This window comes from Diadema setosum, chromosome 11 (genome assembly GCF_964275005.1).
Source record: "Diadema setosum chromosome 11, eeDiaSeto1, whole genome shotgun sequence".
Classification (NCBI taxonomy): Eukaryota; Metazoa; Echinodermata; class Echinoidea; order Diadematoida; family Diadematidae; genus Diadema; species Diadema setosum.
The window spans coordinates 5687601-5795623 of NC_092695.1; the positions used below are offsets into that span (position 1 = coordinate 5687601).

At 39.4% G+C, this 108023-nt stretch overlaps 1 protein-coding gene and 1 long non-coding RNA gene across 2 annotated transcripts; one reads left to right on the top strand and one right to left on the bottom strand.

The window, feature by feature from the left end:
* Positions 1–453: 453 nt before the first annotated feature.
* On the bottom strand, positions 454–58850 carry LOC140235229 (sodium- and chloride-dependent glycine transporter 1-like). Its single transcript, XM_072315262.1, has 14 exons — positions 58717–58850; positions 44118–44352; positions 37619–37750; positions 35364–35703; positions 29392–29524; positions 13350–13484; positions 12507–12610; positions 9685–9809; positions 6569–6681; positions 5500–5640; positions 4288–4387; positions 3595–3695; positions 1779–1952; positions 454–1190 (listed from the first exon to the last, which is right to left on the bottom strand). Exons 1-14 carry the CDS (start codon positions 58840–58842, stop codon positions 1059–1061), a joined length of 2091 nt encoding a protein of 696 aa, XP_072171363.1. The 5' UTR covers positions 58843–58850; the 3' UTR covers positions 454–1058.
* Positions 48147–91791, top strand: LOC140235230 (uncharacterized). Its single transcript, XR_011901688.1, has 3 exons — positions 48147–48198; positions 90501–90583; positions 91776–91791. It is a non-coding gene; the product is annotated as an uncharacterized lncRNA (long non-coding RNA).
* The last annotated feature ends 16232 nt before the right edge of the window (positions 91792–108023 follow it).

The window sequence follows — 108023 nt, forward strand, 5'->3', positions numbered from 1 at the left end:
GTTATGAATTTTTAAAGTTTTGGCGTTGGAACCGCTGGATGAGGAGACTACTAGAAGTTATGACGTATGAGTGGACAACTATACAAAGAAAATATAAAGAAAATTCGACAAAAATCCATTTTTCATGAAAATTACAAATGCCATCAACTTGATACTGACATATGTTAAGGGTAGCAATTCTTCCCCCTGCTTTCTGAAAGCGGTCGGTCAAGTGCTCTTTCATAATGCTTGAAAAATGATTTTTTGTTGAATTTCCTTTATATTTCCTTTGACGTGTGGTCCTCTCATACGTCATAGCCTCTAGTAGTCTCCTCATCCAGCGGTTCCAACACCAAAACTTAAAAAATTCATAACTTTTGTACCGATTGTCCGATTTTCCTCAAACTTTCACTGATGTGTTCTACTAATGTTGTTGCTTTCACTCAATCCTCATTGCTCTTAGGGTTTATCTTCCCTTTAAGCAACTGAGGGCAGATGGCACAATGATACTTTGCTAGTTCACTGCCTCATGGTCCACACAGAATTCATGTGCAAACAGGGCGTATATTGACCTCTTAACCACTCGCTACACAAGCACGGGCAAGCGACAACAATCTATTATCCTGACTGGGATAAAGGAATCACCACAAAAATAAGTATCATTTCGTCGGCCCATCGGACCACAGAAACTGAAAACTAAGCCACAAAAGCCTCCATGCGGAAACCAGTCTCAACCCCATCTCCTTCTGCCGGTAGCTTGACCGCAACATCAGACAAGAAGGACGGATTGACGCGCTTCGTCTCTGCATTCTCTCCGGTTGCACACGTAAAAAAGTTTTAGGCACAAAAGGACGTACAAAGTTCTTCCTTGACATCACAGGCTGTTGTTTTGTGTTTTTTTTTTTCTTCCACCTAATTCAGTCTTTCTTCTTTTTTTTTTTCTTTCTCTACTAGTAAGAAAGTGCGGGCAAGTAAGTGATAATATCGCTGCAAGCAGCAGTGTGGGACGTAACGAAGTGCAGAGTACAGCATGCTAAAATGCCACGAGCACGAAGGCTGCAAGGGGTGTTGCCTCCTCCTTAGATAGCTGTGTTATCCATTTTCTCCTCTTCGGCATCGTGCCCCTCGAGAAGTGGGTATCCCGCCTTGAGCCGATCGCCATTTCGCAGCGGTCCCCACTCTACGGCCGGGGATGTGCTGGTCTGCCATCTCTGCAGGAAAAAAAGGGGGACAGATTGGGGGTAATGAAATAAAAAAATGATGATGTAACCTTCCACCTCAACTGTGCCTCTAGCACTCATTTTCAACCTGTCTCGCCACAGTTGATTCTATGTCCATTGAGGTATCATGTCCCACCACATGTCCCAAAATATTCGAGTCCATTTCCAGTACAAATTCAAGGCAAAACGTTGACTTCTGCCCTATCTATTTTCATAGAAAACAGCTAACTCTAAGTTCATCAAAACACTTACAAATGTCCGAAAAATATCAATATATTTCCTTGATGTGGTATAAATTATTGCTGCATATGCCAATCTACGCAGTTTATGAAATTTCATTTTACTGTCCTCAAGAAATACTACTGGCCTAACAGCACAAACTGATGACAGTTATGAGATGGATACATCAATTTTCTCAGAAACGCATTTCTCCAAATTCATTTCCTGTCGCAACGATGCTTCCTGTAATAGCAATTACACGTATATGCCGACAGGACGTGCTGAATACATCTTCTTCTCAAAACAATCGTGTCCCACAGGGCGGAACCTTCCTGTCAAAAAGTAACAATCCAAACCTACCTCCCACAGAGTTCCCTCTGCCTTGAAGATGAAGAAATAGATGAAGTAGGCAGGAATGAAGATCATCACCGAGACTGCCATGGCCCATCCCAGGGCTTCCCCGAAGGGAGGGTAGATGTAGTCATCGTCGTAAGTCAGCGGTTTGTAGGCCACGCAGAAGAAGATGAAGATGAACTGTTCGGTGTCGTCAGACGATGCAGAATGGAAGACAGACCAAGAGAGATAGAAATGTCATTAATGTGCCAGCTTGGTCTTGCATTTCTACATCTATGAGTATGGAAGCTTTGAATTGACACTTCATGTCCAAAGATAGTACAAGGTTGAACTCACATCAATGCTCACTTCAAATTGAACCAAAATGCACACTCAAATGGGCAGCGATGATGCCTTCACATCATACATCTCCACCGGAACTCTATACATTTTCTGTAAGTCGACCTTTTTTAGATGAAATAAAAATGAGTATGATATATCCTTCAATTCCCTTAAAAATCATTGAAGTCTTGCAATAGCAAAGAAATGGTGAATTTCATTCATTATTCCCAAAAGCACAGACCCAAAGGATATTTACAGTTCAGCCAGCGATCAAGTTCCCCCTAGATCGCGATCACGGGCGATCAGTGATCGCATACGCGATCATCGATTGTATGCAATTCGGCATACAATCAATTGATTGCGACATATCGCGTATGCGATCACTGATCGCCCGTGATCGCGATCTAGGGGGAACTTGATCGCTGGCTGAACTGTACAATACCTCTACATATACATCAATGGTAAAGTTGAGGTAATGACACTATTGTCTCCTCTTTGAGAGTGCATTTGATGAAAACTTTATCTCACGTTTGCATTCCAAATTTTATGAAAGTTCTACGACTCGGTACACTTCCATTTTGAAAATCCCACATCAACACGGCTCAGAAGGACACTGTCACAATACTGGTGGACTGATCAAAGCTTTTTTTTTAGATGATCTTCCTTGCATGCAGCCCTTCATCACTCTACTTAACTACTTGACATAAGGCTATCAAGCAGGAAAATAGAGAGGGGAGGGGGACCCTATGGGTCAAATTTACCACTAACACAGGTCAAGGGCATTGTGCTTCAAGTTCTTTTTTCTTTTTTTTGGGGGGGGGGGGCTGAGAAAGAGACTAGGGAAGATCCCCTGGGAAAAAGAATGGTCTTTATTCAGGACACATGTGTAGGCAGGTCAGTCATTCCAAAGGTAGCCAATAGATTACAACCACACCTGGGTTTTTTTGAGCATGGTACAATCTAAGAGTAGACATTTTCTTTTCTCTCATTTTCAGGCATTGTCTCTTTGGTGTTTTTTTGGTCCCCCAGCACATACACGCACACACATACCACGCACGCACACACACACACACACACACACACACACACATACACACACACACCTTTAAGTACTTGAGCAACCAGCAGCTGTATAAACAGGAAACGGTTCAGATGCAAAAACAGGGTTGTGGAACGAAACAGAAACTTGTGCAAACAGTCACAGCCGCCAAATAGACGCTGGATGGGACAAGGGGGGGGGGGGTGCAGATACATGTACCACCAGAGACTAACAGCACCGGATCCAATCTTCATAACGCACACCTGTCCCGTGCCAAATCTACGATGAACATGACTGCTGACCAATGCTATTCAAGGTTTTCAGATTGTACCCCGGTGGGCAGTGAATGAATTGGGCCACCCATACTACCCAGTCTTTGCATGATTTGGGGGGTTATACAAAGCAAGGGCTGGTGGCTCTAAGGAGGACGGGACAATTGGGTAGGCTAGGTAATTCTCTTACCGAGATCACAAAAGGTGCAATGAACATCCAGGCAATTTTCCAGTACACTGGGACCTCAAATCCGATCATGGCCTTAAGGTCATTCACAAAGCGTCCAACTCCTGTAAATTTAACATTCAAAATGGAGGAAAAAACACAAAATAAATCTGTCCATTTTGTTTCCAGTGTGACAACTTTCAGTTGTGCTGTTTTTACATTTTACAGGAGTCTTGACATAATGTAAATATGAGGTATATGTATAACAGATCTGAAATAACCACTAAACTCTCACAAGAAAAAGGAAAATCTGTAGGTGATCAAGTTTACTATACTGTATCATATTTAATATTTCTCATTGAAACAAAGGGTTTGAAACATTCCATAAAAGGTTTATCATTGATGCAATTATCATTCTGACATTTCACCCAAAATATTAATCAGCTAGAAACAACAAGAAGCAAAAAAGACCAAATAAAAAAAATCCAAAAAATCAAAACAGGAAATGTCTCTGACAAGGTACTTGTAAACATATAACTTTAATCTGAGCAGAAGTGCTCAACTTCAAACAAATCAATTTAATTAACACAGGTGGATTTGATTACTAGTAAGACTAGAGTTATTTGACATACTGGATGGGATAAAGAAAAACAAAGTAAACAAAGCAAATAAAGCAAATAAGCCACAATACCACATGGAAAATAAGGAGCCACTCACCATACACATATGAGATGACAATTGTCTCAAAGACAGCAACTGTCAAGGTGGTGAAAGTGCTTGCATAGTTGTCGATCAGTGTCAGCCAGTAAATTCCGCTCTAGAGGGGGTGGGGGAGGAAGAGGGGAAAATTTGAAAGTCGACGCCCTTTGCTCGACTTGTGAGCATCTTGTCGTGCATGGGTACAGACATTATGAGCTCTCGCTAGCAACTAACATCCTACTCTGGCTATGCTGTGTATTCAATTTCTGAAACAAACATCAGTAATTTGAAAAATAAACTAAGAATACATTTTACATTGAAGGAAGCAGATATACTGTAAACAGACTTTGCTACCACACTCTACCACTACCACCTACCATTACTACCATTACTATTACTACTACTACTTCCACTACTACTGTGTTCAATTTCTGAAACAAACATCAGTAATATGAAAAATAAACTAAAAATACATTTAACATTGAAGGAAGCAGACATACTGTAATGTTGAGACTTCTGCTACCACTACCACTACCACTTCCACTACTACTACTACTACTACTACTACTACTGTTACTACTGCTACTACTACTACCACTTCCACAACTACCACTTCCACTACTACTACTACTACCACTACCACTACTATTACCACTACCACTACTACTACCACTACCACTACTACTACCACTACTACCACTTCCACTACTACTACCACTACTACTACCACTACCACTACTACTACCACTACCACTACTACTACCACTACCACTACTACTACCACTACTACTACTACCACTACTACCACTTCCACTACTACTACCACTTCCACTACTACTACCACTACCACTACTACTACCACTACCACTTCTACTACCACTACTACTACTACCACTACTACCACTTCCACTACTACTACCACTACCAATACTACTACCACTACCACTTCTACTACTGCTACCACTACCTAACAATACCACTATTACCCTTACCATTATTACCACTACCACTGTCACCACTACCACTCACTACACCTAACACTACCACTCCTACAAATACTACATTTATATTTCCCATTCCTCTTACTTTTGAGCCTAGCTACAACTGTATAATGCGAGTCATTTCAGGGAGCATCACTTTTCCCAACCATGGATGAAATCTGAACCACAGCAAGAAACCCTAACAAGCTCAGCTTTAAGCTAACATTCCGCAAAGATGCCGTGTCCTCACCTGTGTCACGAGGAGGAGTCCGATCCAGAAGGTGAAGAAACAAATCAGACCAGTGAGGAGAGTCTTTCTCCCTCGCATCCACGGCACGTTCTTCTCCAGGATGTCGTAGAGGCCGGTGACAACCGTTTCCACGTCAACAAACTGTACATTGGAAGGAGCGAAGACGATGAAATGTGTGACGAAAATCATTAAAAATCCTGGCAAAAGTTATACATTTTCAGTTTTGTTCATTCCATCTGCCCTCTTTAAGACAGCAACTCCGTGTAATAATTTGTGATATCTCAGAGAAAAAAAAATTGACAAAATTTCACATTTTTTCCCCCTGAAAGATGTCAAGAGAGCACTTGACTTACTTACTCCAAGGCATTGAATTCATGATTTGCTGTAACACATTTCAGCAGGGGTCACAGAAAAGGTACGCATGTTTTTAATCAAAAAGACTATAGATTTGAAAATGGATTGGATTTAAATTAATATCTTTAAAGATCATTCTGATACTGCGGCATCTCAAATTAATAGCATTCCTATCTTGAGAGGGTAGCACATGGGCATTAGCCAAATTTTAACACATTTGTAACTTTTTGAACATATGATCCTATTTCCCTTCAACTTTCACTGAATGTTCCTCTGATCTTTCTGCATCCTCTGAAGCCACAAAATGTTTGATGAAACGTCCCCACCATGTCTTCCTCTGTTTACATCCACAGCAGGTCTCTAACCTGTTGAGGACGGTTTGATTTTGCTACAACATGCATTTCCCATAGACACTTGCCCGGGTGTACTCGGGACTCGTCCTCAACAGGTTAAGCAACAACAGACCTGGCCCCAAAAGCTACTCCTCTTCCCTGTGTATTAGTTCACCCACACACCTGTCTATTACTTCTGGGCCCCAGCTCACAAACAGTCTCTACGATAGCAACTCTTGCTCCAACAGCAAGTGTCATGGTAATGACCAGAATCCTACTTCCTGATTGGCTGTTGCTATGAGAAGTTGCTATTTTAGCAAGTGTTACCGTGTTAAAATCTTTTGAAGAATGGGACCCCGGTCAAACATCCCTGCCAAACTCACCTGACTGTCCATCCCGATGGTGATGAACATGAAGAAGAAGAGCACGGACCAGAGAGGGGCCACCGGCATGCGGGCCAGGGCCTCGGGGTACACCACAAACACCAGGCCGGGACCTGAGCACAGGGGAGGCACAAGAGAAACAAACAAACATGGATGAATTCATGAATGAAACTGCTCAACTCTGGCCAAGAACTAGTGGCACACAATTTGTGCATCATAATTAGGCCATATATGCACAAAATTTGGTAAGTCAGAAATCCCATTCATTCTCCTTAAGCCATATCCTTTCCCCTCTTCCCCCTCTGAGGGATCTTCATAAAACTGAACATGCCACAGAAACCTTCTACTAGTATTTGATAGTCTACGACACGAGTTTCAAGACATTTAGTGAATGCCCTACTTTTGTCAGGAACAAAGTCTGCAACTGGACTGGTCTTCTAATGAAACCTGACAGGAACAAAGGAATCACTTTCTCTCTTTTCTTTTGATTGGTATTATGCATAAACCCAAATCCGTGTAAGGCATACATCATGCTTTCAAATAGTGGCTGCTTTAGACCAACAATAGGAGATGCTTGCAACTTCATTCATATCCTTCCAAGTTTTTATCACTGGTAAAATCAAGAAGTGGGTCACCATTGTAAAAGCAGGGCACTCTTAAACTGTTTCAATACGAACTGTACTCATAAAAAGAAAGAAAGAAAGAAAGAAAAAAAAAACAGCAATGAACACCCCCCCCCCCCCCCCCAAGGAAAAAAAACAAACAAACATAACACTAAACCAAACATGACCTTTTTTTTTTCTTCTTCTTCTTTTTGGAAACAAGCCAATTGTTTTTTAAAGCTACCTTAGCATACAGGCATACACATGATAAATCTGTTTGCCCTTTTTTTTTTGTTTTTTTAACTGCTATACCCATATGTAGGTCATTTTCAGGGTAAACACTGGGTCTGTGGTTTTGTTTACTTATGGCAAATTATCAAATTTGTTTTATAAATATTTGCACAGCATACCATCAAAAGATTAAGATAAATTTTCTTGAAATATTCAGGCGTTCCTACAGCCATTTTGGAGCTTTAAAGAGATGGCATAGATTTCGCCGAGTTGGCTGGCTTCAGGTTTCCAACTTTCTTTTTTGTGAGATGAAAACCCCTCATGAAATATGAAAGAGCATACAATTTTCAGAGGAATTCAAAGTTTATTTGATGAAAATTGGTTTTGAAATGGCTGAGATATCCAAAACAAAGTGATCCTATACAATGTGGGACCAATCTTTCTTTAGGGTCACTTTGCTTTCCTTTGTTTTTGGATTTTCAGCCATTTCAAAACCGATTTTCATCAAACAATCTTTGAACTCCTCTTACAATTGTATGCTCTTTAATATTTCATCAGTGGTATTGTAATTACCTCACAAAATGTTAAACAGCTGAATCCACATCTCAACCAAAACTATACCATCCCTTTAAGACATAGACACTTAAGACAGGAAAGCATTGTGTGAAGGCAAAACATAGAAAAGTGCAAACATGTGCCGGAAAGTGTAACTCGACTTCCTACTATCAGCAGGGATTCAACACGAATAGGACAGTGAACTTTCAAAACGCAAAGTCAGCAGTTTTATTGTAGAGCCAAAAAATAAAAAATAAAAAACCCGCTTTGTGCTAGACCCTCCTTTGTTGGGTGAATAATGACTTGTATGCCAAGCCCTCCAGCAAAGTAAAACTCATGATACTGACACAATGCCTAGGTCACACAGTTATTATCATCCATTCTTTACACTGCCAGTAAAAAATTTGTTTATTTCATTCGTTTTCACACACAACAACCCTGCAGCAAAGTGTATCAATTCATTCTTCTGGAAGGTGAGATACATTAGTATCAGACGTACCTCGGTGCAGCACTGAAATTTTGAATTTTGGTGGCTCACACAAAGTGATGACCTACTGAATGAATGATAAAAAGCTGGTTGACAGCTTTCTTTGTATGTTCATGTGCCCAATACTCTCCCATCCCCCCCCCCCCCCCCCCATCACTATCCACGTGAAAACTTTGCACTCAAATTGTTTCCATGATACAGCTTAGTTTAAATGCTGAAACACTCTTCTGGTACTGAAACCTTATTGTGACTTTTAAAGTACACGATGATTGATCAGAAATAAAAGGCATTTGCTTGGTCTATCATTCGTGACTTATTTGTCCTGTTCAAAAAATCCTCCCTCCAATGTAAATAAAATTTAGGGCAAAACATCTCTTACTACTTCAGTAAAATCCTCTGGCTTGAGAGAACAAACACTTATCTCTAAGTGTCTCCAGGGAAAGAAGTGATAAAATAGTTAAAAATATGACCGTATTTGTTATTTGGCTTGACCATCAGGCATCCCCCACCCCCTGTACATTACAAAAAACTAAAGCGACATCAACAAAACCTTTGAACCTGTGGTGGGGTCAAGTACATCTCCGTTAACGTCCAATGGCAAACATCCAAAATCCACAACCAGGCCTCTGAACTTTTTTTTTATGGTCAACACACTTCCAGAGGCTCAGAGCATTATGCAATCTTGGTATAGATCAAATGCAAGCCCCTCTTCACATAACCCCCCACACATCACATATCCATCTCTGCAAAGCCAGCACTGAACTTAATTCGATAGAGTTTGCGCATGGCTAGGAAGGTCACATGTCTTCACAGTTGCAGGTAGACTTGCTCATTTCCCCCTCCCCCATTATTGTTTTGTCTATGTGGGTGTGTTTCGTCTATGTGGGTGTGTTTCTGTTTTTTCCACACCTCTCAAATATCTGCAACAAATCAGTTTATGAAACTCGATACATGTCATACTTTGGTTGGCTCATATTTGAGCCTGTGTGAAGGGAGAGTTCTTTCTACTTCTGCACATTGAGTGAAGGTTACAGAAAGACAATGCTGCACTTATTTGGCCACACGACTTGTCGTTACTTTTCATTTTACCAATGTCTGAATGTTCTTTCTTCCCTGCTATCAGTCATCTTTTGAGACAGAATGCAGAGCGAGAGAGAGAGAGAGAGAGAGAGAGAGAGCACTCAATTTGCAGAGATTACATAAAAAAAAAAAAAAAAAAAAAACAGAGAAGAAAGACTTACCTGACGTAGCAACTTTTTCAATGGGCAGGCCCGAGTCGTAGGCCATAAAGCCAACAACCGAGAAGATGACGAAGCCAGCAAAGATGCTGGTGCTGCAGTTGAGGATGGCGATGATGATGGCATCCCTGCAGAACATGCAAATATTTGTCGGTTTATTGGTCGCATTTCCCTTTTGTAAACGTCACAAAATTTTGCACGGTCGTATAATGTCTCCCAATATCATATACGAAATCTTATGGTAATACACCTTACAGTCTATGAAAAAGAACTGAAAACCTAACCCCATATCGCTCGAGAATGCACTCCACTTTTGAAACGAGACTAACGATTGGATTTCAGGGATTTTAATAGATGCACTGGAAATCTTTAGTACTGTTTCCCCCTCTATCAAAACGAAGTTTCAAGTTTTCTCATTCTGAAGAAAGGTCTGAATTGCCTACCTCTAATAATATTTTCAGGGTTGCAAAAAGGGACACTCAAACTTCTAACCATTAATACCTGTACATTCACTGCTGTCTGTGATGTGACTACAGCAGGTCAGAAACAGATTTACCTCCAAACAAACCACGTCTCAAAAACAAGATTTCTGTATGTCAATTTAGCATTTTTTTATTACATTTTTTTTTTCTTTTCCTATTAGCTTTTTTTTTTTTAACACAGGAGTAAAAGACTTTTCTTATATTTGAACCCTTTGTCTTGTTATTCAATGGTTTTAATATACAAAATTCTTTTACTGTTCTACATTGCATAATCTGTCATTTACTTTCAAATTATTAAAGGACAAGTTCACCTTCATTAACATAAGCATTGAGAGAATGCAGCAATATTAGTAAAACACATCAGTGAAAATTTGAGGAAAATTGGACAATCGATGCAAAAGTTATGAATTTTTAAAACTTTTGTGTTGGAACCGCTGGATGAGGAGACTACTAAGGCTTGTGATGTCATATGAGTACAACAGTATAAAGAAAATGTAAAGAAAATTCAACATATTTTCACTTTTTTCGCATAATAAAAGAGCACTTGACTTGCCTCTTTCTAAAGGCAATGGGCATAATATTACCCATAACATACATTGTATGTCGGTAACGAGTCAAGGGAATGTATACTTTTTTCAAAAGATGAAATTTTGTGAAATTCTTTTTATATTTTCCTTGTATTGTTGTACGCATGTGACATCATACACTGCAGTAGTCTTCTCATCCAGGGGTGACGGCACAAAAATATCAAAAATTCATAACTTTTGAACAGATTGTCCGATTTTCCTAAAACTTTCAATGATGTGTTCTTCTGATACTGCTATATTCTCTCAATCCTTATGTTAATGAAGGTGAACTTGTCCTTTAAAATCATTCACTTTCATTCCAAAATCAATGATGGCAAGACACACAGACTTCCAAATTTGTCATCTCTCCCTTTAACCCAGTAACAATGAAAAGAACTATTTGTTGCACTTGAGTCTCATTCTTTTACTGATGGGAGTGAAAGAATGCAACATTGTTGTGAACTTTGGTGGAATGTCTTTCACGAACAAAAACCCAATTCATCCTTGGAAGAATACCAACATTGGTCGTGAACTTTGGTGGGAATGTCGTCGTTCACAAACAACCAATCATCCACACAGGTTTTACCATTGTATTTTGGGTCATGGCACTTGACTTTACACAAAAAGTGCTTGTGTCTGTAACAAGAGTATGGGTAGGGTGGTTCCATCCTAGTGGCATTACTGAGAGAATTGCTACAGTTCATAGATAGGAATTGGATAGGAAATTCCTGACATAGTTACCTTGGGACTCTAGAAAATGTTGAAAAAAAGAGTAAAGATAGGGGGGGGGGGGCTTGTAACACGACACTCTATTACATGTGAAAGACTGCAAAACTAAGATAATTATCGCTAACATGATCAGACCACATAATGTTAGAATGAAATAAAACCGGGTTGACTACTCTTCCTTCTCCCATGACACTAACTGCCGTCAAAACATGAAAATAATGAGTTTCAACAATATTCTCAGCCAAAGTAGCAAGTGAAAAAATTCTCATTCTATGTTCTTCACTGTACCAAGAGACAGAAAGAATGGTGGCTTTGTTACAAGAGACAGGGCGGCCAACGTTCACCCATAAAAATTCAGAAGAGCAGTGAGGAAAAGTGCTTGTGCCTGTAATATGAGTTTGGGTAGGGGTGGTTCCACCCTAGTGGCATTACCGAGACAATTGTTTCAGTTCACACACATGCTCCCAAATTCGTCGCCTCTCTCTTTACTGAGCATGTATCCCAACAGGCAGAAAATAATCGAGACTGTTCTGCATAAAACCATGCGCTGCTTTTTTTCTTAGTATGCTTTCTCGTTGCTTTAATCCTGATCCTTGCATTTTGGTATCCCAGCTTTGGCAAGACACGACATGGGAACCAATGAGGTGATACACTTGCCCCCTCAACTCTTGGCGAACACTACTACCAGACAGCACCCCCTGAATCGCATATAGTTTCCCCTCCCCTTCCCTATGTGGGTTCAGTAATCTGGGCTCTGAAGGGGTATTTGGCCCATGGACATTCTCTGAATAGTCTCACACCCATGCCCAAGGAGGGGTTGGCGTCGCCAAAAGAAGAACAAACGTAAGACACAGGAATGTTGCAGCTGTGAGACATTTCAGTACCGATGATTGATGGGTCATGCACATGTCTCCTGATAAGTGAGTTCCACCCCCCCTCATCCCATCCCCCCCCCCCCTTTAAGTCTTCTTATCTCCCCCTCTCCCCACCCTTTCCCGTTCTGTTTGGATCATAGCCCAGAGAAATGCACTCTTGTATTGCTGCGTACTTGTAGAAGTTGTTCTGGAACTTGTTGTAGCTTGCCATGGTCAGGAGACCTCCCCAGGACGGTCCTAGGGAATAGAAAATCTGGGCAGCAGCATCCTTCCATACCTGCGAGGGGAGTTCAGACATGACAAAAAGGAACATGAAGGACTTTGCTCCCTGCAAAACATTTGGAAATTCGGTGTAATATCTGTTGTGGGATGAAAACGTTGGCCGTAGGTACTGGCAGTACAGTGGCAGGTGTATGTGTGAACTGATCGAGGGTCAAAAGTACTGTTAATTCCTGGAGGGAGGCATTGGATCTGGGTTCTGCTGATACAAGCATTACACATCACTTAACATCATTGACGGGTGTCCCCTTTCTTTCTAACGTCAGTGTACATCTTCTGAAATATTGTAGGGAGTACATTTTTTTCTTCCAAGTCAGATCTACATGTACTTGTTGATTTCATGGGACCTGCATGATCCCCCAAAAGAAGTTCCTTACAGCTTGCCTAGTGGTGCTATGCTAGATAGAGTCAAGTTTACCTCTGGAAAGGCATTTTAATCATGAAAATCCTGGGTAATCTGAGGCCACCTTGGCAAAAAGTTACTGGCAGATTGCATTTTGTATTAGGATGGTGCGGGTACTTCAATTTTGTTGCATATCTTGTGCTCTCCACCAGTTTTGTGATATTATGACTAATACCTGTGTAAGGCTTCCACTTGAGCAAATAAGATAATTTTTACTCCCTTGAAGGGTTCTTCAGTCAATCTTGACTGGGCCCTTCTAAGAGTTTCACCCCCCCTCCCCTTCAACCCCACCCATCCACACCAAGCCCTTGCCCACTTAAGTTCGAAAACTCACCCTTGGGTCGCGGAGGCGCGTGAACTTAGGGGAGATGTAGTAGAGCACTCCATCCGCCGATCCTGGGAGAGTAACACCGCGGATAAGCAGAATCGTCAGGATCACATAGGGGAAAGTAGCTGTGAAGTAGACAACCTGGAGAAAAAAAAAAGAAGAAGAAAAGAAAAAGCAGGAAATTATTGAAGCAGCTTGCAACTCCATGACGAACAAACTACAACTGTTTATAAAATAACATTAGTGTCTGCCTGTGAATGTTTCTCCAGACGTCTGTTGGAAGCAATGTCAAAAAGGGGCAACCGCTTTCTGACTGCTAAAGTATGTTTCGAGCAACATCAATGTGATGAATGACTTCAAAAGATATCAGAAATTTTCTTTCACACACTGCAGTTGTAACACATCACACAGAAATAAATTCAAGTAATATTCTTGATTACAAACAGAGATTTATCAACTTCCTAGCGAGGAGGAGAGAAGGGGAATACTTTTGAAAAGAAAAAAAAATACTGGGCCTCTAATTTGAGCAACAGGAAATAAGAATAGATTTATAAAGGAATTATGCTTGGTATACCCCAACGACAGTGTTTTTTTTTTTTTTTTTTTAAGGGGAGGGGGCTGCTAGGAGTCAGTGGTATTCCCTTTACTAAGAAGAATCTAAAATGTATATGAGGGTGCTTCATTTCTTTTTTCGATATTTCTGTTGATTTTTTTTTAACCATCCAATAAAAGTAGGGAGGTGGGGCAGATACAGCCCTTTCTTATCCTCAGTGGCACCCTTGTTCAAGACAAGAAAGGGGTGTGTGAAAATCTCCTGCACCCCCACACACCCGCTACAGTTTGCTCAGCCCATTGCTTGTCAAGTTTTATTCAGGCACCCGTGCGTAAGACATCTCATTCATGTCTGACGCGACACGCACGGCCAGAACAATGCAGCAAGTAGCATGCTTCATACACCTGTTGGCCTTGAGGGGAGACTACTAGTAAGTCATGCGACACTCGGCGAGACACCCTCCCAGGGTCCTCCGCTCTCGCTGCTACCCCTGACACTGCGTTCACATTGTCCCCCGCGCCGCGGGGAAAGTCCCGAGCTGTGGGACTTTCTCCTCCAAAACCATAATGTGAACGCTCGCTGGGACTTGTCCCCTCGTCCCCGCGAATCAAGTCGGGTACGGGGACAAGATTTGGAGGGGAGAGTGACCTTGGGGCGAAATTGATAGCGTCCAGCTGTGGTCATCAAATGTGCGCATGCGCTATGCCTGGCAGAGCTCGCCCCAAGCCCCAATTGCCCCCACAGCTCGGGGACAGATGAGATACCAATGTGAACGGTCAGTCGTAAAAAAGATAAGATCTCTTGAGGTTGTCCCCGCGGCGCGGGGGACAATGTGAACGCAGTGATAATCTCCCCGCTGCATGTCACACCCACTTTGGGAACATGACATTTCGCTTGAAGGGTCAGGGTGTACGTGTCGAGGCACTTTTGCTATGAGGGGTACCAGCTTTCACTTTGCGCACCTTGCCTACACCCACCGGCGTTCAGGCTGACAGTTTCTTTCCGATTCAGAACGCATGTCTCGTGAAATCGCATGTATTGCCTCTCGGCTTTGGGAATCCAGTATTTTTTATTCACGATGATAATGACACATCATTCATGTCCTTTCTCCTACAATTAGAACTAAATGAAGACATATCTGACTCCCGATAAAATTGTTTGTTTTTCTTTTCCATTTTAAAATTCAATTTCAAAAGTCAATTTTCAATTTCATCCTGTATTTTTGAGTGTTATACCTTCGAGTTCGACGCATATTGACTACAACCACTTTGACGAGTTTGATATTTTGATAAGGATATTAACAATTCAGACATGTAAAAAAAAAAAAAAAATCTCATGGGTCTTCGTGGTAAGGTTTTCTCTATTTTGTTCTCGGTGACAGTTTAAACATGACCGACAATTTGTCAGACCATGCAGAGAAGCCGTGATGTTGCATACACTTGGTCATGATCAGCAGCAGTGGGACCGCTGTTCTGTGGCACAATTATGCCTGTATCCCCCCCCCCCCCCCTCATATCTCCCGTCGACAATATCACTTTAAGAGATGGCGAATCATTAATGTTCTGCTATGCAACATGCGACAGACCTTCGCCCAACTGCTGCAGCGGCATTACGTAGCGGACAGAGACAGGAATAATCATATTCCCAGACAGCGGCCCGCGCAATATTGATGAGGCGCATCTGTCGTCTGGTCAAATGCCACGTGGTCCCCGCGCCTTACAATCGCGCACGCACCGCACGCATACATTATGCAAACAGTTTTCAGTTTCATGTCTATATTTACATACACTGTCCCTTACAAAGAGCGCAAATAGCATACTTCGGAAAAATGAATTACTGTATTTGAGACGGGTAGAACCGTTTTAAATCGTCGGAAAGGTAAGTTTCGTGGCATGATTCGCAATCAAATGAACGACATTTAGGCCTATCGATAAAAGTAATTTCATATCTCATCTAGTACACAGACTCGCTACAGACTACCAAAGAAAATCCTAGTTTGTGCGATGGTCGATATAAGTAACAGACTAGAAATATATGTTCTTCAAACCGTTTTACGACCAGTATTAGAACGGAAACCTAACCTACTATCCCTCCCCATAATTTGTGAGATTTCTTTTTTTTCTGATTTCAATCAACTTTGCTTTCCCTGTCAGTCACGTCTGAATAATGTTCCGTTCGCTTTCCTTCTCTTCACACAACGTCACGGCAAAATACCTTGCATAATTTTCGCAGTGAAAACCATCAACCACACATGCCTTTTTTTTTCCCCCCAGACACATAACCCGCCTGCCATACCGACAGCGTGTGCTTATTTTACACACTACTAAAAAAAGCGAGGGATAATACAGCATTAGGCGAGGCAGCAAAACCAACCTGCCCGCATCATACCATGTGGTAGACGCTGCATGCATGCATACCGTACATGTTCAAGCCCTTTCACTTTCCTTTTTTTTTTTTTTTAATCCTGCTCGAAAATGTGAATATTCATTAGAGTCTCGGCATTTGCGGAGCGTGTGCTGTGTGTACCTGTGCGAGTACCGAGTACCCCAAAGCAGGTTCTTTGGTATACGGTTGGTATGTGACATGCGTGTGTGTGTGTGTGTGTGTGTGTGTGTGTGTGTGAGTGTGTGTGTGTGTGCTCAGCATTGTATGCTCTCAATTCTTGCTTGTCAACAATCATTAGGCGGCTGCGAGTGAGAGAATATATACTATGTGCGTGTACTTGTCGCCTTACGGTCTGCGTTGGTGTAGGTGTGTTGTCGTTGGTGTCTGGATGTGTATGTTTGTCTGTGATTGTCTGTCCCACGTCTGTCTTCTATCAGCATGCGTGTGTTGTCTACATGTCTGTACATTATAAATATGGATTGGTAGATGATCAGGCCCTCAAGGTTACCCTGTAAAATCTGTATAATAATGATGTCTCGTGATTACTCTTCACGCGAGGCAATTTTAAACGGGTGAGGGTGACGGTACTTTTCCACATACTGTACTCTCCCGGAAGTACTCGGTATTGGATGCACGCCGATATCCACCGTGTGTTGTTTACAACAGATGTCCACAATGGTTCCCAAGGTCGAGCACCACAGCTATCATACCGCGCCCGATTACGTAACCCCTATCAATTATAAACCGTAACAATACAAGTACAGTGTATCAAAATATAAGTGCTTCCCATCTTTTGACATGGGGGGGGGGGGGGCAAAAACGACGGGGTTTGGAATGTGTTTCGTTCAATATCAACTGCAGTGCCATAAACTATACAACAAATCGGAATATCATGTGTCATAACAATTTATTTGTAAGTCTTGATACGCACGACACAACAAGCGTTGTGGATGTCTCGCGACCGCTTCATATTTCTACGAGTTTCGTCACCAATCGGCTATGAAATCTGAATGCGACAACCGACCGCCTCCCACGCTTGGCGGACGAAATTATATATTTGCATCATTCTACTTTATAACCCTTCCTAAGTGTCTATGGCAATTCACTGCAAGCTTCTCGAGTTGTTTATCAGCTATGTTCACAAGGGATCGTATGTATTTTCGCTGGGCAGCGAGTCCCCCATACTCTCATGTTCGAAGACTAGTCTTGAATACTACCGGTCACCTTGCCTCATTTCAGGGGTCAGACTAGGCGAAGAAAAAAACGCGTGGAATCGGGCTTCAAAAACGGCTGCGGGGAAAAGATGCAATTAAGCGGCAAGCCTCTGGCCTGTTCATAATCATAATAATATGCAGATATTGCCCTTTTAGAGGTCTAATACAATACTTGACATCCCCGCTGAGTTATATTTTCCCCAAGTGATTAGCTTTTGTTATCCTTTAGTGCCTGCATAAATGCACATAAATTTATTCTAATTTGGCCTCGTCCGAATTGTCAGCAGCAATATACAGTCAAATTCTGAAATTACATCACCTGATTTCACTGACGTCACTGCTCGAAACAGAAACAATTTCGATCCCGCTGCATCAGTCACGTATTGGACAAATCACCGACGTTTTTACGTTGTAGACTGTGCTCTTCGTGGGCGCAGGAGTGTCTGCACTGTGAGGCATATTCCAATGTGCGAGTTCCTGACCCGTATTTTCTGCTCCTATCGAGCATATGATTATTACGAAACTGGGCTCAATGAAGGTACGAGATAAAAATGTGATTTCTTCGTAACAATAACGGTGTCCAATATCGTCAAAACAAAATGTACGCATACTGTTCGCGCCTGTCCAAGAGTCTTTCAGTAGTTCTAAATGAGATAAAAGGCATAATGAAAGGGGGGGGGGGATCGGAGAAGCAATGACAAAAAAAGGAAACAATGTTGTTCATTGAGCTTGATCTCAATTCCTCTCTGTCTGTCTGGTCACGTACCCACATTATATTCTATTGCCTTCACGGGTGATATAAACGTGTACAAAGGTACAAATTGTATAACTATTCGTATGCGACGTGGCTGAGATATGCTTGGGCGACAGTGAGGCACGAATGTATGTACAATTTTGTACTTTCTGTCTCCCGTTCGACACTTATGTCACACGGTTAAAGGATCTCTCGGGAGCCTTTCTTTCGAATACGATAAAAAAATATATCTTATATTCACTCATGGAACACAGCATGTTTCTGGGATTTCAAATGCCACACCCACGACCGTGTACGCTCTATCATCACTGGTGTGACACGAACTGAGTGCTAGAATACATACAGAGAGCTCACACACACACGCCCGCGCGGGAATGAAGGACGAATTATTTTAGATGAACAGCATACAAATGAACTGGCGAGGTGAGAAAAGAGAGAGGTAGATAAAATGAAAGAGATGGATAGATAGAGGGAGAGATACGGTGAGAAAAAGGTGAGAGAGAGGAAGATGCTAGGAGAAAAAGAGACAAGGAAAACTGTCTCACATCAATTCGTGCTGTACAGTGAGTCATAGTGTGTGTACAGGTGGTATACACACATAACATGCTTTGTGTCTGTCTAGCGCAGAACGAATGAGGAAGAGGTGAGCAGGGGACGTATGTCTGTCTGTGATGCACCACCCACCTCTCCCTTCCCACAGACCCATGTAACCCCCCCCCCCCCTTTAAAGGACATGGCGTGGTTAGTCTGTCTCCATCACCATACGGAGACAACAAACATCGGACCATCGCAACATCATCCAGCCAAGGGGATTTAAATTGCATACTTATCTCATACATCTCGTCTATGCACCATCGTTCCGGGCAAAATGACACGAAGCAGAAACATCGCAAGTGGGTGCATAAGCGCAAAAAAAAAAAAACAAAAACAAAAACAAAACAAAACAAAACACTTTACTCCATCATCGTCTTTTGATTGAACACCATCATTAAATTCGAAGCTCCATCCCATTAATCACCCCCTGCGTGGGGAAGAGAAGTCAAAATATGTTTACGGAGAGGTAAACATCGCCAGTTCTACAATGCCAACAGGCAGGCAGGAAATGGCGGAAAGTACATGAACTTTTCAGGGGCAATTATACTAGAGTACACAACAATCTCTCTAGTTATCTGCATCGTATCTACAATGTATATTAGCAATGGGACAGTTTGGCACGATGAGGCCATATATACCTCCATGATGAGGCTTCGGTTTAGGTTCGAGTCATTATCACACATACAGGCCATACACGTTCATTTCCTTTTCAACCTTGACATGCGGGTTGGGGGTACCGAGAGGCTCGCATATTGTAAAAGAGGGAAAACGCCCACATCACACGGTGATGTGAAAATAATATGATCTCGATAGATAACACTTATTATTTCTAACGAGCAAACAGATGAAAAAAAAAAAAGTCTGATTAGTTGGTTTTATGGGGATACTAGATCAGTTTCTGTATCAAACCGGGATTGAAACTCACATAAAATGCGATTAACTCGGGTACAATTTTCCTGCTGTACCCACGATTCCCTGCGAGCATAATCAAAGTTTTAATATCCAAGAGACTTGCTGGCTGACCAACGTGACAAGAAATCATAGAGAGCTCACTTCCTTTTTAATCCCCGTCATTGCCATTTTCTGTAGTCCTAAGTTGAATCACATAAATTCACAAGGAAGTTGGTCGATAGTAATGCAGCAATGGAAAAATAATTATCAATGACTTTCGAAAGCAAAAGACACACCAAATCGTATGGTAGTATTGTATTGTTTTGTTGCAGTATGGTGAGGTGAGATAGACTTGACATGTAGCCTACATGAATGAGATTCAATTAATGCGTTGACAACAGAAACACTTGGCCCGAGTTCAAGAATTAAGTAGACCTACTTATTGAAACACTTCCTACAACATTTTATTAGACAATGAGTTCAAATACTAGTACAAAGCACACAGCTTAATGGGCGGGCGAGAAAGGATTCAGTAATGAATTTCGTGTCCTTTTTTTTTTTTCTCTCTCTCTCTCTCTCTTTTTTATAGCGGAAATAAAGGAAGGAGTTCGGGGTCTTGCAGAAGTTCCCGCGTAAAACGCAACTGAAATGTCGGGAGCGTGTAACGATAATGGGTTAGACATGTCCCTTCCTTTTAACGCAGCTGCTGTTGCTGTTTGCCGTGAATTTCTAGCATTTAGGACATTAAAATGAATATAATTACTTACATTATATAGGCCATTGTATTAATATGCATTATGGCGGGATAAGGATATGAAAAAGGGTATGATGATAGTCTTTCTCCCAGACTGCTACTCTTGCTTAACCACATTATGCTCAATGTTATGGGAAAATTCGTGGGAAAGGTGGGGGGGGGGGGGGGGGTGTATACCATACACTTTCAGCATAGTCCGGCTACTGGATGGATGCATCCACACGCGATGTGACAGATAGCTAGCATAGGACAGTGTCCAAGCGCCGTCCAACTGGTTGTCCTTATATGGTGACTTATCATTCACAGCTGAGACGGAAGGCCGGGCTGATACGCCTTGCCAATCGGAAGCCCCGGTTGAGACGGTCCAGCAATCATCGATGGCAATTAGCCGTGAGAAAACGGACAGCTCGTGATCGACTCCGGTGCCAGCCGCACTTGTCCAGTAACTTTCGGAGGATGTGAAGATATGGTTAAATGGCTCCATGCCAGAGCAATAGTCTTCTCTCCCGTCTGAAGAGGCGCCGTTTCAAAGGGCACTAGAACAATCATGGCAAACTGGATGTTTTATCTGTTACGATGAAAACAGCGAGACAATAGATCAGGGATCACCTCCCTGGATAGATTATCTGTGAGCACCGTGTGGGAGCATCGTGGTGCAATGTATTCCAGGTAGCAAAGTCGGTATAGCGGGACAAGACTGTGGATTTGTTCATACAACGTGTAGCTGGTCCGGGGTTCGAATCCGTTCCCATGCTCGTTCATCCTTGGACGATGTTTTGCAGACAATGTCCCTTTGCCGCATACAGGTGTACATTGTATAAAGGGTACCTAATGGAAATGCTTTATAGGGTGACGATGACACGGTCCTCTGGACAGAAGTGTTTAAACTGAAGAGGCACACGACCACATCATGGTAGCCACTATCATGGCAGCTGCAGTCACTGCAACCCTGAGTAATTGCACCCATCTTACTGAATTGCAAATGGGTGCCTGGTCGTCACGATAAGCCGACATGGCGCAGATTTGCCGGATTCAGGGCTTGCCAACAGTCGGGCCATAGACCGAGCGATCTGAAGAGTTGCTACGTCTAAGGAGGTACTAGAGTTCGCCTAGTACCTCTTTGTTTTGTAAAGAGTCTATTTATGGGTCCTGACTATGTAGAGTCCCCGCATTATGTCCGACAATGCCATCCGACAACCTCTTCTCGTTGTACACTGTTCCGGCGACATCTAGCATCTTGAGGGTGATCTTGTGAGGGTCGGGGAACCCTTTGCTACAACCCCTGGAGTTGAGACTCCAGGTTCTGACACCAACCTGAGCTAGGAACTTAATCTGAACACACTTCTAATCATCACGAGTTTCACTAAGCTACAGTGTATTACCATCAGAGTGTTTCGCTAGTACAAAACTTGAATTTGTTCTAAAAACAGCTGACCATATCATGGTTTCATTTACCTGTAAGACACATATAATCCTTTACACAAAACTTAAGAAAACGCAATGAATGCTAATTACACACTAAATCGGTGTCAGTGGATCACTGAGAAGTTCTGGATTAGTTCCGTAGCGATATCATATATATGTTTATTCGAATTTTCGTAACTCTGCCTACACTCGTATCTGCAATCTTATGACGCAACTGCAATTTAAGATGAACGACAAAGCAAATGAAACTGTCATGCCGATATTAGGGACTTTTCGATTTGCACGTTGAGCCAGGCGTCACCCTGTTATGACGTAGTTTTTACGTACTGCGCATGCGCGAGTGTCGACCCTCGGCTCATCGCACAAATTTCGAACGCGTTAACCCCGGTTATCACCGTCCACCCAAATCGGTTGCGCCGCGCTCAACCCACCCTTGCTATGACGTCACACTCCTCTCGGGTATCGTGCGAATGAGCACGATGACTCTCGGGAAATCCGTGCTCAGTTCACCTTTTTCCTTTTTCCTTTTTCTTTCGAGAGAATATTTATATTCTAATTACATGAAATCTTATGATCTTGATACGTCACAGCAGCAGCGCTGACATACAAACTACAGCCTCTGGTACCTACTTTATTTGCCCGTTTTCACTGTTTCGCACTTTGCAACTGCCTACCGTAGTCCCACACATGCATTTACACGTAATGCTGTACGCAAACAGATTTTGGTGCTTTTGGCCTAGCTAGTGCAGCAGTGCATTTGCCTAGTAGTCTTACCATGCATCATGTTTTAAAATCCACATAATTCCTCCCAGGATACGCATCAAGTCAAAGACAAAATGAATATTACAAGTACAGAAACGAGTCACAAATTCCGCTTATATGCACGCAAGGCACAGGGCCTGGTTGCCTCCTGCACACGCCACGAGACGTGACGCCGGCGCCCGAAATCGAAATGTGTTTTAGCAGCGGGTCAACGTACAGACGTGACGCCTTGACGTACGGTTGCGCTCGGCGGCACGTCCTTCTCGTTCACCCAATCGAAAACTCCCTATTTTCGTTCACAAACGCATCAGTTGTTGGCTTCATCAACAACTTGCGTTTGCCTGGAACAAGGGGTTTCACGAATGCAAAGCATCGCGTCTGCCCTTTCTCCCTCTCTCGCCACGGCCCCCGGTTGGGTGGGAGTGAATAAAGTGGCTCTCAACCATGTCGGAATATTATTATCGCCATGTGATCACAAAGTGAGAGCCGGAAACAAACATGGAAGAACGAGGGGTGTGTGTGTGTGTGTGCGTTGGGGTGGGGTGAAGGTGGGGAGATATGACTAACCTGCTGCATCTTTGTGTCATATTTTTGCACTAGAACACTGACTTGATCACTTTGAAAACAGGAAATTAAATAGTTCCCGTGAACTTCCTGAGTAGACCTTGAGTAGGTGGACCCCTCACAAGTTGATTTGTTCTCGGGGAGAGGATAGTCATTGCAATGAATATAACCGTATTGGAAAAGTGTGTTATACAATTGCAGGACTTCCTGATTGTTTAACATAATTTTGAAAATGGTCTTCACTGTTATGTGTGTTTTGAGTCTTTAGGAGTATAGATAGCGGATTCACGACGCCGATGTGACCATAGCCGATATGCTTTCTCTCCTGCAGGATCAACCCGCATACAGTCTGGCAAGGTTTAGAGTCGGATTTCTGTACAAGGAAATGGTAGTGAGAATTCCAGGAATTCCTCCGTAGGTCCTATATACCCGGAAGAATATCTGCTCTTAAAAATTTGAGCGAATGAGCTTTCCTTTGCCGGAAGCTATTAACCCACCCAATGCGGACGGATGCAAACTAAAATAATATGATGGCTGTTGAAACTGATAACGATCAGCAAGAAACACCAGCACGTCCTACCCACATCTTACTAAACATTAATGATCAATATTCTATCACTGATAAAGCGGATACGTTTCGATGCAGGGACGGATGCACATCGTATCTTCTAACTAAATTTACGGCTGGTGGGTTGTAAGGGATCCTTTTTATATATTATAATGCAGTTACATCGAGTTGCAGGCACAGGGATTTCCGTCTAAGACTTATTTAAAGGGGTTCTAGAGAATTCACAGTGCTCAGCATGTAACGGTCTCATCATGGAGTTACAGTAGCTCATGAGACCGTTAAATGCTGAGAGTAACTCTCCGTGGTATGATAATCAGGTTCCACTAGCGACTAAGTGGGCGTTGTAGCAGATTTCACTGTGCTTTTGTGCAAGTGATTACATTGTCAGATTAATGACAATACCATTCTGACGATCGGATGGAACTCGTAATAGCTGTACCAGTGCATGTGCCTAAGACGACAATAAAAGCCAGAACAACCACCAAAAGCTATACAACATGAAAACAAACATAGTTTGCCAATCACGACAACATGGTTAAATATGTCATCAACCGGATTGTAAGTTCTTATGATCAGTTGTGCCTGGTATGAAAAGTGCCCATCTCTTTCCCCGATTATAAACGCGTAGACCATGTTTCGTGCCTTTAAAAAGCAAGACGACGGGTCTGCGAGCTAGACTAGGTCGGATGACTGACCAAAAGCTGGCTCGATCGATATCAGCTATCGCGTTAGTCGATTGCCATCGACTGAGAGCTCGGAAACTGTACGATCGATTTCTACAGACTCCGGGCAAAGAGCGGCAGGATAATGAGTGAATCTATTCTAGCATGAAAACGGCATAATTATAACTAGAAGTATATACATGTGTGTGTGTGTGTGTGTGTGTGTGTGTGTTTACTCCACACTCCACACCAATAACCATTAACTTTTTATTAGCCATAGTTAAAGAGAATAATGGAACAGAGAGAGGGAGTGAGATCCTCTCCGCGTGATCACACGACGATAACTACACATTTGAAGCCGTGCCAAAAGTTTATTATTAGCCAGTTCTCTTGGAAGGGAAATCGTGAATTATGAAAAAACAACACAAAACAAAAAAAAAAAATGCATTTTTTTTTTTCAAAGGCAAAACACCGGGTGGTGATTGAATTTCACTGTGCTCTCCTCCAAAAACGCGCTGAAAGGATACCAGTATCGCAACGAATGAGATTGCGATGCGCCAGAAGCCCTCTACGACGATTGGACAAAGGCTTCACGAAGTCGATCTTGCGGGGATAATGGCAAATGGAAAACTACCATACTTTGTATTGTGGCACGGAAAATTACAGACAAGGTCACCTGTTTGATGCACTCATTCATAGTCATACTACAGCTTGTGCCAGAACACAGTGGATACTAGCAAGGAGGTTCGCGAGATGGAGTTATAAAACTGACTATAATTATTCAATCAGCTGTCAGTTTTCTGTGGATGGACAAAAGAATTCCACAGGTGCATTTGTGCCTTTGATGTTCGATGCTTGAAGCCGCCATCTTTCTGAGCAATCTGAAGATTCATTTTTAACGCTATTAAACATAATGTCGGGTATATGCTGCTCGTTTATATATCAAATGCAATGAAATTTCACCTAATGATAAAGCATATAAAACAAGAGTAAATTCCGTTCGAAAATATGTGCAAAAGTGTAAATCTGAGCTGTATTTTGTGAAAGTGTTTGAAATTTTACCCTCATGGAAAGCCAGTTTTATCACTTTTCTCCTTATTTCCGCCAAATGAAACTAATATGGTATCATCTTCAAGTATAGTTCTTTATAAATTAATATTTCAGATTAGCGTACAGACACGTACAGTCGAGTAATTTTGATATCTATTTCAGCAATATTTGTGCAATTTCTATTCGCACACCCCCGTGCCTTTACCATTGTCTACCGCCCACCGTTTGTAAGCAGGGATAGCGAAGAGTAATTACCATCAAAAAGACATATCTTCCTTGGAAAGTGGCTGGTGATTATGCAATGAGACACGAGTCAATTGTCTTCGCATCTGAGCGGCAGATCCAGTTTGACACATACTTCAAATATTTTGGGGTGGCGGCTTGGAGCATGGGACCAAAGCAAATAAGACTGTTGTGACTCCATTTCTCGAACCTCTTTGATACTTAAAGGTATACTCGTGAGTACGGCAAAACGGGTTGTTGCATGGGGAGGGCGTACCATATTTTGACGCTGGAAAGCATGAGTTGGCTTCAAGCAGAGAGCAGCACTTACAATTTTATTCATGTTAACCGTATAATGGCCGAAGTACACCTCATTGGCCTCAAATAGTTTCTAACTTTCATCTATTACCAAAACAGGGCCTACACTGAAGAAATTCATATGAAAATGAAGGATTGAATTGAAGCCAATTATTAAGCTCATCGTGTTCCTTCATCTAACAGTACGTACTGAAGTATCTTAAAAAAAATGGGCAGGTCTTCATGAAAACTACGTCACAAATATTTATGTATAAGCTGGGTGCATATCAGCATGTACAGGTGAACGTGTATTCTTTTTGACAATCAAAATTAACTAAAGCCATTAACCCACCGCAGACTTTTTGACAATCAAAATTATCTAAAGCCATTAATGCAGCGCTTACAGGTCAATTACCACTTATTGCTTGGCTGTTTTCCACTGCTCTTCAAATTAAGAGATTAAAATACATCATACGAAAAATCGGTTATTCGAAGGTCATTGAAGACCGCTGCTTACTGTGTATTGGCTTAATAAGGAACCCATTTTGTGTGTATATCGCGCATGCGTGCGTGGTGTAGGGATGTAAGATTTAGTGCCCATACAAGGAAAAAACATAATAAGTATGAACAATGGCACGGATTGTAATGCGGATTGCGTAAAACAAGAACAAAAAAAAAAAAAAACATACAAGGAATACTAAGACGTCGTGTTACAGAAGGAAAAGAAAAATACTAATCAGCATAATTCTGCTTTGTTGTAGGCGGGCTCGAAACTCTACATCTTTAGTTAAGTTAGGAGTTCTTTTTCCCCACAATAATGCATGCTTTTTGAAGTCCTATATTATATACTGGAAACATCCAAAAATTCGAGTTATCGTCTTAAAACTCTCGGAGGGCCAGTTCGGATCATAATCATGAGATCGTATCCACCCGCAGGGAGAAGCAATATCACATGAAGGAAAGGTTGAATTACTTCACCTTCGTTTCTTTAATTCATTATTGAAGAGAGCCCAATATGGAGACTGTACTCGCAAGCCTGATCGCCTCATGAAGGAATTTTACAAGGACTCTTCCAGTAAATCATTCGGCGGTTTCTATTCCAGAGTTCTCTATATACGGAAGAGGAAATGAAAACGTCTCCCGGACTCAGAAACAGCTTCGTTCGCCGCCAACAAGTGAAAGTGAAAACCACGTGCAAAAGGGCATTTAGTCCGAAAATAGTAATCCACCTCCAAGAAGATACGATACTCGCTGTTTACATATTGACAAGACAAACTCTTGTTTGATTTTATATATCCGCCTTTCATCATTTTAGGGCTCGCTGCTTACAACAACAGAGGCACATAGTTAGCGTCTCACTTTACAGTCGGAGTCGTCTCCTTCAAAAAGTGCACGACCCTAATTCCTTGTTGAGGATGGCTTGCTTTCAGTTTCGAACTTGGCATTGTAATCATGAACGGGTCGCCATAAAACGTCATAAAATCAAGGAGGGTACCAGGCAAAAAGTCGCCTTGTAGGCTTAATTCCTCGATAAAACTATAATATCGAAACCATATATTCCTAAGTTTCTACTTCACATTGCTAATCAAGCAAAACATTGAAACAAGAAAAACAAAATTTTCCATCCAACTGGGCAGTGCACTTATGTAAACAACTAGAAATGTGCGTTTGTATATTCCGCTATTCTTTTAAGTTATTCTCACCAAACCTGCATACAATGGTCGTGTAATAAATCCCACTTCGACCAAGAGCAGCAAACTGCGTACCAGGGGAAAGACACTGTGAAGCAGTTTCACGGTTCTCAGTGTGTGCAGAGTTCTTTCCAATGGAACGCATGCTTGAATACACTTCCGGCAGCCCCAGTTCTTTGACGATGGTAAATCGTATGTTTCAACCTTTTTCCTTCTTGTTTTTTGATGATATATATTTCAATAAGATATGGCGCTTCGACGAAGCCGGAAGCATGAGCGACAATGTAGAAAGTCACAATAAGAAACATAAGACACCATGAATATATCGCGGTGCCGGCAACAACTCGATGTTTTTTTTTTCCGTTTTCTGTTTTAATATAATTTTAATTATTATTTTTTGTTTCCCCACAGAACCACTTTTCTTTCGCAATATTCACCTGCCGGAAGACAATAATTGCAATAATTGGCAGGATATCTTTCCCTTTCTCCTTACCCATGATGGCCGCATCCCCTCCCGCCCTTTCCAGTGTAGGAAAATGATCAAGATATACGTCCTCGACCTAGTCCATCATTATCCTTAAAATATTCACAAGTATAATGTAGGCGCTTGGGGCGACGTCGATATAATTTAATATGTGCAGGTTTAGTGGTGGTGTATGCGGTGCATCAGTACACGGTATATAATGCGTATGCCTGCAACTCCAGTACATGTATATATATGACGTTGCCAGATATTGTGAGGATTCGATACCCAAGCACAACCCAATAAATAGAATCTTGGAAGTATTAATGTACAATGGTGTAACGCTTTCGTGACGTTGAGCAACAATTGGCAACATAAAATTGTGGTCGACATAGTGAATATCGCACGAGTGGATATTGAACCTACTCACACAATATACAAGATACACCGCATCACATTGATACACGTTCCTTTTTCATTATAATGTCGTTTTTGTATGCAAAATATTTCATATTTTCTACCAGAAATAAACAGAGATCATGATTGATGAATATTTATCAGGAAATAAAGATTTTGTTTCCCATATCGGCTGGAAATATACTCATTCTAGATTGTTTGCTGTCAGCCATCTCTTGCATTTCGTATCAGGCATTTTGTAGAACGAATTTCACTTGCACAATCTGAATCTTTTAATTTGAATAAAATTCTTATAACACTTTCACTCTTATCGATTTCCTCTTTATTTAACAAATATTTATAATCTATAAAATACAAATATACTGTTTATTTATGCATATATAAACATTTGCTCAGTTTTCACTATACGCTGTATATATATATATATATATATATATATATATATAGATATAGAGAGAGGTATGTCAAGAGTATTACAAACCGACGCAGAACTTTCATAATATATATATATATATATATATATATATATATATACATACATACACACACGTATATATATATATATATATATATATATCACATATAGAATTATTGTTCTCTCAGTATCAAATCGAATCGCTCAAAAATCTGTGCAGAAATAAAATGTTGGTGAATACAGCATGAACTTTATTCCATTTTTGTTTTCTATCTTATCAAAATATATCAATTTATCAATTCATCTATCTATTATCTATCTATCTATCTATCTATCTATAAATAATTAGCTGGTGATGAGGGCTCACCTTTCCGACGCTCCTCACTCCCTTGACGAGGGCCAGGAAGGTTAGGATCCAGACCAGCATGAGGCACAGCACCAGCTGCCAGCGAATCTCGCCCGTTTCGTGGAGTCCGGCAGACCTCTGGAGCACCGAATTACTGTCCGAGGCACGAGCCAAGTATAGGGCAGGCAACGGGGAGAAAAACCAAGAGCGTCCCGCACATTAGCAATGAATTCGGACATCAACGGATTTTTATTTTTTTTTGTTTTTTGTTTTTAACTACACGGTAGGTAGAGAGGTGTATGGGTACGTCAAAAGATCGGGGGAAGTTTGATTTGGGTTTCAGAAACGGGTTTACAGTGTGATGCTGTAACACTAAGGCGAACTAGGAAGCTTCAACATAAACTTGGCGGAATTGGACAGAACAGTCAAAAGGGGGAAAAACTGGATCTCGGAACATTGGACAACTGGGACCAGGAGAGGGGGTGTTAGTTTGATAATAGGAAAGAAAAGAGAAAGAGAAATGTAGATGGAAGGAGAAGGAGAAGGGAAGGAGGGGGAGGGGCAGAGCTGAAGGGACAGTGACGAAAGAAGCCACTGACGGGGTCAGAGTGGAAGAAGGCACGAGGAGGTGAAATGTGAAAAGGAGAGTTAATGATGAAACACATCAGTGAAATTAGACACAGTATGAAAAGCCAGAGCGCATAACAGCAAAGTCGAGTTAACGGAGACGGTATGTGTACGTACAGGCGTAGAATGAATGGATGATGTATACAAGCCAAAGGACAGACCTAGTATCTACGTGAAAACAGCAAAAAGGCACTCAAACTAATCTTCCCCTCTTCTATCATCAAACTAATTCCTGGAAGCAGGATCAAAATTTTTGATCTCGGTATTCTGTTGCTGTTTGATTATGTCTACGGGAAACAACACTTTGTCCGGCATAAATTTCTCGTTTTGTTTTTGAGAAAACTCAACTTCTTAATATCGAAATGAATAAATAATAAACCACATGCTGATAAACATCCTATTCTACTCACGAATATAGGTAAACTATAAATCCCAATCACAAAAATCCATGCACTATGAGGCACATAAGTGATATTTTAATAGAGAGAACAATATAAAACCACGCCCAAACACCTACAAAGTGAAACAGAAACGAATATATTAATTTAAAAACGGCGATAAATTTGTTATGCCATCGGACAACTTTGTTATACAATTGATCAATTTATTGACGAAGCGGCACACAATTTGTCAGATTTGCAAACTAATCAAGTAGCTACACTTCACAATTCACACCTATAATTACGTCTTGGTATTTCAAGTTAAGCACAAGAAAGATAAAATTAATTGTTTGACATAATCGAAACTGGTACGAACTATAGGGATAATAGTTTTGTTAGAATCAGAGCATTGAAACTTGCAAGCAAAATGAACATGACTGAAATAAATCCGTGAAAAATTTGGAGAGTTAAACTGGGATCAAAACATCTCTTTAACAATCGATTTGAGTGTAATGGAACAACATGTGTCGCATTTCCATACGTCATTTCCCTCTGGTAAAGCATTACATTTCTGACATGTTTCGGTCTGTATCTTCTTAGAATTGTCAGGATCGAAAACAGCGTAAAGAGAATGAAGAGGAAAGGAGTAAATAAATAAATACTGCATACTCCGAAAGAGCCAAAACAAGATGCGGGAATTGGAAACAAGACACTTTCACCATGTGTGTTAAGTAGTCACACCAACATAAGTATGCCAACGGTATTTTTCCCCCCTAACGAACCGCCGGCAAAGGCCAATGTTAATATTTGTAAAGCACTATATGAGACGGTGTCATATCTTTCAGGTAAGAAAGGAGTAGTAATTTCCAAGATTTAGCGTGGTAATGTTTGTATCAGTTTGGGTGGACTGTAGTGCTTGATTTGTAGAAACCTTTTTTTTTTTTCCTCCTTAGGATTATTTCCTTTCGAAGAAGAACAAGAAATGCCGATTTTGACGCCAGAAATTGATAATGCGCACCATACAGGACGCTATATACCCTCTCTTCACCCGTATCAAACCCATACACACCCAGCACACACCTCACGCATACCTACACGCACACACACACACACACTGTTTGACATAGTTCTCTGCAGAAAAGAATTACATTGTCATTCATTTCCAAATTAACATATATACATATTCATCTTTTGTTGTGATAATCTCACCAATGAGACACAAGAGCTCGACAACCTTGGGCCGTCGCTGCAAGGAAAGGTGATTTGGGTTAACTGCGATCATGGAAAATAAGAAACAAGGGTTGTTACGATTAGTACGTAAATACCTATTTCATTGTGTGTATGTCTTTCTTCTTTTTTCTCTCTCTCTTTCTTTTTGTGGTTTGTTTTCCATGAGCTGGGTTCCTTCCCAATCCAAAAATCTTGAATAAAACATAAAATTCAACAGAAACAAGAGTTTGAAATTTGAGTTCACATGTCAATAATTCTAGCTAAACAATCACTTCCCTATTCAACCATTTTTTTTTTCCTACAAAGACTTGACGTATTTAATTCCGGGAAAAGGTACCGTACATTACTGCCATCAAATATAAACTTTAAAAAAAAATTTAAAAAAAATCACGCATTGTAGGAAATTTGAAATTCAGCTTTTCATCTAAGACTCCCAGGTCAATTTGCTCAAATGCACTTACTATACCACTAATAATAATAATAATATCGTGGAAAGCTGAAGTTAGAAAAATGTGGTCACCGCGGTACTTGATCAAATTGTAGTAAAATAGATTATTCGTACCATGAATACCGATGAAGGAATTTAGACTCTTAATTAACAATACCATTTCCTTAAAAATTCATCAACAGTGCTTAAATTCTTAATAAAACGCAATAACATACTGTCATATACCAAACTCTTGATATTTTTGTATTCTCTACTATACTCGTGGACAAACGAGAATAAGAACCAGAAAAAGAAAAAAAATGGGGTGGGATGAGAAATTGCTTGCCCGTTTTCGACAGAACAAGTACTATAATAATGATTTTTATAAGCGGCATTGTGCAATTTTTGTTTGCTTATTTTTTGGTCATGATTATATTACTATTGGCAATGGACGTTTGAAATGCAGTTTGTGAGCGTAGATACAAACGTAGATAATTTATTGTATGCCATGACTGTGGAATAGTGTTGTTGTTTTGTTTGTTTTGTTTTTCTCTCTCCTCACTGTTGATGTCTGTTTTTAGTGCATAGATGTCGTCTGCTGATGGCAAAAGCTACTCCGGAGATATATAATATCGTAAAATAGCCGAGTAATGAAGTAGTATCGGGCGCATTTTGAATGTGAATTATTGTGAGTGTGAATGTCGTGCAAATTAATTCACTGAGGGGTTTGATCCTTTTCAAATCTGACCAAATTTTTTTAAACAATAAATAAATAATTGTCATATTCATCTCAAACTGCAATGATGGCGTTACGTTAATCAAGAACACATTTTCACGATCAATTCCCCATGAAATGACGGTCAAAATGAATGATTACAAAAATCATAACAAAAGAAGTCAGTGTAGCGTAAATAAATCCAACTGGAAGTGTGTTATCAATGATGAGGAAATCGGTTATATTCCCATCTCCATAATCCATAATTCCACTTTTTATAATCATTCGTCCACGCTGGAAGATTTAAACTACCATCTGGAAATAGGCAAGAACCATTCAAGAGCATTCAATTACTTTTTTTTTTTCATGTATAAAGTCATATCATAAAAGTAATAACAAAGGAGACTTCACAAAAAAAAAAAAAAAATCCTCTTTCAGACGCTTTAAATACGGAATATTATACCATGATGATTCTATACCACAGCCAGCAGAGTAGCATACATAATATATATCTTTTTTCTTCTTTCTAATTGAATCATCAGTTGTGCATGTTTGTTTCCTATATGATCTGTGTGCGTGTTGATCTGTATGTTTTAATGTGCTGTTGTATAATCGAAACTGGTGACATTGCACTGCCCACGGCAAAATGAAAATAGACAATTTATTGTCAACTGAATCAGGGCAATACAGCAAAGTTTTCATTTTTCTGTTTAATGTGTCTGTATAAGTATGCTTGCCTTGGAGTGTATTCTGTGTAACGTCAATCACTCGTTGATAAAAAAAAAATCCAAATACAAGTCTGTATTTATTTCAGATGAACCTTGGCTATATAGTACTTTTATATTGTATGTTCATAAATTAATCATGTATTGAAATGGAACAATACACGCAATGCATTAATAATGGTAGTGGAAAGCATGTAGTAGTATACATGAAGATATGTACGCGTACATTTCTCCCGCGTCCCAGAAAAAATAAGAATATATCAGCGTCTATAATTATCGTATGGCGAAACGCAATATCCAAACATTTGTGGCATATCATCAAAATACGTGACAATTTGAGATTAATAGAGGTTCGCAAGAAATCGAGCAAAATTGGGAAGGAATACATTAGCGGTTCAGTAATACGTCGCCCAGGCACTGCATACGTCACTTTCTACGCGGTGGTATCAATTTCTAATAATTTTTCCATGCTTTTTTGAAGCTTTCATCGCTGTTTCCACGGCATGAAGTCTTCTCCACGAGAGCAATTTGCAATCGTATTTAGATTTATCAAACAGAGACAAATTAAATTTAAATCTCTCATTCAGACATTGATGATCCATATTCCTTCAAATTTCTTGCTACGTAGGTTCCAATAAACAATTCATGTTCATTCATTCGCTATTTTGCTGATCTCGAGTGTATCTTAGCTAAGACCCACGCACCACTCTGGCTCAGTGGACGCTTTCAGAAATTTCTCCAAACTTCTCTGTCAAGCTCTCGGCCGAGGACAACAGCGACGTCACGGATTTTTGAAATGCGGAGAAACCAGCTCGTTGCATCAGGCCACACACACAACATTTTCACATCATTATACATCGTCAAGACCGCGAGGCTCACCATCATCGCAACACACAGAGTCACCAACAGGCACCTCTCCCATCAGGACCATGTTCGCAGCCTTTACCCACCACACCCACCATTCACCCACGGAATTCTTCGCCAAATCTGGAAGCGAGCTGCACGGAATTATTTATATTGCCAACACAACCAATAGCGCGGATGGTTCAATACTTTTAGGGGGTTGTTGTTTCTTCATTCCAGTGCCAAACAAACAAACAAACAAACAAATAAATAAAGAAAACATCGCTCATCGATGGAAAAGTGTCTTTTGTTAAAGGTGTCTTTCAATCTACACCTCATTTCGACAACGAATATCCAAAACAGAAACCATCGATTTTTGTGGCATTACTCGCATTAAAAGATTCACAACACTTCCAGAGTTGCACATAGAAGTCGGCGGTTATTATTATTTTTTTTTTCGTTAACATATTGTGCATGACCATGAATGACGAACGTTTCTCCTGCGACAAGCAAACTGCGGACAATGATTTCTAGACCTGAAATGCGACCATAGCCTAAACGTTCTACCATATGGAAAGGTCACAATTCATTATCGACCAAAAATGAGCGCGAGAATGAGAAAATGCTAATTCTTTCCACAGTGACGTATGCATCGGGTCACGTGACTTGGAAAATATGATGTTCGTGTACCCTGCTTTTGTTTTGGAGTCCCGATCGCCTTGCGACAATGGACAAGGGTTAGTCGCGAAAACAATGCACGGAGCATTTCTTAAAACGTCATAAAGCAAAAAGATGGGTACACATTTCCTATAAAGAAGACGGTAAAGCCCAAGGGCATTTCTCCCTATATTTTCTCTAAAAAAAACACAATTCCACGCGAGTTCAGTAGAACCTCTAGAAATCTCGGGCTTACTGGGGCGGAGCGTCTACGGGGGAGAGCTGTGTCCTACCCAGGCTAAGCTGGGAGGGACGGTAGCCAGCACCTCCCCCGCACACGCGGGCCCGCCCAAAGAATAGTCGGAACGAAATCAAGGAAACAAACGTACTCCCAAAACTCCTGCGCCGGCCTCGTGTTGTAATCTTCTTTCTCGACCAGCGCTGACGCGTCTAGCAACGACGTGTTACCAAACGCCGAGGAGGCGTTATAGACAGCGGTGGACGCAACCGTGGTCATTGACCAGGTTGTGGCGTCGGTTTCGTTGGCGGTACCGTTGCCCAACGCCGAGAGGGAATCGGTGCAGTTTTCGGTTGCCCATGGGGCATGGCAATACTTCCAGGGGAGCTCTCTCGTAAACGAGATGAAGAAGTAGTAGAAGACGTAGGCGATGATCACGGGATAGTAGATATTTACTAAACTGTTGATCATGCACATGGCTAACCCAATACCTAAATGACACATCATACATAAAATGAGTTTTAATATCACATCAGGTAAATCTGTCAAAAAAGAGAGGACATGATAAGCAAGTATTCATTGAAGCATAGACAAGTCCTCAAGAGACTTTATACTCCCAACTAACTCTAGGGAACTCGCTTTTCTTCAGGTAAAAATGACCGCTAACCTCGTACATGAACAGCGCGGCCATGAAAGTCATGGCGACAACTGGCCGGTTTTCTATTAGGCCCGTATTTGTGTAAACATGTTTACAAAAATGAATCCAGATCACTGTTGTTGGTTTTCTTTCATATCAATTTTTTTTTTTTTTAATCGCTCTATTTTTTTATTTTTTTTAATATTTTTTCAGGAAAGACTGTTTCGGAGGAAGACAAATGGATCAGAAAAGCGAACCCCGGGAATCAGTGGAGCCGTCCACACCGACTACTCATACTTACGGCGATTCTACCACACTGTCCTTGAATGCGACGCGACCACTTCAATTGGGGCCGCGTGCTCAGAGGACAGGTATATCCAAGAACTACACAGAAGACAACGGGAAAAGTACTGCAAGGTAACGCGTTGAGTTCTGTTAATTCGCTATAAACACATCACACTGGGAATTTATCCTGTATTTGTTCTTGGTGTTGTTTTTTTTTTTTAACTAATCAAAACTTGCTTTCGTGATTCAGCTCTCAGAGGGGCAAAAACTACGAAAGAAATTGAATCGATATTTCAAACAAATTCTTTTCTTTTTCTGTCCGTGCCTGGTGTTCTTTTGTGTTGTTAGCTAAATAGACTGTAACAAAAATGTCGGTCTTAAGACGAGGCTAATGATTTATGAATGCTCAAAAACATTAACTGCTAACATGGGATGGCATTATCGGGATAGATTATAACAATCAGCAGATTATATGTCAAGAGCGAGTATATATAGTTATTGGGAGAAAACACGAAATATGACGAGTATATTAACAAATTTAGTCAAGCACGCTTAACTCAAAGAAATAAACATCCTTTCCCATATACGGCCTTTTTTTTTGGGGGGGGGGGGGGGGTTAATCTTTGGAAAAAGACCCGCTCTTCATTTGCGGTGTAAAGAAGGCAAGTGGCCAAAATGACATCATCATAGATTGCACAACGAGGCCAATATCCTGAAGATCATGTAAAACAAGGAAAATCATCTTTCGCTTAAATTCAAGTACAATAAACAAAATAAGGGCAATATAGATCAATTCAAAATGCATAGGAAAATAGATAAAACAAATACATTAATCACATAACAAATTTATGCTGTAAAAGTGTTTTTCTGTCGCTATATCAAAACTCATGAAGGTCTCTGGATCAATAAAATTATCAAAGATGGAACCTATTATAGGCTAGTACGTGTAGGGCTACTGATGAGATGGCATATAAAGTTGATAAGAATGTACGTCATCACTGGCTATGAATCTTTCAACTAAATAATCTGATGATGAATTTTCGAACTTAAGACATCGCTTTTTTAGTCTGCAAGTTATATAAATACCTGAAAAGTTGGCGATATCAACAATCAAGAAAATGCCACTAGAATGTGTCTTTCAAGTTAAGCATCATAATTTTGGAGAGCAATTTCATTTTATATCGTCGAAAGCAATTGACGCTTACGAATATAGGCAAACATTTTAATATATGGAATTCACAAAGAAGGAATCATGAATGTATAATTGAGATTTTTTGGTTGTTTTTTGTCTGCGTGATATTTTCTCACCTAATCGCAAAATCACGCACAAAAAAGAATAAACGAATAGATAAATAAAACAGATCTGAAATGGTCAAACCACGCTCCCATCACTCATGACCTTAACATGGAGATTCGGAAAACGGAAACGGAGGATCGGAAGTGGGGATTGTCGACAGGGGGGGGGGGGGGGGTCGATTCCGTACCTTTGAAGGCGGGGGCCATGCACCAAACGTTAATGCAGCCACGGCTGGCGAACTGACCAAGACCAAGTTCCATGAGGAACAGAGGCAGGCCGCTCAGCAACAACATTAGAAGGTAAGGGATGAGAAAGGCACCTGTTAACGGAGTGAAAAGATACAGGATGTAAATGTTTAAATACTTATCAAGCAGTTCGACCAACGATTGGACTAGTGCTGCATATTCGCAAATTCATAGTGCTCGTGAAGGGGTCGGAAATGTGACATGGTTTCAGAAGAATAAGGTGACACGAGTTACGCGACAGAATCTCTGAATAATGATTATATACACGAATTCAGACGCTATGAACATCCCCTGTCAGTCACCTACACGGTGGTACTGTGGACATCTGGGTGATCATCTTTGTCACATGATCCTGACCTAGAATTTCTCATTAAGGACCAAATCATTGTCCCGTTTTAAATTCGTATGAAATGACTAATAAACTTCCTTTGAGTCGAGAATGTGTCGAGAATAGTGTTATTCGGACGTCTTTGATGTTGCGTAAAACATCTATGATACATAAGGAAACTAATTAACTAAAAAAAAAAACCAAACAAACAAAAACAAAAACAAACAAAACAAAAAAACAAGGAAAAGTAGAAATTACGCGGTGCGTAATATATGTCCCCGCCGGAAGTAGCATTTAGTAGCAAAATGTACAATATAGGTAAAAAGATCAAGGTCAAAGGTCAAAGAAGTCAAAGGTCAAAATTCTATGTAGAAGTTTTGAAGCCCTCACCTAGTGCCATCACATAAAGCAAACGGAATCGAAATTGGGTTAGAAATGGCGAAGGAGTAGCATTTTGTAGCCAATGTACAATATAGGTAAAAAATCAAGGTCGAAGGTCAAAGAAGTCAAAGGTCAAAATTCTGTGTAGAAGTTTTGAAGCCCTCACCTAGTGCCATCACATAAAGCAAACAGAATCGAAATCGGGTTAGAAATGGCGAAGGAGTAGCATTTGGTAGCAAAATGTACAATACAGGTCAATGTTCGAGGTCAAAGGTCAAAGAAGTCAAAGGTCAAATTTCTGTGTAGAAGTTTTGAAGCCCTCACCTAGTGCCATCACATAAAGCAAACGGAATCGAAATCGGGTTAGAAATGGCGAAGGAGTAGCATTTTGTAGGCTATGTACAATATAGGTCAAAAATCAAGGTCAAAGGTCAAAGAAGTCAAAGGTCAAAAATTCTGTGTAGAAGTTTTGAAGCCCTCACCTAGTGCCATCATATAAAGCAAACGGAATCAAAATCGGGTTAGAAATGGCGAAGGAGTAGCATTTTGAAGCAAAATGTACAATATAGGTCAAAGGTCAAGGTCAAAGGTCACAACTGAAATTCTGTATAGAAGTTTCAAAGCTCCCATATAGTGCTATCATATAAAGCAAACAGAATCAAAATAGGGTTAGAAATGGCGAAGGAGTAGCATTTTGAACATTTTGATCACACACGGACGCACGGACGGACAGACGGACAGACGGACAGACGGACAGACGGACACACAGACACACAGACACACACACGTACGGAGCCCGTTTCATAGTCCCCTGCTCGAACTCGTTCGGCGGGGACAAAAAAAACACGTGATATTACATCACTCAGCAAATAGCAATCGTGAATGATAATAGGACTACTGAGGGCGCCTCAGTTACATGGCCACCAGGGCCCCGTTTCATAAAAGATGTTAGGATGGCAACTCTTGCTGGAATGACAACTTCCTGCAGCAACAGCCAATCAGGAAGCTGGATTCTTGTCATTACCATGACAATTGCCATTCCAGCAAGAGTTTCTATCATATCAACTTTTTATGAAATGGGGCCCAGAGCCTTCTTCTGATGGCCACGCCAATTCTGCGTGCCAACTGCTAGCTAAGTTAGCCGATGCACTGGCAGTTTTATGGATAAACCACATTCAGCACTTTTTTTTTTTTCGAATTCCGCTCAGATGCTCGCCTATAGTACCTCCTTGGTCCGTTGCCCTTCGTTATACTATGCAACAGGCATGGGGTCACTGATTTCGTGGCATGTCAATGTCCCTTTGAATAAGCTTTACAGACAATGCGTAAAGATGAATACACGTCCCTGATGAAATACAATTCAGCTTTTCATCGATCCATTACTAGAAATCTGAGGGTTGGTATATATGATTTTTGCTTGAAAAAAAAAAAATCCATTGTCAAAACGATTTATTGTAAAATACAACGAATCGGGAGGACTTCCAGTAAGCAAATCTCAGATTTGGGGGCCGCTAATGTTCTCGTTAAAAGATTGGTATAGTGTAGGTTAAGATGAGGCTTCACGTTTGCAACGTTTCTTTTTTTCTGATAATATTTGGAGATAAGAAACCTCTTACGAAATATGAAAGAGCATTAAAATTGTTTTAGAAATGACTGAGATACAAAAAACTAGAAATGTCGCTATGGCGACTGATGCCTCCGCCATAATGCATGATTCTCTCAATAGGTGTATAGTACAATGTCTTCACAATGTGTGATGACAGTTTCACATAACTGGCAAAATATCGGACAGGTTTGTCAGAAACATCTTGAATGCTCACTTTCCATGAACTGGGTTTGCTATACAATGTATAATTGTCTATTAAGGAGTGCAGGTACACATATTTGGGGAATTGAAAATTTTTACTTGACTTCTGACCGACCTTATTATAAGTTTATGCATTGAGTATAATTTTCAAGGTATGAAGAAAGAGTGTAATTACAGTATATATATATATATTTTTTTTATTCAAACCTGACCTTTGACCCTTAACCTTTGACCTTTGACCTTCTGGCTAGAAATTTCCAAGAGAATCTCCCTTAAGTAATACATGTACATATTACATTTTAAAACTAATAATGCAATCATTGCATATACTAGTATATGAGGGAAATAGTAACATTTTTAGGAGTTGATCTTGACCTTTGACCCCCTGACTATTGACCCATGACCCCTAAATTCCCTAGATAATCCCTGCCAGTCAGTACATGCATATGTACCAAGTTCCATGAAGATACATTGAACTATTTGCGAGAAAAGTGAGGATGATTGCAACATTTTCACCTAACTTTTGACCTTTTGACTTTTGACCTTATGACATGAAACTCTCTCTGGAGAATCTTTACGCAGTAGTACATGTCTACACTAAGTTTCAAGAAAATAACTACTGGCATTGCATAGATATGGGGGAAATAGCAACATTTTTAGCATTTGACCTTGACCTTTTGACCTTTGACCTCTTGCCAATGTCACTAAAATCTACTCAACTAATTGTCCCATCATACATCATCCTTGGACCGAGTTTGGTGAAAGCTGCTTCATCCAGTTTTGAGTTATCACTTAAACAGATAAATTTTAGGATTTGACCTTGATCTTTGACCTTTGACCTCTGTCCGATTTCACTGAAAAAGTAATCAAGTAATTGTCCCATCATACATCATCCTCCAACAAAGTTTGGTGAAATTTTCTCCATCCAGTCTTGAGTTATCGCGTAAACGGATACAATTTCATGATTTGACCTTGACCTTTGACCTTTAGCCGATTTCACCCAAAATCTAATCAAATCATTGCCCCATCATACTTCATACTTGGACCAAGTTTGGTAAAATTCCAGTAAACATTACTCAAGTTATCGCGTAAACGAAAGCGGACGGACGTACGTACGGACGTACGGACGGACGGACGGACAACCCGAAAACATAATGCCTCCGGCACCACTTCGTGGCGGAGGCATAAAAATAAAGTGAGTCTAGCAAGGTGGGGCCAACCTTTTATAGGAATTGCTTTGTTTTAATTCGATTTTGAATATATCTCAGCCATTCCAAAATCGATTTTCATCAAATAAACTTTGCATTTCCTCTTAGAATTGTATGCTCTCTACCATTTCATAAAGTGGTCTCTAAGTATATCTCGCAAAAACGCTCTCATTCAATACTATACCGTCCCTTTAAAGAGAATGCAAAAAAATATATATATAATCACAGATACAAAAAGAAAAGGCAAAATACCATTATTTTTTTTTTTTAGTCCATGTCATGTGGACGAAGGCGAAGATGGAGAAAAATCTGATAACAGGAAAGAGGTGAAGAAAAGAATAGGGAAGGACGATAGAAGAGTGAGCAAGAGGATTAAAAGAGAGAGACACATGAATAGGGAAGAGATTGAATGAATACACTCAATAGAGTAGAGACCTTGTTCGAAGGGGAAAAAAGAAGACATTTTTAAGCCACCATATAATATATCTAGAGTAATGTTTCATGACCTTGCAGATCTAGGGGATAATGATAATATTAACAAAATTATCACAGACGGAAGGACGAAGGACTATACAGAAGAGTGAGGAAGAGGATTAAAGAGAGACACATGAATGGGGAAGAGACTGAATTAAAACACTCAATAGAGTAGAGACCTTGTTCGACTGTCAAAGGGGGGAAAAAGAAGACATTAATAAGCCACATAGAGTAATGTTTCATGACCTTGCAGATCACGGGGATTATGATAATATTTACAAAATTATCACAGACGGAGGGAAGCAGAGATCTCGCCAGAACACATCCACGAAAATACCTCACTTTTAACGACAAAATGCATGGTTGTGCATGCTCCTTGGGTGATATCAATCTTATATTAATATAGACTTGTCATGCGAGTTTTTGCTGAAGGAGAAAGGTGTGGGCGGTGTGATGAATTTTGTATATAGTGATCATACCTTCCATGTTAATCATTTGAATGGGAACTTTAAGACACTTAATATAAATGGAAACGTGATGTCTGCTCTTCCAAATGTCAATGCCACAACAGGAGAACTTATTATGTTCATAACGTGTGCTCGACGTTTTAAAATTCACAAAGCAATCGAGTTTTCCTTCTTTTTCTTGTCACCCAGCGACTTCATTTAAAATGCCGCAGACATGCCGTAGTCGCCATTACCGAATCGCAGGAGGCTTCGCTAAATATAGAACCCTTGTGAATGTGAGAGAGGGCTTGAATAACAAGCTGGAAAACAGATTCGCCATGCACCACGATGACGTCCGAACGTCATTTGCGAATCCAGCTCAAGCTTATGCACAACATGGAGGGCGACACACCACGAATACATTATATGAGAGTTAAGAATATAAGGTTGAGAGTATGCATATTCCTGATTGCATAGTCCATTATAATTATTATTGTTATTATTATTATTATTATTATTATTATTATCATCATCATTATTGTTATTATTATCAACACCATCGTCATCATTTTTATTATTTGTTGCTGTTTTGTGCTTGACTGTTGCAATAACTATTCTAAGAGACAAAAAGGTGGATTATGTGGTAATTATTGCTATTGGACTATAAAAAGCTCCAAATGATGTACAGGGGCCCAGGGATGTGTGCAATGGCTCCACTGCAGTCTAGAAGCGACATGTAAATTCGCAAATCTCCGTTTGAAGCCGAGTGAGGAACCGCTCGGTGAACGCGCACGGTGATCGTGGTATACCCTCCGCCTGTACACATCAGCCCACTGTAAAACAGCGACTTTCGTGCGGACCGACAGATTGAAATGCAATATCCATCAGTCTTATTGACTGAAGCAGGGCATGCACCGGGAGAGAGGAGACGCCGTCGGAAGGGGGAATTACACAGTTGGCCAATATACTGGCAATAGACTGGCGGACGGGAGAAGGGGAGGAGGATAATCAGTGGCGGATCCAGAGGGGGGGGGGGGGGGGCGCAACCGGCGCACGCCCCCCCCCCTTTTAATATTTTTCGTTAAAAACAAAAGAAATAAAAAGAAAAAAAATGAAATGAAACCCGGAAGTGGCACCAGAAATATTAGTCACGCCCCCTCCCCCACCCCCCTTTACAGAATTCCTGGATCCGCCCCTGATAATTATCATCTCTGGCATGGTGCATTGTGCCCGGTTGATACACATCGCTGGCTACAGTATTTGCTATAGTCACAATGGACTGAGCACAAGATGGGTTGGTCTCGCGTGAATATTTGCATTTTCCAACGTGCAGAAGCCCAAAATCAACTCCATAATTATAGTAATCAGACTGTCTCGAGGGCCCCTTTCCACCGCCCGGACGGAGGCCATTTGGCAGGCATTGAGCAACCCAACCCCCTCCCCCCCCCCCCCAAAAAAAAAGCAATAAAACAAAACAAAACGACAAATATCCAACTATGCTCTTTAAACTCCGTATAAAGAACAGTCTGGTCATCGCGTTAATGCACTGTTCATCGTTACACATGTTTAATAGAAAATTATTAGTGCCGTGTGATCTATACCAGCAACGCTGCTGGAACATAATATTCTGTCAATACACGCGACTTGATAAATATCAAAAGATAAAACTACACATTTTCCAGCCATCAGAAAATTCAGAATTCAACAGTGAACAACATGAACAACAACAATTCACAATTCAATAAAGAAATAAAATAAAGAAACTGGGAAGCAATCAATATCAAGTATTGAACCCACCTCCTCCGTTGCGATAACATAGGTAGGGGAACCTCCATACGTTCCCCAGGCCCACGGCCCAGCCCAGGCAGGACAAGATGAAGTCCATCTTGTGGCCCCAATGCTCTCGCTTGACCTTCGGCTTCTCGCTGTCCTTGGGCGGCAGGCTGCCATCAACGACGTCCCTCCGTGCGGAGATGGCGAGGTCGTACTTCTTTTCATCGTGACCGTTGACCATCGGTTTCTCACTGGTTGGCTGCACAAAGACAGGGAGAAAGCCAGAGAAAGAAACTAGAACGTGATGGCATAACTTAAACGAAGTATATTGGCTATTATGTTTTGTGGGGCCCGTTTCATAAAACTTGTCATCAGTGACAAGTTGTCATAGATGTGACAAGCTACTGAAATCCTTGCATCTGATAAGCTGAGAGCAAATTTGTCATAGAAATGTGGCAGATGTCACTGATGACAAGTTTTATGAAACGGGCCCCTGGAAACACTACCCAGCTTTGGATCTACCAGGGAGGTGGACGACTCGAACGCTGAAACGATGCAGCATCTAGGGTTGAACAATGGAAACAGTATAAATGTACCTCTTGCCAGGGAGGTGGAAGAAACTTCCACCTCCCTGCTCTTGCCTTGCGCATGTGCAGAACACGATTTTTAGCCCAATAGCGTCGTCTTTTGCGTTCGCGTCGCAAATCTAGAGCTCTTTCGCTGCCCATGCGCTGTATGCAAATTCGGATCACCTTCACCATCAGCAGTTTTTTTCCAATATTGAGCAATGCAACTCCATGCGTATTTTCAAAAAAGTTCATAATATTTGTGTGAGGGCGTATCCCCTTTCTCATAGGATGATGGAACCCTCCCCAGCCGAAATAAAGCATGGCGTGGAATAACACTTCTACCTTGATTATTTCTGATTTTAGGTACCAGCGATCACTGTGTTTGTTTTGATTTCATCCTAATCTCTAAAATTCAATTTGGATACAAAATGAAACTGCACTGATAAACTACCTGCTGATTCAATGACTACTTCATACTGAATGGCCAATAGGCTTATTTGATAATTTTGTGGTCGTAAACGTCCGTGGTCTCCTACTAGACCTTACAGCCACTGAGGCAATTTCCCATGTATATCAAATGCTACTCACGATTGCCGCAGGGACTGGGCTTTTGGCTGTATAATTTTGTTACACGCTACTTACTGAGTACAATGAAATAGTCCACGAAAAGAGTATCGACTCAATTTGTGTAGGGGCCTACTAAAGAATAAACTGTAGTTCCTCTCAAACAGACGTACACATACAAGCAAACTGACAGACACACACAGACACACACACACACACACACACACACACACATAAATTCACACACACTTTGGCAGGGCTCTTCTCTTCGAACCACCCCTACACCATCAACCCTCTTTTTCTTTTATTCCCCACCCCCGCTCGCGCTCTTCCCTCAATGACCTTGCGCATTCTCTGACCATGACGTCAGCAACACGTCACCAACCCCTCCTCCCATAATTGACCTAAGTGGAGAGGAAAGCGGGATAACAACGCATTCCTTCTCGTTCTTGATGATTTCACACAAAAGCCACATTATCTTTACTCTACAGCACCTGCCGCGCCAGCGCATTGAAAATGAACTTGGTTAAGAAATATACAATGTACCACGGAGCTTTTCCATGCTTTAAATACGAAGCGCTATATGACGCAGATTTTTTATTCTTTGGTACAATCAATACAGTGTACTGTACACGTTTCGTCAAAGCTGATATTCAGCTTCAATCGGAGATTCGCGAATTACGGCTCGGCCGCAGATTTAACACACGAAAATATCGCGAACGGACAGGCATTGTTAGTGCACTTACGACAGCCTTTATCAAAATTACGAAAACAACATCTCGCGAAAATGTTTGTGACCTCATTCGCGAAAATAACACTCAGCTTCTACGGTGCAGTACATGTATATCATATTTGGTCTAAATGCCCTATAGTGTTTCCGAACACATCGGGTACTTCTATTTCTCTCATGAAACTCGTCAAACGGGCATTTAATCGAAATCATGGTTTATTTAACCATGGAGTTACTCAGTACTATCCCGCAGGTACTGACTGCGAAAATGAAAAACATGCATGCGAAAGTGAAAAACATGCATGCCTACATCACGCATTCTTTCTCCGATACCAAGAAAAGAGAAAACGGGTTCTTTTCTGCGATTGTTAAATAAACAAAACACCCAATCTGACAGAAAATGCGTCATACAGTCATCTTTTCTCGGACATATTACGGGAAGATCAAAGTTCGTTGCGTTCAGTCGTTGATGCAGAATTGGAACGGGTATCAGAAGCCCGAAACGGAGGGGCGTTAATGCCTTCCTTGTGCAGAATCGTGGAGAACACGGAACAAAGGAGAGTTTAGCTCTTGTGGAATGTGAACGACGCCTTAATGGGTTCTCCCCCCCCCCCCCCCCCTCCCTTGTAAACCACCTTGTTACACGGGTAGATTTTCATCGTACGCAGTGGTGCTGGCAAGTGAATACTGTACTGACTACTGTATTCAACTCCTCAACACTGCCACTGCTCAACCTTTTTCTGCCTCAATAGACCAAAGCAGACTGATTGGAAAATAACGGGCACTTTCACCCTCCAGCTTATCACTCCCACAGTTAGAAATCACACGGCCCTCAAGCTCATCACTCACAGTTTAATAGGAAATCACACGGAAGAGAAGTCACTGATATAAACGAGCACATGCTTTTTACGAAACAGAGAAGATAGACTGTGATACCCAAATACTTACAGGTCCTACATATTTTGACTATTTAAATTAACAACAGAGAACATAAAATGTGATATCCAAATACATGTATAGTGGGTCCCACATATTTGGACTTTTGAGTCTTTTTTTCCTTTAAATTTATCAGGACCTATGCTTGACTTACTGATTTTCCTATCACATCTAGATAGCAAGTATACAATCATGTGGATATTTACTTTTGTTCTCGACGTGTCCGACGCTAGCAATGACTCATAAAATACTTGGAATACGAGAATGTACAATTTTTCCATTCCGATTCTGCTACTATATAAAACTTGGGACGACGGGCGTCGAGAGCCCTCCTTACAAAACGCAACGCGAAACAAAAAAAAAAAAAAAAAAAGCGTACGATCTTCATTGTGGGCTCTCGGCCAAGCGCGCGCGCGGGAACTGCCACCACAACGGGAATTTCTTTGTGTGTATTTTTCGCGATCTGAATGGACGCAGGCCAGGCGGTGGTTTAATGAATGAACGTCGTACAATAAGTCAGTCCTCTTTATTCAGAGTTCAGGGTAGACAAAGCAACTAGCTTACATTCTCACATTTTTTCCTGATGCATCACTTAACATATTTACTTGCCGGATTGCAGCTATATTGACTCTAAGTTGTAATCAATCAAAACGACTTCCTACATGTACTAAACCAAGAAAATGCGAGTGTGTTTGTGCGGCACACAGGAACGACTAGTAGTAACACGCCATACAAAATACTCGTATACTAGTACTAGTAATTAGCCACACATTCATGCTGGTATAATATGTAGGCCTACTACAGGCCTACTTGTAATAGGCTTCCAATTCTGAAAAGGATCAAGTTTCGCTCGTTATAATTAACGCTGTACACAAACATTTTCATTTTGTAATGAAGGTTTTTTTTTTGTTTTTTTTTTTACTTATGAGAATTTTCAAGCAATGTAGGATATCGAGTAGTTTCAAATAAATACATGTAGGCCTACTAGACATCTAAGACATCTCGCTTTGAAAGGATATTCATGCACTGACTGTACAAGCAATAACAGCACTTGCAATTTAGGGGACATGCTGTGCTGAGCATAGCGAGAAAATAATACTGGTAACTGGCACACGCAACAGAACGCATTAATGCGCGGGGATACCATTCTGACTATTTGTGCGAACGACAGATGCCAGATTGACAAAACTGTCGAATGAAGTTCATTGATCGCAGATAGATACAGTACAAAGAAGGTGGCGAATTCCAAAATGAGACTCCACATTCTACCGACTGTGAATTGAAGCAGGAAAAAGCTTTGTGCCAGGTTTGTATAATACCGCTGCTACTTTCTTTATAAATACAACTACATGTGCTAGTGCAATAGATACTAGTATAATGTTCTTTGAATCTGTTTCAAGACTCGCTCGATCGCGAGCCTGAATTGGCTGAGGGAAGCTGGTAAAGCACTAGTACAGTGTATAACCAATAACAACACTAGTGCAGTATAATTATGTTCGATGTCTTGAAACTGTGAAAGGTAGGCCTACGTAGACCAAACATAATTTGGGCAGAAGAAAGTTTGCAGTACAAAATTCGGACATTACTTTCACCCGAAAATAAGCCTTTTGCTGGAGCTTTACGAGTGAAAAATACAGTAAATCCAGCTTTTGGTCATACCGTTTCGGGGAGTATTTCAGCTCTCCTCACTGAAAGTCACTTTATAGTTCAAGGGGTTTTCCCGACTTCTTTGTCAAGGAACTCGGTGTACAAAATGTGTTGTGCAAATGTAAGCTCTGTCAATCCTCAATGTCATCTTCTCAAACCAGAGTAATGATTCATGTGAACTGTAGGTTTATCCCTTTGCTTTACGGTTTTATATCACAAGACTGGGCATATAAATTTTAACTACACCATTCCGTAGAGGTCTCTTTCCACCTCCCTATTTACAATTCATCCCTCCCTACCCACCTGAAAACATGGGTGTCTGGTACCTAGCGATGCCGGGTGCACGTCACGAGACCGACACCCAGGAGTCATACAGCCCACGAGTCATACAGCTCACAGGTCATACAGCCCATGAGTTATACAGCTCACGAGTCAGTCATACAGCCCATTTAATTAGTTCGACACTAAGCTAACAAGGCCCGCCCCGTGTTGTGTCTGTCGAACTCGTGGGCTGTTTTTACCTAGTGTCGAACTCGTGGGCTTTATTTGCCTAGTGTCGAATTCGTGGGCTGTATGACTCATGGACCTGTTTTCATTGTCGAACTCGTGGGCTGTATGACTCGTAGGTGTCGGTCTAGTGGGATGACCCCGCGGTGCCGGGCCCGGGGTCTAATGTTGTTCACTGATATGACGAGTTTAAAACCTCGGTGGTGGCGACATCCGGAATAGTTTCTCCAAGGAGTTTAGAGTTTAACAATAGTTTGATGTGATGATTGGGGTTAGAGTTAGGGTACTAAAAGTAAATACGGTACGTATGTTTGTCTTTAATAGCGTGCAGATATTTCATAGCAGCAATTGTCGCAGGAGCAACTATCAATGTCAAGGAACCAGCCTCGGTTTTGGTTGTAATTGTAGCTCCATGGTATGTCAGACATCGCACACGGAGGGACTACTATATAACTACACGTGTATAGTTGCGCATTTTATTCCATGCGGTTTCATAATATGCAACCATTCTATATTACGAACAATCCATTTCCAATTTTCTACCAAAGAGGTCCGCGGGAAGGTAGTAAAGAAAGCACAAGAGTCGTGTCTTTGTCATACTTTGTACTTTAGTCATTTACCGATTAAACATGGACCTTAAATGGATATGTTTTAAAAATCGGTGCATCTCTCCAGAGTACTCGTATTATACTCGCATTAGTAAAAGATGAAAGGCAGTGCTCAGCGCCCGACATCAACACCACCGGTAGGTACTTTCACTTTTAGATCGCTATCAAAATTCACACTCGCTGTGTGCGAGCCGCATGGTGCGAGCTAGGTTTAGGTAGCTGCTCTAGCTGTGACGGAGGTATACGATTCTACGAAAATACTAGTAGACACCCTATACTGAACATTTTGGGCCTACAGATCGTGTCGACAGTTTCTTTCACACTACACTGGCACTGGCGCTGGCGACTGGCGGATTTATTTAGTATTTTGTTTCCTTGTCATCCACTGTTTTCATCATCTCTGCTGCGTACAATGTAGCACGGTTATCAAGGTGAAAAAAGGAACAATCCTTTGTGAAGAAGCTTGCTTCGGTGCGATGAATGACATTCCGCATGGTCCACCACTTCTTGAATTGAATGAAACTCGGGCGAATGGCCTCGCTAAGCGACGAGGCCTCGATTCATAACACCCGCACCGCGATCACCCGGTGCGTCGTGGAAATTTCCATCACGGATTCGTGACGACTACACAGCGCGCTCGCATCATCGGTTTTTAGTCATCTATATCTCAACTCAAACAAGTAAAATTATTCGCTGTTTATAGGCCTTTACTAACGTTTTAGTTGGTGTGGACGTCGAGCGGCAACACCAGAACCGTTTCCACTGTTGTGGGGATGTGTTGTGGGTAACACCTTGCCCATTTAAACCCCGACATCGCAATGTTACCTTGTACATTATTGTACACATGATACAAGGCCCAAGGGAAACGAAAATATTGCAAAGTAGGGGCCTAGGCCTACGCAGGCTACGGTACCACACACACACACAATCAAACACTCACACCCCACTCCCACTAACCACTACTGTAAAAATTACTAACAAATGTTAGGTATAGTCTAAGTTAGTTTCTGAATGACTGTAAGTTTTACTTGTTTGTTTTTTTAATGTAAACCCGCACATTTTTTTTTTATATTTCCAACGAAATGCAAGTGTAGGCCCTACGTTTATAAATAATTACTGCCACTACCATCTAGCCACTGCCTTAACTTTTAAGACCAATGTCACGGCATTTAGATTCTAATTTCTATTTAGATCTATTTAATAAATTTATTCACGTCAAACTGCAGCACATCAAAACACTGACAATTCCTAACAAAGTTACAAAATGAAAGTAGTAAACCATGCTGAAATTTCATTGAAAATTTTAATATCTGAATCGTTGTTAGAAATCCAGAATCTAATCAGCAGTGATCAGGTGACTCAGAATAGTTAAGTTTCTAAACAGCTGCTAAAGCCAATGTCTAACTGTTGATAGACACGACGGTGTTTGATATTTTACTAGAATCTACAGTAAACTTACGTTTGAACCGATTCATTTTTATTAATACGCTCTAATCGGATTTATCAAAGTTGAAAACGGCAAAACATACTGTCGCTAGATAGATAGATCCAGTTCACGTTCCTCGATTTATTAATGTTCGAAAGTAAAAAAGGAAAAAGGAAAATAAAATCTTCTTTTAGAGTAAACGCTGAACGCTAAAATATGTATAAAACTGCCTAAATTTCCTCCTAACTGACCTAAGTTTTGGCAGCGCAACGTGAGTAGGGCCTAGCTAATTAATCGCGTAGATTCTACTCGACTCCGTATCCATCAATAAATTTTCTTGTGCGATTTAGAGTCTAGATAGCGACTTGGCAGTTGGATGTTCGTGCGGACACCCCGACGAACACCATCCGATTGGTATGATTGGAAAAAAAAAAAATGCTGAACCAAACACATTTCACACCAGAATCATTTAAGTGTTTACAATTCGACGACAATGAGACCCAAAACTCCTTAAAGTAACGAAAAACGCGTGTTGAGAAAATTTATACACTTACCACGTGGTCGTAACTCATCTTGGCCACTTTGTCTCTCTCGAATAGTGAAACGCATGCAATATTACACTGAATGAATGAATCAATATGCACTCGGCTCGCGTTTTGGGGCTCAAGCAGAATTCAGTCTGCCCCACACCCAATGATCGGCGGCGTAAGAAGTTGCGAGACAGGCTCTAGCTCTCGAATCAATTTACGAAAGAATCCACTGTTAAATTCACAAGCAGGGCAAGGTAACAGTAATACATTAACACTAGAATTCGATAGAACTCAAACGTTGTGGTATAGTCTAGCTAGTGATTTAAGCAGCCGCTGCTCTCTAAGCTGTGACCTGACTGAAAATGAGATGCTGGTGCGCCGCCGTCGCGTGTAGGACATCCGACAAGAAGTAACTGTGTGTGTGTGTGTGTGTATGGACGGACGTGTCGTGATATAATATGGGCGGACGTATCATGTGTGCTTTCTGCGGTACGGATACGAGTTCTTCTTGGCTGGCTCTGGTCGGAGGACTCCACCACGCACGGGCGACGGAGAGAGTATCTCTATACACAGTGTAATAAATGCATCACTGGCTGAGTCTGGGTTCTACGCGGTTGGTGGATAAGGGAGCATGTTCGTGTGTGTGTGTGTGTGTGTGTGTGTGTGTTGTATGTGTGTGTGTGTGTGTCGGTGAGGTGCGCGCGCACACAGAGACGCTGTCGTATACGCATGTACAATAAAACGTGTGTGTGTGTGTGTGTGTAGTGGTGAATTCTACGTATGAAAAAGTGGCGCGCAACTTTCTTGGTGGATCATGGAGCAGCAGGTAGGAAGGCCACCTACGCTCGCGATCGATCGCTCGCTCGCAGCTGCTTCCGCGCGTTTTTCCGCGCGGCAAACGCGCGGGAGCGAGCGATGACTACGAGTTTCAACCAAATTGTTTCAACGTACTGAAGCCACAGAAAATTCTGTAAAAATAATAGCTGGGAGAAATGAGGTGTTTCATCTCCACTAACCTTCAGCTCAAACTCTGTCCAAGAGCCCACAAAGCCAGACTACAAGTTGTTTTTCCACTCAAAAAATCAACTATTAATTTTTCTGTACATGCACCCAATGAAATAGTCCCTTCAAATTCCATTATGAGAAAAGCTTTCATCTTCCAACCCAAATGCAGTTTGTAGAGGAATTCATACTCAATATCTACAGCTATTTAGTTCGTTGCCAAACTGCATTATTCATTTTTAATTAATTTTTGTTTTCTTCATTTATTTTTGGTATCTTTGGTACGATTTTGTGAAAGTGTCTGGGATATTCCATTTTATTTACAGGTGTGAGCCCTGTAAATTTAAATACGAGTTTTTGGTGACTGACATCGGGCTACAGGTTTCCAACTTTCTCCCGTGAGATAATGAGAAACCTCTTATGAAATGTTACAGAGCTATGCTATAAAGAATTCAAAATTTGATTAGATGAAAATTGGTTTTGAAATAGTGAAGATACCCCAGTTTTCAAAAATAAAGAGACCTATAATAAAAGGTGGAACTCACCTTTTATTTAAAAGTAGTACTATGTTGTTTTTTTCTTGATATCTCAGCCATTTCAAAACAGATTTTCATCCAATAAACTTTCAGTTCCTCTTAGAATTATATGTAATTTAGTGTTCCATAAGTAGCTTCTACTTATGTCGCAGAAGTTGAATCCCCCGTCTCAACCGTAAGCGACTAACGGTTGATCACAGTGGCTAGCTATTTTCTTCAAATTTGTTATGTGCTTGTAAATATCTGTAAATAACTTGCACCAGAATCACAATAATTCATATAGACCCACGATTTACCGTACACATTCTTACCGAGCCGACGGCAAAGAAAAAAAAATCGGCAAATAAGGCTCAAATTTCGTATTTTACGGTAAATTGTTTAACATTAACATTTTGAACAGTTCACCCCTACGCGAAAAAAAATTGTGATAAATCAACATCTTCTTCTAGACTAGCGGGTTTTTTGACATTTTTGTGTCGCATTTTTTCGCGATTTCGGTCCATACAACGCTCTGTGAGACTACTCTCTAAAAAAAAATCGAGTGAAAATATTCACTCTTGAAGGAGTGAATACAAAAAGGAGTGAATTTAGAGTGAAATTGGGGTGAATTTTGAATGAATATGTTCATTTTCACTCGTTTTAGAGTGACCTCAGGGATCACTCCAAAATCTTCGAGTGATCCCTGAGGTCCGGCTCTGAATATTTTCACTCGATTTTTTTAGAGAGTATTACTAAGTAGTCTACGAAGTCCCGCGCGTATTGAATGTCATATAAAGTGGATACGTAGAATGTGTTAAACGGATATGACTTGGAAAATTACACAGACCCGCTATTTATCGATTTATATATTTATCTACAATATGTACATTCTTAAAGTTTATATCTGAATCATCCACTTAGCCCTATGTATCTGTTTATCATTCAATAAACTCGTGTAGGCCCCCTATCCATTCTTATATTCATTTCCATAAATATGTTTCACTCATGTTTGTTGGAGAATGTCCACTTGTGAGATTCGCCTATCACTATCCATATTTTCTCGACTTAGAGAATATAACAGGCTTCTGAGTGATTATGATATTTAGAGGCCTATCTTTCATATTGATGACAGTGATAATAATGGTATAGGCCTATATTTAAAACGATGAAAAAAGGAATGTTAAATATAACAAATGGCATCATGATAGTATATTTATCAATCTTGATGACGGAAAATGGATAAACCTCAATGACCGCAATCATAATATATATACATATATCGATTATTTATACGAGAGAAACACCTTTCATACAAATGAATGAGGTAGGCCTATTATACCAATTGAAATCATCACACAATCTAGTTTTGCTTTGGTTTGTTCTTCTTTAAATGATGTATATGATTCAAGTCTGGTATCACTAAAACGATTACGGTATCTATAGCTCTTAATCGATCGTTTGATAAGCCTGTAAAGCTCGTCACACAAACGCACAAAGGAGGTATATGATATACCTCCTATAGACACATTCGATGAACACACATACACACATACAAACAAACGCAAACACACAATATGCATCAACTTACCACATTCATTATACACATTCTACAAACTAAAACACATAACACATACAAACATTAAGTCTATCTAAAATGTGGAATGATTTTGTTCTCGTGCTTTTTGGCAGCAAAGTTTTTTATTAAGTTTTGAAATACTCACAGGGCATAGCACCATGACTGACTGTAAAAAATCGAGTGTCTTCAATGATGACAGAAAAGATTACTCTTGCAGCCAATCGACATTATGGAGAATTGCAGAGTTATCAATGATTTTAGTGAAACGGTACATAGCAACACGTGATGTTTTTTGCTTTGTTTTATTTTGTTTTTTACGCAGCGGTCATTTCCTTTCGGCTATATACTCAACTTTACCATTGCCTGTATTCTGCAGTAAAAACATGCCTGATTAAACAGGAGTGATACAGGTCACAACTGCCAGATGTTCACATACCAGGTGACTCTCGCTTCTTCCTTTAAAGCTTCCCTACATGTTGAACTCGTATCCTGAGACACGGTAAAAATAGGTTTACCACAATCGGTGTCAAGGCACGCAAAGCAAATTTGACCATCCACTGTAATTCTCAACGTGACTGAGATTGAGCTATGTTGTCGCAAAAAAAAACGTAATAAGATAATGACAAACAGCGATATGACGGTAGAATGGCACGCTTATTTACTATTTGCAGATGAAACAAAAAACAGCTTTAGTGCTTCAAAATAGTCCTGAAATGTGAGTTAGGGATATATAGAAACAACCAATGTAAAAATGTAAATCAGTATATAATCAATGTTATAGAAGTATTGTTTAATATACAAAATGTGAACAGTAGTTATAACAAAGAAGGTATAGACTAAACCGTCTACATTATTATGTTTTAGTGCGAAAAATATAGTAATATCTCCTTATATATTTTAGGCTTTATTACGAAATTTTTATGTGGTTAGGATGTTTTGTGATACATAAATGCATCAAATATGCTCCAAATGGTAAACAATACCTTTGATTAATGCAGCCTGGCACGTATATAGACAAGATAATCCAGCCCATAATATTCCTCTTGACTCAACATGTGTATTACCTGACAATTCTGTTATAGATAATAAGTAATAATGCCAATTACTATAAAACAAACCGTTTGAAAGTAGTTTTGACTCTGACGAGTTCCATGCTGCAATATGCTGCTGTATTTCTCTACTATACTACTTCTACAACCTCTACTACTACTACTACTACTACTACTGCTACTACTTCACTACTACTCCTGAGTCTACTATACTACTAGTACTCTTACTACTCTGCTACTACTACTACTACTACTACTACCATATTCTACCATATTACTACTACTACATGTACTACTATTTACTACTACTATACTACCACTTATACCATTACATATATGGGTATAATTATACTGACATGATAGGTGATCAATACATATGCCTACTACCATTTGTACTTCTATACTTTACGCAGTTCATTTTATAGTTTCTGCATCGGGTTATGAGCTTTACACAATATCGTGCACAAAATAAACGTTCAGCTTCATTCGTGAACAAAATTTCTTAATGTGATCATTTTCTGAGTTGCTAAACCATATACATGATACTATTATATCGTAGTCACTTCCATATTGGATAAGAGTATATTTGGATGCATTGCTATCGAATAGATGTATCGTCAAATCTGTAATTTTACCAGCTTAAGCAACACTATAAAGTGGCACATTAGCCCACGAGGTTGTCGTGTATGGATCACGTAATAATGCCGTTCCCTATTATACTAGTACGCCTACAATTGACATTTTGTTTTAGTATGCGTGCGCGGACCATGCATTGAAGTATCATGCACGTGTTCATGACTGAAAACAAATATTGTGTATGCACAACATATACAATTAAGTATTATCCAGTTTTTAACAAAATGAATCATTTAATGATAAAAAAAAAACATGCACGGTTTAATTCTATTTATGCCGCTGAGACGATAAAACTACATTATGTAAATGGTATAAAAGATCAACATTCCGAAGTCACAAATATTTAACGCACCAGCAACTATGGACCATTTATACCGTTTGAATACATGGCTCAGAAGCTGGAATGGACGCTATGAATACCTAATAAGCTTGATCATGCAGGTGTGCGGCCTGATGTGGCTAATTCTTTGCCCCCCACTTTGACCGAAATGCCTTTATGTTTTTCCTCAGTCATAAATGCCATTGTGGCGACAATCACTTCGGAGAAGCTGTGAAACTGGGACGTTCATTTACTGTTTGTTCCAAGCCGAGTCATGGCCAAAAGCCTTAAACCTTATAAATTTAATCAGTTGATTATACCAGTTTTGATATGAGGATCGACTTTGCAATTAACCTTGATTGAACGTACCCATTTTCAAGTTTATACTATAGGCCTACCATTTACGATCCTAGCTCGTCGGAGAAGTGCAAGGCTAAATCCCATTGTTATCAAAACAGTTAACTGCCTTGGCGAAACACACCATATAAAGCATGGTTATCATGGTATTTTAAAAGACCGAAGTAACTAATCTTTTCTTGTCTATACACCACGAGTGTTCGTGAGTTGGTTATTGACCCCCGAACTATACTGTACTCCACTGTACTTTTGACATCATGCCAAACTAATTGACGGATACCTGTAGCTCCTTGGTACAAACGCGATGACACCGTTAATATACAGTATACGATCACGGTATAGCAGATGTTCTGATGCGTTCATGTCGGCGTTGTCAGTGAACCCCGTTAAGGCTTATTCGATTCTAGCTTGTGTTAAAACGTAATTGAATCTCAGAAAATGTCCGATGTTTTCAGAAAAGCTAGGGTGTTCTGCACTCAAAATCGAAAGAAAGACTGAAGGTGGGAGGCAATAGCTTTACCCATATTCCCATGCAAGTTGCGTTAACGGGTGTGGGAAGTGATTTGTTTGCTATGATGCTTGTTTCGTTAAACTAGGCTTACTATCACCATTACAAAGTTTCAAATGTTTTGACGTGATCAGATCATAATAATACGAAACCTGTAGCAGAGCTCTGAAATTCCAAGATCTTCATAAAAGATTATGGCAAGCTGTAGACAGATCCAGCCCGTATGTAATAGACCTACATGATGACGTCACATTTCTTTCATAAGTTTACTTTATGTACAAAAGTCAAGCGCCATTGATGTTTAACTGCTTGAAAAATCATGGGTGCTAAAAGGAAAAATTACCGTCCTTTTTGTTTCATATTTTATAGTCTATCTAATTTTCGTTGTTGTCGTCGTTTTTCTTGAGCCAGGCGTGTTATTTTTTGTAGAATTCGAAACTTTTGCATTGCAGTATCAGGTCGCTTTGGGATTATAAATAATAAGTATCTATCGACATGACTCTGCGTCTGAGCTATTTAAGCCATCGAGGACGTGGTTCATTTGCAATACTTTCCCTAAGGGCCCCCAAGGTGCGAATGAACAATGGGTTGTTTTTGCTGTTCTATTTTTTATCAATTGTATTTTCCACGTAGTTTAACTTAAGGTGTTTGGAATGCAGTGCAGTGGCATACTTATATACTTGTACAAATTGTCGCTTTCTTCATACATGTTTCATAACGGAATATCACTACTCATTGCTGCTTTTGACTTGAACTGCCTATAATAGACCAATTCGGTTTAGGTTCTGCTTTTATGGTAATATCTAACTGGGGGCTTCAAGTATGCCTAACAACGATAAACGCGCTGACATAGCGACGCACTTGGCTCATTGCATAACCCATCGAAAATGCTGTTGTTGTATACTTGTATGCAAGGAAGCCCCCAGTTATGGCCGCCAACAGAAGTCGGATTCCAAGGGGCGTCGATCCGTTTTCACAAAAGGAGGGGTGAAATTTTGAAGATACGTGCGATAGAGCGGAGCGACCGAACGGTGGAGGGTGTACCCCCTCCCCCCCCCCCCACCCCACACACACAAGACAGAAACTGACATCAGATTTGTGTGTGGAGCTTGAATAATCCACATTGTACAAATTATTTACTCACCTTTCTCAATTTGTTCAACTGCCCAAGGAATCGTTTCTTGTTAAGGTCCACTGTTGGCGAGGGCATCGTCGCAAAGGCGATCTCCCTATTGAGTAACCGAGACCTTGTCGACGATGTCGACATCATGGACCTGTCCGACATTGATTCGTTGGCAGTGGACGAGGAGGTCGAGGGCTGGCGTGACGGTGGTGCGAGGCCGGGTCCGTTTCCTTGCTGAGGATACGTCACTTCGCCTCGAAGCAATTTGACGATTGATAACTGAGACATGGTTGGTTGTCACTCAACACGAAATGAGCTGCTCGACAGGTGCCGACAAACCTGTACATGATGACAAAATAATGTCACACGATAGTGATATAATGAGTAAATAGTCGTCATGTAATGTATATAATATATATATGTATGTGCGTGTGTGTGTGTGTGTGTGTGTGTGTGTAAGCGGGGGGGGGGGGTGGTTGATTACCATAGGTAACAATATATATATATAGATATATATATATACATAGTTCATGCCCTTCCTCTCACGATAATGTAATAATCTATCGAATGTACGCATGTATACGTGACTGTCAGCATGTCAAAGATATACATGTACATATTATAGGCAAACAGATGCATAATGTATGAATTAAATGCAGAATTATGTAATTTTGTCTGTACAAAAGGTAGATGGTAATCTTAATGAACATTACTAAATCGTTGTTACTAACATTATCATATATCAATATCGTTGTCTTTTTTATTGTTTTATGCCCCGCAAAAACACACAAAGATGCTTCCTAATAGAGATGTGGTATGTTGTACAGTGGTATGTACCATGCAGTGAAATCCTTGAATAGATAATCTATTGTAACTTTCTTAAACGGAACTTTGTAAGTATTGCTATTCGTCAGTCTATAAAGTATAGCAAAGAGGCCAATCTACATTGTATTTTGAATAAACAACAGCAGGAAACTCAAGGAGCTTTTTTTTAAAAAAAAAGCAAAAACAAATTACACTGACTATTATTACTTGTCGTCACACGATTTGTCAAATTTTGTGAAAGGCAAGAGAGTGATGCTGCAATTTTAGTATCTGTATAAGAGAAATAAGTCACGAATGACTCGACAAAAAAGGCAAGACCTATGTCATTATTGTTGAAATATTCTATGTATCTATATGCTTTCATACGCATGATGATTGTGATAATGAGCTTTTCAATAAACCTGTCCCTGAAGTATTCATTTGAATTGCAACGCTTGTAATCCCGTTTCTGTTGCATGCATGTGTTGTTGGCAGGTTCAAACAAGCCCCAGCAACATTTCTGTTACAGAGGCTTAGCTCATGTGCATGAACTCGCATTCATGTGCATTATTAATGAACATCAATTCTGCTTGTATACAATATTGAAAACGACCACTTAAGTAATGATAAAGAAAAAATTATAGACTGTTAGTCTACTCTGTTAGTTGTGTTTTGTCTTTCTGATTATGTTTGTCTCTTTTTTTCGCGTGTATGTTTTTTTTTTTTCTTTCTAGTTGAATATTACGAATTACAATGACGGCAACTCAAGGACGAACATATTGATCTGAACAATGAGAGAAACAGGTGTTTTGTTTGATGGCAATTTTCAGTCATTGTGGAAAACCATAAATATTTCAGACAGTCCAGATCACAACCCACAAAAGTCACAGATTAGTAGGATTCAAGGTATAATGGAACAAAATATGTCATTTGGGTTGTACGATTTAGTTGTTTTAATTTTGTCTTACCTTGGAGAGTATTTCTCTATATTGTATACCTACACGGTAAAAAATTAGCGACTTAAAGCAAAACTGAAATCGAGCTTATATCAGCAGTGTTTCTGGACCATAACTTTTTCTTTGAATTTTCGGACAGGCCCCACTTTCATTGGAAAATATTATTGTTTTCATTGATACTTCTGCACAGCATGCCTGAGTGACCCTAATCTCAAAATCCTCTTTACCCATTTCTGTTGAACTGCACCACTAACTCCCTCTTATTTCAATCACTTTTTGGATGGGTTATAATGTTCCAATGTATACAAGTTACATCTATATCATTTTAAAGCTTAAAGGTAACTCTTTAAAACTATAATGTACAAAAACATAATATAATTTGGACGGTCATGTATTATTTAGCCTCCTCTTTCTGGCGTACTTTCATAGGTGGACTTTCCCTTTTGATTATCTGGTAAATTTACAGCTGAACCCTGCTTTTTATTTTCATATATATATATATATATATATATATATATATATATAGACTGCGAGAAGGGGTCTCGACCATTTACAGTACCAGTGTAGCTCCTTCATTATTTATATTCAGTGCGAAAAGAAGAGCAAGGTGGATTTATATTAGTATATATATATGAATATATATTTATTCGTGTAGCCATACGAGTGAGTCATTTTTGTATCGTTACAGCCCTGATGAAGGTCCGTTTGGGACCGAAAGCTCGGCGGCAATAAACAGGCACGTTGACCCTAGCTACGTCCACCTTGCTCTTCTTTTCACACTGTATATACATACATACATATATATATATGTATATATATATATATATATATATATATATATATATATATATATGCCTACATACAGGTAGATTATTGCGTGTCATGAGTGAACCTAAATGCTTCTACCGATTTTGAAATCACATGCAGTCTCGGTTGGCTCAGTGGCAACCATGATACTATGCGACTGTCTTATATAACAGAAGATTGGTATACATCATGTATTAAATTTATGCAGATAAATAGAGTGACTCTTTCTTCACACATTCCGGGGCGCTACAGTAAGCTGATAAAATAAGTCAGGCCTTGAGCTAGAAAATACACCTCATCCTCCCCCCCCCCCCCAACGCACGCGCGCACACACACACACACACAACGCACACAAACAAGACAATGCAAAAACGCTACCAGTCTCCCTTCCCCCCAAAACCCGACAACAACAATAAAAAACAGAGTTGATATAGAGAGTAACAATAATCAGCTTTCCCATTTATTTCACCTGTGGGACATCTATACAGAACAGCTAAGCATTGTGTAAGCGACACGTATATTCATACCACATAATTACAATGAAACCAGTTTGAATTCCCCCATTCTGGTAGTGCATTGAATATTCTATTAGAACAGCTGCTAACACCGAGCATATTATTGTTCGTTTGTCTAAAGACGTCGTGGCATGAGAGGTGTTTTCATGGATAACAAGTTCCACCTATATTTAGATATTCCCAAATTTTTCCTCAATTCGATTTTTTTTTAAATTGATCACAATGAAAATGAGTCCACAAATACAGCTTAAAAGCTCACATTTCTGTCCTGTTGTTTTTTTTCTCCAAATACCTGATGTGCCACAAATGATAATCATAATTCTTACGGAATCCGTAACATTCTCTTCTTTATGTTTTTCGTTCTTTATACAAACATAGTTCCTGCGACTATGCATAAATCAGCCTGCGAAATAATTGTTCAACCATCGGAGAAACTCAATTGCGCGTCGATAATAAACAAGTAGGCCTATATTAATAAATATCATTATAATCGATATGAAAGTAGTATAAAACCAAACATTCAAAGTAAATAGTTGAGAGCCTTTATATCTAGGGGGGGGGGGGTTACGGAAAGTTGAAATTTATGAAGCGTTTTGTCGGATTGTTTTGCACTCAGCGAATCAGATGCACGGATTTCAGTAGCTTATATATAGCTGTTTGTCAGAAAATTAATATCTGACAAAAGACTTCAGGAAATCCCCCCCCCCCCCCAGGAAGAGCGTTTATATAGGAAATTTACGACGCTCCAGCACACACATACGAAATGAAGATGGGATTTCAAATTATATTCGAGTAGCTGTCTAAAACGGTCCCATGTCATCAATATCCCCAGGCACTCGTGGGGCATGGAGCTACTAGCTCCAAAGTGGGGGTAAGGTGTAAATAATAAATGAAATCAAATCAAATCAAATCAAATCAAAAATGTAAGAACAGGGAGATGGGGGTGTCTTCCCACCTCTCTGGTAAGAAACAAGAGGTGCCATTTGTTATTAAAGGGATGGTACAGTATTGGTGGAGCTGAGGATTTGGCTTTTAACTTTTTGGGAGATACCAAGAAACCACTCATGAAATGGTACAGAGCATGCCATTCTAAGAGGAATTCAAGTCTATTTAATGAAAATCGGTTTTGGAATGGCTGGGACATCCAAAAACAAAGTAAAACAAAGCGATCGTAATAAAAATGTAGGTCCCACACTAAGTATTGGTCTGTTAGGGTATCTCGGCTATTTCATAACCAATTTTCATCAAATAAATGCTGAATTCCTCTTGGAATTACATGCCCTTTCATATTTCATAAGAGGTTTCTCATTATCTCACCAAAAATTTTAAAAACCTGATGTAAAGTCTCAACCAGAACTATACGATCCCTTTAAAAAGCAGTAAGAGGAAGTGACAATGAGTGATGGGAATACGTTATCACTGGTAGGCGCTGAGGACAAATAAAACTCTGGTAGCCGAGGGTAAACTCCCGGAAGTTACCACACAACACCGTTGCACAATAATAATGATCGCGCATGGTTCGGGAAGTGAGAATCTCGTACTTGTTATCCTTTAGGTAAGCCGATGATAAAAGCATGGGGCTCCATTGACGCTACAAGTCTGCATAATTATATAAATGGTTATAATTGTGATGTTAACATATACGTATGCACAGACAGACAGACAGACAGATAGACATCACACAAACACACACACACACATGAAACGCACTGCATGATCGTCTTTACAACAACAGTCCCAACTAACAGAATTAAAGGGATTGTATAGTTTTGGTTGAGACCTAATTGCAGGTTTCTAACATTTTTGGTGAGATAATGAGAAACCTCATATGAAATAAGAAAGAGCATGTAATTCTATGAGGAATTCAATGTTTATTTGATGAAAATTGATTTTGAAATGGCTGAGATATCACAAAAAGAGCGATTCTAATAAAGTGTGGGACCCACACTTTATTACGATCGCTTTGTTTTACTTTGTTTTTGGATGTTTCAGTCATTCCAAACCCGATTTTCAACAAATAAACTTTGAATTACTCTTACAATGGAATGCTCTGTGCTATATCATATGTGTTTTCTTGGTATCTCGCAAAAAGTTGAAAGCCCAATTCTCATCTCCACCAAAACTGTACCATCCCTTTAACTTATCTCCTTATTTCCTTGTGCTATGGCTTGCCCTTGATGTGTCTCTTAAATTGAATAGCTCTGCGCATGAAGAAAAGGCTTCCAAGAAAATAGATTTATGAGTTGCAATACGAAACAATGCGCTCTATTACGTAAGCGTTGTCAATATCACGGAATAGTGTGGTCTTGTCTAGCTGTTGTAAACCTTTATGACGACATCCCAAGAATTTTCAGATGACCATAATCTATACCCCCAAATTCAATAATCTTTTAATTTCATTTTTGTTTATGATTTTAGGAATGTATCTGAGCACATTTATCTACTCATTATATGCATCTTCATTCGAATGGATGTGGAGATGGCCCTAATGTGGTGTACTGTAGGCCTACAGACCTCTAATCGCCATCGGGTGGCAGTCTAGTGGAACATGGGAAGGGGGAAGGAAATCTTCGTCATGAAGCCATTACGTAATCTCTATGCGACGTTTGATATCTTGCGTTCCATATTACAAACAGTCAGCGTGCTTAATAAGAAGTGGCAGTTGACCTTTCAAGTTATTTCCATGAATTTTGTCTGGTAATCTTTTTTCTTAAAGTATCAAACGTGGAAATCATGTCCGGAGCAGGGGTAGGAGAGGGCTGTCTCCCATGAAGAGCCTTGACACAAAGTAGTGCGCGGTATTTAGTCATACCTCTGGTAGCACGCCTTGGCCCAGCACCATTATCTGTAGGCTTCGTGTATTGCGCAGACCTTATTGAATGGTGTTTTGTGCGTTGGTGTTTGTTCTCATGCACCATGTCCTCTTCCAAATGGTGCACCTGTTAGCTGAATGCATTACTGTTCTCCCTTCCTTTTGCCTTGTCCAATCGTTAAAACAGGAGCCCTCGGGTTGTTGTTATGCAGATGAAGCTATATGTGGTATTCATGCGGGGGCGAGAATCTCTGTTACGTCCCCAGTCGAAGCAGGCCATGGAGTGTACAGACTGTCAAAAAAAAAGGCTCTCTTTCTCACCTCCCTGCTCCTACTAACATTCCGTGCTTTGTGTAGGTTGTGTCCAGAGTGTAAACGATAATTTCCCCGAATATTTTATATGCACTGGACTTGTACTGTCGCTGCCTGGTAATTTGTGTATAAATAACTTAACTCCTATGGCGACCATGGATGACATCTCATGGCGCTTTGTATCCAGTGGAAAAGGCGCTCTAAAGATATCAACTATTATCATTATCATTATGTTCAATTCTACCAGGGAGGATTGCGATCTGTGGATGTTAGAATAGTTGTATAGACGTAACAGAACTCCGACTGATTCTATTTGCGGTTTGTGCAGTTCCACTGCTGCCATATTGGCAGCTGCAATCAAGGAGCAATCGTCAAGTACATAGTAGTTTACATGGATTATAGGACCCAAAAGCATTAGTCTGTGAGAGAACCTGCACAGAAGGTTATAACCAAAGATGGCGGTCTATAATCATCTTTGGCAATAAATGAAATGAAATGAAATGAAATGAAATGAAATGAAATTTGAAATAAAATGAAATTTATTTATATTCCACATTTATTATCATATATATACAGAGTACAATAATTATAAGCAAAACATCGTGGCATTTTTTTTTTTTATATATATAATCACAAATGTGGAAGGGACTACTAAGAATCACTGCTTGTAAAATGTAGACCACCTACGGAATACAGACAAAATAAATATGCTATGAAAGAAAAGGCATTGCTAAAACGAAAACACTATATACATATGTACAAGGGCTCAATTATGAACCCTGGTATGGATATATAATGCTACGTATACAGGTTTATGTACAAAATGTTTATCTTAGGTTATAACGACATTATTGCGCTGTTTAAGGAGTGCGACGATAGCTTCTGTAGGTCTGTCCCTGCTTTTTTGCTGGCTCCTGCATAGCAATGATTATTTTACGGTCTGAGAGCAAGATGTGGCTTTTTAATCAACTTAAAACACCAAAAGTCAGAAAAAAAAAGTAATCCATAACTGCCACTATTCGTCATAGGCCTACATCCAACATGGGCTTGCACTAACCGCAAAACAGCTTATGTAACATGAACAAAGAGTATTCTTGAAATCTATTGTTTATACACATCGCATAGCACCTGCAACAACAATAATTACGACAAAAGCACGGTGCCGAGGTTTTGGAAGCGCTTTTGTTTAGGACCGGTTACAAAATCAAAGTAAAAGCTCGAAAATCACGAGATTTTGATGTGGTGACGAAAAAAAAAAATCAATATGTTTTGTTTTCGAGAGTAATAATCATGATTATTGCTATTATGTTTTTTGTTTTTTTTTTAATTAATTGATGATCCTGATCGCCATTGGCAACACAGCAGGTCAGCTATACCTCTCATGTGTCTAGTTCTTTTTTTTTTTCTATTTTGATTTGATCGCATTAGATATTCACGCGATGTAATGTCTTTAACTCTTAGCATGCCGCATTAATTTCTTGTTCAGAGAGCCTTAGTGTGAAATTTTATGTACATTGGACTCACTGCCACAGAAGGGGTTAGTAAACAAGTTTGTGGATTGTGTGACATTTTCCGATGGGAGGCAGCCGATTCCTTTCCCGAGTTCATGCCTTCCGAACACAGTTACATTCTCACTGGAACAGGCAACGTTGGTCTCCTATTTTTTTTTTTATTGGTGTCTTTTGTTTTGTCTTGTTTTGTTCAAGTTGATTTGCTTTGCTTTGCTTTGCTTTGTTTTGCAACCCTTGTATATCTGATCACCCTCGAAAAAGTGCATGTTGGGGAAGTCACCACGACAAAATTATGCACTTAATCTTATTGATTCTTTCCCGTTATCTGTTAATCCACAATTACAACTTACTATTTGTATTCTTCAGCTGTGTAACAGGACTATGAAATAGGATATGTCTCGACTCTATCAAAAATTTTCGCGAAGATGACATGCATAGAAAGTGCATATGATGGTTTCGAATACCAATATTATGGATTTTTTTTTCAAGTGACTACATAAGCTATAGCATCTCACCAACGGAGACGTCTCCGCGACGTCTCCAACAGACTTATCAGTCGCAGCAGTCGCGGAGACGTCTCCAACATAAAAATGGCTTGCGGTCTCACCAAGGAGACGTCTCTGAGACGAGTTATGGCAAGTGTCAAAAAATTTCAAATATGATGGAGCCGTTGCAGGATCACCTGACTTGATCTATAGGCAGGATGTCAGCACGCAGATGGGTCACGTGGTTTCTAAAGTAGGTCAAACAGCGTCAAATAGAGTCGCGGAGACGTCTCCTCGACCTCTCACAAGTTTTTCTGGTCTCCAGCAGGTCTCGGCGACGTCTCGGAGACATCGCGGAGACATCGCGGAGACATCTCAGCAGTCGCGGATATAATAAGTCTCCGCGACGTCTCCGCAACTGATAAAGACGTCTCGGAGACTTCTCGAAAAATCGAACATGTTTAGATTTCTTGCGACTCCTCGGAGACTCTGTAATTTTCAGGAGACGTCTCGGAGACGTCACGGAGACGTCTCTGCAACTAACACAATCTGGAGTCGCGAACTAGTCGCGAACAATTTTCAAGCCCGGTGAGATACCCCCTTTAATGAAGAAACTCAATAGATATATGATAAATCACTATCGCACAATTCCTTTGTTTCTCAAAACATATAACATAATGTTTGCTTCAGGTCGAAGAAAAACACATCAAAACAATCCCTGATTTTGTATTTTACGTTAAACCTGACATTTTCACACCATAAATATCATGCTAGATGCATTTTTTAGAAAGAAAGAACAGAAAAACAGTGATAATGGTATTATAATGAAGGCTATAACCGGTAAATCTGCAACTCGCACCGCAACATATGGGAGGGAAGTATTTTGTTTCGATCGATTAGATATTCTACACTATATACATAAGCCAGCTGTATTCTGCAGCTGCGTCTACAGTCCGTACGCTTCGCTGTGATATGCCAGTCCGTGACAGGCAGACGGACAGTCCTCATTAGGCAGAAGGGCGCAAAGAATGTCTTTGAAGAGAAATTCTGAGCAAGTATTCGCGTGATTGATTTTGTAAATACAAATGTGTGTGTATAATGTATATATATATATATATATCTATATATATATATATATATATATAATGAAATATTTAAATATACGATATATTAATATATATATATATATATAATGAAATATTTAAATATACGATATATTAATATATATATATATATATAATGAAATATATAAATATACAATATATTAATATATATATATATATATATATATATATATATATATATATATATTATACTTTAAATGAGTGCAAGATTCAACGAGTAGTTCGTATACACATCGATATTCATAGGAAGGTAAGTAGACCTGTGCACATGAGTTTTTACGTGGTTAATTCAGATAAACGAACAGCTCTTTTTTTTCCCTTACCAGTTTCCACAAAATAACCTACTTCTTTATATTAATTTTGTTGCTGTTGACCGAGATTACCATCTGGCAACACTGCTCTGTGAACCATTTCAGTTCCTGAACTACATTTTTTTTTTCAGAAATTGGCAAATATATTATTATGTTCGACTCTTTTTGTTCACCAACTTTCTACACATCCATCACTTGACTGCCGCTTCGAGTCACAGGTTAAACGCCTTAGCATATTTATTTTGGCTCGTGCCTTTCATATTCAAGTGCATGCTTTAAAGGGATTGAAAGCCCTGATGATAAGATATTTAATTCAATTCAATTCAAAATGATTTTATTTCCATATAAAGTACATGTGTAATACAAAGTAATGTACATAACGCTTACACGAGTTTTTGTGTCAGTGATATCGTGTCAGTGAGGAACAGTGTGATCAAGTTTTTTGCTTCACAGAGCTCTATATAGCATGTTCCTTAGTGTAATCTATCTAGGCCTATAGTAATAATATACTATATACAATATACAATATACAATATACAATATAACATGTAATTATAATATATCATAATATTATATTATGATATAATATAGTGTAATATTACTCCAATGCAAGATAATAGAAATTTAATATAATCTAACATTATAATATTATGATGTTATATGATATAATAATTATGTTGTCTCTTTCGTGTTCTGTTTGCATGTTTTTTATACATGTCTATGTGTCTAATGTATAAATGCATTATCTTATTTGTATTTTCTTGTATAAACTTCAAAATAGTTACTGTATGTCCTTCTGTACATTATTTTGTACATTATGTCCTGCTGTACATTAATTGATTCTGGATGATTTATGGTAAAATAAGTTTTTCCTTCTGGAGGACCAATTATTTTTCAGTTGTTATATTTACATTTTTGTCAATGTTGAACACTGCGCATTGCTATCCGTGGTTATTCTGAGAAAGTATACATAATTATTCTATAATTCATTATTCATTTTTTTTAATCCTTATATATCAGGTATTTCATACTGAATAAAAAAATAGTGTATATGCTTTGTATCTTGTTTCTAATTTTGTCGGATGGAGATAAATGACAAATTGATTGATAAATTAATTAATTAATTGATTAATTCATTGAATAATTGATTTAAAACATAAAAAAGAGTATTATATAGGTATGTGTATGAGAGTGTGTCAGTGTGTGTTTGTGTGTGTGTGTTTGTTTGTTTGTTTGTTTGTTTGTTTGTTTTTTGTTAACAGCCGACGTATAATACCTCCATCTTATGTGTTGCCTTCTTGTGTCAGATAGAACAAGGATGTACTACCTGCTTTGTTTGAACGCGTTTCAGTTTGAAATGGTATATTTGAGAGACTTCGAAATCAGGGAGGTGGTAAAGCCACACCTCAAAAGGTAGCTGGTTTCTAACCGCGTTCCTACACGTATGCGCGCGAGTGGACAAGCAGGGATGGAGTTGTGAGATGGGATTCCGCTTACGTGCACAGAAGCATGGCAACGCCACGTTTCGATAACGTGAGATGCGCCATGGTCCCTCATGATTCCTCTTCTCTATCCCCCAATCCATTCCACCCAACCATGGAGATATGCGTGTCGATGTATGACTCACAGCTGCTACTAACCCCCCCCCCCCCCCCCAATCACATGGTCTCATTCGAGCACATGACGAGGAGGCTTGTGCTCGTCCATTGTAAGTGAAGACGTATTTCAACCCACTCACCAATAGACTTTCAAGTTGCGACAGCAGATAGCCCATTTTCTCCAAAATAAACGCATTTTTTTTTTTTTTTTTTTTTTTTGGGGGGGGGGGGGGTTAACCCCCCCCCCCCACATCAAGGAACTCTCTCGCCCCTAACATTCATCTAAGTATTATGATTTTCAACCCAACCACACATATCTTTTTTAATATCATTGTTATTATCATTGTTATTATTATTATTATTATCATCATTATCATTATAATTATCATTATCATTATCATTCTCATTAACGGTTTCTTTTAATTAGTATTACCACCATCACTAGAATTTTCATTATTATCAGTTTTTGCATAAGTTCACAATGCGTTTCATGCATAGGCGTTGACAGTGATGGCGTGGTTTGGGGTTACAGCTCGTTATTCCGAAGGTTCGTTATTCCGAAGGCTATTTAGTCCGAAGATTTGTTATTCCGAAGGTTCATTGTTCCGAATTTCATTTTCAGATTAACGAATCTTCGGAATAACGAACCTTCGGAATAACGCCACTTTAATGTTCGGATTAACGAACCCTTTTTCATTTTCGGATTAACGAACATCTAGGTATAGGGAATTTGTAATGTTTCGGATTAACGACCCTTCGGAAGAACGAACAGCACCCGTGGTGGTTTGGGACAGTAATTTTCCATTCCACACCTTCACGAATAGGAAACTTGTGGTTTCTTACACGAAAGAAGCATAAGCCGAAAAGTGTCAACGACGAAAATGAAGTGCTAAAATCAAACAACAAGATGAAACATCCATATGCTGTCAAGTACAATCTTATAAAGTTGCAGAAAATCCTAATTCTCATAAAAGAAATAATACGGTCCGATAGTTTGTGGAAAGATGAACTCGAACGATCGAACGGAAGCAGATCCACTGTTCCGTGATTCGTTTCATCAGAGAAGGATTAGCTGTCCAATAATGGAATACCGCTTTACTTTGGCAAAGGGGAAGCAGGGGACAAAGCATCAAACTTTGTGGCACGAATATTTCCCGATAATAGGCGTAGCATGCTCTACTTTGATGCCATCCTCTGATGATGAGGAACTACTCTATTCCTATACTGGAGACGTGGGCCTCGTTTCATAAAAAGTTGATATGAAAGTAAGTCTTGCTGAAATGGCAATTGTCGTGGTAACGACAAGAATCCAGCTTCCTGATTGGCTGTTTCTATTGGAAGTTGCCATTCCAGCAAGAGTTGCTATGCCAACATCTTTTATGAAATGTGGTCCGGGTTAAGACGCCATAATTCCCCGCTGATGCTACTGTGAAAAGGAGCTAAACTTTGTTCGAGATGTAATTCTTATGAAGTCTTGGTAAGATATAGCGCAGGTTTTAACCGCAGCGTGCAAATTGTATTTATTTATTTATTTATTTCACATCTTTAAAAACACACAAATCACTTTGTGTGTCCGCTTTCTGGGTTGCTTATACAATCACCATCATTTCAATCTGGTTAGAGCTTGGTAGTTTCTCTAGCCATTATTGTATCATAGAAAAAAAAAAATAGAGAGTAAAAATGAAAAAAAAAAAAAAAAGGGAGGAACAACCAGAAGGTCTTCATTTCTCTTTCACAACACTAAATTAATTCTTCAAAAATTATTTAATCACCACCGAAGTAAACAGGAAGACAGTTTAATCAAATACTTTGGCACACCCGCTACTTGGCAAACGATCTTTTTGAAAGGTTTTGGCAGCTGAGGTATTACCATCACCTCTGTAATATCCGCACACCACACCACTTTCCGTTCAAATCGTAAAGTGTCCATTCGAACATAGTACAGTATGTCACCCCCCAAAAAAAAAAAAATAAATAAATGAATAGAAAAAATATAAATAAATAAATAAATAAATAAATAGATAAATAGATAGATAAATAAATAAATGAAAATAAAAATAAAAGAATGATCATTTACAAAACGCAATGTGTATTTTTTAAACGCGGAGGTGTGCAGTGTAATACTGATAATAAGATTTTGAAAATTGGTGATATACGTTTGAAATTTTATGAATCTGTCAATTTTTTAGGTGTTGTATTAAACAGTAAGCTGAGTTGGAATGATCATATTGATTTTGTTTGTACAAAAATTTCCCGTTTTATTGGCATTCTGAATCGACTGAAATATGATTTGCAAAGTTACATTTTGTTCGCTCTTTATAATGCTTATATTTTATCTGTTTTATCTTACTGCAATTCTATATGGGGAAACACGTATTCTTGCCAAACTCAAAAACTTTTTATACTACAAAAGAAAGCAATTCGAATTTGTACAAAGTCAGATTATAGAGCATCAACAACTAAACTTTTTAAATCATTACACACTCTTAAATTGCAAGATTTAAATAAAATGCAAATATGTTCATTTATGCAACGCTTTCATGCTAAAACTCTCTCACCTTATTTACAAAATTTGTTTTCTGTGAACTCAGATGTACATAATTATTATACCAGATTGTCAAATCATTTTCATCGATGGCGTTTTTTAACCGACAAATCTAAACATTCGTTGCGTCATACTGGTCCCGTTTTATGGAATACTTTAGATCTGAGCACATTTAATATACAGTTTAATAATATTTTCAAAAGACAGTACAAGAAAACATTGATTAGTAAGTATTGATATATACATATATATTTTAAATGGGTATACTGGTCTTTCTTTTACTTGTATTATGGTGTTTCATCTTTTTTTTTTTAAAGTAATTGTAAAATGATTATTACGCGGGGTATGTGCAACATAACAAGCCTATTCTGGCTTTCTACGCGCATACCATTTTCCGATCAACCAAACACACAATGTTAATGAGTTTCTGTTTTTTATGTATCTGTGATATCTGTTTTCCCCTTGTGTTTTTATTCTTTTGTCTTCATCATAATCTTGCCTTGTTTTGTTGACGTTTCCATTGTATTTAAAGTCACTTTTTGTACAATTTGCTCATATCATTCACATGTATTTTTATACATTTATATATTGAATCGGAAATAAAGATTGAATTGATTGATTGATTGAATTGAATATGATTTAACCGTCTAAAAGCTACTTCAGGGTCATAAAATATAACATCTTCATGCAGAAAACTCCATTCAATTTGGTCGAGTGGTCACAGAGATGTGTGGATCAAATTGTGACGCATGTCATGGGTCTGATTCTTCCAAGTTAGACACTTTGGATGCTCTTGGAACTGCATAATGTGTGAACACAATGGACAGAACTTGGAGGGAAGGGATTCTACAAAACTCCTCATTTCTCCTTGACCACTGAAGCACATCGGATGGGATTTTCTGTAAGATATGGGTAAAAAGTTATAGTTTCATACCCTGAAATTGTATTGGGATTGATTCACTATTTTTACAGTTATCATTGGGGAGGGTCCCATTATGTATGTATGTATGTATGTATGTATGTATGTATATATATATATATATATATATATATGTATATATATATATATATATATATATATATATATAATAGAGATACGTATCATTATTTTTTTTTTGAGGGGGGGGGGGAGACATACGGTATAATAGGCCTACATATACTAATAGATTTCACACTAGAAAATGTGGAAACTGCGGGAGAAAAAAAAAACCAACAAGGGATACTATGATGAGAACTCTATCTTTTTCGCTTTTCATGGAACATCACTTGTTCTGTAAGATATCATTTCTGAATTTTGCGAGAAACGCAATTCCAAATAAAAATAACCCATACACACACACACACACACACACACACACACAAACGCCTGCGGATATCTCGTCAAACTTGTAGTTTTGTCTTAAATCACACTGATGAATAGCAGGAATGCAGAATTGTGCATCTTATAATGCCATGTGTCTTGAACGAACGTGAAAAAATATTCATTCGCAAGCGTCAGCAAATCCATAGGGATGACTCCTAAAGGTGAAAATGCTCGAGCTGATGAAGACCCACCTATGAGTGCATTATCTGGTCCGTAAAAGGTATACTCAAGCTATAGTGATAAGTATTGCTCTATACATACAGGGTGATCCCCTGGGTTCCATGACATATTTATGCTCCGGCGACAACTGCTCCCATAAAATATTTGCATGCGAAGCCAAACATAAATTCTACCCTCAAACAACTCTAACCTTAATCTTCACATCAACCTAAACCTAAAATCCTATCACAACCCTATGGGCCCTAACCCTAACAATAAGTCCTTGGAGAAAAGTGTCGCAGGAGCAAATGTGTCACCCATCGGCTGACCATTACATTCAAAAGGAAGCTTCCGTCTCTCTATGCAGTTCACATTCATTTCTTTAAAAAAGGAGTCAAATCACGATTACAAAATTTAATGGTAGATATTTCGCCGACATCGCACGTAATATGGGATTTATGGAAATAAGAATTTTCACATTATTTTAATCAACGAAGCAGTGATATTATTCACAGCAAAATAATGCAGCATAAATAAGGCAGTGACGTATATTGTTCTATTGGTGCGTACGCAAAAATGTCTGGAAGTCGAGTTTTCGGTAGATAGCAACCCTCACTAAAAAAGGAATTATTTATCATTTGCAGATTAAAAAAAAATCCAGGTTTAGTGCTTACAAATAATTCTAAAATGTGAGTTACGTATAGAAACAACCAATGTTAAACTGTTAATCAGTATAATCAATATTAAATACTGTTGAATATACAAAATGTGAACAATAGTTATGATAAAATGTGTTTAGAATAAACCGTCAACATTTATGGTTTATTGTGAAAAGTAGTGAATCTCCTAATATCTTTGACTTTACTGCGAAATTTTTATATGTAGGATGTCTTGTGATACAACACTGACCGCCAAATATGCATCAAAATTAAAGTGAATACTCGAACATTTTTTTTTCTTAAATCACGGCTCTCAATGGTAAACAATACCTTTAACTCACGCAACATTATTGTTGCTGGAGTGGATTGAAGTTTAATCTTATTTTCTTTTCTTATACGCGACCCTTTACAAAACGTAACAGATATATTATCATCTATAGTGGGAATCGGGGGAAATGTCTGCTTCTAAAGCACGTTAATTTGGCAGAGAAGGAAACCCCTGACTTAATGGGATCCGTGCATGGACACATTTCACTTTCCTTCTGCAGTAACGTTGGAAACTGACCAAGTGGGCTGAGAGATAAAGGAGACATAGCACTTTGACACACATTAGTGGACCACGTTAAGGTTTGCAAAATGAGTGTCTTACGGAAAGCAACATTGACTTTTTTGAGTTAAAAAGCGATGAAAGTTGCCGGTCTTCGTCCTGGGTTTCTTTAAAGAAACAACAACAAGCAAACAAATGAAAATAAGGAATTGTGTTACTCGTCACTGCAGGTATACACAAGCAGGAACAATTAATCCCCCTCTGATCTTCCCCATTTCGTTCTCCTTATACCGGTATTTGTATCTTTCTACCTGTCATTCTTTGCACAAGTAGTAATTAACTGTTTTGCACTCCATATAAACTGTCTGTAGTTGTAGGATTAAATATTCTTAATGCCACGAGTTAAATTGGATCTCTCATTGTCTATTTTGGAACTCCATCTATACATCCATTGCGACGAAAGTAACTGAAAACAAAACAAAGATCTCAAACAAAGTATGAATAAAACCTGTCAAAATATGAATGTATAACGCCGAAGTGGAATCTCCAAACCAGTACATGTCATTTCTATCATTTTATTTACAACTTATAGATTGCAAACGGTGTCACAGGGTTACATCTTGTACGGGTAATAACTCTCATACAAAGACAGGTCTCAGTGTAACATCATGCGTGTCAGTCTTATTGTGTTTGAATTGAAGCAAGGTGACAATTTGTTTGGCACAAGCCAACATCACATCGCCAATACATCTCGGCTACATCGCTAAACTTCTGATGAACAACGGCATGCAGCTCGAATTCAAGCTAAGTTTAAAAAGATTTTAGTTGTAGAGTGTATGTCATGTCTGAACAGATCCTGGAAAGGTGGGAATTTGATTCAAATGAGAACATTAATAATTTTGAGGCACTTTGGTCTATGATGAAGCCTGACAACAAATTAACCTTGAACATATGATTAGGGGCGTATCCGGGCAATTACCCCCAGAGGGCAATTACCCCCCGGCCAATTTCTGGTTGGTGGTAAGGTAAGAGTAAAGATTAGGGTTAGGGTTAGGTTTAGGGTTAGGAGTTTAGTTTAGCGTTAGGGTTAGGGTCAGGATTAGGATTAGGATAAGGGCCAGGGGAAGGGTGCGGGGTAATTGCCCAGGGGGTAATTGCCCTAGACCCGATTAGGGGGGATGAGTTCGAGTATAATAATCTGAAGGGAAATAACTGGCTGCATGGCCATCACATCATAAGAACCGCTATTCGCTATGGAGATAGCTATTCACAAGACGCAGGTGGCAGTTATCACATTAACGTCATTTTCTGCAGCTTTTTTTTTTTGCTACAATATATAGCTTAAAGGGATGGTACAGTATTGTTGGAGATGAGAATTGGGCTTTTAACTTTTTGCGAGATACCAAGAAAACACTCATGATATAGTACAGAGCATATCATTTTTAGAGGAATTCAAAGTTTATTTGATGAAAATCGGGTTTGGAATGACTGAAACATCCAAAAACAAAGTAAAACAAAGCGATCGTAAGAAAGTGTTGGTTCCACGCTTTATTAGAATCACTCTTTTTTTGATATCTCGGCCATTTCAAAACAAATTTTCATCAAATAAACGTTGAATTGCTCATAGAATTACATGCTCTTTCATATTTCACAAGAGGTTTCTCATTATCTCACCAAAAAATGTTATAAACCTGAAATTAGGTCTCAACCAAAACTGTACAATCCCTTTAAGTTCGCTACCGCATAGCGTCACTGTAGATGTGTGACTACTATCATCTTTTATTGTCCTTAGCGGGTCCATATTCACTGAAGTGGAAGATTATCCCCTCGGCAATTTACCTCACATAAGTACTTTGTTTGCTTGTTTGTATTGGCTCCCTGTGGCATAAAGGAAAGTATGTCAAAACCCGTGCATGTAATGAATTCATCCCTTGAAGCAAATTAAGATACAGACACAAACTAATAAGCACCACAACCCTCCGAAAGTGCAATGATATATATTACGTGTAAAGCAGTTGTTATGGATATGGCAAAATTACTTAATGGTCCTGTTTACCTTTGGGAGCAGTGATTTAAAAAGTGTTCAAGATATCCACTTTTGATGCATTATCATGTGTAGGTCAGTTGAAGTATCACAAAACATCCTACCATAAAAAAAAAAATGCAATAAAGCCTAAAATACAAGGAGATATCACTACTTTTCTCATTAAACCATAACTGTAGACGGTTTAGTCTGGAAACATTTTTATCATAACTATTGTTCACATTTTGTATATTTAAAAAATGGTTAACATCGATTATACTGGTTCAAATTTTTACATTGGGTGTTCCTGTACCTAACTCACATTTTAGAACTATTTTGAAGCAGTAATGATGAGTTTTTGTTCCATCTGCAAATGGTAGTCCTCTAAGCTGAGGCCATTCTTTTCCATGGACTATGGACCATGCATGTAAGCTTCAAGATACAAGAGAAAATGAAAGCCCCATGTCTGGCATAACCTATTGTTGAGAAGGAACAGTAAACAACAAAGGAATAACATGAACAAAACAACATAGGTGCCTAGATTTATTTGGAAGCCACAACAACCCCTTCTGAGTTCAACGCACCTGCGACAGAAGACTGTCTGGTGCCCAGTCCAGGAGGTATTGGGGGCCCAAAAACTATGGCCCATAAAATTCAATCGATTCAACAAGGCATACAACAAGGCATTTTGGATTAGTGATTTAGTTAATAAAATTTGTAATGCAGTGAAGGAACAAAATTAAAAAGAGAATGAGGGTTTAGTAGTGTAAAAATAGAAGAGAAGAGATGTGCATATGGAGTGTGTATATGGATTGTGAAAAAAAAAATGTATCAGAGTGTATCAAAATGTATTAAATTGAGTTTAAGTTTTGGTATAAATTTTGTATCCATTGACGAAAATGATTATGAAATTGGTCCATAGAGTTTTGTATAAATTTGTTTGTATATTATGTTTCCCATTGATGAAGAATATTATTCTTTAAAACAAAAATACACTGTAAGAGTGCTTGGCCAAGCTACTCAGTTTCAGTTTTGTTTTCTGTTGTCAGAGCCACTGCTACTAACTAAGAATAAACTTCACTATCTGCCATATAACGCCCTGACTATCCTGCTAAGTCTCTCCACCAGATTGCACATTATAATCCCCTTTTAAGTTGTAATCTTCTCAGTAGGCATGTGGGTGTTCTGGAGAGATCAGGGATGAGTGATTTAAGGGATTAGAAACCGTTACTTCAGTGCTGTAAACACTTACCGCGTCACTATTGTCACCAACTGCGTGGGCTTCCCTACACACAACCTGGTTATCGGAGGTTCCAAGTAGCATGCAGGCCACAAAGGAGGAATACAGAGCTCTATGGAACGCCATTAAGGAAACAATACAAAATTCATTTCACTCCAGCCAATATTAATTTCACTTTTAACAAATACATTTCACTCACAAACATTGATTTTACTTTTTATAAAAATACATTTCACTTTTCACAATAATACATTTCACTTTTAAATTAAAATTCATTTCACTTTTCACAAAAATACATTTCACTTTTGCATTAAACTTCATCTCACTTTTCACAAAAATACATTTCACTTTTGAATTAAAATTCATTTCACTTTTCACAAAAATACATTTCACTTTTACATAAAGATTCATTTCACTTTTCACAAAAATACATTTCACTTTTAAATACAAATTCATTTCACTCTTCACAAAAATACATTTCACTTTGGCGTACCATCACTCAGACGAAACCATTTCACTGCGCTAAAACCATTTCACTCTGATAAAACCATTTCACTCTGATACAAAAAAAAAATACGTTCCTCTTTTTTCCCGGCCAAAAGGTGGCGCCAGTCTGAGAGGAGTCACAGTGCCATGACACTTTGTTAGCACTGAGCTGAGGTGAGTAGCCGGCCAGCTGACCGACTGGCTATGCATGCAGTACCTAGATTTACTGAGTAGCCAGTCAGTCGGCAAGCCCGAAAAAACCCGTCTAGAATATCCAAGTCCTCGCACGCGAGTTGACCCCGCACGCGAGTTGACCCCGCAAGTCATAGAGAGCGCGATTGGAGAATCGTTTTGAAATGCTCATATCTTGGTCACTGAATTACGTTTTCACATGATTTTTCTTTTATTTGATAGGTAAAGGTTAAAACTTGGATGCTATCTTGTTGATTTTTCCAAGAACGACATGAAAGATTATCAACTTCGTGGCTAACTAATTGCAGATGTTCCGGAAATAATGGATACAGATATTCTTCTAAAATTCTCCTAAAAGTCTTCTTTTTCATCGTGGGGCACCAACAAAAGTTATATCATGTAAAAGGAAATTTATTCAGCTTTAAGATGATACCTAAAAGTGTAGTGTGATGATTTGTAGATGGGTCAGCAGCCAGCTGATATCATAGGGATGTCATTCCTTTTTTTTTTCGGCACGAAATCGCAAAGTACTGTACTGTCCCACATATAGAAATTGACGTGTGCCCTCGATGCCTTTGTACGTGTGTGTTACTGTATGAGCGACCCCAGCGTAAATACACGTGGTCAGTTTCGAGCGTCAAGCTGTGATATACTGTACTTGTGTCTGTCATTAGACATTACGTACTAATAGTCTACAGCCTCTTGCTGGGCCTCCCTCTCTCTCTCTTTCTCCCCCTCTTTTTTTGATTATATGTCTTGTTCTTGTTATTCATAATACAATGTATGTTTGTTTTGTTTGCTTTTGTCCACCCTTCTGATTTTGTCAACAGGAAGTGTCTGATTCTCAGTTTCATTCTGCCATCAATCATTCACATCACTCTCTCTCAATTCAAAGCATCCTAAGCATCCACTCAAATACATTATAACCACTACTTATACCGTTCACTCCGCTAAAGTGAACACAGTTACATTATATCGAAATTCCGCTTACATTATCCACTTTTTTTTTTTACATGCTTGGTTATAACAACATTTTGATATAACAAAAGAAAGCTGTTGATCCCAAGGACTTCACTACATTACTTCACTCTATTACTATAGGCCTACCTAACTAGTCAGAGAAATTTACATACATTATCTCATCAATTAATAAAATACCTTTTTTTTTCATTAATAACAACAGAGAAAGGAGCACAATCCACAAGTTTTTTTTTCTTTATAAATGTATATACATCTCCATATATATATATATATATATATATATATATTTATTTATTTATTTATTTATTACATGTAAGTGTTGAAAGAACTACATTGCAGTTAAGTTTCAAGGTATCCACCAATCTTCATGACAATGTATCACACACATAACAACAACAAAAAATAATACCTATAGTAAGAGCTGCATAAGCAGTCTACAGTTTTATCTACTTTTTAGCAATATAGTCAAATGCAGTTTTAGATCATTTTATTTTTTTTTATTTATAACTCTCATTTATTTATTCATCCATTCATTAATTATTTTTAATTTATTTTTTGGTGGTGGTATTGGACTCAGTCTCCAGCCAAGTGGCATGTAAGAGACCTGCGAAAGGTACAACTGTCATCGGTCTTGTGAGTACATGGAGGAACGCGAGTAGGATCAGTCTGTCTTGACTACGATAGTGATGTACAGTGAACATTTCAACAACAAAAAATTCTTCTGGTGAAGCTCAGTAATAAGACAAGAGCAAATGAATGTACCAGGTAGTTTGAACAATTGCAGAGCTACATTGTATGGAGCAGATCTGTACAAATAAAATGCCGGCAAATTTTGACACTGGCAATAAACAAACTATACTGATACCGATGTTGCACAAACATGAAACAGTTGTGAATATGGCTTGAATGTTATGTAAGTGAATAAAATCAAGCAAGAATACCACAAATGTTTTGAGGCAATACTCTGTAAATTACATGCCATCTACACTTTTGGCAAGGTTTCACTCAAATGATACATGTACAGAGATAACTTCATTAATAGTTCAAAATGCATGAATGTTTGAGGGTGTACAAATGCCCTTGAGTACTCTGAAGGCAGGTACACATACGTGTATCTACTATAGTATTCACATCGCCAAGGTTTCACACACATGAATAGAGGGTGACAGTAAACTGGCAGCTGCAAGAGCAATTTGAAGGTGTACATGTATACATATGAAGTGTACTTACTGGAAACAAAATGAAATATGTACAAAATATATAAACTTCATCGACAGTCCAAACAGCAGAGAATGTTTTGAAGGTGTACATATGCCCTTAAATACTTTGAAGGCAAGTACAATGTATCTATTGGTCACACTGCCAATGTTTCAAACACATGAACTGGCAGCTGCATCAACAATTCAGAAGTGTACATACTACATATGAAGCAGGGGCGGATCCAGGAATTCCGTAAAGAGGGGACGCGTTTACAAAATTAAAGGGGGGCGCATGCACCCCTCCCCCCATTTTTTTCTTTTAATTTCTTTTGTTTAAACAAAAAATAAAGGGGGGCGTGCGCCAATTGCGGTCCTAACTGGATCCGCCAATGTATGAAGTACACTTACTGGAAACTAAACAGATAAAAAATTTAAAGTAACTTTAAAACATCAATATTACTGGAAATCGAAGCAGACAGATTAGATTTGGCCTTATAGCATCTTGCAAAACATCTATGTGAAGAAATCTTTCATTCCCAACTTTAGCATTGACTGTATATAATCTTATCTGAAATGTCAAAAGGCAAACTAATCATCCCAACATCTCTGTCAACTGAATACACATGTATCAGTACATGTACAAAAGCAGTATCATACACATTTAAAATATCTGTGTGTCACTCTCTTCATGATTATGACTGAGTGAATGATACAAATGTGTATTCGAACCCCTTACCAATAACAACACTCGACAACCCTGGGGTAGACTACAGGCCAACATGAAACCCCCCAGGTGTTATAAAAATCTGCTCATCTTACCTTTCACAAGGTCCACAATTTTTCTTTATAGGTATCTAATAAGAGCATGCCCGTTCAATGCAAACATGTTCAAAATTTTGGTTGATTTGGGGGAAGTACTAATGTAATGTATCATCTATCTAACTGTTGCGTCAAAATCTTCATCTTCCTTATCCTTTCTCGACCGTTCAATTCCTTTTGGTGACATACCTTGTGTATCTTCCTGATCGAACAGAACTCTTACATCTTTGAAACCTCTTCTGCAATGGGTCACAACCAAAATATTAGCAATAAAACATGCATACATGTACTAACTAAACCTCTTATAGTGCTTCAGTGATGATGTACAAATTAAATTCATACCTTCAGCAACAAGACATGCCCCTGTCGAGTAATGGCTGTACGTCCAGATACTACTTCATACTGTACAATGTACTTGCTTCCATAACATTTATCAAGAATATCATGAAGGATAATCTTTAGTTTAATCAGGGCTCATAATTCTGCCATCTGTACAAACTCCAAAGTAATTTAAATGCACATAATTTAACATATACTATCTTGCATAGTTCCACACATTGATGTATCTGTAATGGTCGAACTTCACATTTACTACAACAACCGTGCTTTTCAAAGAATATACATGTACATCCTCTTTACTAAAAATGTTACCGTAAAGATGAATGAAGTTGATATACAGTAACATACTGTAATATGTTACAATTGTATATCAACTTCATTCTTCCTATTGTATCATATCACATATTTAGCACCTTTCTGAGGTAGGTTATCATGATCACATACTGCTCTAGGTTTTTCAATGAAATGAAAAAGTTGACAGGTGTACTAATCAGTTGTTTCTATTCTTGTGAGGAAGTCACTCAGCGCTTGCAAAACAGCAGTGCTCTCCTTGATAAAAATCTGTCAGAGATTGAATGGTGCGTGTGCATCCAAGAAAACAAAATACACTATAGAACTGACAGTGTAGATCTTCTCATTTATGTTATGCAGATTTTCCTGGAGGCCACAGAGAAGAGAATCACCTTAAATATGCATGTTCCATCGGTGTGATGTCAGGTACTGGGGATACCTACATATACAATGTGACACAAATAGAGAAAATTAATCATAGATGATATTATAAACCATTATTCACAATAACATGTCCGAAAACATTATGTTGGAGTAAACCCCAATTCAAGCAGAGAGAAACTACAGACATGCACTGTACTATGGTAAACATATGAAGAGTCTGTTCGCAAAAAGCCATAAGTCCATTTTTGAAGATTTTCAAGTACGGTCTCTGTCATAAAGTACAGAATAACACCTTTTAAATGAGATATTGGTCACTACATATAAAAGGGCATTTTTGAAGTTATGGTCAAAAGAAGCAAAAATTTTCTTAGTATTCTCTTTATTTTTCCTGACCTTTAATCGCAAATATCTCCATTTGGCAAATATGGACTTATCGGTTTTTGCGAACAAACTCTTCATATTATTCTGAGAATAATTGCATTCATTCAGACATCCTCGTAAACTTTATTGTTACAAATTGTAGATGCGGAAGACTAATAATACATCTCTATATTTACTGACAACCTGTATACCAACTTGAAAAATTCAAATAGCCTGGTACTCTATTAGTGTTAACATTGCAGCCAGGTCAACTCTTAAACATGTCATGAAAATTATGTTTACATCAAATACTAGAATCGCTCTTGTGCCTTCTTTCTCCATGCGAAAGAAAAAAAACTAATAATAATAATAATATTGAATCTATACTGTTCTTGTTTGTAAAGTGATGAGTAGGTGCCTAAATCATATAATAATTAACTACTAGTGGAAAAGTGAGCAAAGAAAATGGGATTCCATCGGGATTCGAACCCGAAACCTCCGGATTGCTAGACCGGTGCTCTACCGACTGAGCTATAGAAAGCCCTAGTACAGTGTTCGTCCCAGAAACCCTTAATTCTCAATACTCGGGTGGTCAGAAGCTATAGCAGTGTGTTTGTGTGTGACACACACGCACACACTTGAACCTGGCATAAACCCGAAGGATAATTCAACTTGGGGATAAATGCGAGGGATCACCGAAGTGATGCAGCTTTTGAGTTTGTAACAAATAAAGACAGAATAAACTGACCAGAAGAATAATTAACTACTAAGAGATGAAGACTAAGACCCTGTTTATTATAGACAGCATACAAATTGTACACTGTACAATTTTTGTGAATAAGTTGTAAATTCAAATTTACAAATTGCCATCGCCACATACAATTGTAGGCCTACCGCCACCGGCCTACACTGACTCACTGTACACAACGCACGATATCACGAAGTTCCAATTGAGCGAATGAACAACGCTAATTTCAATATATGGGACTGACCCTGCACCTCCGTTAACAACGGTGCATTTACGGTCCGAAAAAGTCCCCTTCCGCACTAGATGCGATCACGTGACCTTCCGGAGGACTAGAATACATTATTTGGCCTCTAAAAATGCAATCTTCAGGCCTAATTTTTAACAAGTTATGCTTCTAGGGCACCGTCGATCTTGGTATCTGCGTAAAGCACGAAGTATTGCCGACCTGATGAACAAAAAGTCACATCAATCCCCTTTTTAGATGGGTCAGCAGCCAGCTATAAACACGGGAATGTTTTGAAAGAGGAAAAATACTATGTCAATTTCGAGATACTATTCAAACGGCAAAAAAATACTCATTTTGAACCGGAAAAAATAGCATGTCGATCACAAGAAGTCGGACATCAAACTTACCCCACAACATCGCTGTTGAAAGGCGTTGTAAAACACAAGTTAATTATTCAGCAAGTCAGGCGTAGATTCAATTCTCGATGTAGTATGCATGTAACGGCACGAGCGTGCATATTAGTGAGTGAGGCCGAGGCAAGGACCGTCGACTGCTAGCTCGCCTCGCGTCGCTTCCGCGCCAGCGTAGCGCGCTAAATCTAGGTACTGCATAGCCAGGCTGGCCGGCCACTCACCTCAGCTCAGTGCTAAGTGCCATGGCACTGTGACTCCTCTCAGACTGGCGCCACCTTTTGGCCGGGAAAAAAGAGGAACGTATTTTTTTTTTATCGGAGTGAAATGGTTTTATCAGAGTGAAATGGTTTTAGCGCAGTGAAATGGTTTCGTCTGAGTGATATGGTACGCCAAAGTGAAATGTATTTTTGTGAAGAGTGAAATGAATTTGTATTTAAAAGTGAAATGTATTTTTGTGAAAAGTGAAATGAATCTTTATGTAAAAGTGAAATGTATTTTTGTGAAGAGTGAAATGAATTTGTATTTAAAAGTGAAATGTATTTTTGTGAAAAGTGAAATGAATCTTTATGTAAAAGTGAAATTTTTTTTGTGAAAAGTGAAATGAATATTAATTTAAAAGTGAAATGTATTTTTGTGAAAAGTGAAATGAATTTTAATTTAAAAGTGAAATGTATTATTGTGAAAAGTGAAATGTATTTTTATAAAAAGTAAAATCAATGTTTGTGAGTGAAATGTATTTGTTAAAAGTGAAATGAATATTGGCTGGAGTGAAATGAATTTTGTATTGTTTCCTTAATGGCGTTCCATAGAGCTCGTCCACAAGTAGACAGGCTTTGCACGAGAAGGGTCTATACTCTTTGGGCTGCACCAATGGCTGAAGAATTGACAGGCAAGTGGGTCGTGCCTCTTTGCAGTATACACTACGCTGCGATCTTCGTAGACCTATATACGACTGATACACAACACATTGCCCATTGTATTGCCACATAATCTGCATGATAAAATAGCAGGGGTAACTTATTGTCCCTGTCGAGGGGAAACTTATTCAAGCGTGTATATTGTACTGAAAAGGGTCCTATCCTTCAAAAGAAAATGGGTGTCCATGGTATGGAGAAATGAATAAAATCAAATAAAAAGAAATGGGAGAAAGAAGTATAGGGCTTTTAAAGTGTTTCAATCAGCAAACCAGAAGAGGGGTTATAGCGAGGCTGTTGCCTCATATTCGCTTTACCTCTTAATTTCCCCCTATTCCATTCTCATTCAGAGTATCATGTTTACCCGAAAAGAAGAAGATAACAAAGAGGAATACTTTGCCCAAGGATGGTTGTTTGTTTGTTATATTATGTGGGTGCACACAATATTCATTCACTAATTATTTATATAACTACATTTCTACCTGATGCCAACTTCAATCTTTCGAACCAAAATGTAACGAGTGATATAAATGAAACAACAACAACAACAACAAAACACTGATAACCATGACTAGTTTATCTCAAAAAGTTTAAATCCGTTTGCTTCCGTTTGTGTACATTGATAAGTTTCTCTTTCCGCAAAGAGTTTGCTTGTTATGCAGAAAAGTTCGGGGGGGGGGGAGTCTTTCACATTAAAAAAACAAAAACAAAAACACAAGAGAATAAAGCAAAACAAAAAAACTAAGCAAAACATCGAATGGGCTCCATCAGATAGAAATGCATCATTTGGATGGACGATTGTTGGACATAAGTTTTGTTTAAATCTCTTCGTCCTCGAGGTCCTTGTCCTCCTCATGTGTTCCTTGTCATGTATCAGAGTACTTGCATGGATCAGCAAATCCATGAGTTTTGCCGGTTTGCTTCCGTTGATGTTCGGGAGACTCGACTCGGGGTCGGAACACTGGTACCTGACTTGCGACGGGTAAACCGAACTAGCTCTGTACTATAGGGCATAGACCAGGAACGGAGACGACTTGAAAATTCTTTTGCAAATTTTCAAGGTGTGACTGCTACTTTATTAACCACAAGTATCGTTTTATGATTGTTTGTTAAATCGAAGCTGAATAATCATTGATAGCTTATATCGTCGTCGAAATCATCGTCACCATTGCCGTCGTCATCATGGGTATCATCGCAGGAAGCAGCAACATCATCATAGACGAATCATAATATACCACCAAGGGAACCAAGACAAGTGTGATAGTCTTGATCTTTTAATAAATGTTTTCAGATATGATTGCGAAAGTATCTGTTATCAATTATAGTATAAACGATCCCCTATGAAAACATGTAAATATGTTCAACAATTCTTCTGTAAATACGTTATTGTGATATAACGTTATTGTATATTGTAAATACGTTATACAGTATTATAATCTATATCATTGAAAGGACTGGCCTCGACTAGCCTGAACGCTACTGCCAGTTCTTTTTGCCAAACTATTTCAGCTATTCATTGTTGTGACTTTGTTGACGATGTTTGTTTGTTTGTTTGGTACATAAATTTCATTTCATTCATTTCATTTCAATTACGCGACTTCCTGTTGTGTCAATGCACTTAGATCATTATCTTTAACATCATTATCATTATCACTTTATCATTATCATTACCGTTATCATTATCATCATCATCATTGTTATTATCATTATCATCATCACTTTATCATTATCATTACCGTTATCATTATCATCATCATCATTGTTATTATCATTATCATTACCATTACTATTATCATTATTTTCATTATCATTATCATTATCATTAACACTATCATTACCATTACCGTTATCATTATATCGTTAACATTATCATTATGATTATAATATCATTGTCATTACCGTTATCATTATCATCATCATTATCATTATTATTATAAATTATCATCATCATTAGCATTATCATTAGCATTATCATCATCATTATCATCATTATGATTATCATCATCATCATATCATTATTACTGGATCATGTTCTCGGTGATATCAAAACCTAATTTTTGCATTTAGTCTATTGATTTTAGGGTCATGGGAGATACCGTATTCTTATTCCCTATTGATGATATTCATGATTTCCACAGCAAAATGTTCATTGAGGAAGTAATAATGTATCATTGTAACACTTGGACAAGAACAAAGTTAGGTTGAATCACTTTGTACACACACACACACACACACACACACCCACACACCACACACACACACACACACCACACACCCTCACACACCACACACACACACACACACACACACACACACACACATACAAGAATTGGTACAGTCGATTCATGAATAGCGTTGAGGTATCCATGAATACCTCTGACCTCCGAGCGTATATAAGTAGAGATCAGTGATACAGACAAAAATGCGCATTTTTACTGACGCTATTTTATATAGCCTTCAGAAAAACTCTCGTACATCACTTTTTTGTTTGTTTGCTTGCTTGGTTGGTTGGTTGGTTTGTTGTTGTTGTTGTTGTTGTTGTTGTTGTTGTTGTTGTTGTTGTTGTTGTTGTTGTTGTTTTGTACTGTATCACAGCTTGAGGAGAAATGACACTGCACACGTTACAATTGATAAAATTGCCTGGTATGCCTACTCACATCATCACCAAGTGCCACATAGACTGCGCCAGGTATAGAAGGGAGCTCTAGATCTTCACCTTGGAAAACACTGTCTTGCAGCGTCACTTGCACACACGACACACACTGCCACTTGCACACAAGCACACTTTTATAATAAGTGATGTAGTCAATGACGCTGCGTCTTTCTTTGAACAAGTTTGAAGGCAGCCGCTATTCTTTAGAAATAATTATGTGTGCTGTACACAGTTGATTTATTACGTGTGTATAGGTTTATTGGTGCTTTCATGAAATTGTTTCTGATAGGGCCTCATCCACGTCAAGCCCTGCTCATGATGACGGTCCCTTGTATTGCTTTCTTTTGTTTGTTTGTTTGTTTTTACATACGACTACAGTATATGTATGTATTAAGGACATTGCTATTATGAAGTTGACAACTTTTGTATTGATTGGTATGTTTTGCTTCTTTCTTTTTTTTTTTTTTTTGCACATACTCTGAATCAACTTGAATTGATTTGTCATTGCACACGGAGAAAGACAATGCAGAAATAAACCAAACCAAACCAAACCAAAACAGAAAGGGAAGTGCTCTTGAGATTATGACCACAGTCCTTATATAGTCATGAGACCTTGTCAAAAGGCTAGCCTGAGGCAAACATTCTCGGACAAGGTACTGTGCAAGTGCAGTTTCAGTTCTAGTTTCAGTTTGTTTTATTTGATTTTATTTTTGGATTTGATTTATTTTTTTTTCTTCAACATAATTTCATACATGAATCAGAATTCTTTTCGTAATTCTTTAGAAAACATCAATATATAGATTACTTCGTAAATAATTAAAGGAGAAAAAAAAATGTATACATTGATTCCGTTACCAAATATATATTGTATTACCAAATTTGCAAACAATTACCCAAGAAATTATGCAGAAGAAGGACTGCCACTATTTCTCTATCTGCACAAAATAATGAAATCATTACAACAAAATGAACAATCTTCATGTCAAATATTAACAAGAGTACTTAAAAGTAACTGATGTGCAATCATTTAATGTACACTGCAAAAACATCGGTGTTAGATTTAACACCACGGATGTTAAATCTAACACCGATCAAGTGCCAATAGAGGACCACACCCACAGGTGTAGAAAGTATATGGTGATGGTGTTGAAAAGTGTTCACCTGGATTAACACCGGACTTTTTGCAGTGTATGATGATACACTGCAAAAGTCCTGTGTTAAATATGAAACACCGAGCTGGTGTTAAATTTTCGGTGCTCATTTGTGGTGTTAGATCAACACCTCCGGTTGTCACTTCAAAATATGACATTGTTTTTTTAATAGTTTCTTAGTTACTATTTTTCTTGTTGATGTTGAACTTCAACAAGACGATCAAGAATTTTCCGATAAAGTACTTGATTTTTGAAAAAAAAAGGTGTTAACACATTTACACCACAGTAACACCAGTTGGTGTGGTCCCCTATTGAAGCTTGGCGGGTGTTATGCCATTGACATTAACACCAGCAATATCAAATCAACACCATGCGGTGTCATTGTTGAATTAGCACCAGCGCCCAGTGTAAAAAATATCACCAGCTGCAGTGTCAAATTAACACCATGAAGTGCCAGGTGAACACTTTTCAACACCATCACAACATACTTTCTACACCTGTGGGTGTGGTCCTTTATTGACACTTGATCGGTGTTAGATTTAACACCCGTGGTGTTCAATCTAACACCGATGTTTTTGCAGTGTATTCGAACATACATCTCAACGTAACTCAAGATGTACGGGTGAAAGAGACAATTGACTGGGATGACGGCCTTTGTCCGATATACTGTAATAGTCCGATATCTTTTAACATTCTCCTTTTTCTAACTGAAGAGACATGACACATACACATGCAGATAAACAACTTGAACTTAAAGCATTTTCAATATCATTTAGCCGAAGGGGACGACACAAAGAGAAAGACAGAAACGGATAGGGAAAAGTTGAGAGAAAATGAGACATATAGTTTACTATTCGCACTGTCCCTCTTGACCCAAGTGAACAGATTATGGGACCTGGCGATCTAGGGGTGACACAATGCCGACAGGAAGAGATGTGATGACGCTATAACACTGCCCTGGGTAAATAAAAACCACATTATCTTTATGTTTTAATGAGTCATGTTTACAACATTCATGCTTGGACGAGATGTTTGATCACCAGTGTGCAAGGTTCCAGCCGATGAGTTTCTTTTGTTTAAAATATCAGATAATTGCTCATTGGGTGTACATCTCTATCTATCTCTTTCTTCTTTTTCAACCTTCTTATGTACAATTATGACTACGATGTATGCTATTCTTTTTATAATTACGTCCCTCAGATTTTAGGCTACTAGATCGAAGGCGCATTACAAATGCTGTATTTATTATTATTATCTAAATACCAGTAAAGTGTATAATGCTCCTAATCATGTCTCTTAAAGGGGGTATCCAGTCCTAAAATAAGTTAGTCTGATAAAAAAAGAGTAAATCTTCCGAGTTCAACGGTAGAAATTTGACTGAAATAGGATGAAAAATAAGGAAGTTATGACATTTTGAAGTTTTGCTATGATTTCTGCAAAACAGTTCTTGTCCAGTGTATATGACTATGCAAATGAGTGAGTTATCACCATGTAATACCCTAACAATTTTCCATTGATCGTGTACAACAACAACAAACAAACAAAAAAAGACAAATATTCACTGTTTCTGTCATTGAAGTCTGAAACATCATATTACTCCGGGTTGAATAACTTCAGAATAGTGATCAGTTAGATATTAGAGGATTTGAGCTTCGGGCATAATTGCGTTTGGATGAAAAAATGGAAATTTCATAATTTTATGTACAAACTATATGGTAAGTTGTGAGGAAATGACATGCTCACTTTGCCATATTTTACATATTGAATGTTCAAGAACTGTTTTCCCCCAAAATAGCGCAAATTCGAAATGTCGTAACTTCCTTATTTTTCATCCGATTTCGATCAAATTACACAGTTGAACTCGTAAGTTTTCACTCTTTCTTATCAGACTTACTCATATTTGGACTGAATTTCCCCTTTAATGCAGTCTACGTTCAAGCATGGGTGTCTTGTTATTATTCCAAATATTTTGATATAAACTGAGCAAGACAAAGAAGGACTTCCAAAAAGAGGGAGAAAAAAAAAAAAACCAAACGTCTGGCATAACCTGTACGCATTGTCTCATTTCTTTTCTCCCTATTTCGTGTTTCTTTTTTTACCTTACTTCATTTCTTCTTTCCCCCCCTCTTTTCTTATTTCTGCATCCTTTGTAGTTGTAAGCTGTTCACCCCACTTTCCACCTTCACTCTGAGGCATACCCACATAGCACAAGGTATAGTCTTTTTATTATTTATTTTTTGCAAAATGTTTGAATACGTTTTATTTCTATTATTGTTATCATTATGCCACTTCGTTTACCTGACTGCCTGTGTATCATTCGATAAAATGCATGTCAAGTTTCGCACATTTCTCTGTAAATTCTGTTGGAAAAAGAAATGAAAATAAAGTTTGAATTGAATTGAATCGTATGAAATATGGTACACGCATGTCAAGGCGAAAGATGGTGGAATTTATTGTGTTTCCTGTGGAGCTCCAAAATATCAAAATAAAAACAATTCGATTTGATGAACAATTTGATATCGTTGTTAGTTTAGCTAAAAACAAAAACAAAAATCAACTCAGAAAAAAAGAAAAAATCGGAATGTTTGGTGGCCAAGCCAAGATCACCAAATTGGCAGCTCCACTGCTTGCTCTAATTTGCAGCTAAGGTGAATCTCATGCATTTCCTGGCAGTTGATGCATGATAACAAAAGGTAACATTAAGCGTTACCCATTCTGTTAAAGCAGAACATAGAGCAAGGTCATGTTGTGGGTGTTTCGAGGATAGGGAGGGGTTGACCTCGGCAAAAGGGAAAAAGAAAAAAATCGACAAATTCATATGGGATGGCACAGGATAAGAACGTGACAAACACTTTCTGACATTTTGGCACCTAACCGCTTACTTGTTTGTTTGTTTGTTCGTTTATTGTTATATAGATATCTGTTATGGACAAGCAGGTGTTGCAATTTTCGTGATTCACATTTCTGGAACCCGGTGTTGATTGGCTGCTAGGTGGAAGGGACGTGAGGGCGTTGATCAGTTTGTTGGATTAAGTGATACGCCCCAATTTCTGTCTCCAAGTCATTTAGTCAAACCTGCCTTAGCGGCCTCCTGTCTATAGCATGCCATCTGCCATATTACGGCCACTAGCAACAATTTCCCAGAGAGAAAACACATTTGAAGACCCTGTGTATGGCGTCCACCGGTCTATAAGGGTCACCTTTAACTCCTTCGGTTGGCCGCTGTAAGCAGGATTGTCTGTAATTAGTATAGCCTATTCTACGATTCCCTTTTGCTCTGCAGAGCTCTTGATAGCTGCACGGCTGGGTTTTGAGAACAGATGTGTGCAAACTAGAGTTGGCGGTATAGGAAAAGCAGATAAAGCATGTTAAAAACGTGACAGCCCGAGTGGCAGGGGAATGATTAGCAATGATTAGGCCCTTTCTAGTTTTAGACAATGCCATCAACCGGATATACACTTCCCGATTCGTCCGTGTTTCAACTTTTGGAACTTTTCTATACTTCCTTTGTAATTTTGACAGATTCACCACTCAGTTTTTGGACCGCTTAATAAAGTCAGTCATTCCAGTTGAAATACATGTCAAAGTTCCTGATCAACATTTGCAAACCTTGAGAGTCATCAGCAATAGTGAAGGAAAAAAAAAAACAAAAACGTGTTACTGAAAATTAATATCAATTCTTACAATTTGAACGTGTTTAGGTTTTTTTTTTTTTTTTTTTTTTTTTTTTTTTTTTTTTTGGGGGGGGGGGGGGTTCTTTTTTTTTCTCCACAAATCGATCTAATTATGTTGTTTGGTTCTGTATGAGTCTGCCTGTATGTGAGTTAAAAGTCCCTGCGTAGTGAATGTCTAGAAATTATGTGTATAATGATAAAAATAATTTTATGATAGTTGTGATAATAACAATAGCAGCAACAACAATAGCAATAGTAGTAGTATAGTAGTAGTAATGATGATGATAATACGCATGTAATAATAATGATTATACATGCATATAGCGCATATTCCATACACGCATGCTCAAAAGCGCTTTACCTTGAGATCAAAAAGAAACAAGTGAGTTTTAGATGTTTCCTGACTGTGATGAGAGATTGCTGGTTGCGGAGAGTTTTGGGTAGTTGACTCCACAGTTTGGGAGCAGCAGATTAAAATGCTTAATCACCCAAGTGTGGCCAGCATCTTGAGTGTGATACCTTGTGAGGAGCGGAGGATGTACCGGGAAGGTTAACAGATGGTTATGAGTTCAGATAAGTAGGAGCAAGACCAAGGATGCATTTGAAAGTGAGCAGAAAGTATCCTGTGGTTATCTTGTGGTGGATCTTACGTATGTATTTTATGTATCTAATTACGCTAATCACACTTATACGTAATACATCTCTTATGACCATTTTCCTCCCTGAGGGACCACAAATGTTATGTAATACGACGATCAGCTTCATAGTTTCTTCTCGTAAACAGTTAGTAAATTCTTGTAGTTTTTCAAAGTTACGGAGGTTGGATGCTTTCACGTACGCCCCACCCCCCCTCCCCCCCCCCCCAAAAAAAAAAAAACACCACAATGTGCATTATTTGTTTTTATAAAAACTTTATATAAAGTTCCTTGGCAACCATTTTCGCAAGATTCCCAGGGCCAATGCACCAGCTCCTAGCTAACAGAACCGCATATACTAACCAGTGGAAATACGTTTATAATGCACAGAAAATGCAGCTGAGCGAGGATGAGAGTTGTCGTTAGTTCAGGTCACATACTAGCGCCCTGTGAAATGCAAATATGGGCTCTTAGACAAAAGAAATAATAGACCTGTCACGTGGTAGCTCTCAGCCAATCATCTGATCGGGATCCATATCACCATTTTATGATATTCCAATAATGCACATTACACAGGGCGTATAGCGTAAGAATGGGGGTTAGGATCACTGGAGGAGTAGTACCTTTACTAGGTGGCCCCCTCTGCCCCCTGGGCGTCCTAGACTGGTCTCCCCATATCCAGCACCATGAGTAGCGCAATACATGGGACCTAGTCCCAAAAAAACACCAGCTTCCCTCATGGTGAAGACCGACCATGTGCCTGTACGAGGCGCCCCTACCACGGCTGAACATGGCGGATCTAGGGGAGACAACCCCGATAAAAAACATGCCACTATGGGCTGGTGGAACCCTCAACCCTGAACACCTTGGTTGAAAATCTACCTCAGGAGAAGGAAACCTCTGACTTCAAAACCCGGGCAGGTGGAACTCGTTAGCCTTGGCAGGCCATTCACCTAGGGACTTTGCTCACCTGAACCAACTAACCAAGCCTGTTTCGGCGGACCAGGCGGAAGAAATCTTGTGTTTCAACGGCTGTGAAGGCGACTCAGCAAAAGCACTGTGGAGTGCGAAGGGCATGTCAGAGCACGAAAGAAGACCTGGCCATCCACTGCAGCCAACGAAGCCCCCAGACGTAACGGTATATTCGTGCCACTGGAACCTGACTTCTGAGGCCGAGAGAGTGGGTTTGCTCCAGTGCAACAGTTCTCCCACTTAAAACCCATTCACGCACAGGTTACGTTGTGCTCTCTACCTTCCACGTAACCCAACTTCTGTAAAAGTCCTGCGGCGATGGAGGAGCGGTGAAGCAACAGGTGGAGGTGACCACTGGCAGTTGTAGTCGCAATCCCACACGTAGGCGGTTCTGGACAAGTGGTCGCTCTTCTATGTACCCAGGGCAGCAGAGAAGTTCGGCAGCATCCAGGGCGACTGAGCAGCCCTCTTTAGGATAGCACTGCTCACCCTAGTAAGGGAGGGGCCTAGAAAAGGTGGCCTAAACATTGCCTGCCCTACTGCATCTGGTCAGTTTACCGCGGCTGATAGGATCATCCAACTCAGCGGTCGAAATCATATAAGGAAACAAACAGAAAGTAAAACAAAACTGCTTTTGGGAGCATGGAATGTCCGTACCCTCATGGACAGAGATGATGCAGCAAGGCCGCAACGGAGAACAGCCCTAGTTGCCAAAGAGTTGTCACGCTACAACATTGATATTGCTGCCCTCAGTGAAACTCGGATTGCAGAGGAAGGCTCACTCACAGAACCTACCACTGGCTACACCTTTTTCTGGAAAGGCAAAGCCCAAAATGAAGACAGGATCCATGGAGTTGGCCTGGCTATAAAGACCAGTCTGATGAGACAAATTTCAGACCTACCCACCGGTATCAGTGAACGGCTTATGACATTACGCCTACCCCTCAGTCATAAGCGACATGCAACAATCATTAGTGCATATGCTCCAACCCTAACAAGTTCAGAGGAAGCAATTGAAGAGTTTTATGCCGACCTCAGTTCCATACTCAATACGATCCCAGCCACTGACAAAATCATCCTTCTAGGAGACTTCAACGCTCGAGTAGGCAGCGACCATGGTCGATGGGACAAGGTTCTTGGTAGACATGGTATTGGCAAGATGAACAACAACGGCCTCCTGCTGTTGAGTAAGTGTGCTGAGTTTGACCTCGTCATTACAAACACAGTGTTCAGATTGGCAAACAAGTACAAGACTACCTGGATGCATCCCAGATCAAAACAATGGCACCTTATGGACTATATCATTGTTCGACAGAGAGATCTCCGGGACGTCTGTGTTACCAGGGTCATGCGAGGAGCTGAATGCTGGACAGATCACAGGCTTGTCCGCACCACCATGAACTTGCACATCGCTCCACATCACCATAGACGACCAAAGCTTGTTCGTACTGCCTTCAACACAGCCAGACTCAAGCATCCTTTCATCCTGCAGAATTTCCAATCTAGGCTCAATGAAAAGCTGTCTTCCACTGGACCATTGACTGGAGACCCAATGCAAAAGTGGAACCAGTTGAAAGAAGTGCTGACCGACGTTGCCAAGCTAGAGCTTGGACTCAAGAAGCGACACCACAAGGAATGGTTTGATGAGAACAATGCTGCCATCGATGAGCTGCTTGCAGAAAAGAACAAGGCTTTCATGGAATGGCAGAACAACATTGACTCCATCTCTAAGAAGAACAGATTCAAGTCGTTACAAAAAAAGGCCCAACAAAAACTGCGCAAAATGCAAGATCAATGGTGGGAGAAAAAAGCTGAAGAGGTCCAGAATTTTGCTGACTCGAACCAATCTAAAGAGTTCTTCAGCTCCATCAAAGCAGTCTTTGGCCCTGTAAAATCAGGCTACTGTCCATTGCTGTCAGCAGATGGAACCACCTTGATCAGGGACAGGGCTGGCATAAATGAGAGATGGAAGAAACACTTCAGTCAACTCCTGAATCACTCGTCTGCAGTTGAACAAGCCGCACTTGATCAGGTCCCACAGCAAACAGTGAAAGAGGAACTTGATGTTCCCCCATCCATAGCCGAAGTCAAGAAAGCCATCAAACAGATGAACCCAGGAAAGGCATCTGGCCAGGATAGTATTCCTGCAGAGGTGTACAAGGCACTCAGTGACCAGGCCTTTGAGGCATTCTACGATGTTCTTACCAGTATCTGGAATGAAGAAAAAATGCCAGCTGACTTCCGTGATGCCACTATAGTTGCCTTATTCAAAAACAAAGGCTCAAGAGCAGACTGTGGAAACTACAGAGGCATATCCCTCTTGTCCATTGCTGGAAAAATTCTTGCCCGTGTCATTCTGAATAGGCTGATCTCCACAGTTGCAGAGAAAAACCTCCCTGAGACTCAGTGTGGTTTTCGACGCAATCGTAGTATAGTCGACATGGTCTTTGTTATGAGACAGGTCCAGGAAAAGTGCATTGAGCAGAACATGAACCTCTATGCTGTCTTCATAGATTTAACAAAGGCATTCGACAGTGTCAACAGGGAAGCACTCTGGACAATTCTTAGAAAACTTGGCTGTCCAGCAAAGTTCACTACACTCATTAGACTGTTCCATGAAAATATGACTGGTCAGGTTCTGTCAAATGGTGAACCTTCCGAAAAATTTGCCATCTCCAATGGTGTAAAGCAAGGTTGTGTGCTCGCCCCCGTGTTGTTCAACCTCTACTTCGCACAAGTCCTGTTCCACGCTGTCAGAGACCTTGACCTTGGCATCTACATCAGGTACAGATTAGATGGGTCGTTGCTTGATCTGCGACGCCTTGCAGCAAAGACAAAGGTGCTGGAAAGGCTCATTCTTGAAGCTCTGTTCGCAGATGATTGTGCTCTGATGGCACATGGAGAGAACCACCTACAGTTGATCGTCAACAAGTTCTCTGAAGCGTCGAAGATGTTTGGCCTTACAATCAGCCTCAGAAAGACAGAAGTCCTCCTCCAGCCAGCACCGAACAGTGCACCCTGCCAGCCAAGCATCACTGTTAATGGCATACAGCTTAAAAATGTCAAAAGCTTCAAATACCTGGGCAGTACGCTCTCCAGTGACGGTACTCTTGACAATGAAATAGCAGCAAGAATACAGATGGCCAGCTTGGCACTTGGAAGACTACGCACGAAAGTCCTACAACACAAAAACGTTCGCCTTTCAACCAAACTCAAGGTGTACAATGCAGTTGTCCTGTCATCCCTGCTCTTCGGCTGCGAAACATGGACCCTGTACCGCAGGCATACCAAAAAGCTGGAACAGTTCCACATGCGCTCTCTGCGGTCCATTATGCATATTCGATGGCAAGATCGCATCACAAACCAAGAGGTCTTGGACAGAGCCAGGACATCAAGCATTGAAGCCAAAATCCTCCAAGCTCAACTCCGATGGTCCGGTCATGTCATCCGCATGGAAGAGTCAAGAATCCCTCGTCAGCTCCTCTATAGCGAGCTGTCACGGGGCAATCGCAATCAAGGCCGTCCCAAGAAACGTTATAAAGACAATCTTAAAGCCAACCTCAAATGGGCGCATTTACAACCCCGTGAACTTGAGACAGCTGCTGTAGACAGATATCGATGGCGAGCCTTAACAAAGAAGGCTGTAACTGCCTTTGAAGTAAACCGCCGCCAACGCCTTGCAGCTGCTCGGGAGAGACGGCATCAAGCTGCATCTACCTGTGTCCCACCGTCTGGCATCCCATGTCCCACCTGTAACCGCGTGTGTGCCTCCAGCTTTGGACTACGCAGTCACATGCGAACACATCAACGAGGGCGCAACACCTAGTCTTCCTCGGACTTCGAGAGACAACCAAGAAGAAGAAGAAGATAGCGTAAGAATCATCAATATCCGAATCATCAATATCCGAATCAATATCCGAATAGCTTTAGAGTGTTCAAAAGCGACGACGGCGGATAATTTTACTAACCCCCGACCAAGTGATGTGCATTATTAGTTTTATTAAATAAACCTGACACACACACACACACACACACACACAGCTGCAATGCGTTTGTAATACACATGTAACCAACGCAGCTGAGGGCAACTGAGGGCGGGCGAGTTGTCGTGAGCATCAGTCCTCAATAAAAAGTAAAGTTAGGCCTTTATCTAGGGAGAATGAAATACTACTAGTAAATTACTTGACAGTTCTTAGCCTATCGTTAATTGACAATAATGTATAGGGTTCAAATTACCATTTTGTAGGGCCCAATAGTTTTTATCGAATGTCACGTGATGAGCTGTTGAGTAGGATAGCAAAAAAAAATTGTATGTGCTGTATAAGCATCATTATATAACAGTGAAACAGATTGAAATGGTTAGATGGAAAATGAAAACTATATTCCATAATACTTCTCCTTTCCTGTCATGTTTCGTGTAAAAGTTTTGTAAAAATGTGAAATGAAATAAATTCGACATGGGTGACGTATTTTTTAATCTTATTTCTGTATATCATTCAAGAAGCAACAGGAGGTGAAGCCTCGAGATATATGCCTGAATCATCAAAACACAATTCTCGCATATTAAAAGCCTTTTTAGTTGCCACTTGACACTATAAATTGTGACTACTAATAACTTCATAGTATTATTATCAAGCAAAGAAAGGTGAAAGTGCAGTGCCATATGGATCACCCATCAGAATAATAATGTAATCTCATCAAGGCAACGAATAGACAGTTTTGTAATTGTTTTTATAATTCATTGATGTTTCTTTTCCTATAACAGCCTTTAGTAACGAAGCATTTCATTCACCTGCTCCCTTCTATCAAGTTCCATAGGTAGGAATGCGCTTAATTGTTGCAAGGTCGGCAAGCCTCCGGCAAAATCTGCGGTTGTTAGGGGCAACTTTTGTGAACAAAGCATGCACAAAATGTGAATGCATACATTACACAGAACCGGTCTATTCAGGCCTTCATATCAAAGTTCCCAAATGAGAGGTCTTTCATCGTGATATTAGATCCATATTTTGCAATATCCATGCACATTTCGTGCTCTTTCAGCTCCGTAGAGCTTACTTGTATTGTGTCTGCACTTAACTTTGGACAATAAATTTTGTAATGAGTGTTCAATGTGTATATCGTGGTACCCTGCACTGTAATGGCACTCTGACAAACAAGTGGAGAGCATTTTGAAGAGTGTGATTCTACGGATTCGTAAATTCTCTCGGGACTGTTTATAATCCCTGCAGAAATTGCCTTTGATGTGAGGATGAAGAGGGCAATAACACAATTTTGTTTTCTTTCAATTTTTTCGTTTGATCGTGAGGTCACTCTCTGTGCAGGTATTGTCCACTGCGCACGCGCACTGTCCTCTTTTGTGAAAATCAGTCTCATCCGCCAACCCTGACACGCATTATATACGACAAAGGTGCGTCATTTGACGAGTCTGTTCAGGAATTGCCTGGCGGCAGGGTCAGCCAATGGAAGCCCCTCGTCCAGTTGACCTTATTTCGATGAACGTTTGTCTCGTGATCGTCATTCGCAGAGAGAGGGCGAATATCCCCGCATTCACATCGGTCCCCTCGATGCGGGGAAAGTCCCGAGCTGTGGGACTTTCTCCTTCAAAACCATAATGTGAACGCTCACTGGGACTAAGGCCCCCCCCCCCCCCTTAGCCCCACCGTTGGTACGGGACTATCCTTAGCCCACTTTCTGTTTACACTCGCTTTTGCCAAAGTGGGCTAGCCCCACCGATAGTCCGGTACTATCTGGCCCTGCAAAATAGCAGGGTTAGCACCGCAATTGCGGTACCAAGCAAGTGAGTGTAAACAGAACGAAAAAATAATCCTGGGCTAAGCGACGGAGACGAAGTCCGACCCTCACTGACCAATCAGAAACGAGGTAATCAAGTGCTTCCGGTGCGTGCGTGTACGTGTACAGTACACAGCGTAATCATGAATATTCATGTGGTTTGGAAAGTCTGGGGCTAAGAAATACAAGTGTAAAAAGGTCAGTTTTCTCTTTAGCCCCGGACAAGAGATAGTATACTGGACTAATTGGCGAGTGTAAAAAGCTGAAAAAATGGTACGGGACTAACGATAATCCTGGGTCAGAGAAAGTCCGGAGTTAAGAAACACAAGTGTAAAAAGGGATTAATGTGAACGGTCAGTCGTAAAAAAGATAAGATCTCTTGGCGGGGACCATGTGAACGTGGGAATGGTTAGGTGAGGGGGGGGGGGGAGGGGTGGGGAGGGGAGGGGGAAGACGGGAGTCTTTTCTCAGGGTCCCAGACAAGTTTCGTCCATTTGTCGAATGGGGGAGGTGTATGCGTTCTCGGGGATCAAGGTCTACAATGCGTTGTAGCTTGAGTCTATGGTATAACTCTCGGGAAAAGCAACAACAACAACAACAACAGCAACAACGACAACAACAACGACAACGACAACAACAACAACAACACAACTACAAAATAATGGGCAAAGAGGAATATTGCAAAAATCTCATCCAGGAAGAAAAAAAAGTACGCAGAGATATCTTTCACTTCTATTGTGTGTTCTGTCAATAGTGTAATATTTGACTGGCCGATATACCTTCGTCACACTCTGCACATCAGCAATATACCGCTCATTCATGGAGTATAACATCTTGCATGAATACCTCCCTAGCTTCCTGTTACAGCATACCAATCTATACACATGGCAGGACAGAGCTTTTCAAGAACTTTGATGGGCCGATAGGCGCTTAGAAACTGGTGAGATTTATCCAACAAACGCAAACGTCAAGTTTGATCACTGGAGGCGTTCTATGTCATGAGTAGCGATGTCTCTTGTACATGCATTGCTGGCTTAGTGTACTTGCAGAATGATAATGTGTCTGTCTCAAAATGTCCGTGTCTAAAAATCTCAGATATTGTAGATTGTTCGCCCGTCAACATCAATTTTGATGTTTCATCATTATCATGTTGTCATCGAGTGATACGATAAGTATTTTCTTAATGTATTCATTACGACACTTTTTACAACACCCCTTTGCCATTGACGAAATCTTATCCGCGGAAAGGAGATTTGGAAGCCTTTTATGATGCTCAAAACTCAACTTAGTCAATACTGAATATCGGTGGTGAGACATAAAACAATTTCATGGCCTCCTTTCGAATATGTCTCTAATAATAATTTATGTTGCATTTATTTTCCTCATGACTAAATATTTGATGCGACTGGTATTAGGTTGATGTAGGACGCGTTTCAGAGAGTGCACTTATACGATAGTTTCAGTACATGGGATTGTGACTTAAAGGGATGGTATACATAGTATCAATTGAGATGAGGGCTTCTAAGTTTTTTTTGCGAGATAAGACTATTTGATGAAAATTTGTTTTGAAATGGCTGAGATGTCCAAAAGCAAATCAAAAAAGCGCTATGATTGATAAAGGGTGGGTAACACAGAAACCCAGTGACTAATTCAAACGCTTTTATACGCGAATAAATTTGTCTTGTTGTTAGAAAAACCAAACAAACAAATAAACGAGGGACCACTCTTGTCCCCAAGATAGGTAAGAAATTTGAGGTGAGAACATCTATATGATACAGGCCCTGCCCATGGAGATAAGTAGGGCTACACGTATACGACCATGAACCCTCAACAGCTGCCACTGGACTAATCAAAACTAGACGAACTATCAAACAAAACCACTTTTGGACATACATGTCTGTATGGTGAAGGCAAACGTTATTTAGGTCGTGTCATGCTCAATAAAAGAACGTCAGATTAATCCACTTGCATCCAAAAACGGAAAACAAACACATAACGGCGAAACGATCCACGATGTTCTGCCTGTATAATTAGAAGCCACCTAGGTACAAGTGGCGTGCTTGTACAAATCTGAACATCACAGTAAGATGTCAGAACATATCACTATTATGCAGCTTTTGCTTGATCAAGAGGGCAACAAAATGTTATTCGCTAGATGTAGCACAACAGCCGTTGATGGTCGGTCGCAAAAGAAGAAGCTTCACACAGGGAACAGAATCCTCAATAAGGAGCTTGGCGTGACTGCAGCCATTATTAGGTCTATAAAAAATGCAACATTATAAAAATTACATACCGATCTCGCGTGCCAGGCAAAATGTTGAATGTCATGCACCGCGGTAATGTTATGGAAAGCGTAAATAGCCCTACAATTAAAGTGATAATTATGATGACACGTGTCTCCGTGTTTTGCGTTAGGTTGTTGTTATGTTATCATTATTGGTCAGAAAAAAAGAAAGAAGCCTGTGTGAGGGTAGCGTACGTCAGAATGCTGAGATTTTTTGACATTTAGCAGGGCCAGGAAAAAGAAGAAGAACTCGAACAAAAACAACAACAGCAGCATACAATCGTCCTCGGTTGCTTCCTTTCAGAGCTTTGAATGGAACAATGCCATTAGTGTGTACATAGCCTTCAAAAAGTGTGTTTCCTTGCAGTGATAAAGCAAAGCAAAGCAAAGCAAGCCTAAATTTGTCTTGATGAACGAACATTGAATAACATAAGCAGGCAAGTGCCTTCATTTATAACAGCGCATGAGCAAAAATAAAAACAGCATCATGTGCGCGCTGCCAGCTACATCAATGTACATGGAGACTACCCGATCTTTATAGTTTTTGCTCTTAGTCCATCCAAACCAAAGTTTTAGAATTACGAGTCTACGACTTAAGTGTAGATTGGTATAATCTGAAGGGTTCATTGAAATAATCATACGTGAACTTCGGCAATGAAAGGCAGAGACTTGTTGGTTTCTGGGTTTATTTTTAAATTATTTGGGGGGTCAATTCTATAGCTTTGTCTTCGCAAAAGTTGAGTTTACAAAACATGTACGCTTGATGAGAAGAGCTGGCAACTGGCTAGATGTAGGAATACTACATCCCGTTTCCCGATAGTAAGCTTTTGATATTAAATCCATCGTCAGCATTTTTTTTTTGTTTTGTTCATTCTAGCGTAATTTCACGCCATGTTCACATTGGCTTTGACTAATAAAGTCAAATTACACAAACATATAGGATGGTAGAAGTGTCATCAAAACCTAACATAAAAGGAACCGTCGGAATAACGAACCATATTTCATTATCGAAATAGCGAACTTTATTTTTTCGGACCACTGAACCTTCGGAATAACGACCTTCGGAAAAACGTGACATATAATAAGATAAATGCTCGGATTGACAAACCCATTTTTTATTTTCGGATTAAACAAACATCTGGGTGTACGGAATTTTTCGGAATAACAAACCTTTGGGATAACGAACCTTATTTCATTTTCGAAATAACAAACCTTCGGAATAACAAACATCACCCATGTGTAGTCGTATATCCTATGTAGACAGGGTTACACAGTGTATCAGGTGTAAGCGTAAGCGATCAAATGACTTCCGTTTTCCATTTCTGAGAACTTTGTTGGCTCAAAACACATTCATCTACGACGGGCCAAAGTATTGGAATTCACTTCACAACAACATTACAACAGCTCAATCTCTGAACTCCTTCAAGAATAAATTAAAATTATTTTTGTTGACAACATCCAACCGAGTTAGTTTCCCTTTATCATCTCAGTCAAGTCATCACTCTTTTTTACATAAGTCCTCCTCCTAATTAAGTCCCTGTCTGTGTTCTAAATATAACGATGTGTCTATTCTCTCTTTCTCCTGCATTCTTACCAACATAATTACGTATAAAAAATGTTTTGCATTATATTCAATCCAGCTTGTATTTCATTACTTATTTCACATTATGGAATCTAGATTGCTTGCGTCCACGATGGCACGTGCTGTAGTCCCCCCCCCCCCTTTTTTTCCCCTTTTTTTTCCCTTTCCTTTCTTTTTCCCTTCCCAATTGTCTTGATGTCAGTTGACATCGGTTCGTTTTATTTTGTTTTATATTGCTGTCTTGTGTATTTTCTGAGGGTCCCATATCGTACAAGCTCTGCTTCTTAGTGGGACCCTCCACTTCCATCCTCATCCTTAGTTGACTTGTATTATACGCTTTATGTATATATTAACAAAGATGTAATTGCATCATTTTCACATGTACATTGTCAAATTACGTTCTGCAAGTATTACAAATATCCTGTACATGTATGTAATGTACATAATTTCTTTGTTTATTTGATGGAAGTGAAAATAAAGTTGAAACTTGAATCTTGAATGCAATGAATATAATTTATTTGTTTATTTGATGGAAGTGAAAATAAAGTTGAATCTTGAATCTTGAATCTAAGCGGTTATTCTACAACATATCACATCAGTCAATAGGTCTGTATTAATCGTGAATAGACCAGGGACTTGTTGCATAAAAGATGAGATCAAAGATAATGAAGTTAGAACATCAGACATTTATAAGTCTCATGAATACTCAGTTCCGATTGGCTGATAACTGACGTACATGTGATTTATTTCTCACTTATATTGACTTCATATTGACATCTTTTTGTGCAACATACAGAGCCCAGAGCTCAGCAACGCATTGAAATATTTTTACAGCGAATTATCATGCATTAAGTGAAAATACATTCAAGTGGAAGGGGACTATTTGAATAGAGGAAGGGATTGGCTCTTTGGGCGTATAGCTGCAGGGGCGCGTGGTGAACCTAGCCATAGGCGCAACGCACGATATCATAATGTTATTATTATTATGATGATGTCGCCGTGACCCTTTGTGAATCCAGGGAAGAAAAATATCAAGGAGTTGTAATGAGCACAAGCAAAAAAACATGAGATAGCCTACATAGAAAACAATACCTCATCTAATTAGCATATTGGACTGTCACCGATATCACTGATTCATTAAAAAACATAATATGAAAAATCGATAAGTTTCTGATTTCTATCTCATTCAATGAAACTGGAGGCCTTCCGCGTTTACAATATTATGGTGGTTCGTTGTAAAACTTATGTTACACATATAATATCTCCTTTAGTGTTGTCAAAGCAAGATCAGCGCTGGATAATGCCAGGGAAATGAAGGACAGAAACGCGATGACTAATTTCAACGCTTTTATACGCGAATAAATTTGCCTTGGTTTTTTTTTTTTTTTTTTTTTTTTTAGACCGCCGTAGCACTCACATTCAAGGTTTGATAAGTTTTATACAGAGATTATCCTACAATCTGGTTTAGTTCAGAAAAAAAAAATTGCAGCGTCAGGTTGTTGTTGGTTTTTCTGTATTTCATATGACGTATATTTCCGTTAAGATATAAAGATCGATCGGATAATACACAGGGATATAGGGAAAGCAACCCTTCTGGAAAGAACACAGTGTCCCACAGTGTGAGAAACACAAAGTGAACACAATTTGAACACAATGTGAACACAATGTGAACACATTGTGAACACATTGTGAAATCTCTTCACACTATCAAAATTCGAGCGTTTTAACAGTGTGAACACATTGCGATTCATCAATTTACAGTGTAACACAGATCATTGCCTTGTGAACACTCTGTGAAAACCAAACCACAGTGTAAAATCATCTCCACGCTGTTAAATTCGAGTGTTTTCACATAGTCGACTACGTGACCACATTGTGAACACACTGTGGGACACTGTGTTCTTTCCAGGTAAATAATCATGACAAATTGGACAAGAAAACGTGTATAGGTTTTGTTTGTTTGTTTGTTCATTTTCCATCTGAGAAGATGGCTGGATAGCCCATATTCAGCTACGTTAAGCTGGCCTTTCATGGGGTCCAGTTGGAGGTGAATTTCTATCATTCTTTTATTTGTATGCACATATCGCAAGAGAGGAAAGCCTGATGGACGTCGCATCCAAGAGAAGGAGAAAAGTAAATAGATAGATAGATAGATAGATAGATAGATAGATAGATAGATGGATATATATACATATATATATATATATATATATATATATATATATATATATATATATTAAGGGAGCTAGAGAGAAAGAGAGAGAGAGGCCTATACAATAATATTTCTCTTTCCCACCTCTATAGCCCCTCCTTTGTTCTTTTTTTTTCTTTTTTTTTCTTTTTTTTTTTTTGCTCTCGTTTTAATACCAGGGGATATCAGATGATTTCATATATTGGAGGAATGATCGATACCCAAACAGATGTGGATTGAGTGTGTCATCGTATTAAAATCAGTATACAATAAAGTATTCGTGGCCTATTGCATCTTGAGATCCCGAGCCCTAATTCACATCATTCATTAGTGAATTAACTTCTGAAGGATCAAACACAGGCAACCCACGCCGACTACAACACTGCTTGGGTCGTGATCTTCTCTCTGTCCTTGTGAATGTACTAAGGGAACCATCCCCAAGCCAAAGAGATTTTTCTCCTCTCTCTGCATGGGGAAAAGCTGCTTGTCCCAAGCCAAATTGTCTTCAAATATAACCTACGTAATCAATGGTTACGTGATCCACTATTAAGGTGAAGCGCAGTGAGAGCTAAAACTCACCTCAAAAAGAGGGGCCAATTCGAACGTGATCAGTAAAATCATGTTAAAATATCAGACAAAATGAGTGGTATGGGAAACACAACCATGTTTCAATATTTTGACATACATTGACAAAAGTGTTGTCATGAACACGTAAATAAATTGACTTTAAATACGTTATGCAGCTCTGCTTTTCACACATTTACTTTTGAAGCTATACTATATGGGTTGGTACAATATCATAAAGTCAAGGTTGATTTTGCATATGTCCTCAGGTCTTCCGGTGTGCCATAACTGGAACTAAGCCAGGGTGATGGGACTCATCATGATCTTTTAAAAATCGATATACTGTAGTTAACACCTAACTCGCGGGCTTCTCGGTTTAAAGAAATCGTGTGGGTATTTTTTTCTGTATTAAAGGCATAATTTACCATTTGCAGATGAAACAAAAACCCAGCAGATAGTGCTTCAAAATAATTCTAAAATGTGAGTTAGGGTTAGAAACAACCACTGTAAAAATTTGAATCCGTATAATCGATGTTAAGTATTGTTAAATACACAAAATGTGAACAATAGTTATAATAAAAATGTTCCCAGGCTAAACCGTCTACAGTTACGGTTTATTGAGAAAAACAACAAAATCTTCTTATATTTTAGGCTTTATTGCGAAAATTTTATATGGTAAGATGTTTCGTGATACAACATACCTTCTTAT

What these genes read in the sequence shown, in the direction of transcription:
- LOC140235229 (XM_072315262.1), bottom strand. Translation starts at nt 58,842, where the DNA reads ATGATGTCGACATCGTCGACAAGGTCTCGGTTACTCAATAGGGAGATC. An exon ending in TGAAAAAGTTGCTACGTCAG is followed by an intron (nt 6,682 to 9,684) that starts GTAAGTCTTTCT and finishes CCCTGTGCTCAG; the next exon opens with GTCCCGGCCTGGTGTTTGTG. An exon ending in CAGAGGGAACTCTGTGGGAG is followed by an intron (nt 1,191 to 1,778) that starts GTAGGTTTGGAT and finishes TTTTTCCTGCAG; the next exon opens with AGATGGCAGACCAGCACATC.